The sequence below is a fragment of the Glycine max genome, chromosome 12 (genome assembly GCF_000004515.6).
Source record: "Glycine max cultivar Williams 82 chromosome 12, Glycine_max_v4.0, whole genome shotgun sequence".
In the NCBI taxonomy this organism is placed as follows: Eukaryota; Viridiplantae; Streptophyta; class Magnoliopsida; order Fabales; family Fabaceae; genus Glycine; species Glycine max.
The window spans coordinates 13,213,809-13,357,987 of NC_038248.2; the positions used below are offsets into that span (position 1 = coordinate 13,213,809).

Below are 144,179 nucleotides of genomic sequence, written 5' to 3' on the forward strand. Positions count from 1 at the left end.
GCAGGGATTATTGAAATTGGATGGTACGAGACAAGGGAAAGTTAATTACTGGAATAATAAGGCCTCAAGAATTATTTTATGATGGTTTAAAGAAAATAAGTGAATAAATGTTGGCTAATGGATGTGGAATATTGGTATTTGGCATGAGATATGTTGGCACTTACTACTATAAGACTTGTAAAGAAATTAAGTGGCAAAGGTGTTTTTGTGACCCATAGAGTTATAAGAATGTGCTCATATTACTTCGATGATAAAAGAATTAGATGGTGAGGTTTCACTGAAGGGAGCCATAAGGTGATTTTTTTTTTAAGAATATGAATGAAATTGAATTAATAAATTTAGAAGTAGTAAAAATTAAATCTGGTATAAGTTTAATTAAATGACATAGTAGGATATAATTTAGGATACAATTGAATCATCACATTTAAAATTTAGACACAAGGATAACTATTTAAAATACCAGGAATAACTATGACAATTATTTTAGAGAATACAATTAGTGGACCAAACAAGAATTATTATAACAATTGATTACGAATTTAATTTGAGTATACAAGAGGGTTAAGGATAAAATCTTGACCTTATTGAGATTGTACAAAATACCAGTATGATTATTTCTGAACTTGGATCATTCTAGGGAATAAAAATTATGCTCTCTAATTGACCATTTTGACTCTAAATGAACTCTAAAATGTATAGTCCTCATCATAGGTATTAGTGATTATGAAATCACTAACGGCATGTACTTGTCACTAAGACACTAGCTACTCTCCATTCATAAGCATTAATCCAACAAGCTAATAGCAAGAATGATAACTACACTATGTTAAAAAGAATATCATAATTTTCCATAAACATATAACTAATACAAACAAACAACCAAACACATATAACCAATATGCTATAGCAACTTATAAGCTAACACCTCTAAACATGATGTTACACATCAAGGGACTTGTTCTTCTTCTTCTTTTTTCTAGGAGAAAATATATACCCTCCTCCACACATGTAAATAAGTCCTCTTGGAGTTGACTAACTAATTGCTAATGTTAAAATCAAATCATGAAAATTATATAATTAAAAAAGAAGGAATAATGTTTCAAATTATTGTGCTCAAACTATACCATAAGATTAACATGATTAGATAATAATTTAAACTTAATCATGACAAGAAAATGGGCATGAACATGATTGTGAGTTTTAGAGTATGGGGGTAATAATTAATATGACATTGATGGAGGATAATTGATTGAATAGATAAATTTTTTTAAATTAGCATTATGAATAGATCAATTGTATTACCTTGAGATTGGGATCGAGACTCTCTGGTTTGTTTGCCCTATGTGTTGAGCAAGGTTTCATTGGTTGGTGGATGGTCAAAAGTGGTTTAGAGCTTGGAAAATAAATAATATAAATTCCTCTCTTTATTTATTTGAAGTTTAATTGACATGCTATGTCAAATTCTAATAACTTCATTTTTCCTATTTGACTCTTTGCTAATTCCTACTTTTGTTACCATCAAAATAATTTTGAACTTGTGGATTTGGATCCCATTAGAAAGGCACTAGCTTGTCTCTACTAAATAATCTGTAATTGCCATGTAAGTCAAATTGGAACAAACCAAACCATGAAAAGAAATATTCAATTTCATTATAAATCATTTTCCACCATATGCCATTTTATACTTAACTAGCTAAGTAATTTGTTTGTATGACATAGATGTTATTGCAACTTGATAGTATGTTGAATTTTCAAATTGGTATGATATTTAATTATTTGTATAGGATCAATTGATACCAAGGTGTCAACTTATATTTTGACACAAAATCTTATCTATCCATTTTAATTTAATATAATGGTTATTAGTAATTCACTTAAAAATCTCATGTGCTATTCACTAAACAAAACTCACATGACCACTCTTTTTCTCTTTGATGAATGTTTTACACAAATTTACCTTGTAACTTTTGTTTTCACATCTCTTTAGAAACACATATTTTGATGTTAAATTTGGTGGCTTTGTCACTCTACACCACCATGGATCATTCCTATATGAAATCAATTTTGTGCATTGAAATTCTTGGTGAGCTATCCATTTATGCATTGCTACTCCGTCGTGGTTCCAAACTCGAAACACTTGGATTCGAACTCCCAATTCTTCTAATCATAAGAAAACACCAAGACAATCGAAGAGTTTCATAGTGAGGTTTGTCTAACTTTTTAATCTTCATTAGTTTATTTGTATTTCTTTAACTATAAATCTTAATGACTAAAACTTGATGGTTTACCTTTCTTTGAGAATTTTATAAGGCTACAAAAATTTTAAAGATCTTGTTATTATCTTTGCCCACCCAACAGTGTCACATAAAAGTTCCTACTGTAGCCTCCCTTCCATCCTTTTTTTTTTATCAAATTGCAACAAAAATAAATTGTGCCCCTCGATACTGCAACCACCCTCATCCCCTTTATCATTTTCCACATTCACTTAATTTGATTAATGATTTGATGTATATGTGCCGCTTCGTTATTTGTTCTTTATGATTATATTTGTGTTAATTCTCAAACATCTCTATGACTACAAATTGAAGTAAATTGTGGTTGATCTTGGTTTAATTACCAAATTATAGACAAGGAGTGTTTGATGGTTGTCTAGTGAATACGTAATTAGCTAATATCATAAAAATTATGTTCATTTGTTTTCAAGCATTCAATCATTAGTCTCATGTCAAATTCTTACCGGGTGTAAGATATCCTCACGAAGAAAGTTAATATGACCAAAGATCTAAAGAAGATTGAGATGGTGCAAGATTGTGATTCTTGGCCATGCATCTTGCCCGTTGCATATGAGAAAACATTATAAATGAATTCATATTCAATGGCTGAAATTATAATTGTTCATTCTATTTGAGATTTTAGTTTTAACTTTCAGATTACATGCTCAAACTATCTACATTCAATGACATAACAATGACAAATGGTGCAAGGCCACAATAGGTGTTAAGAATCAAGATGTGTTGGTGAGAAATAGACCAACCTCTCTATACCATGACTGTTGTTGGACGTACATAGTCATGCCATCCAAAGGAAGTGAGGAAATGGTTATGCAAGCTCCATTGGAGCTTGTAGGCCTAGGATCTTCTTCATCAATGGATTCCTTTGCTTCTTGGAAGATGAATGGCAGCGGAATGGAGAAGGAAGAGAGAGAGGAGACGCCACTTCAAGAAGAAGATGAGTCTAGAAGAAGCTCACCACCATAGGAGGCCATGGATAAGAGCTTAGAGGAAGAAGGAGATGAATGAAGGGAGAGGGAGAGAAGAGCACGAAATTTTGTGCTCCAAATGAGCTTTGAAATCTGAAGTTTAATATTCAAATGATCAAAGTTCAAAAAAATACACACACATGACCTCTATTTATAGCCTAAGTGTCACACAAAATTGGAGGGAAATTCAAATTTCACTTGAATTTGAAATTGAATTTGTGGAGCCAAACTTTGGAGCCAAAATTTCACTAATTATGATTAGTGAATTTTAGTAATGGTTCAGCCCACTAATCCAAGATCAATTCCAAGATTCTCCACTAAGTGTGCTTAGGTGTCATGAGGCATGAAAAGCATGAAGGACATGCACAAAGTGTGACTATATGATGTGGCAATGGGGTGTAGTAAGCAAATGCTCACCTCCTCCTCTAAAATTTAATTGGATTGGGCTTCTACCAATTCAATTAAATTTATTTCCAACCACACACATCAAATATCCACTTAGTGCATGTGAAATTACAAAACTACCCCTAATACAAAAACTAGTCTAGGTGCCCAAAAATACAAGGGCTGAAAAATCCTATATTTCTAGGGTACCCTACCTACAATATGGAGCCCTATATACAAGGACCAAATATAATGACATCCTAGTCTAATATGTACAAAGATAATTGGACCCAACCTTGGCTCATGGGCTCAGAAATCTACCCTAAGGTTCATGAGAACCCTAGGGCCTTCTTCAGCAGCTCTAGCCCAATCTTCTTGGAGCCTCTTGCTCATGGTTCTAGTGATTGGTCCCTTCCTAGGGAGGATTGCATCATCCCCTTCCCCTTGAAGAGGATTTGACCTCAAATCTGTTAGTTCCTCCTCCTCAATATCAACTCCACCTGTAAAAGGAGTTAAATCAGAAATGTTAAAAGTGGTGCTGACTCCATACTCTTCTGGGAGGTCCAACCTATAGGCATTGTTATTGATCCACTCCAAAACCTGAAAAGGTCCATCCCCTCTAGGGCTAAGCTTGGATTTCCTTTTAGTAGGGAATCTATCCTTCCTAAGATGGAGCCAAACCCAGTCACCCTCATTAAGAACTAGCTATTTTCTTCCTCTATTGCCTTTAGTTGAATACACCTTTGTTTGGTTCTCTATTTGGTTCTTAACCCTCTCATGCATCTTCTTTACAAATTCTGACCTAGATTCCCCTTCTTTATGTATAAAAGAAGTGTCCAGTGGGAGGGGAATGAGGTCTAACGGTGTTAGGGGATTGAACCCATAGACAACCTCAAAAGGGGACTGCTTGGTGGTTCTATGAACCCCCCTGTTGTAGGCAAATTCTACATGAGGAAGATACTCATCCCAAGACTTATGGTTGCCTTTCAGAAGAGCCCTTAAAAGGGTGGATAAAGACCTATTCACTACCTCTGTTTGCCCATCAGTTTGTGGATGACAAGTGGTAGAGAAAAGAAGTTTAGTTCCTAACTTAGCCCATAAGGTTTTCCAGAAGTGGCTAAGGAACTTAGCATCTCTATCTGACACAATGGTCCTAGGCAAACCATGGAGTCTCACAACTTCCTTGAAAAAGAGTTTTGAGATGTGGGAATCATCATCCACCTTGTGGCATGGTATAAAGTGTGCCATCTTGCTAAACCTATCCACTACCACAAAGATAGAGTCTACACCTCTTTGGGTTCTAGGAAGCCCAAGGACAAAGTCCATACTAATGTCTACCCAAGGTGCAGATGGGATGGGTAAGGGTGTGTATAGCCCATGAGGCATCACCCTAGACTTGGCTTGTAAACAAGCCACACACCTAGTGCAATGCTTATGGACATCTTTCTTCATATGGGGCCAATAAAACTTTTCTTTGAGTAAGACAAGGGTCTTGTCTATCCCAAAGTGGCCCATGAGCCCACCCTCATGGCTCTCTTTCACAAGTAATTTCCTAATGGATCCTTGGGGTATGCAAAGCTTTCCCTCTTTGAACAAATACCCCTCAGCCAAATAGAATCCATCTTGGGCTTGGTGTATTAGTGAGCCCAAAAGGCATCACTAGCCATTCATACAAACCAAACTGGGTCTTGAAAGCAGTTTTCCACTCATCACCCTTTTTCATCCTGATTTGGTGATAACCACTTTTAAGATCAATTTTTGAAAAGATATTGGCACCATGCAACTCATCAAGCAAATCATCAAGTCTAGGAATAGGGTGCCTATACTTTACAGTGATGTTGTTGATGGCCCTGCAATCTGTACACATTCTCCACGTACCATCCTTTTTGGGCACCAACAACACTGGCACAGCACATGGGCTTAGGCTGTCTTGGACCCAGCCCTTCTCCAACAATTCTTTAACCTGAGACTCTATCTCCTTAGTCTCCTGAGGGTTAGTCCTATAGGCTGGCCTATTAGGAAGGCTTGCTCCTGGGACTAAATCTATTTGGTGTTCTATTCCCCTTAAAGGAGGTAGCCCAGGGGGTATCTCTTTGGGAAATATATCACCAAATTCATGTAAGAGTTCTTGGACCTTTGGGGGTAAGGTCTCAAATGTAGGAATTGTGGCAGTGCTAAGGGATGTTTCCCTTGATAGGAGAAGGTAGAAAGATTGTTTAAGAAGGAGTGCTCTTTTAATATCACCTTTTGTTGCAAAATGATTTTCCTTCTTAACAATCTTCTTGGAGGAATCCTTTCCCTCTTTTTCCTTCCCCCTGGCCTTTGAAGACAAGGCCTTACTATCCTTCTTTTTCTTTTGTTTTTCTAATTTTTCTTCCTCATCCCTCTTATCTTTCATAGTTATTTGATCTTTGGCCACCTGTGAAGGTGTTTGAGGATGCAACACAAATTTAGTGCCAAGATGGGTGAGGGTAATCTCATTAGTTAGGCCATTATAAATGATCTTCCTATCAAATTGCCACGGCCTTCCTAAAAGAATATGTCCTGCCTCCATGGGAACTATATCACAATTAACTTCATCCTTATATGTCCCAATGGAGAAAGGTATCTTCACTTGTTAGTTAACTATCATTTCCCCTTGCTCATTGAGCCATTGAAGTTTATAAGGTTTTGGGTGGGGAATGATAGTGAGGTTCAACTTGGAAACTAATCTTGTGCTACAACAATTGCAACAAGATCCACTATCCACAATGAGAGAACAAGTTTTATCTAAAATTTTGCATCTTGTATGAAAGATGTTCTCTCTTTGGGATTGAGATAGATCACAAGATTGACCTCCAAGGAGCCTTTTAACCATTAAGAGGTCACCTACTTCATGGGAGTAGACTTCCTCACTAGACTCTTCACCCCTTACTTCATCTTCACTTCCACTAGAGGAAGGGCAAGAAGTAGTCTCCTCTTGACTACTATAAATGTCTTGACCCCTCATGATCATGGTTTTCTTTGTGGGGCATTGAGAGGCAATGTGACCTCTCCCAAGACATTTGAATCATTTAATGTTGCTAGTCCTTTCTTGGGAACTAGTCTTAGGGGTGTATTTCTCTATGGTCTTACCCTTATCTTCCTTGGGTTTTGAAGGTGCAGCCCCTAAAATTCCATGGGCTTGGTCCTTCCTTGGATAAGAGTGAGAGCCATAAGATTTTGAAGAAGGCTTTCTTTTAAGTTGTTGCTCCACTCTTATACAAAGTTGGACTAACTCATCTAGGTCCCTATATGGAAGGAGTTCAACCTTGTCCCTCACTTCCATATTGAGCCCACTAAGGAACCTAGCTATACTTGTTCTTTCCTCCTCCCTAAGTCCAGCTCTTAAAAGGAGTAGTTCCATTTGTTGTCTATATTCTTCAACACTCATACTCCCTTGTCTAAGCCTTTGCAGCTTGTCCATAAGCTCCCTTTCATAGTAGAAGGGAATGTGCCTCTTCCTAAGGGCACTCTTAAGATCATTCCAATACTCTACTGGAGGATCCCCATGAATCCTTCGTTCTTTAACAAGGGAAGTCCACCAATAGAGGGCATACCCTTGAAAGCTAAGGGTAGCCAATGGAGCTTTTCTCTCTTCGCTAATATGATGGCAAGCAAAGAGTTGTTCAACCTTCATTTCCCAATCTAAGTAGGCCTCAACATTATCTTTTCCGTGGAAATATGGGAGGCTAATGTTAACCTCTTGAGGCCTTCTATCCTTTTCTCTTCTTTGGGAGTGTTGTTTAGTATGTGAACTATGACGCCCTCTATAATAGTCGCTAAGTTCTTCACTTAAACTCTTGCAAGAGTCATGACTACTATAGGAGGCATGTTTTTCTCTTTTCATTTCTTTCATTATTTTTCTTCTTTCTTCCTCTCTTATTTTCTCTCTTTCATCTTGACTTATTTCTTCCACTCTTTTTTTACCTTTTTCTTTTCTCTCTTGTTTTTCTTTCCACAACTTAAGGGATCTCAACTCATCTAATATCTTATACAAGGGGTCCTTAGGAGTAGAACCCTCACCATTAACACTAGATGAAGAATGAAGACTCATGTTGGTTCCTAAGTTATGGTTCTTTCTTGTTGGGGGTTTGAAAACAAAAGGTAAAAGAAAATATGGTTGAAACTAGCCAAAATAAACACTAAAAGAGGTGTGAAAGATAAGGTAAAAACTAATTGGTAAAAGGCAAGCTATCTAGGTGGTTTGACAATGGAGGGTAAAAGAAATAAGCTATGAAAGTAAGCAAGAAATTAAAGTGCAAGAAATGCAAACTAGGCGGATCCTAAGAGTGTTTGGATGACCTCATTTAAGGTTCCCAACAAAACACTCACTATCCTAAGGGAAAATTGCCTAAAATTATTACACACAAATGGAAGTAGGGTGACCTAGCGGAGGCTCCCAACTTACTTCCAATGAAAGGCCTTTTTGTTACAAAATTTGAAAGCAAAGCAAATTGCCAATTACAAAATTACAAAGAAAAAAGTCCTCAATTGTGGTGGCTATTGTCTCTTTAGTGTTTAACTCAATTTGGAGTGCTTCTTAGTCCAATAGCTCTTAAGGTGGTTGGCCCCTTGCTTCTTGACTCAAATTCTTCAAGATATGGCACCAATCCTCCTTTCCAATTCCCTATATGGCAACTCACAAGCAAGGAAACAAAGAGACAAGCAATAACCAAAGACCAAAAAAAAATGAAATGAAAGCTAAACCAATAGAGTTTTAACAAGACAAATTTCCAAGGATTATTCAACAATTAAAGCAATGAAAAGCACAAAAAGCAAGCTAGGACTCAAAGAGAAACCTAGAATGGCTCTAGAGTAGAGTAGAAAAACTCTAAAAAAAAAGACTCAAGAAACCTCTAGTTTTGGCACTTGTTTTCACAATAATTTTCAATTGAAATTTCAGAACTAGGATTGGTATAAAATAGGCACCAATTATAGAACAAATTTTGAGCCAAAACAACAAGCACACTTTCCTTTCACTTTTCTTTTTTTTTCTGGACACTGATTTTTCTACCAACTTGTGATATTTTTCTTATTTTTTCCTTTAATCCAAATCGCTTGGTTCTTTTTTTATTATTTTGGTCCAGATGTCTAGAAAATTTAGTAAAAGTTTCAGCTCAAAAAACGTAGTGACCAATTCCCAGTAATTTATACAAGTTCGTATGTTCAAGCAGCCAGCACCAGCGATTTCAACCTAGAAATCAAGAGTAGTGTTTATGTTGCTTAAGGCTTGGATAGTTACAATTTGTGTTTGCTTATGCTCAATTATCTTGAATAACACAATTCAAGAGAGCTTAAGACTTATTTGATTCACAAATCCAGCCACAACTCAGCACCACAACTCAACTTCATCATAGGCATCATGTAGGAAACTTAGAAAGCAAAAAAAAAGTTCAAGAACAAGACTACTTTTAGGAATTGATTTAGAACATGTTATGAACTAAATAACATGCATGAATTAGACTCAAAATTCAAAAGATAGGCTAAGAATGACAAGAATACATGAACAAATGTATCTAGAATTCAATCAACAAAATAAAATTCAACACAAACTTAGAACATAATGTGACAATTACTATGACTAAACATGACTCTAAGACAACATGGATTAAGTGATTTACACTTAGATTTTTGTGTTTTTTTTTCTAATCAATATTTTGGAACAAAATTTAGATCTAAAGGTTCAGCACAAGAATATTATGAATGAAAATTGATAGAACCTAAAATCAACACAAAAATAAGATTCAAGAGTAGATCTACAAATTTTGAACCATAGAAATGCAAGAACAAGTGTAGATCTAAGATTTAATCGGTTTAATTTTTTTTTGAATCTACTCTAAACAGCACCAAACCACAAGACAATGGAGGATATACATGGAGAATAAGATGAAGAACAAGGAATTAAAGAGAATTCACCGAACAAAAAGATAGAGGAAGCAAAAAAACATCACCTAGATGAAGATGCTCTTGATACCACATGATGCAAGCTCCATTGGAGCTTGTAGGCCTAGGATCTTCTTCATCAATGGATTCCTTTGCTTCTTGGAAGATGAATGGCAGCGGAATGGAGAAGGAAGAGAGAGAGGAGACGCCACTTCAAGAAGAAGATGAGTCTAGAAGAAGCTCACCACCATAGGAGGCCATGGATAAGAGCTTAGAGGAAGAAGGAGATGAATGAAGGGAGAGGGAGAGAAGAGCACAAAATTTTGTGCTCCAAATGAGCTTTGAAATCTGAAGTTTAATATTCAAATGATCAAAGTTCAAAAAAATACACACACATGACCTCTATTTATAGCCTAAGTGTCACACAAAATTGGAGGGAAATTCAAATTTCACTTGAATTTGAAATTGAATTTGTGGAGCCAAACTTTGGAGCCAAAATTTCACTAATTATGATTAGTGAATTTTAGTTATGGTTCAGCCCACTAATCCAAGATCAATTCCAAGATTCTCCACTAAGTGTGCTTAGGTGTCATGAGGCATGAAAAGCATGAAGGGCATGTACAAAGTGTGACTATATGATGTGGCAATGGGGTGTAGTAAGCAAATGCTCACCTCCCCCTCTAAAATTTAATTGGATTGGGCTTCTACCAATTCAATTAAATTTATTTCCAACCACACACATCAAATATCCACTTAGTGCATGTGAAATTACAAAACTACCCCTAATACAAAAACTAGTCTAGGTGCCCAAAAATACAAGGGCTGAAAAATCCTATATTTCTAGGGTACCCTACCTACAATATGGAGCCCTATATACAAGGACCAAATATAATGACATCCTAGTCTAATATGTACAAAGATAATTGGACCCAACCTTGGCTCATGGGCTCAGAAATCTACCCTAAGGTTCATGAGAACCCTAGGGCCTTCTTCAGCAACTCTAGCCCAATCTTCTTGGAGCCTCATGCTCATGGTTCTAGTGATTGGTCCCTTCCTAGGGAGGATTGCATCAAATGGTGCAAGCAGTTTAAGTGGTTCTGAAACACAAATATATCATTTTACTCACAACTAAGCTCTAAACCAGCCAACTTGAGTTGTACCTGTTGCCTTGTACTCTTTATATTTTTCAATAGAAAAGACATTCCAGTGAACAATAAAAATATTGTATTTGCAATAGAGTGACTAATATTGTAACATCATTTGGACTAGTTTGTAACAAACTCTGCATATATGGCAGAGATAGCATAACAAATTTGTACATTTGAATATATAGATTCATACCAAGATCTTGTACAAAGCCTGAATAGTAGCAATGACAATGTTCTTATGGAATTTCACAATTTATTTTTAGATGCATTGTTAGTTCATCTTATGCTTACAACTCCTCATATACCTTTGCATCATATGTCAATTATGCTAATACCTAAAGCATCAAGTGATATGTAAACATGCCTAACCATAAACTAAATGTAATGTCACAATCTAAGCCTAACACATAACATATATAAACCCTAACTGCATAATCTTATCACACATTTTATGCTCATATGGCCTAATTTATTCAAAGGATGAATACTTTAATTGTTCCAATCAATGAATTAGTCCCTAATGAAGATAATAGAAAAATAATCCATGTACATAAACCCAAATGTAACAAGTCAATGGTATCCTAAAATTAAAATTTAAGGAAAAGAATCCATTGTATCACAAATAACCAAACAAATATGTAGCTACTCCAAAGACCAAGCTATCAAATCTATAGCAACTCCACATTTCAACATGTAGATTCATTACAATAAACTTCATGAAAGCATTGAATACTTTAATATCCTATCCATGTAGAATGAAACTACACATGAAGAAAGAAAAAAAAAACCATGATTAGTATAATTCAAAATTGACCAACTAAAAATAATTTGAAACACATACCAAAACATGTAAAATCTCTTACTTTCAATTCAACTAGCTTAATTAGCTTCTTCATCAAGTACTTTTGGCTTGCAACTTCCTCGATTGTGACCATGTTCTTCACATTGTTGGCGTGCTCTTTTTTTTTAGCTGGTAATTGACTCATTGACAACTCTAGACTACTTTTAATTCTTTTAGGTTGAGACAATTTGATAGAACCATTTTGTCTTCCTTTAGTATGTGCTATTATTGGATCTCTAATATGTAATTCACGCTCTTTATTTGATTGCTCACATGTAGGGAAATCTTGAGTTGTCTTTGAAAGAAATGTGTATGTACTAGTATGCTCTTCAGAATTCATCATTTTAGTCTTTTCATGAACTTGTACTAACTCTAAAGATATAAACCTTTATACCTTTTTAGAATTTGCAGCAAGATCATATAATGAGCTTACTTGATTAGACACATGTATGCTTCACAAAGTTGATGAATTAATTTTCTCACATATAGTATTAGTTTTACTTCCAACAAATTCAATTCCCTTATTAGCATCTTTTGTCCAATGTTCTAAAATATAATCATTTGGAATTTAAACAATATTCTTAGCTTGAAAAGTCACCAACATGTGCTTACATAATGTCCCCATAAACTCATAAAGGTGACAATCACAATCAGCTGCTTTGGTGATAAGATCCACATAAACATTAAATGATTCTTTTGTATTGAAGCAATTAGATACCTTATATGTATGCTGATGAGATCCATTTTTTTTCCTTTGTGAATTGGCTAATCTTTACAAGCTCATACTGAAACTTCTTATAAATGTTTCTTACATAAACAGATGCAGCATGCTCTTCAATTTTTGACCTAACACTTAAAACGTGTGATCGATGCCTTGATTCATAGTCTTCTTTTTTCTTGCTTTCTCATAGCATCTATCCATTACTGTATCAAACTTCACTGCAAAATCTCACAATGTTGTTGAATAATCAACAAAATAATGAAAAAGACATTAATGCTTTCAGTTCTTTGTGTAGTATTTATCCCAACAAAGAAGGTATTCCTATTATAAATAAGAATCCAAGATTGTCCTGTACTGTATAGACTTTGAAGCTATTCGTTTGTCTCCAAACCATACCAACCATTATGTGATGCCAATCTTCTTCAAAATCTTTTATGCAAGATGAACTATGAATACACCTTTTCAGTTCACGCTTGAAATTTGAACTTTTATGGTATATGTGTGAAAGTTTCTTAGGAAAATTTTTTCTAATGTGCCATAAACATAAACAATATTATGTATAAGGAAATACCTTGGATATTGTAGATCCAATAGCTTTATCTTGATATGCAATTATCAACATAGGACTTTTTCCACCTATTGCTTGAAGCGAATTTTCAAAAAACCAAGTAATAGATTTTTCTATTTCATCCTTTAACAAAGCACAACCAAATAAAATTGTTTGGTAATAATTATTCAATCCATTAATAGGGGCGAATGACATACTATACTTTTTGGTTTTATATGTAGTGTCAAATTTAATAACATCTCCAAAAATCGTATAGGCTAATCTTGACCTTGCATCAACCTAGAAAATGTTATTCTTCCTAGCCTCATCATCACATTGTATGACATATACAAAATCTAGATTCTCAACTTGTTTTTGTTTACAAAAGTTAAAAATAGTCTGAGCATCTCCAACCTTTAAATTTTTAGACTGAAGATTTCTAAAATGATTCCAACAATCTCTATCAGAAAAGGATGAGCTTACATCATTAAAAAATCCAACAACCTTTCCAATAGGTAGACCCTTTTTAGCAAACTTTTCAAAAGGGTTCTTTGCTGCCATGCTCATTATTTTATGGCACCTAAGGCAGTTCACACTTTTAGGGCTAACCATAGCATATTGCAAACATTATTAAAATTAATGATAATCCATTTAAGTCTCTATCGTGCTTTTGAGATAGTGAGTGACATCTTACAACCAATTTGTGAAGTTGAGGACCTTTTTTGACCATTTCCCAATATCATATCACTTTCTTCATTACTGCTACTATTGGTTGTATACTAACCAGCATTGTAGCATACGAGTATACACAAACTTTCCTTAGTAGAATGAGTGTGAATTCCAAAACCTTTTTCCTTAGCAAATGCTAGAAATTTATAACATCCATATGAGGATAATGATTATTGTTTGCATGCATATTTAAAGCATGAGGTGAAACACTCTTTATAGAATTTGTTTTGTAGTATTCATCATTTTGTATTTACTAAAAATAAACTAGTACTTATGTAGAAAGGTTCCTAAGTCCCTTACTCAAAGACTCCAACAAGTACTTGATACTTGTCAATGAAATCAGATTCTTAGTAAAGGTTTTTAATAATAATCAATTGAATTAATAGTATGGAAACCTTTTTTAATAGTGCATCAATTGAATTATAAAATGTACACATTATCGCATATGTCACAAAATTTGGAATAAATACAACAATATATTTCAACACAATCAATTTAAATTATTGAATATTAATTTATGCAAAACGAAAAGTGATGAGAATTTCAAAGCTGCCCAAGTACAGAGACCTATGACTAGGAGTAGGACCAAATAGTCAGAGGATACCCTCCAACAAATGGTATCAGCCATATTTGACAAGACCCAAGTGGAGAAGGATGAAGATCCAGAGGCACTACCAAGAATCTTGATTGTTGTTGAAGGCCCAAACTAATTTGAAGGCCAATGTCAAGTATTTTTCTATTTTTTTTTAATTTTAGTAAAATAAAATTGGTGCCTTTTCAATTGCACCTCAACTACACTATATGTATTGAACTCATTTTAAAAAAAAAAGACTTTTGGGCATTTTGAGAAATACATGTGTATTTTTTGTGAGAGCTTCTCTCTAGGTTCCTTGTTGAACCAATTTCTGACTTATCAAGGTAACCCTTGTGACGCTATCCTAACTTATCTTCCATCTCTGGAAGTGATGTCATCCAAATTTTGTGACCTGTATCAAGTGATCCGCTCCTAATAAGGATCACATCAAAAAGCCTTTTGTTTCCTGATTTGATTCCAACTACTTTATCATCAAGAAATTTATAGGTAAATTTTACTTCAGTGAGGAAATTCACAATTGACAAAGGTTAAAAAAAACAATTTTAAAAAGTGGTTGCATCAGCATTTGGCGCAAGGACACAAGTGCATGTGTGTGACGCAACGTATTCACCTTTCACTATTGTGTACATATAATCCATATGAAACATATTGTTGCAATTGGGATTGTGATAGGAAAACAAAAAAACAAGTTTAAAAACAGAGGAGTCGCCACCATAGTTTATTAGGAAGAAAACTATGGAAAAACCTTTTTGAAAAGAAAATGGTCTTTGGAACTAAATTTGAGTTTGGGAGTCTATTACATGTAGGGAAGGTGCTAGCATCCTACAACGTCCATCATAAAGACGATTACCTCTAATTAATTAAACAAATCATTTTTGACTTTCAACATATTTATCTCACCCTAAAATAAAATAATTATGACAAGGATTTATTTTATTTCTAATTAACATCAAATTTTATTATTAGTTTTGAGGGGAAAAAAGTTAACATCTTACTATTATGATTGTTTTACCTTAAGATTTTTGAACGGTCACAATTCATAAGTCCTAAAATATAAAATTGACAGAGGTGTACACCTAAGTCAATTCTTTAATGCAATATTGTTATATTTAATTGTAAATACTTAGTTATGAAATATTATTATGTTACCTCATTATAATTGCTAACACTTATGATCATTATTACCCATATGCATTATCATTATAATTTCAATTTTTTTTAATAAATCTTCAATCTTTTTATCCCAAAAGTAACATTCCTGATGAACCAAAGTGGTAGTTCCATATAACCAAATCAAGACAAAAACTAATAAAAATGAATAAATGGATTTAAACAATATAAGCCAAAACTTAGAAAAACAAGAATAAGAAGATAAAAAAAATTAATCCAAAAAAGATAAAACCAACTCATGCAAAAACTTAATCATTCATATACAGAGGCTAAAAAGAAGGAAAACTAATCGAGACTTTAACTAGGAAAGAAAAGAATGAAGCATGAAAAATAATGAAAAGGAGATTGAAAACAAATAAATGATGGAGAGCAGTGCAACTGTGCATCTTTCAATGCTAACTTCTTCTATCTTTTCACAATGTAATTGCTATGAAACAACTAATCTTATGGAATATATAGAACATGTTGATGTCCTTTCATTAACTCATCCATTGGATACTAAAAGCACCCACTGAGAACTAAAAGAATTTTCATTAATCTCTGCATATATGTCTTTTGGTTTGAAGTAAGAGCACCAAGAGCCAAAATCACACCAAGAACAAGTAGTGAATAAAACACAGAGGCTAAAAACAAAAAGCCACTCATCATAATCCCCTCATGAATGTATGCATTTTATTGAACCAGTAAACAAACTCCAACTCAAACATAAAGAGTACATACACACTCAACATGATATTGTTGAACCCCAAATGTTGAGAAAGCTTTGAATAAATGACATAAATCAAGGGACAACAGTGAAGGGCAAAGATCTAGCTAAGTCAATTAGTCTAGGAATTTTATCAAACAAGTAGTTGGCAAGAACTAAGAAATCGAATAACAACAAACAAGTGATATTATCAAAGTCAGTAACAACTCAAAGTTCAAAACAAGAAGGGCAATTCAAAGAATATCAGAGGAATATCTAACAGATAACATATTTATAAAGAAATTGCACAATGAAACGAATTACCAAATGGAAGGTTTCTCTTTTATTAATAACTCAATGAAATACCACCTAGATCCTTTGTGAGTATGGAAAATTACAACAGATGATCCTATCTCACAATTTTTTTTCTTTTTTAATAAAACTCTCCCAAAAGCCTTTACCCCTTTAACAGAAAACTTTCTAGAATATCTCCTTTTTTCTAGAAGTCCAAAAAAAAACCATTTCCCTTTAAAGAAGACAATTGCCTTCTTTTATTGTTGGTGCCTCATCTCTTCTCCTAGGACCAATCATGAGAGTGGACCTCAAAATTCCAGCTTTGCGTGTTGTAGCGTTCATCCGACACTAAGTTTTTCAAGTTTCTATTTTTGGGCTTTGTTTGGTTCATCTTAGTCTCTATTGCTTTCATTTCTAGTATGTCATCACATACGTCTTTGAGGGAACCCTTGCCTGATGTGCTTGGTAGAGCTTGCGTGAAGAAGGGGGTAGTGATCGAGCAAGGAGGAGCATGGAGTTGGTGATGATTTGTTGGGTAAAATGGATATGGACACATGAATGAGATGAGTACCATTTCTGAGGAGACAAAGAGGAAATTAGGGTTTAGTGATAGGTTAGGATGAGTTAGTTCTTGGATGGGTGTTGGGTTGGGTTCAAGTAATGGGTCTTTCTTTTTCCATTTTTTTTTACTTTGATGAATTAATGGGCTAACAACACTTCATTCTCTTTTCCCTTTTTTTCTCTTCTCTTATTTATTTATTTTTCTTATTTTAATATAAAATAGTAAGTAGTCTGGAAAAAATTGGGTCTTAACACATACCTATTTGGAGCGATCTTGGGTAGAATCAGGCACAACAATTCTCGAGGCAACAAGGAGGTACAAAGCCACACGAGAATTAGAAATTGTAAAAGATAATATAACGCCATGATTAAAATGACTTTACATTTTTAGGAAGTGTATGTGATGATGAGTGAGGCATAACAAATTTGTGAATTTTCCGCCACAATCGAACAAGTTGATCACATTGGAGGAGGTAATTGAGAGGGTAACTAGGAGAGAAAGAGAGTAATAATTTGTCATGTGAGTTTTGTTTAGTGAATAACATATGAGTTTTTTTAAGTGAATTACTTATAACCATTAGATTAGATTGAGATGGATGGATAAGATTTGGTGTCAAAATATAATTTGATACCTTGGTATCAATTGATCCTACCCTTTATTTATTTATTTACTTAGATTAAAGTTATTATCTGTAACATTTTTAAAGGCATTTTTATATGTACAAAATTGTATTATTTCATAATTGTTGGATCAAGTGGTCTCGGAATAATTAAGAATGAGGGGTTGAATTAATTATTAATGTGTCTTGACTAATTAAAATTTATCCTTCTTAATATTACTAGATTCAATTAGGCTTTACTACTAAGTTATGAGAAAGTAAAGAACAAAAACAATAACTTAGACAAAAGTAAAGCGAAAATAAAAAGTACACAGCGGAAAAGTAAAGAGTGTAGGAAGAAGAAAACAAACACAAGTTTTTATACTGGTTCGGCAACAACCCGTGCCTACATCTAGTCCCCAAGCAACTACCGGTTCTTGAGATTTCCAATAACCTTGTAAAATCATTTACAAGCAAAGATCCACAAGGGATGTACCGTCCCTTGTTCTCTTTGAACAACCAAGTGGATGTACGCTCCACTTGAACTGATCCACAAGAGATGTACCCTCTCTTGTTCTCAGTATTACAATCCAAGTAGATGTACGCTCTACTTGTACCACAAAGGATGTATACTCCAATGTGTTAAGACAAAGAATTCTTAGGCGGTTAGTCCCTTGAATCTTTGTAAGGGGAAACAAAAGATATCTCAGGCGGTTAGTCCTTTGAAATCTTTTGTTCAGAGGGAGGAGGAAGAATCAAAAGAATTCTCAGGCGGTTAGTCCTTTGAATTCTTTTGGCAAGAGGGAGAAGGAAGAAAAGATAGCACACTTTTGTTTTCTGCAGAATTTCCACTTGCAGAAAAACAAAGTTTTGAAACCAAAGTTTAGAAAGCTTTTTGGCAAGATTTTTTGCAAAGAAAAACAATGGGCAATGGTCAAAAAATATTTGAAAGAGATATGTGTTTTGGATGCTTGTAAAATGCGTGCCAAGGTCTTGCTTTTATAGACTCTTCATGTCTGGTCAAGAAACCATTGGAAGAGTTATGACTTTTGAGAAAATTATGTTAAGAGTTATAACTCTTAACTTTTTCTTCAAAACTATTCACTGGTAATCGATTACCATTATACAATGTATTTTATGAAAAGTTGTGACTCTTCACAATTGGATTTGAATTCCAACGTTCAGATTCACTTGTAATCGATTACTAATATAGTGTAATCGATTACACTATTTGAAAATCATTTTGGAACGTTACAAATCATTTGAAAACATTTTGAAAACCAATATGGTCACTGGTAATCGATTACTGCTAACTGGTAATCGATTACCAGAGAGTAATCACTCTGGTAACTTTAGAAAATTTGAGAAATTCTTTTGTAAAACAAAATTGTGCTATTTGGTTTTTAAAAAAATCTTTTAATACTTATCCTATATGAAGTCTTGACTTGTTGCTTCTTGATTTCTTCTCTTGAATCTTGAATCTTGGATTGGATTCTTGATGCTTGATCTTGAAGTCTTGAATCAATCACTTGGGCTTTTGGCATCATCAAAATTGCTTGGTTCATCATCATGAAGCTTGCTTCTACAATAATTGGTATTGAAATTTTGTGCCTACACTAACAAAAACTAGCATTTTTTTCTAGAAAAAATACTTTTTACATTGGTTATGTGTAAAACTGGTGTAGAAAGTATCTATACAACATCAGTTTTGTAGATAATCGATGTTGTATAGGTACTTTATACATCAATTTTGTACTTAACCGTGAATAATAAACACATATTAATAGTTCAAAAGATAAAAATGAGTGTGGGTTGAATTAGTTACATGAAACCCCAAACTATGGGAGCTCATACACTCATGATTGAGAAGAGCATAAAAAATAGTGAAGAGAAGATGAAGGTATAATTTTTGAAAAAGTAAATACTAAGTATTTGAACTAATAATTGCTTCAAAAATTTCTTGATAAATTGGTTAAGTTATATGTTAATCCCTAGTGTAAAATGTGGATATTTAAATTTTAGGCATTGACATGTGAGTAGTCATTGTAAATATGTTAGCATGTGAAGTGTGCAAGAGATGTAGAGCTTGAATTTTTTTTTTATTGTGTTACTACTTTAGGTGTTTTGGAAACCAAGTAAACTACATTCTTGATATGCAAGTAATTGAAAGGAATTTATAAGTAAATGAATGACTTAAAGCACTTAATACTATATGCTGGAATTGTGAGACAACATCACCCTTGAGTTATGGTTTGGATTGTATTTGTTAGAATTAATGTCTCATGTGAAAGACATGTGACTTATGTAGGGACTAATAATTAAATAATTAACGATTAAGGGCTAAATTGTAATTGGGCTTAATAGGAGAAGTTTCTAGAACTAACTGCTACTTGATGGGAGTAGTGGTTATAAAAGGGACTTAATATTCACTAACGTGAAATAAGGTCCCCTTCATGATAGAAAAGTGTTTTCTCTCACTCATAGCCATCACGAATGGAGAGAGGCAGAAAGAAAGGTCAAAGGAAGTGAAATCTTATTTCTCTCCTCTTTCAAGGAAATCAAAGTGCACGGGAGAGAAGTTTCTATGGAGAAAGGTACAAGTCTTCCTATAGAGAAAGGTACACATCATTATCTATTGCTTATTGATTGTTTGTGAGAATCATAGATTTCAAGATCCTGTTGTTTCCTATAATTGATAGTCTAGTTAACCCCTTAAGATTTTACATGTGGTATCAAAGCATGTGTTATGAAATTTATGATTCTCCTAGATTATTTAATTTCTCCCAATTATGTATGAGCCCTAATAATGAAATTTAGGGACGATTTAATTTCTCTCAATTATGTATAAACCCTATGAAATTTAGGGATTTTAATTTCTTTACATGTATTTTCAATTACATGTTTCGATAATATGCTTTTGGCATTAATTATGTTTTTCCACTACAAAGTATGAAATTTTGTATGAAAGGAATATTATACAAAAACTTCAAGAGAAAGCTTCTGCTACCATTTTTTTTAATGGAGAAAGCTTTTATTTTTAATGGAGGAAGCTGCCTAGATTTAATTCCATTAACGTTATCTATATATTCATGGAGAAAGTGTTCACGGCCTGCTCCCTTTTAATTCCCAATGTTTTGAAAAAGCCACGCGTAAGGAGAATGGATATTTTGGAATTTGGCCTGCTAGTAAGTTTAATTCCAATGTTTTGAAAAAGCTACGTGTAAGATCGGAGAATGAATATTTTGGAAATTGCTATTTGCAAACCCTTTTTTGCTATTTCCAATCCCACTTGCTTATTTTTTTTTTTCAAAAATGATTATTAAACGTGATTAAAGGATTGCAAATTTATGTTCTTTAATTAAATTAACTAAATGTTTTGTAATTATTGGTAGCAGTAAATATATATATGTGCTACATATTTCTTTAAATGTGTTTGAATGCAAAACACAAATAAATGCAAATATTATTTTATGGCCTGGAATGAAATTAATAGAATGGCTATGAATTGTTAATAGCAATAAGTATGTGCAGGTCATATAGATTTTGGTTGGAATTAAATGTATGTTGAATTTGTTAGTCACCAAAGTGACCAAATTTGTAAGGTTATTTAATTCCAAATTAATGATTATTTCAATTATACTTGGTTGGAATTAAATGTATGTTGAATTTGTTAGTCACCAAAGTGACCAAATTTGTAAGGTTATTTAATTCCAAATTAATGATTATTTCAATTATACTTGGTTGGAATTAAATGTATGTTGAATTTGTTAGTCACCAAAGTGACCAAATTTGTAAGGTTATTTAATTCCAAATTAATGATTATTTCAATTATATTTGGTTGGAATTAAATGTATGTTGAATTTGTTAGTCACCAAAGTGGCCAAATTTGTAAGGTTATTTAATTCAAAATTAATGATTATTTTGATTACTCATAGAATAACGGATGCTAAATTATATGGTTATTGGTTTATAGGTAATTGAAATTCATTGTTATAAGGCATTTATGGATCGCCCAAAGGTTGATTAGTTGTTCTTATAATTAATGAATATAATTGTAGACGATTTGTGTGTATTATTAGTTTTATTTATAAGCCCAAAGGAAATAGATACTACTAATTGGTGCATGTTTAATTGCCAAATAATGTTAAAATTTTATTAGCATAATTATATTTGTATGTTGTGTGTTGGTATATCACCCAAAGGAGAACATCAATATACATTGACCGTTATTTGAATGAATCATATGTATGACATGTATTTTATGTCTCAAAACACTTATGTGAATTTTATTATGTAATACATGTTTTGAATTCATTGGATTCTTATGTATCATCTGTGCCAATTTTAATGGGTTTAACTTCTCTGACAGAAATAAGCAAGTCCAATTTCACCTCAGTGTTTTGGATCATGATCTTGCTATGTTGGAAGAGAAGTTTGTTACTGTTATTGATGCTAGTAGCAATGAAGAGAAACCCACTATAAAGATTGGGAAAGATCGGATAGACTCAACCTAGTGTAAATGAGAATGACTATTGCAAACAGTATTAAGACAACTCTCCCTAAAATCGAAAGCGCTAAAAAATTTATGTGATTAGTGGGAGAGCGCTCTCAAACAGCTGAAAAGTCTGTTGCTGGGACATTAATGAGTACATTGGCCACCATGAAGTTTGATGGTTCACGTACTATGTATGAACATGTCATTGAGATGACAAACATTGCAGCAAGACTTAAGACCTTGGGAATATAATGGCTTTGAATGAGAACTTTCCTGATCAATTTATTTTAAACTCATTACCGTCTGAGTTTGGCCCATTCTAAATGAACTATAATACCATGAAAGGAATGTGCATGAATTGCACAGTATGTTAGTTCAAAAAGAAACGAGGCTTAAGAATCAAGGAAGTCACTCAGTCCATTATGTAAGCCACCAAGGGAATCAAGGAGCTGGAAAGAAATTTATGAAGAAGCATGATAAAGGCAGAGGGTAATTAAAAATCAATACTCTTTGCAAATCCAGAGGAAGGTATCAAAGGGAAATAATTGTCAATTTTGTAGGAAATCAGGACATTTCCAAAAGTATGACCTAAAGTGCAAGTCTTGGTTCGAAAAGAAAAGTGAGCTTAATGCTCATGTATGTTTTGAATCAAACTTAATTAAAGTTTCCCATGATACATGATGGATTAATTCTGGATGTATGACTCATGTTTCTAACGCTATGCAGAGATTCCTTACAATCCAAACTATAAGCCCAAATGAGAAGTTCGTCTTCATGGGGAATAAAGTGAAAGATCCAATGTAAGTAGTGGAGACTTATTATTTAAAACTCGACACTGGACATCATTTAGATTTACTGGAAACTCTTTACGTACCTAGTTTATCTAGGAATATAGTTTCATTATTTGAACTTGATGTTACTGGATACTCTTTTAATTTTGGTAATGGATGTTTCAATTTATTTAAGCATAATCATCTCATTGGTACTAGTATTCTTTGTGATGATTTATATAAATTGAAAATAGACACTTTGTATGCTAAAATTGTTTTAACTCTGCATCATAATGTTGGCACTAAACGTAGTTTAGTGAATGAACGATTTGCTTTCTTGTGGCATAAACGTTTAGGTCACATTTCTAGAGAAAAGATGGAAAGATTAATAAAGAATGAAATTCTTCCTTATCTAGATTTTATGGATCTAAATATTTGTGTGGGTTGTATTAAGGGAAAACAAGCAAAACATACAAAGAAATGAGCTACAAGAAGCACTCAGCTTCTTGAAATTGTGCATACTGATATTTGTGGACCTTTTGATGTTAGTTCTTTCGGAAAGGAATGATACTTTATCACCATTATTGGTGATTATTCATGTTACGGTTATGTCTACTTACTACATGAGAAATCTCAGGCAGTGAGTGCCTTAGAAATTTACTACAATGAAGTAAAAAGGCAATTAGACATAAATGTGAAAATTATTAGATATGATAGAGGTGGTGAGTATTACGGAAGATATGATGAAACTGGGCAACACCCAGGTCCATTTGCTAAGCTTCTTCAGAAACGTGGCATTTGTGTACAATACACAATGTCTGGTACACCACAACCAAATGGTGTATCAGAAAGGCATAATAGAACTTTAATGGATATGATTAGGAGTATGTTAATCAATTTGACTTTACCCGTATCTTTGTGGATGTATGCCTTGAAAATTGTCATGTATTTGTTGAATAGGGTTCCTAGTAAGGCAATTCCTAAGACACATTTGAACTGTGGACAAATAGGACACCTAGTATAAGGCACCTGCATGTTTGGGGTTGTCAGGCAGAAATAAGGATTTATAATCCGCAAGAAAGAAAATTGGATGCAAGAATAATCAGTGGATATTTCATTGGTTATCCAGAAAAGTCAAAGGAGTATATGTTTTATTGTTCTAATCATAGTATGAGAATTGTCGAAATTGGAAATGTAAGGTTCATTGAAAATGGTGAAGTCAGTGGGAGTACAGTTCCACGAGAAGTGGAAATTAAAGAAATTAGAGTGCAAGTCCTTTTAGCTTGTGCCTCTAATAGTAAGGTGATTACTTCTTTTAGTTGTTGTTACAAAATTAATGAAGAGGAGCAACACAATAATGAACCCATAATGCATAATGAACCTATTATGGAAGAACCGCATGAAGTAGCATTAAGGAGGTCTCAAAGAGAAAAGGAGACCAGCTATTTCAAATGACTATGTGGTATACCTACATCAAACAGAAACATACTTAAGCATTAATGATAATGATCCAGTTTCGTTTTCACAAGCTATAAGTTATGATAATTTTGAGAAGTGGTTAAATGTCATAAAAGAATAGATAAATTCCATGGAACATAATGGTGTTTGGGACCTTGTATAATTACCAAAGGGTTGTAAAAGAGTTGGTTGTAAGTGGGTCTTCAAGACTAAACGTGACTCTCATGGCAACCTTGAATATTACAAGGCTAGACTTGTTGCTAAGGGATTTACTCAGAAAGATGACATTGATTATAAAGATACGCTTTCACCGATCTCATGAAAGGATTCTTTCAGGATTACCATGGCATTAGTAGCCCATTATGACTTGGAGCTACATCAAATAGATGTGAAAACCGCCTTTCTTAATGGAGATTTAGAGGAGAATGTTTATATGGACCAACCAATAGGGTTCTCAGTTGAAGGAAAGGAACACATGGTGTGCAAACTAAAGAAATCAATATACAGTCTTAAAGCAAGCTTCCCGCCAATGGTATTTGAGGTTTAATGATACCATTGTTTCCTTTAGATTTAAGGCAAATACTATTTATCGGTATATTTGAAGGTCAGTGGGAGTAAGGTTATTTTCTAATTCTGTATATTGATGATATCTTGCTTGCAACTAACGATCTTGGTCTTCTTCATAAGATTAAGAAATTTCTCTCTAGTAACTTTGAAGTGAAAGATATGGTTGAGGTAAGCTATGTGATAGGGATAGAAATATTCCATAATAGATCACAAGGATTGTTAGGCTTATCTCAGAAAACATATATCAATAAAATACTAGAGAAATTCAAGATGGAAAGGTGTTGAACATCACCTGTTCTAATTTAAAAGGGACACAAATTTAGTCTCGCACAATGTCCTAGAAATGATATGGAACGAAAACAAATGAAAGTTATTTTGTATGCATCAGTTGTTGTTGCATCTGAAAGCTGAATTTGTAGCATGTTTTGAGGCTACAATTCAGGCTTATTGGCCGCGAAACTTTATTTCAGGGCTTGGAATTGTTGACAGTATTGCTAGGCTACTGAAAATGTATTGTGATAATTTTGCAGCAATATTTTTGTAAGAACGACAAGTACTCTAAGGGTGCTAAGCATATGAAATTGAAGTACTTTGTCGTGAAGGAAGAAGTTCAGAAACAAAGAGTGTCAATAGAACATATTAGCACAAACCTTATGATAGTTGACCCTTTGAATAAGGGATTACTGCCCAAGATATTATAGAACATATTGAAAGTATAAACATTATTGTTATTGATGATCATTAAGTGTAATTCACCTTAAGTAATTTTGCTGACACTTCGAGCTCATTTATGATATGTTTCTGATTATCTGTTCTCTATATTTGCATGCATGTTTGTGTTAGAGTAATGTTAACAGGTTTTGTCTTGAATGAAGACATTACATTGGACCAATTATGTACTCCTAACTAATGGTCATATTAAGAAGACGACTAATTTGTAGTACATGGAAGGGACTATGTCGATTAGATGATGTACAACCGCCATGACTCGAATTGTTTCTTATTCTTAATCATAAAATTATGATGTACCCAATGTATAGAACAATTTAGTCAATTTTTAATGCGCATTATGTTAGTTAATCTATTTATTTATTTAGTCCATAATGTTTATTAATGTCACATGAGCCAAGTGGGAGAATGTTAGAATTAATGTCTCATGTGAAAGACATGTGACTTATGTAGGGACTAATAAGTAAATAATTAATGATTAAGGGTTAAATTGTAATTGGGCTTAATAGGAGAAGTTTCTAGAGCTAACTACAACTTGATGGGAGTAGTGGTTATAAAATGGGCTTAATACCCACTAACGTGAAATAAGGTCTCCTTCATGACAGAAAAGTGTTTTCTCTCACTCATAGCCATCACGAATGGAGAGAGGCAGAAAGAAAGGTCAAAGGAAGTGAAATCTTATTTCTCTCCTCTTTCAAGGAAATCAAAGTGCACGGGAGAGAAGTTCCTATGGAGAAAGGTACAAGTCTTCCTATGGAGAAAGGTACGCATCATTATCTATTGCTTATTGATTGTTTGTGAGAATCATAGGTTTCAAGATCCTATTGTTTCCTATAATTGATAATCTAGGAAACCCCTTAAGATTTTACAGTATTTGCTATAGATATTTGTTTTTAATTCCCTTTGGTAGTGTTGTAGATCTTTTTGTCCTCTTAGCAATGCTTTTGGTCCCATGTCACTTTGAATTTTATACAATTCTTAGTGATTTTTATGTAACTCTGAGATAAAGATAATAAATTGCATTATTTAGAATAAGTAGATTTGCATTCTTAGAGAATTAATTATGAATTTCATAAGATGAGTATGAGATGAAATATAATTTTGCAATTTTTTTTCTTTGGTTGTTGAATGAGACTTATTTTGAGGTAGTTGTGATAGTTGCAAAATTATGAGAAAAATTTCAATGCTTTATTGAACTTTTGAGATGTTGTTTGTATAATTCTAGCCCCAAACATTGAGTTTTCTATTTTTGGGATTTTCTCACCCAAACTACCTTTTTTAGTCATATTTGTTTTCCAGCTAATGTATGTTTTTTTATGTACATGTTTTAGTTTTAGTAAACTTATATTACTTTCCTTCATTACTATCTAATTACATTGTATCTAGATTTATGTAACCTTACTATCATATTACTTAATATGATTTCACTCCTAATTTCTTTACTTTAAAAATCATACTTGATGTTTTGACTAGTTTTAAACAACTTTTTTCTATTGAAGGCTTATGATTTGATTTTATGGGTGACAAAATGCTTGTAGAATGAGCAACAACAGGTTTACAAATGAGGGGTAAGTATTTTTCATGAAAATTTATTGCATTCATCTAATCTCTAAAATCAAGAGGAAGATATTGAAATAAACCATGCATCATGACATCTCATGCTTAGTGTCACTCTAGGCTTAGTGCCACCCAAAGTTAATGTTATCCCAGGCTAAGTGTCATTCTAAGTTTTGGGTTATTCCATGGCTTAGTGTCAAAGGCACCATATGAATACTATTTGGGTACCTCATGCATGACATCATAAATGGAAGAGAGTAATGAATAACATAAGGACATGCATCACATTCATATAGGATGACTAACTTTATGGGTTAGGTGATTGTTTGATATATGTGGATTGTAATGATTTCAAATTGTATGATTTCAGATTGTATGATGACTAGTGTAAGTATAAATACTTGTGATTGAGATATATTTATTCTGGCAAATATTGACATTTAGAATACTTACCTATTAAGTATTAAATTTATTTTGTTAATCATAAAGTATGGGTGTACAACTCAATAGGCATTTGTGTTAAAGACCTTAGGTATTATGTGTATGTTTACTCTCCTACCTTTATTGTACTTTACTATAAAGCCCCACTCCTCCTTGTTAATGTTTTTTTTTTGTCTTGCTTGGTTCTAAGAAGGGAAAGAGCAAGAAGGATCATAGGAGGGCCATACTGGTAGTGCAAATGGGTGCTAGACACATCTACTAAGGGTTGTGTATTGTGTATATGTTTTGCTTTGTATTTTGTTATGCTATATATAGTCTATCAGTGGGAGCCTGGATGTCATAGACTTATTCCCTACCTTGATGCAAATATTTGTGACTTGTTATAGTGAGTATTCACATCCTTTCTTTTTGAAAAACTTATATCTCCCAAACTTGTATAATGAAATGATGTGTACTTGGAATTTCTTCTACCATATTTTCTCTTATATAGATATATCCTACTCTATATGATCTTCAATCAAGTATCCGAGATTATGAGTGGTGTAAAGGTTATGGCCTTTCGTTGGTTCCATTATGTCCTATTTAAAATAGCATAAATTGTGTACCAAGTACTAGAGATGTTTGAGCTACTTATATTCAATTGTTTTTATTAATCGTTCACATGAGAAAAACATAAAAAAAAATAAACCCACTAGCTATTCTTCTAACACAGGAAGTTTCTCTTTCTCAAAGTTTTAAATAATACCATGTTCAAATCACAAAAAAATTTCCTATCTTTTTCTAACCTTAAGGGCTCTCCACACTATATAGGTAGTTCAATTAGGTTAATGATTTTAGTTTATTATATTATGAATTCAAATAATGAATAATATATACTAGATAAATCTAAAATAAAGGCCATAATATTTTATCACAATACTATTACAAATATCAAAATAAAACTTATATTAAAATTATTAAACTCACAGTTGCTACCATACTTAATCATTTGCATGTTATCCACAATTCAATAATAAAAAAAAGAACAAAAGTAATAAACTTCCTAAAATATAATACAAAAGTGTGGTTATATACTTGCATACCCCTAAATGACATGTTTTGTCTATGTTATAGAACTCGATTTTAACATTTTATTGTTTGAGTTAAAGGTAAGTTGACTCATACATTTAAACTTTTCCATATTGTGTCATCCTTCAACTTGTCCCATTAGACCAATTTATTTGAGTTTGCAATGCATTAGTTTCTTTTCTTACCTTCTTAGCTATCTCTTAGTGCTAGCACAAGTGAACAAATTTAGTAATCATATTAATTGTGAGGATAATGGTGATGGATAAGTGTTGGTCTCGCAAGCAATTGAAACATGTGTGTCATTATTTGTTGAATACTCATGCATGTTTTGTGTAAACTGCAAAATTTTTAGTTAACTAATATGAGATATTTTTTAGATTAGGTGATGATGACACATGTGATATAAGATAAATTTGACATTTCATAGATGATTCTTTTACCTAATCAACCATTTGTAAAGTTCATATGCAAAGTAGACACATGTAGATAAGATAAAAAAAATAGTTCAAAAGATTATTGTGGTTATTGTTATTCAAGAAAATAGTTATTGAAAATGTGTTTAAAGTCTTTATTGTTTAAAAAGACTATTCAACTAATGGTGAGTATTGGTTGTTGCTACAAAAGTAGAAATGCAGTAATGAGATCATTGTAAAATAGAATAATTAACCTACACCTAATTTTGGGGTAATAAGGGGTATAAGGAAGAGAGAATTATAAAAGAGGACAAGATGTAGAGATAAAATGATAAATGTGATAATGAAATGATAGAAAAAAGAGGGAGATAAGAAGAAAATGAGAAAAAAATGAGTGTATATTTATAACCCAATTATAAATGTTTTTATTTAGTAATAAAATATTGAACTATATAGAAAGATATAGTAGAATTAGTAGTGGAAAATCTTGTACCCAATGGTTATAGTTTAGTTGGTTGTGGGGAGGACCTAAGTTTGATTCATACATAGTACATCATAAGGAAGAATGGAGAACTTTGAGTGTAATAAATTATAAATTGAAAATTAGTCCCATAAATGATTCAAATGTCCAAAACTTGTAAGAATATCTGAGTGTCATTGAAGAAAACAAAGCCCTAATTACATTGGATTCAAATAAAAAGTAGCAAAAAATATTACACCTATTTATAATTATTCTTTATTTTTTACGATGTTGTAGGTTTTGTACTTCTTGAAATTAGATAACAAAACAAGTGAATTATAATTGGAACAAAAATGCATGAGACATAATATTCATTTAAGGACCAATAAACTGCCAATAATTCCTTTTCTTTAATAATGAGAGGTGTTCATGATCTATTTCAACTCACTAATTCAACTTGATCTAGACTTTATTTTGGTAGATTTAGTTTTTTAAAAAGTAAATAATGTAATATGAAATTTAGCTTGAGTTATAATCTGGGATGTCCTAATCCAACTCAATCTCCCTTATCAAATGCCCCCTAAGAGTAATGTTGTATTTTTAGTTAATGTTTAAATTATTATCACATTAAATAAACTAATAAGAATAATGTGATATTTTTATCATAATAAAAAAATTAACTTGAAAAAAATTAGATTCTCACCTCTTTAAGGAAATAATTTTTTTGGAAAACTTAGATAATTTTTTCCCCCAAGAAACATCCTTTTTGAAAATGTTGTTTTCTTTTTAAAATTATATACCAAACATGAAAAAAAAAATCTCAATTTAAGATGTTCAAAAAACTAAATTTATTTACCTATCAAACGTCTCTTAACCTCAAAGACATATTTCTTCATACAGTTTTAAGATTGATTTTAAATAATTAAAAGTAGAAAATATTTGTTAATAATGAAAGATTAATATATAAATGTAATACATATTTTATTTCTTAATAAAGATTATTCCACCTCTAATTACTCATATTCACTTTTAGCATTCATTTGGAACAATAAAAAAAATCAAAAAATAGAAGGAGGCGAAAGGAAAGAAATCTAAAAATTAATCCTTGCATTGATAATTTGTTAAGAAGGAATAAACTAAAAAAAAAAAGAAGAAGCAAGTGAAGCATATCAATATTCCCATTTTAAACCAAAATAAGAGAAAGTTGCTTTTGGGAATTTAAAGCACTTATGAGCGTTTGCTAACAGGAAAGTTTTAGAATATTTAAGTTGAAAATATTAAATTTTCATGTTTGATTTGGTTTTTTTTAAATAACATTTTTAGGAAATAATGTTCCTTAGAATTTTTTTGGCAAAGTTTTCCATAAAAATATTCTCACAAAACAAAGGTGAGAATTTAAATTTTCTGAGTTAAAAAATAAGTTTAATTATAATGTTACTCTTAATGTTCTTTATTTTTACACATTTTTTTAATTAAGGATATTTATGTTATATTATACATATTTTTTCTTTATATTATCTACACAATTAACTAGGAATTTTTGTAATTCTTTTAACCGGACAATCTAAAAATTATTTTATTTTATATTGACAAATTTTTTGGTCAACTATTTATATTTTTATATTGTGAAAAGTAAAAACTAGATTTTCATTGTCACGGGCTTTCATTAGTGAGAATCTTCCAGGCTTTTGACCCATAACATCACAAAGCCCACATAAGGCCTTCCCAGTACCCACCCAACCCAAACACAACAAAATTAAAAAATTAACACTCTCCACCCGCTACGAGGGCGAGTGTGTGAACCTTCCGAGCACCAGCTAGACCGAAAGCCCCTAAACCGGAGAGTACGAAGCACGCGCCACTCCCCCGCCTAAGATAACTTTAGAAATTCTCGCAAACGAAACTCCCCGCCACCAAAGCCTCTCACCCTCCCAACCTAGCGTGTGGCACACGCGCCATGCCACGTCCCTCGCCATTGGTGCGTCATAAACACGATGTATAGAAGCGAGTGAGTCCACGTCCCGAATTTATTTCGGTGATATAATGCTTCCCGGGCACGGCTCTTTGTTGTTTAACCCCCAAACGCTTTAGCCTGGTCCCCGCTTCCCCACGAATGCACCGTTGCCGTACACCTGTGACGATTCGATAAAACGACCAGCGAAAGAGAGAGAAACACCGAAGTGTTCTAGAGAGAGAAACAGAAAAAACCCACAGAGCGAGAGCGTGTGGTGTGCGTGTGTGTGTGAGATCTGATCGGAAACACAAAGGTAATCGAGCTTTCGAAACCCTAAATTTTTTCTTTGCGATTCGTTTTTTACGGTTGGTCTGGTTCTTCGTTTCGGAGAAGGTTCTGAGTGAGGCGGAGGGATTTTGGAGGTGGAAGAAGCCCTAGGAATTTCTAGGGTTTTGATTTTTCTCATCATTTATTTGGTTTTTGTTGTTTTTTGGGCTTTTATGTGTGATTCTTTGATTTATTGGTGTGTAAAACCCTAGGATTTGGGGGATTTGGGATTGGTGTTAGGATTAGGGTTTTGGATGTATGGCTTCGGAGCCTATGGTTGGAGGAGATGACGAAGCCAGAGAGAAACAGAGATTCGGGGAGAGAAAGGTTTACACGAGGAGGAAAGTAAAGAAAGACCCTAACGCCGTTGCTTCCACCACTGAAAATAACGGCACCGCCACTTCCACCGTTACCAATGACAACAGTGTCAGTAATAGCACCGTTCAGAAGAGCAACACTGGTGAGGCCGCTGAGGCCAAGAGCAAAGGTGATAATGTTTCGACACAGGCTCTGGCACAGCCTGTTGTACTGCCGGAGGATGGAAATTTGGCTCAGCCTCAAGTGGTTTCGGGATTAGAGGATGGGAATTTGGGGCAGCCACAACTGGAGGATCAGAATATGGTTCAGACTGAAGTGGGTTCAGGATTAGAGGATGGGAATAAGGCTCAGCCGCGAGGGGAGGATCAGAATATGGCACAGACGCAAGAGGGATCAAGATTGGAGAATGAGAATAGGGCTCAGCCGCAAGGGGAGGATCAGAATTTGGCACAGACGCAAGTGAATTCAAGATTGGAGGATGGGGATACGGCTCAACTACAATTGGAGGATCAGAATATGGTTCAATCTCAGTCAGAGGATCAGAATATGGTTCAACCTCAATCAGAGGATCAGAATATGGTTCATCCTCAATCTGAGGATCAGAATATGGCTCAACCTCAATCTGAGGATCAGAATACGGCTCAGCCACGATTGGGGGATCAGAATACGGCTCAGCTGCAAGGAAATTCAAAATTGGAAGATGAGAATATGGCTCAGCCGCAAGTGAGTTCAAGATCAGAGGACGCGAATACAGCTCAGCCGCAAGTGAGTTCAAAATTGGGGGGTAGAAAGTCCCCTCAGCCAGAAGTGAATTCGAGATTGGAGGATGGCAATTTGCCTCGGCCACGGGTGAATTCAAGTTTGGATGGGAATACAGTTCAGCCACTGGTAGTGCTGGTTTCTGATGACTCGTGCAGCCGGCAGCCAGATGAACCTTCTAACCTCAATGTTCAGCTGCAGGATGATGGGCCTTCTAGCCCCATCCATCAGCAGGAGGCAGTTCCTAGCTCCCGAGACCTTACTTTGGGAAATGGGGTTGTGGAGCCGCAGTGGAGGGACCGAATCAAGATAAACTTGGCCTCAAAATCAAAGCAGCAGATGCGGGAGCTTCGGTGGAAGCTTGAAAGGGAACTTGGTATTGTGAGATGTTTGGTTAATAGGATTGAAGTGAAGCAGAGGCCAGTTGGTGGATATGGCAACTCAAATGTGCTAATCGACAGTGGGATTAATAATGTTGGTGGAGCCAAGCGTGCTCACTCAGAGGTGGCATCTGCTGGTGTTCCACGGGAACCTGCCAGTACCAGGCCTTTGCATCAGTTAAGTTTGTCAATGTTGGAGAATAGTCAAGGGATCTGTGAAACTGTTGAGAAGGAGAAGAGAACACCTAAAGCAAACCAATTTTATCGTAACTCAGAGTTCTTGCTTGCGAAAGACAAATTTCCACCCGCAGAGAGTAACAAGAAGTCGAAATTGAATTGGAAGAAGCAAGGTGGGGGAGAAATGGGACATGGTTTTGGGATGGGATCTAAGTTTTTCAAAAGCTGTAGTTCACTGCTTGAAAAATTGATGAAACACAAGCATGGTTGGGTGTTTAATGCTCCTGTTGATGTTGAGGCTCTTGGTTTGCATGATTATTTTACTATTATCACTCATCCAATGGACTTGGGAACTGTGAAGTCTAGGCTGAACAAGAATTGGTACAAATCACCAAAGGAATTTGCAGAGGATGTGAGACTCACTTTTCGTAATGCCATGACATATAATCCTCCGGGACAAGATGTTCATATAATGGCCGAGCAGTTATCAAAGATATTTGAGGACAGATGGGCTATAATTGAGTCGGATTACAATCGGGAGATGAGATATGGCTTTGATTATGGGGCTGTTGCCCCTGCACTATCACCTTTGTCTAGAAGGGTTTCTGCATTTACACCACCACCTCTTGATATGAGAAGGATTTTGAATAGATCAGAATCAATGACACAGACTCCAAGACTCATGAGCATTACTCCATCAAGTAGAACCCCAGCTCCAAAAAAGCCAAAGGCAAAAGATCCTCATAAAAGAGACATGACATTTGAGGAAAAGCAAAAACTAAGCACTAACCTTCAGAGCTTGCCTTCAGAGAAGCTTGATGCTATTGTACAAATCATTAAGAAGAGAAATTCAGCACTTAATCAACATGACGATGAAATTGAAGTGGACATTGATAGTGTGGATGCTGAGACTCTCTGGGAGCTTGATAGATTTGTTACCAACTATAAGAAAAGTTTGAGCAAAAACAAAAGGAAGGCTGAACTTGCTCAAGCTAGAGCAGAAGCTTTGCAGCAGAATGCCATCCAGAAGGTAAAGAATAGAATTTTTACTTCTGATTGCCATGCTTACGTTGGGGCTGCAATTATTGCTAAATACTTTTTTATCTTTATCTTTTGCAGAGTCAGGCACCAGCTATGGCAGAGATTCCAAAAGAAACACTAACAGGTGAACTTCTAAGAATCAGGGTTGGTGTTTTTGGATTGTTTATCTCAATTATTTCTTTATATGAAATATTGTATCTGCCTGTATGTGTACAGATGAAAGGAATCTTCCCCAACCCTTGCCTGCGCAAAGGGGAAATCAAGCAGATAATGGGAGTAGGTCAAGCAGTTCAAGCAGCTCCAGCAGTGATTCTGGATCTTCTTCAAGTGGTACTTTGATTAATGATTTAGAATCTATTTCTTGTGTTATTTGTTCATATACATGCTTTTGCTGAAGTCAAATATTCTGTCTTTCTCATTGGTATGTGGTGTTGCAGATTCTGATAGTGACAGTTCCTCAGCATCTGGATCTGAGGCAGGGTCGCAAGGGACCTGAATGTGCTCCGTCAGGTAGAGTTACAGCTCTGATTTTTTATTTATATATTTTTTTCTGAAAAGTCTGATGTTTTATTTTGCATTGTGCTGACGGCTTGTTGTTTAGTATGCCTTTGCTCCTGTGTGATATTTATCAGCACTTCTCCCTTTCCATTCTGAAGAGGAATGTTTGTAGCTTTCAAGCTGATTTTTTCTTTTTTTCTTTTTTTTTTAAAAAAACTTAAAAAAAACCCGAGTAATGAATTTGTTGCTTATGAATGATTAATGATCATTACTTGTTTGTTATAAAGTGTGTGGTGGAGTGCAGTGTGTGGTGGAGTGCAGTGTGTATGCGTTGCATATGATCCAGTTATTTATGAAATTGAATATCTGTCTAAATTGTATTAAAAGTGGTTGGTGTTTCTTTTGGTGTTCATAATCAGTTAGATTTTGTCAGTATAAGATATGAGGCTACTTTTTTCTCAATGACTCTTGCTCTTTCATCCTATCTTGCTGCTTCATTGTTGTCAATTAGTGGGGTGTTATTGCCCCTTTGGAAACATAGTCCTTCTAAGGTCTCATAAAAGAAATGTACACAGTTGCACAAAGTCATAAACTTCAAAGCATCGAGAAAAAAAAAGTCATAAACTTCAGTGACCATGGTTTATATTAGCCTGGCAGTAAGATAGCTGTTTATTTCTGTGTGTAGTTTGTACTGATTTAATGATTTTATTATATGCCAATAGACTTTTCTTTCATATCAGTATCTCATGTCATCTTCTTTTGGTTGTCGATGGTATTTTCCTTCTATGGAGTTTTTAAATTTGTTAGGTCAATGATATTGTATATTAATTACTACTGTAATTTTGATCTAGTAATCTATTTTCATGGTTTTTCTAAAATATCCTAGTGGGTTGAGGGGAAAATATTTAGGTTGACTGTGCCTTGCCTTTTAGGAATGCTTAGGGACTTTTTTTTCCCCTTCTAACAGTTTGATTATATACCTAGCTTTGTAAGTAATTTTGTTCAATTTTTCAACCAATTTGTTCCCACTTTATTAGCATTTTTCATGATCTGGTTCCTTCACTATATTTTGTTTCTGCTAGTTTCAATTTTTTCCTCATGCCTTTACTTTTGTAGCTTTTGTGCTGTTTATTTGTTTCTTTTGGATGTGATGACTGACATTTTCTTCCATAGTCTCTTTTCTTTTGGGAACTTTTTTGTTTAAACAAAATTGATGTGAAATTTGCTGGTTATGTTGTTGGCCTTGTGACATGGGATCTTCTCTAATAGGAAAATATATTTGTTTTTGTATATATATTTTTGAATTAAAATTAACAAATACTAAAGCAAAATGAGTTATTCATCTTGCTTTCTATATACTACCTCTAATTCATTAAGACCAATAGAAGTGGTTAGATTGGTAATTTGTCAAATTTTAATTTTATTTTAAGACTATCCATGACTTTAAATGTTTAAGAGGTGGTTATTTTTCGAATTCAATCAATGAGTATACATTGTTTTGTTGATAGCCCAATAAATGCACCTACTTTCATGGGGTAATGAGTGCATATCATTAATAGACTTCTCAATTAATTAGGGGCATAAAGGAAATTTAGCAATAAAGTAGTTCTACTGTACGACATATTGGAATCTTACTATTGGGCTATAAAGTAATCCTACAATTCAATATAATTTGATTTATCACCTTTTGATTCATATCATAAGATTATTAACAAGTAACTTTGAATCTTCTGGTACAATGAATGAATTGGTGCAATTTCATATCATCAATAAGAGTCACACTATTCAACAAATCATGAGAGAATAATTACAAATCATGAGAGACTAATTAAATATGATGCGAGTCCTACAATTTTTCTTATTTTCTATAAATTTAAACCAATTTCAATGCGTGTGTTACTAGAATTTTTCTTTTTTCTTTCACCAATTACTTGTGAAAGAAATTAAAAAGACATACAAGCTTAGACTGTAAAATGAAAAAAAATAAAAAATTGAACGATCACTTGTGAACGTGAACTTATCCTATTTGATTATTCCGCTACTTTATTTCATTCACTCATTTAAACCATAAACACTTTGGTATTTCATTTCATTGTTCTAAAATAGAAGGCTCCACGAACTTGGATATAGCTAATAATTTCATTTTGAGGCTTATGGATAAGTTGTTTTTATCTATTTCTAGTTTAAAATAATTACACTGAACATTTTATGTCATTTATATAATATATTTAATGTTATTTTTCATTGTGTCCGAATCTTACAATTTGAAACACATTATAATTCACAGTTCAAAAATTAGCATGGCAATTCACGATATGAATCTTGATTTGACAACCTTGCTGTACTTGTTTATATAGTTGATTTTTGAAAAATGTTATTTTTTGTTTTCTATTTGTTACCAATTTGGTGTACGGTCTATATGCTTGATTATGATATGCTTTATTTGAAGACCTAATTTACATTTCTCGACCTGATCCAATTTAAATTAGACTCTTAGGTTTTCTGATACTTGTTTTTGGAGGGGAGTTAAAATGCATTACCATGGAGCATAATGCTCTTGGACATTAAGTTACTTGTAATATCACCTGGTCTTCTGAGCCCCAAAAGAAATAGCAGATCTTTAGGAACATTTCTGTTTTCTCTTGTGCATTTCTCAGCATTATCTTTTATGATGCATTCTACAGGTTTAATAGTATGCTATTTAATTCTCACGTGCTCCTGTACATTGCATTTCTTGTCTGAAGCTTATATTTTCTTATGATTGTTTAAGTCGTTTATCATAGAAGCTTTGGAATTGACTACTATTAACTAATTTTTCCATTGTTTTTATTTCATGTTGCAGATCTCAGATTTTTAGAGTAGATGGTGTCTTGATGCCAGCCTATTTTGGTTTTTTGAAGCTTCCAAGATTATGGATTTTAGTTTAACAGTCAGATTATAGAGGAAGCATTCTGAAGGCCCGCAGGTGATCCTACTGATGCAGCATGGGATTTTTCCTTCCCATTTGTTTGAACTGCAATGCTAATGGTGGCCTTGTTGCATTTCTTGACACGAATTCTTGTATAATATTTGTTAGAATTTGATGATAGTTAGGTAGCTAGATTTCCGTAGCATGTGTACATTGCTAACTGCTGCTGCGCATTGAGTTCCATTGACAACATGTTTTTTTGATTTTGTGCTAGCAGATTCAAAATCTTAGTACCATACGAAGATAATATGTAATTCCTTCGTGAAGTCTCATTCCGTGTAGTTTATAACTGAAAATGCAAGTCGTAGTTAGTTTAACTGTGTCAAATGACAACTTCAATTGATTTTTCTACCTTTTACAGTCCCTGCATTCCACCTAACATGTCCACTTTCAAAATAGTTCTAATCAGCTTAGAAATCTCGTGAACACTTTCGAATAATATTGGATGGTGATAGTGACAAAGGGGATCTGGTGGTGGCATTTAGGTAGCAACTAGGAAGAGTAATAAGGGAATAATGGATGGGAAAATGAAAAGAAAAATACTTAAATAGACAATCTCTAGTGATTTTGAGAGAATTTTCTACTTTAGAAAAAGAAATATGTTCCAGCAAATATTATAGTATATTTATTGGGAGTGGACTGGGTCATCTAGTTGTCTAGTATGGCTTTGTTTATGCCAGAGAAGATGCCCCTTCGTCATCTAAAATGACAAGGGAAGTTGAAATAATATAGTCAGCTGCGTACAGTCTTAGTGTGCCATTCTTTTCTTAATCTTGTTTCTGAGACGAGGAAAAACAAAAACAGTATCAGAGGAAGTGAAGGAATGTGCAACTCAGACGGAGATTGCAGGTCATTGGGTTTTCTGCTGGGTCTTCCCTTTGCCTTTCTCTCCCTCCTCCTCTCAATCGTTGGTCTAATTGTATGGATTGTTGGGTAAAAAAAAAAAAGCTATTCTCTCTCTCTCTTCCTAGTTGTCTAGTTATCATATCTTATGTTCTGGGTCACTCCGGTTTCTGCACCTGTGATCTGGGTTTGGATCTGATTGGAATAAAATAAAACTTTGGTTATATTTGCAGATTGTTGCTGACATGCATATGCCCCTGCTGCTTGTGCCTGACCGTAATAGTGGAGCTTGCGTTAGCATTGGTGAAGGCTCCACTGCATGTCATGGAGTGGTTCACTTCTCAGATCCCTTGCTGAGTTCCTCTTAATTTTTATCTTCCTTCTAGGGAGAAATTTTAGACTTGGATTTGTTGGTACTTCCCCCTGTTTTGCCAATTTTTGTGGTTATAGTGGGGATTTGGCAGGTATTTGGTTTTACGGTGGAGAATTAATTATCAGAACTTATTTCAGATATATTTTCACATGATGGTTTTATGTTGAAGATCGAGAATTAATTTTGAGTTTGAATGAAAGAATTCTGAGTAACTTTTACATTGGATAATTTTTTTTTATACTGAATTTTATTTTTAACTTAATTTTATAATAAAAACATTTAACACAAATCATATTATTTCAAAATCAATTTTAATCCAAACTAATTTATTCATGTCTGTCTTTGATTGATGGTGCCCTTTGTCTTACCATTAAATGTGGTTTTAGAAGTGGGGATTTCATGTTTGTCATTGACATGTGTTTGTGGTCTTTTGGCTTCTCTGGCTAATTCATGGTTTTATGAAATTTGGTTGAAAAAAAAGAAAATTGAACAGTTAACACTACATTTTGTTTCTTAGTGGCATTGATATTAGACAAATAACTAATTATTAATTAGAATTGCGGAAAAAACTATGATTTTAACTACAAACTTCGATGAAGCAGAAGATATTAGAAGGATAATGTAACTGGCGCAGTGATAACTCCGCCCTTACATATTTTTTAACATTAAATAAGTAAAACGATTTAGTAAAGAACTTCTACCTAATTGTACCGTAGGGTAATGTAAAGAGCTGTAAATTTAGTAAAACGGTTTCTCAATTATTTTAAAATATTTAATAAGGTTTATCTATTTTTTAAAACTTCAATTAAGTTCTTATGTGATACTTTTCGTCCATTTGACGTTGTTATGTTCTAAATTTTAATGATTTTCGTTTATAAAAATAGTGGTAATTTTTTACTTTCATATATTTATTATTATATTTAATATCATAAATGTAAAACAAAATTATATTATTAATTAATTTAAAATCATTTTTGATATAATTTTTAAGCTAATCATCATGAAAAGTAAATAAATTTATTAAATATAAGAGTTTGTAATTGGAGTGCATATATATTACAGTTGTGGCATGCGTATGAAATCATTTTGTGGAAAAGAGTAAGAGTATGATGATTGTTGCTTTGAATAGAAGGGTATTGTTATTGTCACCTCCGTTTTTGTTAAGTTCACTCCTAACTTTAGAAAACATTTAACCTTGTTACACTTTAATTCACAGTTTAACATGTTTTCATCTAAAGAATTTCTTAGAATGTATATTTTTTAGGCAATTTAAGTAAATAATTTCTTAGAATGTATACAACTGAAGAGAAGCTTAAATCCATTTATAGTGTTATGCTAATTCTGAAAAATAAAGGATAAGAGAGAGGCAGAGAGTCACTTTAACAATTTCATGAGGGTCACTTTATGGGCTATTTTACTATTGTTTATGAGATTTTTTTGGTTCAAACAGTTAAGCAGTCCCATAATTTTCGTGAACATGAATACAATGGTACAAATTTCACATACTGCATGGGCCTATAAAAGCTTTAAAATTGTGCCCGAAAATGCAAAACGTTACTTTGTAGTTTGTAGACTTGGTGAATTCCTTTAAAATTTTAATCCTTTAAAATTTTAATCGTGGTAACTCTTTGCGCGAGTTTGTGCATGTTTATAATGTTTTAATACGTAGAACTTTCACATTTTGAATCCAATGCTTTATGTCAAATATCAGGATTTTTTTGCTTTTAATGGTTTACGTCGGTGAGTAAATATTTTGACTAAGATTTTAGTAAAAATTAAATAAATATACTCTCAATTTTTTTTTTAAAAAAAACGTTGAAAAATCGGTTAACCTTTCTCACTATTTTTTTTTTCTTTTCAATATAGGTTAAAAGTCAGTTTAAAAAAGTACCAGTGAGAAATTGGTTTCTTGTAACAGTGAAATGACTTATTTGGTTAAATAATTTTGGAATGATATATTTAAATATTTGATTTGGGTAAAAAAAAGTCCAAAAAAATAACTCTTAGCAAATATGCATTATTAGTTAAGTGATAAGATAAGTCCATAAAAATAACTTATTAGTTAACTGATAGGATTAAATTAATAACTTCCATAACTAATATTATTTAATAATTCAAAATTATAATAAAATACTTAATTAAAAAATTATTACTAATTGATATTCCACAAGCAGATAGATATTGCCACCAGAACCTGAAGGCAACATAGGGACTGATACATTTATTGTTGTCGTCATGTATCAATAAAACACAGTACAAGACCTACACATTATTGGTATTACAACATATAATCACAGAAGGACATTCTTATTTATTTACAACTCCACAAAGCCTGGAACATGTACTGCATGATAGATTTCCATATATAAAAATCATGCAGCTACACATTATTAATTACTATATATAGAATTACAACAAGACATTCTTATTCTAATTTATTTACAACTCCATAAAACGTGGAACTTTTGCAGCTATGTACTTCGTGATAAATTTCCTTCCATAAACTATGAACATCCATGTAATGCACAACTCACTGTAGACATAGCCCTTAACTCACTAATCAAGTTTCAAGTCTCCATAATCATATTCATGTGTTTTTCTTATCATCTCCTTTTCTCCCTCTCCAGCAACAATCACCTTAGTTGTCTCCGCTATTTCTGCTATGGTTTCACCAATGGCATTCAGCACCCCTCCCCCTTCACCTTGATGCTGCACTTTCTGTGCTAGTTTCTGATGGAATTTTCAAATGGCTCACGTTCTCTTTCAATTGTTTTTTTCTGTTCCAGTTTTTTTGGAAATTTTTTTTTTGAATTTGGTTCATTTTTCTCCCAAGTTCAACCCTTATCCTTGGAATGTTTAGTAACAAACTCACATCCCTATCATCAAGCTCACGTTCTGATAACGAATTGGTTGAGCTCTGTGATGGACAGACTCTATAAATAAGATGTGGTGCTCTTAGTTTTATATCATCAAGCCTACTTTTCTATTCAGAAAAATGCAGCATTTATTTCAGAGTGGGTAAGAGTCTGGAAAAACAAAGTTGCCTTCGGATTCGTGCTTGCGTCACTTCGTGTTTTATCTGCAATGACTGGAGGTACGCTTGTGCTCTTTTTGCTTCCTCTGTTTGATCTAAATATGACATTTAAATTGATTTGCATGTTTAGATTAGTATGCACACCTTTTTGCCTCTGTGTTGGAATTATATTGTTCAATATGGAAAGAAAAGTAGAAAAGAAAGATGAACAGTGTAATGGTGCTTTAGAATAAGGTACAATACGGCAAAAAGCTTAAAATAAAAGTTTGAAAGCGTAAACTTTTACATATTAAAAAAAAGGGAAAGAAGATTCTGGATCCTCTCATTCTTGAAAGCTGAGTTTAATATTCTAAATATTAAAAGTCTAAACTTTTTGAAAGCGTAGACTTCTCATTCTTGAAAGCTGAGTTTAATATTATAAATATTAAAAGCATAAACCTTTTGAAAGCGTTAACTTTTTGAAAGCGTAAACTTACAATGTGTTTGAATTATTTATTAAGATTAATTGTATGTTTATTTTGGTTTAAGCTAAATAATTTATGCACATTAAATTTAATGGTTAAGAGCTTATATGTTTTAAATATTGGATAATCATATGCATATATTATTTATTTACTTTTGAAGTTTTGTATGTATGATTTTATAATTTTATACATGCGAAATTATCTTGAATATTTTTATGCAATGTTATTCAATTTGTTTACATTATTTAGAATATTATGTAAATATTTAGTTCTTATTAATAATTAATGTTAACTGATTAATATGATTTAATTAATTAAAGAACAACCACAACATCTTTAATTGATTAGGTTTATTGTTGGATTTCCCCTGCAGTTACTTTTTGTCCAATTTTTCTTTATACAAATATGTTCAAGGGAAATCTGATTCATCGGATAGCGCACCGGATCATCAAGTATTTAAAATTAAAATGGATTAATCTGAATATCAAACTCAAGGAACCAGTATTAGACAGAGTTATATTCAGAAATAAGGCATTGTTGAAACAAACATTGATGGTTGATGATGAAAAACAAAATTTAAACTAAAGTCTATGTTAAAATAGTAAAATTGCAAGTAATTAAAGTTGATAGCAGAAGGTAAAAGTGTTGGGTCTTTCTAACAAACAAGCTGATGCATATGAAGATATTTCTCTAATCAATCATGCTTTTGTGTTCTATGTTGTAGCCTAAAATACTAAACCTCGATCCCTCACAAGTTTAGACTAATTTAGCCTAAGCTTTGTCCGCAAATCCCTCTTGTAAGACTATGCTTAACTTAAATAGCATTATCGTAATAGCATATTCAAAAAACCAAAACCCCATAATCCATCCCTTGCAATGTAGTTATTCAGTCTTGCTTCCATCAAGTTCTAAGGCAACAGTACATTTCCCAATGCTAAAGTCACCTAACTATACACACAAATGGGTGATCAGACCAAGAGCATGCAAAAATTAAGTATTGAAAGAAGCATTGAACACATAAAACACAATTAATTGGATATTAAAGTAATTACATCAGTTGTTTCTTAGAAATCCCCAACAAGGGTGTTTAGTCAGCCATTACAGAAAAACCCTAACACACATGAGATAGAGTACAAAATAATTATTCCTTACACAAGAAGAGGGATCCCTCCTCCTCTTCTCAGCACCTCACAATCACTCTACATCTCACTAATCTCTCTCTAATTGAAAAACCCTAGGCTTCTCTGCACAACTGCTTCTCTTTTCTTCCTCTAGAGCTTCTATCTCAAAATTAGCACTGTGGTGTTCTTGCTTTGGAATTCTGTACTGCTTGCTAAAAATTATGTACCCTAATTCTGCACAAGGCAGGCTTTAAATAGGCTCTGAATCCACGACTTTGCGCTTAGTGCCACCCTCGTGCTTAGCGCGAGTAACTGGATTTGAGTTTAGCGTCAGTCATGCGTTGAGCCTGGCTAAAGACAATCGTCACGCTTAGCGAGTGGGTCTCGCACTTAGCACGCGACCTTGATATTTATACTCTGCCAAATTCTTCTGTCGCACTAAGCACGCTGAAGCTGCGCTTGGCGCGCGCTGAGCCCAAATGGTGAGTTGAGCGCAACTACCATTTTTAGCACTTTAAGACTTAGCCTCATTTAACCTGAAATTGAATAGATTTCATCATTAAATCCCATGGAAAATATTCTAGAGACAGCTATAACAATAAAACAAGATTTATTTACAAATCCATACAAAATAACTATAAATTGGGGAAACTATACAAGTTTTGGAAAATGTTTTCTATATAAAAGTTAGTCGTATAAGATGACTAACAAACTCCCCCAAATTTATAGTTTTTCTTGTCCTCAAGCAAAGAAAGAACAATTCACTTGTCTTCAAGTGACAAAATACAGTGGTAAATCCAAATGGTGTTTGCTTCACAGAAAAAAAATTCAATCATATGAAATGAATATCATAGAATGCTTCAATCAATTGCTTTTCACAAACATGCAGCTTTTCAAAGATAGGAACATATGCATTAGAGTCATAACTGAAATAAGCTAGCGAGAATGACAGATATCAAGGAAGGATCATCAACCAAAACCTCACATTCATTGTTTCACTCAAGCTCAAGTGTTTAGGTTCAATCCATTATAAACAACTAACACAAGTCCTAACTTTTGCATTTCATCTCATACCATATAGAAATAAACACACAAAATGAATTCGAAGGACTTTCTAGGCTTGTAATGAGGTTAGGCTGCCAACAAATCATGGGTTTTCTAGGATTCAAAAGCTTAGATTCTAGGAGAGCATTCATCCATAGATAAACCTTTACTTTTCCTTCATTCCTACCCCAATGCTTGCCTTTTATTTAAGCACTTAGCTTCATTTCATTACTTTGCAGCATACACACTTAAACACTTTTATTTGTACTTATAGTTATATATAGAAAACAGTGTGTATATGCTGCTCTTCTTTGACCATTTTATTTCTTATCCAATGTCTCCCACAAATTTGGGACAAATTTACCTTGATAATTACTCCCCCAAATTTGGGACAAATTTGCTTTGAACCAAGCTTTCTGTGGATTATGCTCTCCTACAACCTAAGACCAAGTAGCAGGAGATAACACTGTATAGGCTCAAGGTTCAATCAATCAATAATTCATTCATCTCAAACTGGGTGCAAGGGATAAATCACTCAAGCACATGGTTAGCTTTTTGGCTAAGTAGCTATCACAATCAAAACATGGCCTTCATCATCCTCAATTCATGCATTTAGTCCATACTTCAAAGATTCATGCAAAAATCAGTACTAAACGATAGTTGTTTCTTTCAAAATTTAAGGATCACACTTTCACCAGGATGTGGTTAATGCATTCCTTCATAATCAATATGACCAACTGACTAACATTTTTATTCATACTTCTAATCACATTTTTTCTCTTCTATTGGATGCAAGCTTGATCAAAACAAACATCTAATCATTCCAGTCCACTCAATTATACATTTTCTCATTCAAGTCATTCACAAACACTCATTTCATATCAAACAAACCACTGAAACATGATTCAATCATTTCACTGTTCAAACAAGCTTTTTGTACAAGCAATCAACACTAAAATAACTGGAATTTAAATGAATGAAATTTAAATAACTGAAACATAAAGCAAACTAAATAACTAATAACTAAATTGTTCTTGATTTGCAGAAATTAAAACAAAATAGAATTTAAACATCTTGCTCATCTTGTGGCTGATCTTCATTTAAATCCAGCACTGGAGCAGCTAGTACATCCTGAAGAATGGACTGCTCTGGCTCCATGGCTAGTGCTGATGGCATGGTGTCCTCAGATATAGGTGCAGGGGATGGCTCTGGCATGTGATCTGGAGAAATCTCCTCCTCTTGAGCCATAGATGTATCTGCAGCAAAAGAAAATGGCTCAAGAGGAGTGAGCTCATACTCTGCTAAAATTGGCTCCTCTGCTGCCTGCTCAGGCTCTTGGGCTGTGGAGGTCCCACCCCCTCCAGAAGGAGAAGGCTGGACTCCTGGCCAAGCCACCTGAGAGTGAAATTCCTCCATGCCCATGATAGATGGCAGGCCCAAGCTCTGGAAGCTCTGCATGATAATTGCATGCCCTCGGTGTAGGCTCTGTATCATCGCATATAGCATCTTTGGTGTAAAGGAAAAATCTGATGGTCCAGAGGAAGAAAGAGCTAGAACTGGTATCTGAGCAGGAGATGGAGTAGGAGTAGCTGGAGTAGAAGAAGAAGGTGCTAAATGATCTGGTAAAATGGATGAAGAAGGAGCAGAAGCATCTGGTGTTGTTGAAGTAAGGGGAGCCTCAGATCTCTTGCCCCTGGCCTTCCTTGGCCCTCTGAATGTCACTGTTGGATCATCTAGATTCCAACAGTTCTTCTTTATATATGCCAAGTTAATGGCAGGGCTAAGGCTCTCCAATGATCTGGAATCTGATATGACTCCTCTAGCTTTACACAAAGCTGTTATTAAGACTAGGAATCCAAGCTTAGAGGAGTCATGCTAGGCAATGATAGAAATCTGGTAGGAGATGAGGTAACCCAGATTCATGTCCATCTTCATGATAATGCCACAAATCAACTTGGCCCGATCCAATGTGATATCAGAAGTGTGGGAGGTAGGGACCAAGTTGGAGTAAGAAAGAACACTCCAAGTCTGAGCGAGTGTGGTCATGTTCTTCCTGAGGATCTTCAGAGGCTGACCATCAACATTTAGCTCAAACCCCCTCCCTGGGATGCAGAGCTTAGCAGCTAACTCTTGAGGATCAGGCCTCCAGAGTGCAAATCTAGAATAAGCTGATAATGTCTCTCCCTCCTGAATGATGACAGGGGTCTTCAAGAATGTATTAAGCGTGTCCTCATCAAATTTGACCAGATGACCTCTGACCCTCACCTGCCTAGGTGACTTATCTTCCATGTTGTAGAGGTTAGCATAAAATTCTTTCACAATGGCAACATCAATGATGCCTTCTTCAAAATTGGTCAATTATTCATCCCATTTCCTTTTCTCGAGTTCCTCCTTGAACTCATCAAACTCAATGTGGTAAATTACCACATTTCTCTCTGGCAGCAGCTTCCTAGGTACCACAATATAATTATATCTTTCCCAAGTTTCCTATGAATGGAATCTTGATCTGTCAAATCTAATATGGGAAGATGAAGAAACAAATGATTTTATTTTCTTTGAAGCCATCTGAAAATATAAGATCAAACAACAAGATTAATTAGGGTTATTTTCAACAAAACAGAAAAATAAAAACTAAAAATTTGACTGGGCGCTTAGCTCAGAAGGCCGGGCTTAGCGCGCCTTATAAAATTTTACTCGTGGGCTAAGCGCAGCAGACTCACATTTAGCCTAAAGACACACAAAATATTTTTTTGTAGATTAGGCTTAGCGCAGCTGATATGTCATTATTTTCTCCTATTTCTTAACCCTTTTTGTCACCATTTTAATTACTGATTAGCCTTAATTGTCAAATTAATTATGCAGTTTTATCATTTGGCCCTACTTCACTAATCTTGTTTTTAATTTAATTTCAGGAGAATTATAAGCAATTGAGCTTGAATCCGGAATTGGGCTTGGACTTGAAGAGAGCAGACAATTTTATTTTATCAAATCTTATCTTATCCAGATTTTATTTCATCTAGATTTTATTTCGTCTAGATTTTATTTCATCCAATCTTATCTTATCTTGCCCAGATTTTATTTTATTTCCTTTATGGGCTTGGACTTAAAATAGATTTGTAAGCTTTGGGGTTGAGGACCTATATAACAGCACCAGGGTTTTAGTTTAGGGAGTTTTTTGGAGAGGAGAATAATTTTAGGGTTTTGCAATTCCAGTTTTATTACTGTTCATGCGCACTGTTCACGTAGACTAAAATTCATTTTCTGCAATTTCGTTTCTGCTTCAATCTACAATTTCGTTTTCTATTGATTAATGGAAGGCTAAGTCTCCAGCATTGTTTTCTCTTGAGGATCAAGCACAACTCTCTTTGAGGTTTTGTTATTACTATTGAATTCTGATCAGTTTCTCCTCTTCACCAATTACTCTGTATTTGCTGCTATTAATCCATGCATGTTTAGTGCTTGATTAATTGCCTCTGTGCTTAATTTACGTTCATGCTTAATGATCAGTTTCATTAATGATTAATTGGTGTATGTGTTGCTTAATCACATAATGACAACCTTATGTTAATTTTCACTTAGTAATTTAATTTAGGGTTGGATTTAGTGGTTGAACTGATTAAGGATAAATTCTCGTAACCTAGGATAAGAGACTTGCTTATGAATCAAGGGGAAACAACATGTTTTAATTTTGTTATTTTCTAATTAAAATTTGCTTGCTGTTTAAATTACAAAAACAAACAACCCCCCAATTCGTTACTGTTTTATTATTATCTATTATGAATGTTTGGTTGACCATTGCTCGTTGGGAGACGACCTAGGGTCATTTCCTAGATACTGCATTTTTAATGTTTATTTGATTCGGGTACGACCTCAATCAAATTTGGCGCCGTTGCCAAGGAGCAGTGGTCTAAAGGTTCATAATAGTGTTTAGTTGTTTTGAGTCTAGCCATCTTGTTTAGTGTGTGAGTGTGTGTTGTTTTGTTTTGTGTAGTGTTCTGTTTCGCATTTCAGTCGCGTCCCCTATTTAGCGCTTCCCTGTTTCAGTTGCTCACAAAATTGCGACTGATTTTGTGTAATGCTGATTTTTTTGTGTAATGCTATGAACAGTGTTTATCGACTGATTTTGCAATTTAATTGGCGATTTTGGTTTTGATAGTTAGAGTTGTTATTTTTGGCTGATTATTTGTGTGGTAGTTTCTTTTGGTCCATATTTTGTGTGAAAAATACCAAAAAGCACTTGGTGTGGCTGAATTTGAGAGAGGCAAAAATTTTGGGGACTTGTTTTTAGCAAAACTTAAAACGGCCATAACTTTTGCTCCGGTTATCAGAATGACTATTATTATATATGCATTTGGGGTAGAAGAAAATTTACATGACGTGGCAATGGACCTCAAGTATTATTGTCCTATTTTTCTAAACTTTTCTTAGGTAGTTTTCATAGCTAGACTTTGAATTTTTGTTTGAAATTTTTTGTGCTATCTTTTCATGATTTTAGGGTGTTGCTCACAAAATTTCAGCTCATTTGGATATTGTTTGAGTATAGCTGTAGTTTTACCCCCTTGTTAGGTGCTTGTTGAGAGATACATGATTTGCTGCATATAGTGCATGACTAGGGGCAATCCAGGTGATTTACAACCCTTTGATCTTGAAATAGATAGAACCTTTCATAGATTACTTAGGCATAGTGTGCATCCTGTTCATTTTGTGCATTTTGAGCATTTTGAGCATTATGAGTATTTTGTTGCTGGTGATTCTGAATATTCTGATTTTGAGCATTCAACTACTAATTTTCATACTGAGAACATGGCTCAACCTCCATCTCGTGAGAGGACTCTTAGGGAGATGGCTACACCTGATTTCACTTATGAAAGCTTGTGCATTCAATATCCTGATAAGGGTGTTCCATATGTTCTCAAGACTGGACTAATACATTTGCATTATTGGGAATAGTAAATTTGAGAATGCCATGCTAGATCTAGGAGATCAGTTAGTGTCATGCCTCTGTCCATTTTCAATTCTTTATCCCTTGGACCTTTGCAATCTACAGATGTGGTGATTCATTTGGCAGATAGAAGTGTTGCTTACCCCGCAGGTTTCATAGAGGATGTGCTGGTTCGGGTTGGTGAACTTATTTTTCCTGTTGATTTTTATGTTCTTAATATGGAAAAGGGATTTTTCCCATGGTTCAATTCCAATTATTTTAGGTAGGCCATTTATGAAAACAGCCCGAACCAAGATAGATGTTTATGCTAGCACATTGTCTATAGAATTTGGTGATATTGTTGTTCATTTTAACATTCTTGATGCCATGAAACATCCATCTGAGGATCATTCTATTTTTCGTGCTGAGATAATTGATCAGATTGTTGATGATTATATGTTTGATTTTGATTCTGTTCTTCATGGTAGGAAACATCCATTTTTATCTGATTTGCATACTTGCCATTCCTTATGCATTGAATCTGAATCTGAGTTTGAATTTGATCCTGTATTTGATTTTTATGCTGAGAATGAATCTGAATTTGAGTCTGGTTCTGATTTTCTGGGTGTTGTACCTCTTGATGTTGATTTTTTAGAGTTAGAATGCACTAACCATGTTGCAGGAAGTACATATACTTCTGACTTGCTTTATGAGGTACAGGCTAAGGAACCTTCTTCTTCTCCTACCCTGGTTCCTCCCACTGTTCAGCCACCACCCACACCAGAGTTGAAGCCCTTACCAGCAACCCTCAAATATGCTTACTTGGAGGACAAGGTAAAATTTCCAGTGATCATCTCTGCCTCCCTTGCTGTTGAGCAAGAGGAGAAGTTGTTGCTAGTTCTCAAGAAGCACAAGAAAGCCATTGGATGGGCTTTAGCAAACATTCCTGGTATTAGCCCATCTACATGCATGCATAGGATACTTTTAGAGGATGGAGCTAAGCCAGTGAGGCAGCCACATCGGTGACTCAACCCCGTCATTCTAGATGTGGTGAAAAAGGAAGTGACCAAGCTCTTACAAGCTGGAATCATCTACCTCATTTCTAACAGCTAGTGGGTGAGTCTAGTACAAGTGGTTCCTAAGAAGACAGGCCTCACAGTGATTAAGAATGAAAGGGATGAGCTTATCCCCACAAGAGTGCAGAACAGCTGGCGAGTCTGCATTGATTATAGGAGGCTGAACCAGGTAACCAGAAAAGATCATTTTCCTCTGCCATTCATTGATCAAATGTTTGAGCGCTTGGCAGGTAAGTCTCATTACTTTCTTGATGGTTTTTCTGGTTATTTACAAATTCATATTGCTCCTGAGGATCAAGAAAAGACCATATTCACCTGTCCCTTTGGCACTTTTGCCTATAGGAGGATGCCCTTTGGCCTATGCAACGCCCCTAGTACCTTCCAGCGGTGTATGCTTAGCATTTTCAGTGACTTTTTAGAGAGTTTCATAGAGGTTTTTATGGATGATTTTACTGTTTATGGATCCTCTTTTGATACATGTTTGGATAGTCTGGATAGAGTTCTTAATAGATGCATTGAAACTGACCTTGTGCTGAATTTTGAAAAATGTCACTTCATGGTAGAACAAGGTATAGTTTTAGGGCATATCATTTCCAGTAGGGGCATAGAGGTAGACTCTGCAAAAATAGATGTTATTTCACAATTGCCTTACCCCTCTTGCGTGAGAGAGGTTTGTTCTTTTCTTGGTCATGCAGGGTTTTATAGGCGCTTTATCAAGGATTTTAGCAAAGTGGCCCTTCCACTATCCTATCTGCTGCAAAAGGAGGTGCAGTTTGATTTTGATGACCAGTGCAATGAGGCTTTTGATTGCATCAAGAGTGCGGTGACTACCACTCCTATCATTCAGGCACCTGATTGGATAGCCCCATTTGAGCTAATGTGTGATGCATCCAATTACGCATTGGGGGCTGTCCTTGCTCAAAAGATTGATAAGCTGTCTCGGGTGATCTACTACGCTTCTAGAACTTTGGATGCTGCTCAAGCAAATTACACTACCACAGAGAAGGAGCTATTAGCAATAGTTTTTGCTCTTGAGAAATTTCGTTCATATTTACTTGGTACTCGTGTTATTGTTTATACTGACCATGCAACTCTGAAGTACCTGTTGAAGAAGGCTGAATCAAAGCCTAGATTGATCAGGTGGATGCTTTGGCTCCAAGAGTTTGATTTGGAAATCCATGATCAGAGTGGCGCACAGAACTCGTGGCTAACCATCTGAGTAGGATTGAGCATGCGTCTGAGGACTCACCCATTCGGGATGATTTTCCAGATGACCATTTGTACATTCTGTATAGTATTTCTGATTCCTTCCCCACTCCCTGGTTTGCTAATATTGTGAATTATTTGGTTGCTTCTATTTTCCTCCCTTAGCATCTAAAGCTCAAAATGATAAAATTAAGAGCGATGCTAAGCATTATATTTGGGATGACCCCTATTTGTGGAAGTTGTGCAGTGACCAGGTTATTAGGAGATGCATTCCAGACCATGAGATTGACTCGGTCTTGCAATTTTGTCATTCTTCTGCGACAGGTGGCCCATCTTGGCATACAGAGAATAGCTCGCAAGGTGCTTGACTACGATTTCTATTAGCCCACCATCTTCAAGGATGCGTGGAGAATCTGTAGCACTTGTGAGCCTTGTCAGAGAGCAGGCGACTCACTTTTATGGAGACAACAAATGCCTCAACAACCCATGTTATTCTGTGAGGTGTTTGATGTCTGGGGTATAGATTTTATGGGGCCTTTCTCTGTCTCTTTTGGTTTTGTTTATATTCTCCTTGCTGTTGATTATGTTTCAAAATAGGTGGAAGCCAAGCCCACCAGAACTAACGATGCTAAGGTAGTTGTAGATTTTGTTAGAACTAATCTGTTTTGCAGGTTTGGAGTCCCTAGAGTCATCGTTAGTGATCAAGGCACCCATTTTTGTAACAGATCCATGTATGCCTTGCTCAAAAAGTATGAGGTCGTGCACAGAATTTCCACACCTTACCACCCCCAAACTAATGGGCAGGCTGAGATTTCAAACAGGGAGATAAAAAGGATCTTAGAGAAGATTGTGCAGCCAAACATAAAGGATTGGAGCACCAGGCTGGATGATGCTCTTTGGGCGCATAGGACTGCCTACAAAGTACCCATAGGAATGTCGCCTTATCGGGTTGTCTTTGGCAAGGCATGCCATCTTCCTGTAGAGATAGAGCACAAAGCCTACTAGGCTGTAAAAACCTGCAACTTCTCTATTGATCAGGCTGGAGAGGAAAGGAAGTTGCAACTAAGTGAGCTAGATGAGATCCATTTAGAAGCCTATGAGAATTCCAAATTCTACAAGGAGAAGACCAAGAAGTTCCATGACAGCTTGATAGCTAAGAAGGACTTCGTGGTTGGACAGAAAGTTTTATTGTATAACTCTAAGTCCGGACTCATGAGTGGTAAGTTGAGGTCAAAGTGGATTGGTCCTTTTGTGGTGACTAATGTTTTTCCTTATGGTACAGTTGAGATAAAAAGTGAATCCACAGATAAGAGCTTCAAGGTCAATGGACACTGGCTAAAACCATTCCTCACAAATCTCTCCTTAGTGGATGTAGTGGTGGAGGAGACCTCCTTACTTCACCCTACTGCTCTTCCGCCATGACTTAGGGAGTTTTTTTTTTGTCTCCTTCTTTACTTTTATTGCACTTGTCCAATTTTATTGATTGTTTTGATTGCTCTTGATCTTGTGATTATGCTACATTGAGGACAATGTGTCGTTTAAGTGTGGGGGGGGGGGGGGGAGGGAGATTGTTCTTTAATTTTGTTGGGTATTATAGATTAATTTTGTTGGGTTTTCTAGTTTAATTTTTTTAGGTTTTCTAGGTTAATTTTGTTATTTTGGTTTTATGTTTTATGTACAACATTGCATGTTTCTCTTTGAATTATAGGTTATGTACAGGTAATGGGTAATTGTTTTTGAAATAGGAGTTTATTGGCATTTTCAAATCCTTGTTTTTCTCTGCATGTCAAGTTAGTTTTGAAAGTTCGAATCGGAAGTGATAGATTTACCCTTGGTGAGAATTTGAGTCATCATCATCTATTTTATTCGGTGTGTTTTGTCCCATTGATTGCTTGCACAATAGCCTTGGCTTGACTCTTGTTGATACTTCTTGCTTCACATGCATGTTGGGAGATGATTTAGGCATTTTGTCCTTATAAGCCTCTAGCCAAATGAGCCTACCTTGAATTAATTCCTTTGATAGCCCCTTTGAGCCTATGTTCCCCTTTCTTTTTTTTGAAGCCCTTTCCAACCCATAAGGGAAAACCCAGGTTTTCCCCCTCCCCTTAAGGAATTTGGGAGCTTTGGAATTGTTTTGGGAATAAAGTGTGTGTGTGGGGGGGGGGGGGGGGGGGTATGTTTCATTGGATGATATGTTTTTGTTAGCCATGCTTGATAATGTATTTTGGCCATGCTTGATGTATATACATATATTGCCTAATTGTTGCTTTATTTTTCAAATGCTTTCAATTGCTATTGTTCATGTTCAAAAAAAAAATAGAAAAAGAATGAAGTTGAATACATGAAGTCTTGGTTTGAAGACTTGGATTGGTTTGAGGACTTGGTTGACTTTGTTTTGGGTTTACTTTTTATGCTTAATTTTTAATTTTGGTTTTGGGGTTTACTACTTTTTCTTAGTTCTCACTTATTCCCCATTGCTCCTCTATTCCTTTGGGTTTTAGCTACTTATCCCATACTTTCCTCTACCTTGTCCTTGGCCCCATTACAACCTTAAAAGACCTTTTGATCCTCATATGCATGTGTTTGTGGTGTGGTTGTCAATTTTAGAGTCTTGCCAAGTCTATGTGGTGTTTGTTTTTATGGGTGCTCTGAGAGTAAACAGTAGCCTAGACACTTGAGAGATAGAGTGTATATCTTATGAGGCTTTATCACTTTTCATTCTTGAGCTGATTGACTATCTTGCCATGTTTGAGATGCTTGGATGATTTTCATGACTGTCTTGATTCTTTAACTCTCTACGTGTTGGATGTTGCCCATTCCTTTCATTCCTTGAGATTCATTGAGAAATATGTAATTGTTTTTGTGTTTGTTTGTTTGTTTCTCTTTAATGTCTCTAGATTTGTTTTTTGCTTTGCTTTTTGATTTTGCCCAGGAGTGCAAAAGGCTAAGTGTGGGGGGATTTGATGTGTCATTATTTTCTCCTATTTCTTAACCCTTTTTGTCACCATTTTAATTATTGATTAGCCTTAATTATCAAATTAATTATGCAGTTTTATCATTTGGGCCTACTTGACTAATTTTGTGTTTTTAATTTAATTTCAGGAGAATTATAAGCAATTGGGCTTGAATCCAGAATTGGGCTTGGACTTGAAGAGAGCAGACAATTTTATTTTATCAAATCTTATCTTATCCAGATTTTATTTCGTCCAGATTTTATTTCATCCAATCTTATCTTATCTTACCCAGATTTTATTTTATTTTGTTTATGGGCTTAGACTTAAAATAGATTTGTAAGCTTTAGGGCTGAGGACCTATATAACAGCACCAGGGTTTTAGTTTAGGGAGTTTTTGGAGAGGAGAATAATTTTAGGGTTTTGCAATTCTAGTTTTTATTACTGTTCATGCGCACTGTTCACATAGACTAAAATTTGTTTTCTACAATTTCGTTTATGCTTCAATCTACAATTTCGTTTTCTACTGATTAATGGAAGGCTAAGTCTCCAGCATTGTTTTCTCTTGAGGATCAAGCACAGCTCTCTTTGAGGTTTTGTTATTACTATTGAATTCTGATCAGTTTCTCCTCTTCACCAATTACTTTGTATTTGTTGCTATTAATCCATGCATGCTTAGTGCTTGATTAATTGTCTCTGTACTTAATTTACGTTCATGCTTAATGATAAGTTTCGTTCATGATTAATTGGTGTATGTGTTTCTTAATCAGATAATGACAACCTTATGTTAATTTTCGCTTAGAAATTTAATTTAGGGTTGGATTAAGTGGTTGAACTGATTAAGGATAAATTCTCGTAACCTAGGATAAGAGACTTGCTTGTGAAACAAGGGGAAACAACATGTTTTAATTATGTTATTTTCTAATTAAAATTTGCTTACTGTTTAAATTACAAAAACAAACAACCCCTCCCAATTCGTTACTGTTTTATTATTATCTATTATGAACGTTTGGTTGACCATTGCTCGTTGGGAGACGACCTAGGATCACTTCCTAGATGCTCCATTTTTAATGTTTATTTGATTCGGGTACGACCTCGATCAGCAGCATGTTGGGCTTAGCCTAAATCTATAGTTTTCAAAACAGAAGAGGGTCTGAGCTTAGCGCATCATGGCGCTTAGCTCAGCCTCACCAGAATGACCCTTAGGCTTAGTGCACAGGGCGCGCTTAGCCTAACTACAAAAGCTCAAAAATAGTGAGAGAGTTAAGCTTAGCGCAGCAGAGCGCGCTTAGCTCAACCTCATTGACACACAACAGGGGCTTAGCGCAGTAGCTGGGCTTAGCCTTATTCAAAGGACTGAGAAACAGAAACATATTGGCGCTTAGCCAGACAGGTCAGGCTTAGCACTGAGACAAAATTTTAAAAATCAGAAGTGTCTAAACATTGATGACGTTTAGCGTCTTCCTCATTCATGTTTCATCAGAAGTGACGAACGCACTTAGCGCGACATGGTCGGCTTAGTGCGTTCTTCTGGAAATAGAAATTTTTTTCAGATGCGATGAACAGGCTAAGCACCACCCAAGTGCCTCAGCCTTTGGTTTTTAAAAATTGAAATTTGTATGGCGCGCTAAGCGCGCCAATGAGACTTTTGGGTTCTGAGTAACCCTGTGCTTAGCCTAACCTAGCCCTAAACCCAACTTGAGGTTTCAAATTACAATGAGCATCTGGGGCTTAGCGCAGCAGGTGGCGCTTAGCGCTTTCTGCAACACAAAATTTTCTTCTGCAATATGCGCTTAGCCTAAGATGTGAGGCTTAGCGTGCAATCAAGCTTCAAATTCTAGTGAGTAGTTCAGGCTTAACGCAACAAGGCGTGCTAAGCGCACTTCCAAGCATTTCAAAAACAGTAAGAGATTGGCGCTTAGCGCATCCTGCGGCTAAGCCCAACTATGAAAGCTCAATTCCAGAATGGATCTGAGGCTTAGCTCAGGACAGCGCACTTAACGCTCCTAAAATAAAATTTTCCAGAGGAGAAGTGGCGCTTAGTGCATCATCCCCACTAAGCCCATTGCTTGAAGTTCAATTCCAGTGAAGATGTTGGGCTTAGTGTGGTGATGTGCACTCAGTTGAACTATTCAGCCAACTGATGAAGGGTCAAAGCGCTTAGCGCGAGCAAGCTCAGGCTTAGCACGTGAAGATAGGGCGCTTAGCGTAAGGGTTGCGCTTAAAAGATGGACAACTGAAATTTTTTTTCTTAAATCTTTTCTATCCATCTCTTCACCAAAGCTTGAAACCCTTTTCTCAATAGTAAACAAGCTAAAAAATCATTCACAATCACAAGCAATTATCCTAAACTAAATGCAAGAAAGACAAAATTAAAAATGACTAGGTTGCCTCCCAGCAAACGCTCGTTTAATGTCATTAGCTTGACGCTTCTTCCTGTTATCCTGGTTTGAAGTGTAGAATAGTGTTCAATCTTTCAATAGCTACACCATGATATTGCTTCAACCATGTTCGTTCACTACCCATGTCCTGTCAGGATCTTTAGATTGAGGATCACACAGCTCCACTGCTCCATATGGTCGTACTTTCTTGATGGTAAATGGTCCAGACCATTTTGATTTAAGCTTTCCAGGAAACAATTTAAGTCTTGAGTTGAAAAGCAACACCTGTTGTCTTGGATGAAAGTCCTTCTTGAGCAGCTTTTTATCATGATACTTTTTGGCCCTTTCTTTATACAGCTTTGAAGATTCATAAGCAATTAATCTCATCTCTTCCAACTCCAAAAGTTGCAGGCTCCTTTGTTCTCTGGATGCGGTTTCATGAAAGTTCAAAAATTTCAAGGCCCAATATGCTTTATATTCCATTTCCACTGGTAAATGACAAGACTTTCCATACACCATCTAAAATGGAGACAAACCTATCGGAGTCTTGAATGTCGTTCTGTATGCCCATAAAGTATCCTCTAATTTGATAAACCAGTCCTTTCTAGTAGAAGCTACAGTTTTCTCCAAAATCTTTTTCAATTCTCTGTTCGATACTTCTGCTTACCCATTGGTCTGGTGGTGATAAGGCGATGCTACTTTGTGTGTCACATTATATTTCTTCAACACCTTCTATAATTGATTATTGCAGAAGTGTGTGCCTCCATCGCTAATCAGAATTCTGGGCACCCCAAATCTTGAGAAAATATTCTTCTTCAAAAAATTTACCACAGTCTTAGCATCATTATGCGGGGTAGCCACTGCTTCAACCCATTTAGAGACATAGTCAACAACCACTAGTATATATTCATTGCCAAAAGACAAAGAGAAGAGACCTACAAAATCAATCCCCCAACAATCGAATACCTCAACCTCCATAATATTTTGTAGAGGCATTTCATATCTTCTTGATATACCCCCCATCCTCTGACAATGATCACAATGTAGCACATGTGGTGAGCATCTTTAAAAAGTGTGGGCCAAAAGAATCCAGATTGCAAAACCTTGGCTGCCACATGGAGAGTTGTGACAATGTCATAATATGCTCTTGGCCTCTTCTTGTGTCACACATCTTTGTAGGAGGTTGTCAGCTCCTATCTTGAACAAGTATGGATCATCCCAGATATAAAATCGAGCATCATGTAGGAATTTCTTCCTCTGCTGCCAAGTTAAGTCCTTTGGGATGATTCCTGCAGCTTTGAAGTTGGCCATATCGGCAAACCAAGGTCTCTCACTCACCAAGAATAATGATTCATCAGGGAATTCATCTCTAACTTCAGCTTCTTTCGATGTGACTTCTTTATTCACCAATCTAGAAAAATGGTCAGCTACAACGTTTTCCGATCCCTTTTTATCCCGAACTACCAAATCAAATTCTTGCAGCAGCAAGATCCATCTTATCAATCTGGGTTTGGAATCAGCCTTGTTGATCAAATATTTAATAGCTGCATGATCGGTGTAAATGATAACTTTTGAGCCTACCAAATAAGATCTGAACTTTTCAAATGCATAGAGAATTGCCAGTATTTCTTTTTCCGTGGTAGCATAGTTCACCTGCGTGGAAGCAAAACTTCCAAGCTTATTTTGATGATGCCAAAGACTCAAGTCAATAATCAAGATTCAAGCAAGTTTCAAGAATCAAAGAGTCATTCAATCAAGAATCAAGATTCAAGTGAAGATTCAAGAGAAGACTCAAGATATGCAAGGACTTCAAGAAAAGCATCAAGATAAGTATAAAAATATTTTTTCAAAAGAAAAGATTGAATAGCACAATTTGTCCAAAAGAATTTTTCAAAGAAAAATCTTTTACCAGAGTTTTTACTTTCTGGTAATTGATTACCATAAGGCAGTAATCGATTACCAGAAGCCCAAACAATTTTATAAATATTTTACAAAGTAGTAATCGATTACCATAGGCATGTAATCGATTACTAATATTTTTTAACGTTGGATTTCAAATTTCAAGAGTCACAACTTGTGATAAAACATTTTTAACTTGTGTAATCGATTACACAACATTTGTAATTGATTACCAGTGTTTCTAAATGTTGGTTTTTCAAATCTAAACATGAAGAGTCACAACTATTGATGTGTAATCGATTACACTATAATTGTTATCGATTACCAGTGACTGATTTTTAAAAATAAATTGCCAAAAGTCATAATTTTTAAAATGACTAGTTTCTGAAGATTTTGACAAGAGCACAACTTTTAAAGTGACTAGTTTTGAAGAAATTGCCAAGAGTCACAACTTTTAACTTGGTTTTTCAAGAGCCATCAAATGGCTATAAATACGTGACCATGCCACAAATTTTACATAACGATTTTGCTAATTCATTCTCAACATCTTTCTAATAGTTTTTGTTCAATACTTTCTTTGCCAATAAAAGTTCATTGGGCAAAAACTTGTGCTATTCTATTTTCCTCTCCTCCTCCATTCTTAAAAAAAGCTTTTCAAGAAACCTACTCTTGGTAACTGTTTTTCAAGAAAAGGTCTTCTTGGCTAAACACTGGACTTAAAAGACTAACCGCTTTTGGGTTCATTGCAAGAAGCGGATTTGCTTCTTGGTTGATCACTGGATCCAAAAGACTAACCGCTTTTGGTTTAGTGGGTACAACTTCTTGGTTGTAATTACTGAACACAAAGGAGGGGATTCCTTTGTGGTTCATGTAGAAGCAAATGTCTTTGATGTTTTGATGATGATCGTGATGATTTGATGCAAATGCGCTTCTCAAGTTTAATTCAAGACAATGATTCAAGAATACAAGATACAACATCAAGAAGATCACTAGTATTTTAGGAAGGGAATTCCTAATTGAAATAACAAAAGGTTTGGCCAAGAAATTTAAGTTAAAAAGTCTTTTTCAAGAGATTTACTCTCTGGTATTCGATTACCAAAGGATGTAATCGATTACCAGTGGCAAAAAATGGTTTACAACAGCTATTAAAATTTGAATTCAAATTTTAGACTGTGTAATCAATTACACAATATTGGTAATCGATTACCAGCAGTTAATAAACGTTTTAATTCAAATTTTAAAACCTGTAATCGATTACACAAATTCTGTAATCGATTACCAGAGGAGATTTTCAGAAAATTATTTCTAAGAGTCACATATTTTCAAATGGTTTTTACATGGCCACCAAAGGTCTATTTATATGTGACCTGGAACACGAATTTGCTCAGAGTTTTTCATAACAAAAAGTCTTATTCTCTCAAAGAGCAAAAACATTTTATCCTCTTAAGAATTCCTTGGCCAATTACTTGCAATTCAATAAGGAATTAATTGAGTGCTCAGATTGTACAATCTATCTCTTTCAAGAGAGATTTATTCTTCTCTTCTTTCTAAATTCTCAAAGGGGATTGAGAGACCGAGGGTCTCTTGTTGTAAAGAAATCTGAACACAAAGGAAGGATTGTCCTTGTGTGTTCAGAACTTGTAAAAGGATTTTACAAGATAGTGAAACTCTCAAGTGGGTTGCTTGGGGACTGGACGTAGGCACAAGGGTGTGGCCGAACCAGTATAAATCTGAGTTTGCACTTTCTCTTCCCTTAAACTCATTTATTTATTATTGCTTTACGTTTATATTTAGATTGTTCTATTTGAATCATTATTTAAGAGTTCATTTTTAAGGGAACTTGTAACTTGCATTGAAATTGAAATAGAATTTTAATTGGGGAAATAGTTTGCAATATCTTAATTCAACCCCCCTTCTTAAGATATCTGAGGCCACTTGTCCAACAGTTCATTGCTTGTAAAGAATTTTACAAGGATAGTAGAAATCTCAAGCGGGTTGCTTGGGGACTAGATGTAGGCACGGGTTGTGGCCGAACCAGGATAAATCTGGTTTTGCATTCTCTTTTCCCTTATCTCTTTTACTTTTTATTGTCTTTACATTTCCGCAAGTTATTTTCCTTCATTCATTATTTCCGTAACTTGTTAACAAAGAAATAATTAAATCTAGGGAATAATTAAGAAAGGGAAATAACGAAATATTAATTCAGCCCCCCCCCCGTTTTTAAAATTTCTGAGGCCACTTGTCCAACAACCTGTGCATCATTTAGAACCTTGTTGGCATAGTATATAGCATGGAAAAATTTTCCTTTCCTTTGTCCAAGCACTGCACCTACGGCATAGTCACTCGCATCACACATCAACTCAAATTATTGTCCCCAATCTGGTGTTGTAATTACAGAAGCAGACACTAATCTGGTTTTCAGATCATTAAATGCTTTCATGCACTCTTCATCAAACACAAAGCAACATCTTTATTCAACAAATTGCTAAGTGGTTTGGCGACTTTTGAGAAATCTTTTATGAATCTCCTGTAGAACCCTGCATGTCCTAAAAAGATTCTCACTCCCTTGACATTCATTGGAGGAGGAAGTTTCTCAATTACATAAATCTTTGCCTTGTCTACCTCTATTCCCTTTACTAAAATTTTATGCCCCAGCACTATTCCTTCTTGAACCATGAAATGGAATTTCTCCCAATTGAGAACTAGATTGGACTCTTCACATCTCTGTAATACTCTTTCAAGATTTGATAAGCACCCATTAAAAGATGGCCCAAAAACAGAGAAATCGTCTGAAAAAATTATGATCATACACCTCTGAAATGTAGCTGGGGCATTGCACAAACCAAAAGGCATGTGCCGATATGCGAATACACCAAAAGGGTAGGTGAAAGCAGTCTTCTCTTTATCTTTGGGATCTACAACAATCTGATTATAGCCAAAATACCCATCCAGAAAACAATAATAGGATTGTCATGCAAGTCTTTCAAGCATCTGGTCCATGAAAGGAAGTGGATAATGGTCCTTCCGAGTGGCATCATTCAGCTTCCGATAGTCAATGCACATTCTCCACCTAGTGACAGTCCTTGTGGATATTAACTCATCTTTATCATTTTTAATGACTGTCATACCTCCTTTCTTGGGGACAATCTGCACAGGGCTAACCCATGCACTATCTAAAACGAGGTAAATAAGGCCTGCTTCCAACAACTTAAGCACCTCCTTACGCACCTCCTCTTTCATGATTGGGTTTAGTCTTCTTTGAGGTTGTCTCACTGGTTTATAATCAACTTCCATATTGATTTTATGAATGCAATAAGATGGACTAATTCCTTCCAAGTAAAATATGTGCCATCCAATTGCAGCTTTGTGTCTCTTCAAAATTTGCACCAGCTGATCTTCTTCTGTTTTCTTCAACGAGCTGCTAATAATCACTGGTTTAGAGTCATTGTCTTCCAAGAATACGTACTTCAAATGTGCAGGCAAGGTCTTCAATTCTAATTTTGGTTTTTCTATTGGCCCACCATTCTTTAATTCTTCAAATGCAGTATGTCCCTTAGAATTTTCTTCTGCACCATCCAACTCTTTAATACAAGTCTGCACTTCATGTTCCTCCTCTTTAGTCAGGCATTCTACATGATTAAGCAATGCTTTTTCCAAAGGAGAGTGCATTACCATGCTGGTAGTAGCTAATTCTATTTCCTATTCTACCTTGTCCAGATCAAAGCAAGCTTTCTTATCATTTGGATGCTTCATTGCTTCAAATAAGTCGAATGAGACTTTCTGATCCTCCACACCCAATTCTATCTTGCCTTTCCCCATATCTACCATACAGTTGGCCGTGGACATGAAATGACATCCCAAAATTATGGGAATGTCAGGATCCTCCTCTATATCCATAACCACAAAATCTGCATGGAATACAAGCTGCTTCACCTGAATCAACACATCCTCAATCACTCCATATGGCCTTGTGATGGAGCAATCAACTAACTGGAGGGTCATGTGTGTGGGCATTATCTCTATCTCTCCAAGTCTCTGACACATAGAAAGAGGCATTAAATTGATACTAGCTCCCAAATCTATTAGAGCTTTGCCCACAACAACCTCGCCGATAGAACATGGTATCGTGACACTTTAAGGATCCTTATGCTTGAGTGGAAGGATGCGTTGAATGACCGCGCTACAGTTTCCCTCCATAACAATTGTGTCACTATGAATGTACCGGTTCTTCTTGGTTAGCATATCTTTCAAGAACTTGGCATAGAGGGGAATTTGCTAGAGAGTTTCTCCAAAAGGAAAAGTAATTTCCAATTTCCTAAAAATGTCAAGAAATCTGGCCAAATGTCTCTCTTTGTCTTTTCGGGAGGGTACCAAGGGATAAGGTACCTCCTTGCCTTCAGTAGGAGTAGCCTTTTTCTTCTTTTATCTAGTGGCCTCACTCTTGCCCTTCTTCTTCTCCTCAACAACCTTTTATTTATCTTTTTCATTTTTCAATTTTTTTCCTTTTCTTCTTCTTTTTCTTTTATTTCTGTTTTTTTTTTGTTCTTCCTTTTTCTTTATTCTTTTTTGGCAATCTATTATTGGTGTCTATTCTTCTTTATCATCTTCCGCTTCCTCAACAATTTCTTCAAGTTCAACAAAAGTATCAACTGGTTCTAGTGCTAGCTGAGCAGCCAGTTGTTGTTTAAATCCCTCTACCTTTTGATCAGCTCTTCCTTCCTCAACTTGTATTGTCATTCTGCTTCTAGTCATCATAGCCTTACACTCTTCCTTGGGATTTTTCTCCGTATTTGCTGTAAAACTGCTTGATGGTCTATCTGCTAATTACTTCGCAAGCTGGCCCATCTGGACCTCCAAATTCTTAATGGCGGACTCCGTGCTCTTCTGATTAGACATTGAAACTTGCATGAATTGAGCTAGAGTCTCTTCCAGCTTTGTGGTTCGGTCATAAAGACTAGGTGTCTGTTGTTGTGGCCTTGTAGATGAACTACCCTGGTCTCTGTTGAATTGGTTACCAGGATGATTTTGCCATTGTCTCTGCTGTTGATACTGCTGGCGATTATGGAATCCGAAAAATCCATCTGCATTAAAATTGCCTCTAGGATGATTCCCCATATAATTGACTTCTTGAGCAAATTGTTCTTCATTAGGGATACAACATCTAGATTCATGAGCTCCACCATAAATTGTACATCCTGCAACCTGCAAAATAGAAGAATGTGAAGTTTGTGCAGAATGAAGCTGAGTTGGCAACTTACTGAGTGTTTCTATTAATGCCTCCAGTTGCTTATATAGCAACTTGTTATATGCCAACAAAGCATCTTGTGATGTGAGCTCCAATAAACTCTTCTTAGTTGGTATATGGGCTCTATCTCTAAAAATGACAATGTCACTAGCAGCCATGTTTTCAATTAAGTCCATTTCTTCCTCAGGGGTCTTCATCTTGATCTTACCCCAATTGAAGCATCCCAGAGCTGCTTAGATTGTGGTCTTAACCCATCTATAAAGATATTGAGTTGTATTGGTTCTGAAAAATCATGAGTGGGAGTCTTCCGCAATAAACCTTTGAATCTTTCAAGTGCCTCACTCAACGATTCATCTGGAAACTGGTGGAAGGAACAGATGGCAGCTTTACCTTCTGCAGTCTTTGATTCAAGGAAATATTTCTTTAAGAACTTTTCTACAACTTCATCCCATGACTTCAGTTTGTTTCCCTTAAAGGAATGAAGCCATCTCTTGGCTTCTCCAGATAATGAAAATGAAAACAAACTCAATCTGATCGCATCTGCAGGTGCACCTGCCAGCCTAATGGTATTGCATATCTCTATGTAAGTGGCCAGATGAGCATATGGGTCCTCATTTGGGAGACCATGAAAAAGATTGTTTTGAATCAGCTATATCAAAGAGGAAGGATAAGTAATTGATTGAGCTTGAACCTTTGGTTGTGCGATACTGGTAAAGAATTGTGGCACAATCGAACTTGAATAATTATCTAGGGTTACTCTTCTTGGCTCTTCAGCCATGATCGGTTCTTCAACAATTTCACTATGAGAATGCCCTGCAATAGGAAAACTAGAAGATGCCTCGGAAGATCAAGGTTCTTATTGATGCAATCCTCCCTAGGAAGGGACCAATCACTAGAACCATGAGCAAGAGGCTCCAAGAAGATTGGGCTAGAGCTGCTGAAGAAGGCCCTAGGGTTCTCATGAACCTTAGGGTAGATTTCTGAGCCCATGGGCCAAGGTTGGGTCCAATTATCTTTGTACATATTAGACTAGGATGTCATTATATTTGGTCCTTGTATATAGGGCTCCATATTGTAGGTAGGGTACCCTAGAAATATAGGATTTTTCAGCCCTTGTATTTTTGGGCACCTAGACTAGTTTTTGTATTAGGGGTAGTTTTGTAATTTCACATGCACTAAGTGGATATTTGATGTGTGTGGTTGGAAATAAATTTAATTGAATTGGTAGAAGCCCAATCCAATTAAATTTTAGAGGGGGAGGTGAGCATTTGCTTACTACACCCCATTGCCACATCATATAGTCACACTTTGTGCATGTCCTTCATGCTTTTCATGCCTCATGACACCTAAGCACACTTAGTGGAGAATCTTGTAATTGATCTTGGATTAGTGGGCTGAACCATAACTAAAATTCACTAATCATAATTACTGAAATTTTGGCTCCAAAGTTTGGCTCCACAAATTCAATTTCAAATTCAAGTGAAATTTGAATTTCCCTCCAATTTTGTGTGACACTTAGGTTATAAATAGAGGTCATGTGTGTGTATTTTTTTTCAACTTTGATCATTTGAATATTAACTTCAGATTTCAGAGCTCCTTTTGAGCACAAAATTTCGTGCTCTTCTCTCCCTCTCCCTTCATTCATCTCCTTCTTCCTCCAAGCTCTTATCCATGGCCTCCTATGGTGGTGAGCTTTTTCTAGACTCATCTTCTCCTTGAAGTGGCGTCTCCTCTCTCTCTTCCTTCTCCATTCCGCTGCCATTTATCTTCCAAGAAGCAAAGGAATCCATTGATGAAGAAGATCCTAGGCCTACAAGCTCCAATGGAGCTTGCATCACTTATTCTGGAGTTGTAGCTGCTTCCAAGTTCTGCAAAAATTTTCTGATTCACTCTGCGTTACACCTCCTACAAGTGGCGTTAATCTCCAAATCAATGGGGATCAAATCACCTACAGTAGATCTTCTTTGCATACAAGAAAGTAGAGCAGCAATTATCCAGTTCAAAAGAACAATGAATGCACAGTAACAAAAATATAAACAAAAAGAATCAATGAATCAAATAGAAAATTATAAAACAATGCCGGAAAACTGAACTAAACTCTTCTAATGAATCTAGATTCCTCGACAACGGCGCCACAAATACTTTGTTGGATTTCCCCTGCAGTTACTTTTTGTCCAATTTTTCTTTATACAAATATGTTCAAGGGAAATCTGATTCATCGGATAGTGCACCGGATCATCAAGTATTTAAAATTAAAATGGATGAATCTGAGTATCAAACTCAAGGAACCAGTATTAGACAGAGTTATATTCAGAAATAAGGCATTGTTGAAACAAACATTGATGGTTGATGATTAAAAACAAAATTTAAACTAAAGTTTATGTTAAACAGTAAAATAACAAGTAATTAAAGTTGACAACAGAAGGTAACAGTGTTGGGTCTTTCTAACAAACAAGCTGATGCATATGAAGATATTTCTCTAATCAATCATGCTTTTGTGTTCTTTTTTGTAGCCTAAAATACTAAACCTCGATCCCTCACAAGTTTAGACTAATTTAACTTAAGCTTTGTCCGCAGATCCCTCTTGTAAGACTAGGCTTAACTTAAACAACATTATCGTAACAACATATTCAGAAAACCAAAACCCCACAATCCATCCTTGGCAATGTAGTTATTCAGTCTTGCTTCCATCAAGTTCTAAGGCAATAATACATTTTCCAATGCTAAAGTCGCCTAACTATACACACAAATGGGTGATCAGACCAAGAGCATGCAGAAATTAAGTATTAAAAGAAGCATTGAACACATAAAACACAATTAATTAGATATTAAAGTAATTACATCAACTGTTCCTTAGAAATCCCCAACAAGGATGTTTAGCCAGCCATTACAGAAAAACCCTAACACACATGAGATAGAGAGTACATAATAATTATTCCTTACACAAGAAAAGGGATCCCTCCTCCTCTTCTCAGCACCTTAAAATCACTCTACACCTCACTAATCTCTCTCTAATTGAAAAACCCTAGGCTTCTCTGCACAGCTGCTCCTCTTTTCTACCTCCAGAGCTTCTATCTCGAAATTAGCACTGTGGTGTACTTGCTTTGGAATTCTGTACTACTTGCTAAAAATTTTGTACCCAAATTTTGCACAAGACAGGCTTTAAATAGGCTCTGAATCCGCGACGTTGCGCTTAGCGCCAGTCATGCACTGAGCCTGGCTAAAGAAAACCGTTGTGCTTAGTGAGCGGGTCTCACGCTTAGCACGCGGCCTTGATATTTATATTATGCCAGATTCTTCAAGTTGCACTTGGCGATGGATGCGCGCTGAGCCTAAATGGTGAACTGAGCACAACTACCACTTTTAGCATTTTAAGACTTAGCCTAATTTAACCTGAAATTGAACAGATTTCATCATTAAATCCCATGGAAAATATTCTAGAGACAACTATAACAATAAAACAAGATTTATTTACAAATCCCTACAAAATAACTATAAATTAGAGAAACTATACAAGTTTTGAAAAATGTTTTCTATACAAAAGTTAGTCGTATTAGACAACTAACATTTATATATTAAGTATAAAAAAAATCACATTTAAAAACATTGGTTGTGATTAATCATATTTAATGTGATAAAATATACCCACAAGAATTTTGTTATGTTTGTATGATTAATTAGGATAAAATATCAGGTTATATTTCTTAATTTACCGACATGAATTGAGAAAAAAAAGCATAATTTGATAGTTTTATCATAAGTATGAATCTAATTGAGTAGGACTTTGGCCCACAGGAAAGTTGTATGTCATTAGGTTCATGAACTAATACATATTTTACATTGGTAAAACATGACAATTTATTGAGTCTCAAATTATGAATAATGAGGATGTATTCTTGAACTTTACAGTTAATCAATCTGCAAACATTTTTTATATTAAGTGTGATATTCCCGAACTGAAAGGGGACAATTATAAGTTTTGTAGGTAGAGAATTCTCCTTCATTTAGGTTGGATGGATATTGATTATGCTATTAGGAAAGACAAGCCACGAGCATTACTGAAACTAGCACTCCAGACGTTGTTGATCTTTATGAAAAAGTGAGAGAGATCTAATCGTTTGTCCGTAATGTTCATAAAGACTAATATATCTGCTAGTTTTTGTAGTTCCATCGATCAGCATGAAAAGGTCAAGGATCTTTTAAAGGCCATTGATGATCAATTTATTACATCTAATAAGGCTCTTGCCAGCACCCTTATAATGCAGTTCTCATCCTTAAAGCTCTAAGGGAAAAGGGGTGTACATGATCACATCATGCACATGAGGGATATAGTGGCTCAACTAAAAGCCTTGGAGGTTACCATGCCTGATTCTTTCCTAGTACAGTATATTTTGTGTACTCTGCCCTTGCAATGTGCTCCCTTCAAAATCTCTTATAACACACATAAAGATAAATGGTCAATTATTGAGTTAATGACCATGTGTGTTCAAGAAGAGGAAAGGTTAATTATGGAAGAGGGCGAAAGGGTGAACTTAACTGTTCATGGAAAGAAGAAAGGGGATCAACCCAAAAACAAGGGCAAGATTCCTGCTCAACCAGTCATAAAGAAAAAGTCCAAGTGTTTCTTTTGCAAGAAGAAAGGGCACATGAAGAAACACTACTTAAAGATTAAGAGCTGGATGGACAAGAAAGGTAATCCATTTGCTTTTGTTTGTTATGGATCTAATATGGTTAGTATTAATCATAACACATGGTGGATTGATTCTGGTTCCACAATTCATGTTTCAAATACCTTGCAGGGTATGGAAAACCTAAGGAGGTCAGTGGGAAATGAGCAGCACATCTATTCAGGAGGCAAGATGAGCTCACATGTGGAGTCCATTGGGACGTGCAATTTAGTTTTAAGCAACGGTTTCATTTTACGTATAGAAAAGACGTTTTATGTACCAAGTTTTTCTAAGAATTTGATTTCTCTATCGAGACTTGCGCCATTGGGTTTTTCTTTTAATTTTTTGGATTTTGGTTTTACTTTAATTAATAAATCTAGAACTATTGGTTCTGGTGCATTACTCGATGGTCTTTACTATATTGAATTGCAAAATGATGTTGCTTATAATTTTATGCATGTTACCGCCAGGGTTAAACGATGTGTTGTGAATGAGGAATCCCTTATGTTGTGACACCGTAGATTAGGACACATCTCTATCGAGATAATTAAGAGATTGATAAATGAAGGAGTACTTAGTACTTTGGATTTTGCTGATTTCGAGACTTGTGTGGATTGCATTAAGGGTAAGCAAACTAACAAGTCTAAAAAGGATGCAAAGAAGAGCTTAAACCTATTAGAAATCATACATACAGATATTTGTTGTCCATATATGGATGCAAGTAGTCCAAAGTACTTTATCACCTTTATAGACGATTATTCACGATACATGTATCTCTACTTACTTCATACTAAGGATGAAGCTTTGGATGCCTTTAAAAATTTTAAGGCTGAAGTCAAGAAATAATGTGGAAAGCAAATTAAGATCGTGAGATTTGATCGATGTGGAGAGTACTATGGTAGATACATGGAGAATGGACAAGCACCGGGTCTGTTTGCAAAGTTTCTTCACGAACATGGGATAGTTGCCCAGTACACTATGCCTGGTTCTCCGGATCAGAATGGTGTGACAGAAAGAAGAAACCAAACTCTAATGGACATGGTAAGAAGTATGAGAAGTAATAGAAAACTTCCTCAATTCTTGTGGATTGAAGCATTAAAGATGACTATGTATATATTAAACTGAGTTCCAACCAAGGCTGTCTTAAAGATACCTTTTGAGTTATTCAAAGGTTGAAAATCGAGTTTGCAACATATACACATTTGGGGATGTCCATCTGAAGTGAGAATTTATAACCCACAAGAGAAGAAACTAGACCCAAGGACTATTAGCGGATATTTCATTGGATATGCTGAAAAGTCCAAAGGGTATAGATTCTAGTGTCCATCACATAGCACTAGGATTGTGGAATCAAGAAACGCAAGATTTCTTGAGAATGACTTGATTAGTGGGAGTGATCAATTTCAAGATATTTCTTTTGAAAAGGATTACTATGAAGCTCAACCCTTTAGCTCAAGTGAGAGATTGATTGTCATTCACACCCCTCAAGTACAAACAGGTGTTAGACAACCAATGATTGAAAATTCACAAATTATTGAAAACAATCATACAGATCAAGTTATTGATGAGGAATATTAAGATAATGTTGAACAACCGATTGAACAACAAGTTCCTCAAGAGAGTGATGAGGTAACATTAAAAAAATCTACTAGAGTCAAAAGGTCTGCAATTCCCAGTGATTATGTGTGTCTGCAAGAATCAAACTACAACATTGGAGTTGCAAATGATCCTGAAACGTTTTCATAGGCCATGAGTTCTAAAGAATCAAACTTGTGGCACAATGCCATGAAAAATGAGATGGATTCTATGGCGTTTAACCAAGTTTGAGACCTCATACAGTTGCCTAGTGGTGTAAAAGCCATTGGATGTAGATGAGTTTTTAAAACCAAGAAAGACTCACAAGACAACATTGAGAGACATAAGGCAAGACTTATTGCCAAAAGGTTCACTCAAAGAGAAAGAATTGATTACACAGAGACCTTTTCTCCTTTATCTAAGAAAGATTCCTTCCGAGTAATTATGTCTTAGTAGCTCAACATATTATATAGTCTTATAATTAAATGAGGCATATATACTTAATTGAGAGTTGATAAATTTAAGGATTTTGGTATAATTTTTTTAATTCAATAATTAATTGAGAGGGTTTTGGACATGCTAAAGAAGAGAAGGAAAGAGTTTCTCAATAAAAGTACCAAAACACTTAATTGGCAAGTCTTAAATTTTCAATAATACCATACATTTCTCTACCTACACATACTAGAAGAGCCATTGATAAAAATAACCACCTCATTTTGAGCTTCCCTTTTGGCCTCCAAATCCTTCTTAGCATCCACCTTCTTTTTTGCAGAGTACTCCTTGGCATTCTCCCAGCTATAGCAGCTAAACCTTTAGCAGTATCCACTGACATACCTGCAAGTTTAGAAGCCTTTTGGCCTGCATACTCAGCTACTCCCATAACAGCATTGGTTGCAACCTTGGTTCCCTCCATAGTTATCTCAGTAGAATACTGTGCACCACTCCACCCTGTGGACAAAGCCTTGTCCCTCAAATATGTAGCCACTTTTGCAGCACTCTTTCCAGTTTCCATAGTAGCATCTTTGGCTTGTGCTACTTTCTTTCCAAGATACTGAGCAGTGGTGCTACCAGCAGCTTTGGCCTTTTCAGAAAGTAGTGTAGTGATGTGATCCACAGAACCAATGGTGTCCTTTGCTCCACCATAACCCTTCTGGCCATTGTCTTGTGTCACATCTTCTTATTTAAGATTGGCCTTTACAGCAAGTGGTGTAGTGATGTGGTCCACAGAACCAATGGTGTCCTTTGCTCCACCATAACCCTTCGGGCCATTGTCTTGTGTCACATCTTCTGATTTAAGATTGGCCTTTACAGCAAGTGGTGTAGTGATGTGGTCCACATAACCAATGGTGTCCTTTGCTCCACCATAACCCTTGTGGCCATTGTCTTGTGTCACATCTTCTGATTTAAGATTGGCCTTTACAACAAGTGGTGTAGTGATGTGGTCCACAGAACCAATGGTGTCTTTTGCTCCACCATAACCCTTCTGGTCATTGTCTTGTGTCACATCTTCTGATTTAAGATTGGCCTTTACAGCAAGTGGTGTAGTGATGTGGTCCACAGAACCAATGGTGCCCTTTGCTCCACCATAACCCTTCTGGCCATTGTCTTGTGTCATATCTTCTGATTTAAGATTGGTCTTTACATCAAGTGGTGTAGTAATGTGGTCCACAGTGGTTATGGTGTCCTTGGCTCCACCATAATCTTTCTTTCCATTGTCTTGTGTCTCATTTTCTATTTTAAGATTGCATTGTTGACCCTTTTGTCTTGTGGCATATTTTTCCTTATTTGCCTGCTTGTTTCTCTCTTTGGCAGCTTCACTTGCTGCTTCTTTTGCTCTCTCGTAGCTTTCCTTAGCAGCTTCAATAGCATTGAATGAATTTTGTTGAGCTTCATCTCTGTACTAGGAAATATCTTCCAGATTAGATTGTTCATTTTCTTCTCTTCCTCTTCCTTGTTCCTCACATCCACCCTTGCATAAAACAACAATCACAAAATGGTTGAAATTATAGGTGAAGACACTTTGCATTACAACTTTATTTATCTTATTGACAAGCTCCCTTTTAGCAGGGAAGGGTATATAATACAAAATCTTTCACAAAAGAAAGTAAGAAAGATCCAACTTTAGACTATGAGTTGGCTCAGTTATCATATAAACAATTTTTACCTCTTTGGTTTCAGCTTTTTCTCTTCCTTTAGCTTTCGCTTTCCCTCTTCGACTGCTTGTTTGTTTCTCCTCTTTGTTCCACTCTCTTCGCACTAAATTGTTCTCTTCACCTTTGGTTTCAAACTTAGCCACATGAAAACCCCTACACCTTTCTCTTTCTCTTCTACCTTCTTCAGCCCCTTCATTTGCCTGCATGTTTCTCTCTTTGGCAGCTTCATCATTTGCTATTTGTTTTGCTCTCTCGTTTCTCTCCTTAACTTTCTATTGAGCTTCAGCTCTGTACTTAAATATCTCTTCCAGGCTGGATTGTTTATTTTCTTCGCCTGTTTCTTCCCTTTTTCTTCCTTGTTCCTCACCACCACCTTAGCATACACCAACAATCACAAAAGGTTATAGTTATTGTTGAAGACACCTTCTATTACAACTTTATACTATTTTTAGCATATTACCTTTAAAAATGAAGAAACATTGCATTACAACTTTAAACTATTTTTGACATATTACCTTTAAAAATGAAGGATCAAGAATACTTAGTCATAGATTTTCAGTTAGCATCTAAACAATTTTTACCTTTCTGGTTTCAACTTTTTCTCTTCATTTAGCTTCCATTGGTCTTGCTTTCTCTACCTCCACTTTCCCTCTTGGACAACTTCTTTGTTTTTTCTCTTTGTTCCACTCTCTTCCCACTACCTTTCTTATTCTTCCCTCGAGTTATGCTTTCCCCACTGAAGTTTTCTTCTCTTCAAACTTAGCCACATGATGAACACCCCCACCACTTTCTGCTTCTCTTCTTCCTCCTTCAGCCCCCTCATTTGCCTTCACGTTTCTCTCTTTGGAAGCTTTACTTGTTGTTTTTGTTTTTGCTCTCTCGTATCTCTCCTTAGCACCTTCAATTGCATTCATTGCTTTTTGTTGAGCTTCAGCTTTGTGCTTAGAAATCTCTTCTAGGTTGGATTGTTTGTTTTCTTCTCCTGTTTTTTCTCTTGTTCTTCCTTGTTCCTCATCACAACCCTATAGCATAAACCAACAATGACAAAAAGGTTAAAATTATAGGTGAAGTCACCTTCTATTACAACTTCATATTATTTTTAACATGCTCCATTTAAAAATGAAGGGTTAATATTACAAAAACTCATCTTTTATTTAAAAAAAATTAAGATCCCTTTAAAGAGATTATTGTATATTTAGGGTCACACGTGTCCATGATCATGGGCAATCTCCAAAGAGACATATATAACTGAATTTTTTAATATACCAGAATGAATTAATATAATTCAACTATATCATATGTTAAGATTCAACAACACCTTCTATATGTCATATGCCTTTCACTTTAGAATACTAAGTCATAGAGGCTCACCTTGCATACAAAGAGTATTAGAGGCTAATTTTTATTTAATTTTACCTTCTTGATTTGACCTTTGGTTCCAGCTTTTTCTCTTCCTTTAGCATCCTCTGTAGTTTTCTCCATTGATCCTACTGTAGCATTTTTGGCTTGTGCTGATTTCTCTTCAACATACTGAGCAGTGGTGCTAGCAGTAACTTTGGTCTTTCCAGCAAGTGGTGTAGTAATGTGGTCCACACTACGAATGGTGTCCTTAATTTGCTCCACCATAACCCTTCTTCTGGCCATTGTCTTGTGTCCCATTTTCTGTTTTAAGTTTGCCTTGTTGACCCTTCTCTCTTGTGACATCTTTTCCCTTTGTTGTCTGCTTGTTTCTCTCTTTGGCAACTTCATTTGCTGCATTGTCTTGTGTCCCATTTTCTGTTTTAAGTTTGCCTTGTTGACCCTTCTCTCTTGTGACATCTTTTCCCTTTGTTGTCTGCTTGTTTCTCTCTTTGGCAACTTCATTTGCTGCTTTTTTTGCTCTCTCATTTCTCTCCTTAACCTTCTCTTGAGCTTCAGCTCTGCACTTAAAAATCTCTTCTAGGCTGGATTGTTTATTTTCTTCTCATGTTTCTTCTCTTCTTCTTCTTCCTTGTTCCTCACCACCACCCTAGCATAAACCAACAATCACAAAACCTTAAAATTATATTTCTAAAACTTTATATTATTTTTCAACATGCTCCCTTTTTATTAAAATTTAAAAAAGGAGTGAGAAAGATCCTTTTAAAGAGATTATTGTGTGTTTAGGGTCACACGTGCATGATCAGGGTCACACGTGCATGATCATGGTCAATTTCCAAATAAGACAACTGAATTTCTAAATATAGTAAAAAGAACAAATAAAATTTAACTATTTATTATGTTTAGATTAGTTGATGTCAAACCATGAATACTTAACACTATATATTTTCATTCACTTTAGAATACTAAGTCTACTAAGTATGCATACTAAGAATATTCAGGGATTTTTGTTTTCATTTTCTAAAAATTATTTTTATTTTTAAAAGATTAGAATTCTAAAAATATGTTTGGTTTGACTTTTTATTTTCTATTTTCAAGAAATAAAAATACTGAAAATGCGTTTTCAAAAAAATGTATTTTTAGATTTGATTAAAATTACATTCCTTGTCGCCGTGTTTTCATTTTATCCAAAATGACATTCTTGATTTCAACTGAAAATAAGAAAACGAGATTTTATTATTTTCAATTTTTGGTTCGTTTGAGAAAATATTTTCATTGAAAATATTTTCAAAAATTCAACCAAACGCATTTTTATCACCATTTTCTATTTCCAATGAAAATGAAAATAAAAAAAGTCAAATCAAACACCCAAGATAACAAAAAATATTAGAGATCATGAATTAAAATATGTTTATAATTTTTAATAAATATTTGAATCCCAACACTCAATAAAAAGAAAATAAAAACAAAAAAATTATCAAAAAAACAAATAAAAAATTTATCGGGAAATAAAAAATTTCTTTCTTTGTTGGCTTCACCTAGCGGGCCTCGAATCCAAATCCTTGACTGACCAAAAAATTGAAAGCTCTAACTAAAAAAGAAGTATCAGGGCTTATTCCTTTTTCAAGGTCTTGTAGCCAGACTGATCCAGTCATCTATATCTCGTTTCGCCCCTTAAATTTTTAAATCAAAAACAAAATTTTTATTTTATTAAAGATTTTTGTTTTATTAAAAACTCAATAAAAAAGAAATAAAAATTTTATCAGAAAACAAAAATAAAATAAAATTTTTTATCGGAAAACAAAAATAAAAAATTTCAGATATTTGTGGAACATCACAAACATGTTTTAGGCTTTTATTTTTTATTTTTTTACCTTCTTGATTTGACCTTTGGTTCCAGCTTGTTCTGTTCTAGCTTCCTCTTCAGTTTTTTCCATTGGTCTTGCTTTCTCTACTTCTACTTCCCATCTTGGTTTGCATCTTTGTTTCTCCTCTTTGTTCCAGTCTCTTCTCACCACCACTCTTGTTCTTCCCTCGAGTTCTGCTTTTCCCACCGAATCCTTCTTCTCTTCACCTTTTGTTTCAAACTTAGCCACACCATGAACATCACCACCACTTTCTCTTCTGCCTTCTTCAGCCCCCTCATTTGCCTGACCATTTCTCTCTTTGGATGCTTCACTTGCTTCTTGTTGTGCTCTCTCGTATCTCTCCTTAGCACCTTCAATTGCTTTCATTGTTTTCTGTTGAGCTTCACTGTACTTAGAGATCTCTTCTAGGTTGGATTGTTTATTTTCTTCTCTTCTTCTTCCTTGTTCCTCACCACCACCCTAGCATAAACCATGAATCACAAAAGGTTAAAATTATTGGTAAAGACACTTTGTATTACTACAACTTCATATTACATTTCAACATGCTCCATTTAAGCATGAAGGGTTAATAATACAAAAACTCACCTTTTAGAAAGATCCCTTTAGAGAGAGATTATTGTATGTTTAGGATCACACGTGTGCATGATCATGGACAATCTCCAAATGTGACATAACTGAATTTTTTAATTTAGTAAAAAGAATTAATAAAATTTAACTATATATTTAAGATTAGCCTGTGTCAAACCATGTATAAATATGTGATGACGTTAGACAATATAATAATTTTTCTTTCACTTTATAATACTAACTTATAGAGAGGCTCAGTTGGCATACAAAGAATATTAGAAGCTATTGTTTTTTTATTTTACCTTCATGATTTGGCCTTTGGTTTCAGTTTGTTCTCTTCCTTTAGCTTCCTCTCTAGTTCTCTCCATTGATCTTGCTTTCTGTGCCTCTACATTCCCTCTTGGCATGCTTCTTTGTTTCTCCTCTTTGTTGCACTCTCTTTCCACCACCACTCTTGTTATTCCCTCGAGTTCAGCCTCTTCCCCTAAACGCTTCTTCTCTTCACCTTTTGTTTCAAACTTCCTCACATGCTGAACACCACCACCACTTTCTCTCCCTCTTCTTCTTTCTTCAACCTCTTTGTCTTTAACTATATTCCCAGACCTGGCTCTATCAGAAGCCAACTCTCTCTTTCTCCTTCTTCTCACTCTCTATCTCTACCCTCCCCTTATCAGCAATGGATCAGCAATGGACTCCTTTCTGTGTGTCTCAACGTGAACCTCTCTCTCTATCACCCTATTGCTGTTCCCTCTGCGATGCATTTGCTCAGAAGCCATTGTGTTAATTGTTCTCTCTCTAGTAATCAAAGACACTGTTTTGTTTTGTGCGGTTTTGGTTTCTGTTGTTGTGTTGAGTGTGGTGCTTTAAAAGAAGGGTTGTGTCGGTTTGAAGAGTTGGTGTTGGATGAGGTTTGCATGGGGAAGGGACAAGTGGTGCATTGCCTTGTGGCCATTACAACGTGTGACAGTGTTGGCTTAGCATGCACATGAATCGTGTGTTATTGTTATCCAAGGTTTGTTGTGATGCTTTAGGTTTGAGACACGTTGCAGCTTAGGGGAATGCCTCATATTAGTACAGATATTTTTTTTTTCTATACAGGTACAGATTTTTTTTATACAAAATATATAAACAAGAATATTCTAAATCAGTATCTCTAACTTTATTCATGGTGTGATCAATATTTTAGATCAGTAGTACTCTGTAAAATATATATCACCTCCCTTGTTTCTTTTAGGACAAGCAGTTCATATTCAGGAAACACGTGTTGATTACAGTGTTGTTTCCTTCTAATTTTGTCAATTCTAATAATTGTTGAATATATATAATTTAATGTGCATCTCTTCATAATTCACATTGTCTTTTATTTTGACAATAGTTTCAATAAATATTATAATTGAGTTTGCATGAGAGATAATAAAAAGCGTTTTCTTGTTTGTTTCTCATTAAAAGAAAGTTAAATGATGAAATTCTTTTAACAGAATTCTATTAATAAGAGTTCAGGAAACCAAATTGATTAGAAAATTTTGAGGTGAAAGCTAAAGGCCGGTTGGATTAAAGGAGAAGTTATTACATGTTCTTAAGGTAACAAGCAGTGATATATAGACACCATGTTATATATCATAAAAACCTAATACTGGTTGACATCATATATAATATTGTCTTTGCTTTTGTTTTTTTTTTCTTTACAAAAACTAATATAGTCTTAGTTTTTTTTTGCATTTTTTACTTAATATAGTCTTAGTTAATCTCTGTATATGTATGACATCAAAATTGATTAGAATGATAGACTAATGATAATTCTGAACCATATAATAAATTTTGGAAAATGCATAATATTGTCTTCATAAAGATGTAATAAATTTTTCTCAATTAAAATATTTTGGCATGCAGAAATTGCATCTGGCTGTGCCATTGGACTTTTCCTAAGTTGATTATTTGGGCATCAATTGTTTAAAACCCAAATAATGTTGAAGATTTGATTCCTCAATCATCACCAATTACAAAGCCCAACAATGCACTCCTTTTGTTACCCACATGGAATAGCATGTCACTTTATTTGACATTGGAGGTCGACGACATGTCAGCAAATAAAATAGTAAAATAGGTCATATTGAGAGGTGAGACATAAAAATTAGGATAAATAATTAATTTTATCTCTGAATGTGTAATTCATTGATAGATGTATTCCTGAAAGATGAAAATACAAGATTTAGTCCTCAAAAGTATAAAAAGTGTAACTATATTCAACCGTTAACTTTCGTCCGCCATCGTTAATAAAATAGTCTACGTGTCACGGATGGATGAATTTGTTAATGAAATGATTGTCAATGTGACCATCTCTAATTGCCAACATAAGGACATATTTGTCATATAATATTTTCTTGACTTTTCATTTTCCCACTCTTTAGGAATATGAATAGGTAAATAGTCATTTTTGTCTCAGAATGTGTAATTTGTTAACAAACGCATCCCTGAAAGATGAAAATACAAAATTTAGTCCTCGAAAGTATAAAAAATGCGACAAATGTATCTGACTATTAACTTTTGCCCATTACTATTAATAAAATAGTTAAGATTTGAAGAAGTGAAATATGAGATATATTTATCTTTTATTTATAGTAGATTATGACTAATTATTATAATTTGATAAACTGGTACAATGTTTATTTTAGATAATTTCTATTATGACAGAAAAATTATGGTCGATAATCAATATTATCGTTATTATTATGTTTGTTTCAAATTATGTTTGCTAATATATTTTTTAAGTGATTATTGTAATGTTATGCTTGTAACGATAAAAAATGACAAAAATTTATTCTAAAATTATATTTTACCCTTATGTGAAACGAAATTCTGGGTCTAACAAATTAGTTCAATAAAAACATACTAACATTTAGGTCCAATAAAAAATTACTGATATTTTCGACCAATAAGAATAACTTATTAACATTTTGGTCCAATGAAACATACTGACATCTAGGTCCAAAAAAATTATTAACATTTTCCTCCAATAAAAAAATATTAATATTTTCGTTCAACAAAAAGTTACTGACATTTACGTTCAAAAATGATATCTTAATGACATTTTTGTCCAACCTAGTCAGCACAATCACGCTGAGAATCATTTTAGTGACAAATTTGTCCCTCTATGTCATGTAGACTATTTTATTAACAATGACGACGGATGAAAATTAACAACCAGATATATTTATCACACTTTTTACAATTTCGAAAACTAAATTTTATATTTTTATTTTTTAGAGACACATTTATTAACAAATTACACATTCAAAGACAACAATGACTATTTACCTAAAACTTATTATAGCTCAAATTTACAACTCCTCAATCAACATCACTACATCATATTCTGTTACTGCAATATTACTTCAATGCTTTAGAAAAGGGTCATTCATAAACTACTTTACAATGAGCCACCACATCTTTCCACAATGTTTTTCGAAATTCAAAATGGTATTTGGTACAATTGAAGGCAAATTTCTGCCAAATTAATATTCCACATTTACAATTAGGAGCATCAAGCCCTATTATTCTCCAACAATTACAAGAACCAAAATGTCAAATTAAATATTTCCTACTGTTGAAAACAATTGGTTTTCCTCTAACAAGTTGGACCTAATAAACAAAGTTGTCATCTCTGATTTGATTGTTTTCAACCAGAAAGAACTGCACTCAAAAGCTCATTCCAAGTGTCAGGAAGCCCTGGAAGACACCAGTGGCTGCAATCTACTGCCATAACACCACTATACCCTTCAGGGTGTGCATCTTTTCTGTACTGTGAGAGTGTGGTCACATCCAAGAAATACACTGGCTTAGTTATCTTGTTCAACACCTTGCTCACCACCCTCCAAGCCATTGGTGTCCCTGCAGGGTACTTCAGTCCAAAGAATGGTTGTGTCTCGCCCATACATGACTTTGTTGGTCGATTCCAATCTTTCCCCCTAAATCACCACAAAACATAAACCACCAATGATAACTAATTAAAAACTTGCACATTTACATTATCATAGAATATACGTAGATATATTTTAAGGGCATGTTTCAATGAATAGCTTAATTAAACACTTATTTATTAACAAGAGCTCTCTTTTTATGCTGTATTTAACAAGAGCTTATCACATAAGAATTTATTCAAAAACTTGTGTAAATCTTTGAATAAAATACACTTTTGGTATCGTATTTTACTTTTAATATTATCATTTTAGTTTAGTCCTTTTAAGTTCAAAAAGTTTTACTTTAATCCCATAAAGTGTGAGACCCGACAATCTTTGAGATGAGAAGCTACATCATATTGGCATTTGTCACATAAGCCAATATTAACACTGTATTAGTGCAAAAAAAAAAAAAAAAAAACTGACCAAATAACCAAATTGATCTAACAAAGACACGTTAAGGAACCAAAATAATTTTGTTAAAACCTAAAGAAACCAAACTGAAATAATAAAAAAGAAGAAGAGAGAAACCAAAGCCAAAGGCTATATTAGTATAAGTCTTATTAAACTAACTTAAAAAGAGTTTATATTAATAAGTTTCTTTGTAATCTTATTGAAATAAACTATAAAAAAAAACTTATATACAAGTCAAGTTTATAAATTCAAATAAATTTTATAAAAAAAAACTCTTCTAAATATCCCTTTATATTTAAATGGATGAATTAGAATTTAGAAAATTAACAACTTACTGGTAATGCACAGGAGAAATTCCTAAGAAGAAGACCTTGGTTTTTGCTGGATTGACGTTTCTCTGAACCCACTTAGCCCAAGTTGTTAGCCCTTTATAGTACGCAAGAAAACGGTTCATGTCTTTGAACAACTTATTATTCACCTGAACATAGTCCCACCTGTCATGAATTTTTCACAGGACCAAAAATTAAGTTAACCATTGGAATTGGAAACTACGTTGAAAATTTGAAACAATGATCCTACGGTTGAGAACTTCCGGTGTGGGTCCACCAGTGCCACGTGTTGAAGACCAACACGTCCATCCCCATCCAAGAGTCACCGTTCTTGATAGAGTCAAGCTTCAAAACTCTTCCAACTTTCTCACGATCAAGGTCCACTAAATATGCTGTGCGGTACAAATACAACTCAAGCCCATAGTCCTGAAAAAAATACACAGAATTTGTATTGTGATACTTTTTTTTTAGATAAATTTTTTATTTGGTAAACCCTCCTTATTAAGTAAGGTCAGTTCTCAAGCAATCCCTTCTACCAAAATTCTTTTCCACTCATGTCATGCCTCAGTCTTCTTAACAAAACTATGAGAAATGTTAATAACATTTTTTTCACACACTTTTTTTATTGGATAAAATTCATGTGAATTTTATTTAACATGTGGTATTTATTTCTCATTCTCAAACTAATAAGACTCAATTTGGATTTATAAAAGAAAATTTATTAAAAAACAGAATTAACTTACTCTAATTGTAATTCTTTCAAAGCAAAGTTATTTATGATGATCATCGTTTATTTTCTTAAAATTTTAATAAATAATTAATTTTAACCATTAGATTTCAAAAAAATTAATAGTTAAGAAGAAAAATAACTATTTTAATGTCACTCATAAAATAAGTTGATCTCTTCTCATTAAAAAATATCAAAATACATTATTAGCACTAATAATACAAGATAGGACAATAGGAGTGCCAGCATATGTTAGCACCCTTCAAAAATGATTAAAAGACAGGGCAATAATCATACAAGATTTCTATTTTTGTGAGATATGAAGAGAATATGAATAGCCTTAGAATTTATAATCAAATATTATTATCCCACTTTTTACCATTAGTGAGAATACTAATCCTCTTTTAAAAAAATGAAGATAATATAAAAGGCAAAGCATGACTATTTCTTATCACCAAGAAGTGGTCCAACTTTTAACACTCTATAATTCACTAGATTTGTGGAGTAAACGCAGACGCAGAGAACTGTCTGCAACCACAAGTGGTCCATTCTCTAAGTCATAGGAAGTTAAATTATTAATTATATAGCTATTTTAGAAGGCATACCCGGAAATCCAAAGAATACGGTCAGTCTAGTTTGAAAAAATATTTTATTATTTTATTAATGATTAAAGAAATATTTTTATTTTTTATTTTCTGATTTTAAAACATTTTATTATTTTCAAAGTGACAACAAAATATAAAGTGAAAATAACAAGATATGTTTATAATTAAAATTAATATAAAATATTTTGTTGGAATTCTGGTTTTTCGCAGTTGTACACGTAGATTTTAAAATTCCTGCTTCAACTATTATTTTTTAAAATTTTCTTTCTTACCAAATTAACCCACACGCAATTATGAATAGTTATATATCTGTTGTAATAGTACATAAATATAAATAGCATTATGGAAGCTTATACCATAAACAAGCATAATGAAGCATATAATAAGATTTTCTGGTGGAGGGAGAGGCTAAAAAAAGGGGCAAATATCAAATTATCATTCATTTCATTTGCAGGTAGCAACCATGGAAAGAAAAACGGTTTTGTTGAAGAATGGTGTTAGTCGTTGTCTTACTCATAATTCAGCTACAGCCAATGATAAAAACTAAGCCACTGTTTAAAATTTGGATTGATGTCAATTAAGTAAATTGACACACTGAATTGGAGAGAAAGTCAGATCTCCAAACAAAACTCATATCTAATTGAAACATTTGTTTGATAAAGTTTCTATGTAAAACAACTGGGTTTTCATAGTCTTTAAGGATGTAACAAAAAATTGAGGTTTTCTACGAAAAAGAAGGAAAGGAAAAAAAAAAGGAACTGTTGGTAGTTTTGAATATGAAGCATGAAAAAAAGGTTCCCCTTTTCTACCAAAATCAAATGAATATGTGGCAAATGAAACTCCACGCTTGTTCTAATAATTAATACAAAATTGCTGAAATAAATAAATATTATGGTTTTTCACTTTCTTGTTCTTTTATGTGCAGAAAGGTTTGAATTAGGTAGAGAAAGAGAACTGTGTTGAGTAAAGTATATTAATAACTAATGAGACACAAATATTTATTATCTCTTAAATTAAGATTCAGGTATGTCCCCAGCAAAAAGCAAAGTCTCCAACCAATCACATGCAACCTTTATTGCTCTTACTTCAGTGTGCACAATGCCACACAGTAACCACAAAATTATGCACATGCACCACGCCAAGTTCTGAGCTCAAATACTCAAATTTAGATCAGATTAGAGGGTAGCTGATTTGAGTTCAAACATGGAAATGACTGAAACAAGTTTTCAAATTTCAGTCAAAAACTTGAAAGCAAGAAAAGGAAAGTGACACAACTTGAATGGACAAACAATAACACCAAAAAATGAAGTGTTTCAAAAATCAAAACACTGAGCAATAAATATGTAAATTAAAGCACAAGAATGAAAAGAACCAACCTCAAATGCCACTTTGGAGAGAGCATCCCTCTGGCTGAAAGTGCTCCTAGATTTTGGCACCCAAGCATGAAGCATACATGCCAATGAATTGAACTGGTTCAAGCTCAAGGAGTCGCCGACAAACATAATCTTCTTCCCACTATATCTCTGCAAAAAGTTCAATCCATTGAACCTGCACAAAAATCTCACAACCCCACTTAGTCTATGACCATAACATGACAAAACAAAAATGCATATAAGAGACTATAATAATTGAGGAAAAAAACTTGGATACAGTTTTTTATATGCTGTGTGTTGTACTTCAATCAGCGTCGTAGTTTTATGTCAGTAATTTATATAATATTTTAATCGTGTGAATTAGTGACATGAAACTCTAATTCTGATTAAAAAATAACATAAACAATACTTAAAGAAATGTATTTTGATTTTTTTGTCCAATGGTTGATAAGAGAAGTAGAAGTACCTTGGCAAGGGACAAGAAAATGGCATCCACCTATATTTTTGGTACAGTTTATCTGAGCGACCATGCTTTTGGCAATTGAACTGTGGATCTATGAAGGGGCAAGTAGAAGGGTCATAGAGAGGATTTGAAGCATCATAGACCCATTTTCCACTGAACAAATTGCATGTTCCTGCGAGCTTCCTGGTTGCACCAAAATCCTCTGCTTTTGTTTGGAGGCAGAGCAGAAACAGAGTCAAGAACAGAGCATGTACTAATGGCAAACCCATTTTCTCGGGCTTCGATCCCTCCCCGTGATTTTTTCAAAGGAGAAAAAAGAGGACGAGGAGTGAGGAGAAACTTGTCCCCAAATCAAGGTCTTATATAATGGGGAATGTGAGCAGGTCTGCAAGAGAGAGAAAAGTGTTCCAAAATGAATCCACATGTAATGTGAGAACAGAACAACTTGCTATGTTTCCTCGTTTATTGTTGTTTTTTAGTGTTTATTTTTTTACTTTAATAATGTAGTGAAACTTTGAATGGGTTGATTCTTTTAATTTTAACCGTGGCAGCTCGTGGGGTTGGATGCAAATCCTTGCTTTTAAAATTCTTGAAATCATGATCACTGTGATTAAAAAAATAATGGCAAGTCTTTGCCCACCAAGAAAGACAGAATTGAAAATGTCTTGTTATAGTTTTTTTTTTTCCTTTTCCTTTTGCTCTTTTTGCCGCCAATGTCAAACAAATATTATACGGAAAATATATGTGCACAAGAAAAAACAGCTTAGAAACGTCATACACACAAACAAGATCGGGAAATTTTATAACTTTGTTATGAAAATAATGATGCAAATCTTTAACTACACACATTGGGTCTGTGTGATGTAAGAGAGATAATAAGAAATTATTGCATACATTTAGTCTTGACCAACGATACATAATTGAATATTATTAACTCTTATAAATTTAAAATCTTGTTATCTACTGCGTGAATATAAGTTAAGACATGATGAATATGAAGTGGTTCAAGATTATGTAATAATTTTTTAAAGAAAAGAGGTGAGTATATCAATATTTTTTTATAATTTAAACATCAAATATTTCATCATTGTATTTAAGGTTATATTTTATTATTTTATGTTTGTTTTCTTATTTTTCATAATTTTTATAAGCACATCTTAAAAATATTCTCAAAATTAAAGAACACACAAAAAATGTTCTATAGAAATGATAGGAATAAACATTTCTTGTATCAATCATTTTAAATGTCCTTTTTACCCTTAATTGGTTTTTGACCTTTTGTGTGTAAGTGTATGGTGAATCATATAAAAAAATATGAATCATTTAGGTCTGCCCTTCCTCAGTTGTGATTCTAGTTAACTCTGGCTACTGCCATGCAGGCTGATATTTCAATGCTGTGAAGATATCACAAACATCATTTTGGATTTGGATAATATAAACTGAGCATACGTTTGTTGACTCCACAGGTGAGTGATTCCTGCTCACTATCATGTGCTTGCTGTGCTTTTAGTGTACAAAAACAATGGTACTTTCTATTCTCATGTGCAGCGTATAGGATATATAGTATACGTGGCCTTCCTTTTGGACAATATTCTTTTCATTTCCTGTAAACTTTAAACAAGAATGAATGAGTTCGCATAATTTTCTTCATTGAAAACTAGAGAAAAATATACTTATAAAAATTCAATTCATAAGTTGCATCCCTTGCAAATGCATGGATCTCCTAACAAAGTTAAAATGCTAGATATTAACAAAGACTCTTGGCACAGTAACATAAATAAAGCATGCCTTGAACAAAAACATATCTTTCCCATTTTTTACACATCTATACCTTTCAATCTTTTTTATCTACCAAACTATCCTCCCCCCAAAATTATATACATAGGTATCCTCCAACACTCTAACAAGTGTAAATTCGGGAATGGGTATCCAAATTCACACCTAATTTTTTAAACTTTTTTTTTGTACCCCTTGAAAATTTGGTACTGCTAAAATCGATTTCTGAACGGATTTTCTTAATTTATTTTGCTTTCATTTATTAATTATTTCTTTGTATATTTTGTTTAAATTTTTTAATAATACAAAAAAATAATAATAATTAGTAATATATTTAAATATCATATTTTAATGATATAAATAATTATTATAATTGTTAAATATTAAGATATAATGCAACTAATTAGAAGAATAATATTTTTTTTAAAATTAGTTTATCACAACAACCTATTATGAGTAAAGACAAATGCTTATAGAATTAACAATTAGCATTTATGATAATATGTAGTCACAAACAACAACAATATAAATTATCAGACATTTTAACAATTTAATGGGTACGTTGGCGATTTTGATTTGCACTTCCCTGATTATTCAAATTTCATTCCATAAGAGCAACTTTTGATACTTATATGACTATGTGTATTAGACCTTTTGGTTCAAATAATGTTTCATGCTCGTAGTTTTCAGGCCAGTGAAGTCGATAATGTAATTTTCGAGACTTCAATCAGCCTAAAAACACATACAAAAACTGCTCAAAAATAATAAAAAATCATTTTTACTTCAAAATTTCATGTTAGGTATTTTGATTCAAAAAAATATTTGATTCCCCTATAATATTATTTGGTTGTTGTAACAAACTAATTTTTAAAAAATATTAATAATTGTAAAAAAGTTATTCTTCCAATTTTTTAGTTACATTATATGTTAATATTTAACAATTTTAATAATTTTTTATATTATTAAAATATAATATTTAAATATATTACTAATTATTATTTTATTTGTATTATAAAAAAATTTAAACAAAATATACAAAGAAAGAATTAATAAACGAAAAAAGAACTAAATTAAGAAAATCCATTCAGAAATCGATTCTAGCATTATATTACCGAATTTCCAACGGGGGTGCATAAAGAAATTTAAAAAATTTGGTGTCAAAGGAGTCCTTCATTCCCGAATTAACACTTGCTACAGTGTTGAATAAAAACTTATATAGAGAGTGAATTGAGTAAAACTAACATATATAATATTCTTTTGCTAACATATAATGTCTTAATTAAAGTCACGTTCCCGGCCTTCAAATTTAATTGGTTAATCAGGTTATAGAACATATGCCGTGACTGAAATGGTGAGTTTGATGGAATGTGATCTGTATCTTCTTTGTTTGATTATGACATCCCTTTTCTCTATACAAGATTTGATATGAACTTTTATATACAAAATACGTGCTTGAAATGATAAATTCAAAATGAATAATAGAATAATAATATTAAAAAATAATTTAGTGAAGTACAATAGCGTAAGCAGTGAGGAGTCAGAAATGCTCATTAATGGCAAGTGGCCACTGATCCTATTGTCTTGTTATACCCTAAGCTCAAAGCAGTTCATGGTCAAGCTGGACTCAACAAATAGTACCCATCAAACTTAGAAAGAAAAATTAATCTGCAAGTCAAACCGTGAGTTGTCACTCTTCGTGTGCTTTTTGCAAGAGGATATGAATTAAAAAAAATTTAGATGACTGTTTAGTGCTTATATGTTATAATCACATGTGCCAAAGAAAGGTTCGGAGAAAGGTGAACTACACTTTCAGAAGATGGATCCAAGTTCAATATATTTGGGACGAATTTTTAGTTAAGATGATAACAAACCTAATTAGAATTTAAAAGTCATTTTAAAGTTAAGACTTTGAAGTTATTCAACGATTTTTAAGTTCAAAAGTTATTTTTTAAGGTAAGATTTCTTAAATAATTTATTATTAGGTCTTGATATTTAAAACAATACAAGAAAAAAGTAGAAATTAAAAACAATTAAGAACTAGTTTTTTAGTTTTTATTTGCCCAACTTCTTAGAGAGAGAGAGAACTAAAATAAATGATGAAACACTATTTTAATCATAACTATATTTATGAAGCTATTAATAATATTAAAAATCTTTAACTGAATAAAATTACATGTAAATGTTTACAATAATAATAATAATAATAATAATTATTATTATTATTAATTGTTATTATTATTATACTCTTAAGCACACTTCATTAATTATATGATAATAACAACTACTACTCTTACTATTAATTTTCACAAAAAAAAAACTCTTACCATTAGTAGCTATTATTATAAAATATTTTCATTCATATAACTTATATATATATATATATATATATATATATATATATATATATATATATATATATATATATAATTATAATTGGAATAGTATGAATTTTAAATAAAATACTTTCTTCAATTAATAACTTATTTAAGTACAATTCCAGCATCGATTTTATTTCCAAAATCTTGTAAATTTGAATAATATTCCATAGTAAAAATATTATAGTTTCACAAACCCCTTCTTAAATATAACCTTAATATCAAACGCTAGCTACCTAGTAATATTTGTTATGCTAACGCGACATTTTTTTTTTGTCCGCCAAATGTTTTTAACTGACTCAAGTAGAATGTGTTAAAATGAAACAATAGTATTATTTTTTATGCAAAAATATATAGCAGACCTATAATTGTTTTTGTTTTTGTTTCAAATAATAGTTTTACATTATTAATTAGAGGTTCAAATATCGTTAAGCTCTTTGCATGATTGCAAATATTTATGTCAAAATATCTCTCTCTCTCTCTCTCTCTCTCTCTCTCTCTATATATATATATATATATATATATATATATATATATATATATATATATATATATATATATATATATATATATATATATATATATATATATATATATATATTATGTTTATACACTTGTATTAATTGACCTTTCAATAAAAGGGATATGTAGATCGTTTTCCGTGTGAGCCCTTCATTTTCCTCTGTCCCACATAACTATAAACAATACAGAAACGAAAATAGAAGTAGAAGTCAGAAGGATACCATTCCAAACTTGTGTGGAGCATATTGGAAGTAGAGAGAAAGTGACAAAGATTTAACCTAATACATATTGTAGCTTTTGAAAATATAATTTTTAATCTTGATTTATACTTCTCATTATAGTATTAAATTTATCGTTAATTAGAAATAGTAAACTAAAATTGCATAAATTATCATTGAGTGAACAAATTAATATTCAAAATGAAGGAACCACTATGCTTAGCATTTGGTGTGAAGTATGAAACTAATTCCTTTAAAGTAGAGATTATTAAAATAAATTTCATTTCTCGAAATAAATTCTTTTGCATATGCACGATTAAATTTATTTAATTCTGATTAATATTTTTTTTTATTTTCTTCTAGTTATTATTATTATTTTCTCTCTTGCACTCTAAAAAATATAGAAAGAAAAAATCTCTTTGTAAATTAAAAACTGACAAGTTAAAACTAGAAGTGGGTTATTTTTATTTTTGTGTGAATAAACAAGGGTAGGTTTAAGGATTAAGAAATACAATCTTTGTCTTAATTATAATTGGACTTGAACCGCTTAGGGGTATTTATTCCATTAAATGCTCTAAGCTCTATATATGTGAGCACCTATCTACTCAAATCTCAACATTTTAATAGGATAAATTTTGCAATTAAAAACTGTCTATATCTAAAAAATGAGCATTAAATAATGCATAAACTAACCACTGTTAAGTCATAGCAAGTTATATAACAAGAAGTTGAAAAAAAAAAAGAGAGCAAAGAATCGAAGTGTCGTCTACGAAGATGAGCCTTCATATATGTTACACTAATTAAAGAGCTAATATATTAATGCAATTAACGTGGTCTGGGTGAGGTGACTCTTTGCTGCACGAGAATATCGTTTGAGTAACTTCTATTTACCTGTCTTCTTACATCAAGGAATAACGATTCATTCTCATCAACACTAGAACCATGACTCAGATAAGCATGCTTAAAGGGCATCTTAATTTGATTCTTGTGAAACTTTCTATCATTGTTCTCTCCCTCACATTCATATATAGCCTATTATCCACGTAAAACTAAAAGAACATAACAATTAATTTTTAATATATAATATCTCGTGACTAACTTTACATATTTTTATATTTTTTTAACTACAAATTCACATATTTCTACATACCTTATTTAAATCATCGAAACATGCACACACAACACATCACAACCGCAACCACTACTACTATATAATCACTAATATATTTATGGTTATGAAATTATTAATATAGCTTAACCTTCAATTCTTATACCTTGGTGTTATATATATATATATATGTATATCGTTTTTTGTTGTTTTAAAAAAAACTATATAATCACCCCTCACTACCAAACCAACAACAGAAAAACAATAACAACCCATTAAAATTGATTCGGTGATGGAAATTTCAAGTTTAATATTAAAAAGTGTAAATAATTTTATATTATTAACTAATTAAAAATCATGATAACTATGAATTTTAAGGTTGTTATTGTATGAAAACAATTTTATTATACACGTTTATATAATTGTGATTAGATGCAATGCAATTTAGTGGATATACAATTTTCTCTTATTTTAGAATTTAATTTTTATACACTATATACTATAAAAAAGTTATATTGTTGACCAACCATACGACATGATTTGAGCTTGACAATCGACATTTTATTCCTTGGTGATGTCAAATTAATTAATGCTACCGATATGATTTAGATGGATCTATCATATGTCAATTTAATTATTACACACATCACAAATGAATCGAATATTTTTCAACTTAGCAATAATTAAATCAAAAGCATAACAATTGCCCGTATCGCTATCGAAAAATGAGGCAAATGGTCAGTTCTATTTATTTTCTTGTGGCTAAATAGTTACTTTGGTTCTTCAATGTATAATTTATTGACAAATGCATTTTTGAGGAACGAAAATATAAAATTTAGTGTTTAAAAGTGTAAAAAGTGCGATAAACATATCCTACTATTAGCTTTCATCTTAATAAAATAGCTTATGTAACACGAAGGAACAAATTTATTATTGAAATGATTGACAACGAGGATTGTCAGCATAAAACATATTTGTTATAATATTTTTTGACTTTTCGTCTTTTCACTGCGTTCATGAAAGATGAAAATGCAAAATTTAGTTTCCAAAAATATAAAAATACGACAAATATATCCAAACATTAATAATAGATTGTGACTAATTATTATTATTATTATTATTTGTTTGTAATTTACTGAGTACTTATGTAATATATTTTTTAAATTACCTTTTAATATATATATATATATATATATATATATATATATATATATATATATATATATATATTATTTTGATTTCCTTGTCAAACATTAATCTTTGCTGTTAAAAAAACTTTATCTTATAATTTTATCAAATTTCTACTAAATTTCTCACTTTTAATCTTTAAAATCATTTCATATCCCAATTTCAACTTAAGTACCCTTATATTTAGATTGAAAATAATATGTAGAGAGTTTTAAGTAGAAAAAACACACCGTTGCAGGACCAAATTCATTTATTTATTTATTTTAAAAAATAATTTAATCAACTATTTTTTTTTAAAAAAAATGACTCACAAAATTTAAATTAGATAAAGCTAAAGTGAAATTATAAATCTTTTTCCTTAATCACTAATATATATATATATATACCTCAAATATGAAATAATCTGTTGGATAAACCATATGTACTTCCACTCGAAACAATACTTATTATACATAATATGAATGAAATGAAAACAATTACTAACAAATAAAGAAGCCAAATAAATTTAAATAAAAAATACAATAATGCTTAAACTAATACATAGGTTAACTTAAAAAAAAAACTAATACATAAATTTATTCTTTGCCTTTGGGACGTAGAGTTGTATCTTTTGCTGATTTAGAAACTGCAACGACTTTGCATTCCATTTGGCATACTATAACAGAGTATATAATAAAGATTAATAATTAATTGAAGAAACAAAAAATTTCAAGTAATAAAAAACTTTTATTTTTTTTAAATGGTAACTCAATTTTTTTATATCATAAAACTAAAGAAATTTATTTTATTTTGGAAAATAAGTAGTTATATTGATTAACTAAAAAACTAATTAACAATTTGATAGATGGATAAATAGATAAATAATCAAAGTATAAGAGTTCAAATTTTAAGTTGTATTTTACTGTTTTTTTAATCCCTTTTTCCTTAGCTTCTCTTCAATTCATTATTAACGTCCGAAAATATTGGTCCCACTTTTTATACTTTTGCGAAGTAAATTTTGCATTCTTATATTTGAGGGACACATTTATCAGGGGAGCGAAAAGACGAAAAGTCAAAAAAATATTATAACAAATCTGCCCCTATGCTAGTAACGTTGGCAATCATTTCAGTGACAAATTTATCCCTTCGTGCCACGTAAGCTATTAATGGTGACAGATGAAATTTAACGGCCAGATATATTTGTTGCACTTTTTACACTTTCAGGAACTAAATTTTGTATTTTTATCTTTCAGGGACACATTTATCAGCTAACTACACATTGAGAAACAAAAACGATTATTTATTATTTTTTATCGCGATTATTTATCATTTTTTACCGAAGTTGTGAACATTTTAACAGAAACAAGATGCTCATCATAAGAAATTATTTTATACCAGCAGAAATCATAAGAAATTTTTAATTAAGCTCTCTAGATATTCATTATAAGAAGATCTACATAAACATATACCAACAAAACAAAATATCCACTTAAATTATAGTAAATAAAGTTGATTAGGATTGTTAAGACAATTAATTAATCCATGCAGTCTACAATAAGATATATAACGCTGTTACCTTGAAGTCTCTTCTTCCATTAGTTTTATAGCTGCGCAACTTTAAATTGTAATTACTTAGACAACTACCAATTAAGGAATAAACTCAATTAACAAAAGTGGTCCATATTTAATAGTAACGGAAAAAGGTATAATTAACTCCAAAAATCATAACAACAAATTAAGATGGAAATATTAAAACTTTGTATATCCTGAAACATGTATATCCCCAACAGCATTAATTTGATTTTTCTATCCACTTGTCATTATTCAAATTTAAAGATATAACTTAAGATTCTTATCTTAACATAAATTCTGAGCATCGTTGTGAGCTTTGCTGGCATTAGGCCTCCATTAGGACCTCCTCCTTCTAGTATAACTTCTGGGCATCCTTCTTTATTGGGTTGTCATATTCCACTATTAAAAACTTTCTTCATATAATCTCTCCGTTTTTAATTTTAAGATTTTTTTTAATTAATTTATTCTTTTAAGTAGTTAATTTATGGCTAATTATTTAAGAAAAATAGTAAAATAATTGACAAATTACATTAAATTTATTAATTATTTGTACTATCATTTTAAAATTATCATTTTCATATCTCCCTATCCACTTATTATTTTTTATTAATGTTTGGAGAAAAAATTATTATGTAAGGTTATGTAAAAAAATTAATTAATGTATTTACTTTTTTTAAAAAAATCTTATATAAATAAACAAATATTTTTTAAAACATTTCTTATAATTAAAAAGGGAAGGAGTTAATATATCAATCTCTATGCTAAATAAGTTTTTGTTAGTATAAATGAATTTTATATAATAAAAATAATATTAATATAAACATTTCAAAATGTATAGCAAATGACTAACATTACGATACATGTGTATATTATATTAGTAGAAATTTAATAAATAAAAATTAATATACACTATCAATTATTAAATATTCATATAATGCATTTACTTCTTATAATCGACTTATAATATTTGTATTAATTTGTCCATGGCATTTTCTTTATAGTGTTCTTATGAACAAATATCAAAGCAACTTGAAAAGCATGGTTTGCTGTCAACGAAATATAGTGGTTTTAGGTGGACAAAAGAATATGAAGTAATTGTGTTTTTCTTTTTTTGGTCTATAAATAATTTTGTTGTGTTCAAGAAATGGTGTTTCAAGTTGTACTATGTGGGCCACGTACAGCCGAAATACCTGGCCCATTTCAAGTTTTCCAAATGAGTGAATTTACAAGTAGTTGCTTATCTTCAGCATGATTTTGTTTCTCTTTGTCTTTCCCCTTTCCATTTCATTGGTCAATAATTAATGACAGGCATTATCCATGGAGGCACCAAATGGATGCATTGATGAACCTAACTTGGTTATTAAGAAAAGCCATGTGCTTTATGGCCACAACCAAACCAAACATTAATGCTAGATTAGTTGGTCATGTAATTTGAACGATACAATTCAAATCGTACCTAGAGCAGCATTTTTTAGAAGCTTATAGAACTTATGCTTACATTATTTGATATGCCTCAGAAATAACTCTCTTATGTGATCAAATATTTGATTCTTCAATCAGTGTGTATAAAATGATATTTATTCAGAGAAGTTTTTCCTTTAAATAAATCTTCATACTCTGAGAAATCAGTCTCTAACTCTTAATTGAGGATATGTTGATCACAAAAAATATAAAATTATGAAAACTATATTCTTGATTGAGATAGCAGCTAACACACAGAGATCTTACGGTATCGATCTCAAAAGTCAAAGCAAGTGTTTTATTTTATAACACAGAATCATCAATGGCATCAAGACACAAAAGTGTCTCAAAAGGTTAGTCTATATTAATTTTATGGACTTGAGGAATGAGGGTACTCTTAAATTATAGTGAGCTTGTAGTATTATTTTTCCCCCAACGCTTGCTTTACCCAAGTGTCGGTGAATATCACTACACTAGAGATATCAAGTTATTAGGTACAGCTTCTAGTTCATGAATTAGGAGACAAGAGACAGTTAATGGAAAAAATAATTTACAAAGGAAAACAACTATATTTATTATAGTTGTATTCTTGTTATTAATTAACGTAGTCTAGATTAAATCAACTCTTGTATAGCTGGCATAAATTATTAGCATTATTAGTTTCTCCAATCTTTAATTTTTGATTGTCATGTCTCAATGCTCTTCTGTCTTTGTCAATAAATGAACTACTTCTACGTAATTGATCTAAGGATTTCTTAAGATCTTTCAAAATAAATAACTTGCCTCTTCTACAGAGTTTTAGATTTTCAGTACATGGTCTTCATTCAATTAGTTTAGAAGTTTAAGATATGGTCATGCTCTCTTCAAGTACACGGAATCCTCTCACTCAATTCTCAATAGTCTTACTCTATCTAATCTCGATATATATTAAAATATATTTATAATCCCTAATAAATATCTAATTTCTGTGTTTATTTTTTAATGAATTTTTGTTTTGTGTTTAGTTTTTAATCATAAAACAATAATTTTGTTTTTAGTCCTTGGTATCCTCTTATTCCTTGATAAAAATAACAAATTTTATATTTATTTTTTGATAATTTTTTTCCATTTATTATTAGCTGGAGCTAAAACAAAATTTATTAATTTATTAGAAAGAAATAAAATTCATTAATTGATTGGGGACTAAAACAAAATATTCAAGACCAAAAACAAAAATATTATTTTATTAGCGACTTCACACAAAACAAAAATTTATCAAATAACAAACATAAAAATAAGATATTTACTAAAAATAAAAATATATTTAATTCTATATTAAATCTATTCAACCTTTTATATATATATATATATATATATATATATATATATATATATATATATATATATATATATATATAAACCTGCACACTTCATAAAATGAAAATCAATGATCATATTTATCTCACATGACTTTCCCACAGATGTCCAATTATAATTAAATTCTTTGATAATAACTTCCTTTTGAAAGAAAACAATCAAAGTCTTCTCATAGGACTTGTTTGTTAGAAAAGATACGTAATCAATTGTATTTCTCAATAAAAACAAACGTCCTATAGTCCAACAAAAACTTAAGGTTATATTGATGTAGATTTTTTTATAACATTATGTTATTGATATGAAATATCGATTAATTTTGTTGATAATTAATCTATGCTAATTAAAGTCGATAACTAATTTTCATCCAAAAATTCAATTGGTCAATTTCAGTAAGATCTCTTCTTCCTACCTTTAATGATATCTCTTTTACCAATCATGTTTTTTTAATATCCACAAGACTCAAATATAAAACTTTACTTATAAAAGCAAATAGTGTTCTTAACTTATTATAAATGCATAATATATATATATATATATATATATATATATATATATATATATATATATATATATATATATATATATATATGAGATGAAGGTATCTTATATGAGAATGAGAGGATTAAATATGGACTGTATAATAAAACATGGACAATCAGAATTTAATGTCATGTGATTACTTTAAAAAGTCATGTGAGCTTTTTAAAGAAGTAATGTGACTTTTTGATATTAAATCTTAACCTTCTATGTATGATTGTACGATTCAAATTTAATAATCTCACTCTCATATAATGTTTCTTTGCACAAGATATGTCATATCTAGTTCAATAGGTTAATAACTAATAACAAGTAGTTTAAGGTGCATCTTGAACTTAATCAAATTGAGAACTCAAATATTTCATAATTTAGTAAACTTTTGGAATACATTTATGCACATGATTTTTCAAACCCAACAAAATTCACTTACCAATGTTGTGTCCACCAAAACTTGGGTAGTTGGGCCTATACATTGCCTCTATATGACTTTTACTTTTTGCACCCCTTTTTACTTCTTGCATCCCTTAAAAGACTTAAATGTAACAAGCAATTTAAGGTGCATCTTGAACTTAATCAAATTGAGAACTCAAAGATTTCATAATTTAGTAAACTTTTGGAATACATTTATGCACATGATTTTTCAAACCCAACAAAATTCACTTACCAATGTTGTGTCCACCAAAACTTGGGTAGTGGGGCCTATGCATTGCCTCTATATGGATTTTACTTTTTGCACCCCCTTTTTACTTCTTGCATCCCTTAAAAGACTTAAATGGACACAAATACCCTTCACCAACACCCCTGCACCACTACCACAATCGGAGAGGAAAAACTAGCAACACCCATTCACACCAAAAGTCCAAAAGGATGAAACTAACCTTTGCCACTTCCCATCCTATTTTAACCCTTCACCTTCAAGCCCCCCTCATCACAATGACATCTACCACCTCCAGCTACATTGATCCCCTCCCTTTGATATTTTTTTGCATCATCGAAAAACTCTACCACTATTGAACATGCTCGTGAAGTGAGGTTGAGGGAGCGATGTTGTTGTCGGTGATCATTCAATGAGGTTGAGAAAGCAAACATTGCAATCTGAACAAGCTTTGTGAGGTTGCATCGATGTGGTGTGACACAAGGTTGAGGCAGGTTAGGGTAAAGGGAAAAGTTACAAAGAACAAGTTTGCCACCCTATTTCATAATAGGTATTCTGGAAGTGTATAGGTATTCCAAAATAGCTATAGCGGATTTTTATATTTTGGAATTTAAAAATCCTATTCTGGAATAGTATTTTGGAATACCTGTACACTTTTGCAATGGTCATTCTGTAATAAAGGGAGTGTAATATGACTCCCTTGCATTTTGATGTGATTTTTGTTGCCGCAATGGGGTTAAAGGGGTTGCAGTGGTGGTGCTGAGGTGTTGGTGCAACGGGGAAAGGGGTTGTCGCCATAACAATGGGTGTGCATTAGAGTAACAAGAAGGGTATTATTGTCCTCTGAGAGGTGCAGGAAGCAATTGTCCCTCCATATTGACAATAATCAAATTTAAAACTAATCTAGTGAAACCTTAAATTCATCTATGAAAATTTTAGCAAAGAACACACATTACTCCTAATAATACAACAAGTTGCACACTAGTTGCTAAAAAACACAAATGTTAGCTACATTATTCCTTAAACAGAGGACACTTTAACTCTGAAAAGAACCTATATCATTCATATTTGTGATTTTTTAGAAAAAGGAATTTTCATGAGTAAATAGTTTATGTACTTACAGTATCATTCAATCATAAATTATCATATATGATAGTTTTATTAACTTTAAAAACAATTACCTAAAATTTAATCTACTATGATTTCTAATTATTTGACTATAATTTTTTTACATTAATCGTGCATAAAAATTAAGCTCTTTTATATTAATAAGGATTAAGGACTAATGTCCCCATGACACAATTTTTAAAAAATGAATTTGAGTGTTTACTCAACTAATTAATTGATACAAGAACAAGGCTCAAAGTTTTAGTGATTTTTTTTTGGATAAATATTCATTTTGGTCCTTGAAAGTGTAGGACAATGATAGATTTGTCCATAAAAAATGAAAAAAAAAATAGTCCTTGAAAGTGAAAAAAGAATGAAAAATCAATTCTACTGTTAACTTTTTCCCTGTTAACATTAAGTATGGGCCTATGTGACACTTACAGTAATGTCGTGGCTTTGGTTGCTTGGAAATGGGGGTTCATATGTGAGATGACTCATGGGGACTAAAATGTCATTAGAATGTTTAAGCCTTTAAGGGTTAAGATATTTTTCCTTTTTTTCTTTTTCTTTGCTTATTTTTCATTGCATTTCCCAATTTTTCCTTCCCCTTCCCTCACTCTCTAGAACCCACCCTTTTCTCGATCCAGATCGTACATCGGTTTTGTCATGATATCGAAGATGATGACTGCCTCTAGGATACCGACAACGATGATTGTTGTTGCCTCCTCTGCGACACTACCACAACCTTCGGTGTTCTACCCCTTTCTCCCTCGTTCTTTCTTAGCACATTCCAACCACCTAGAAACCTCTTTTCTCCCCCAGAATTCATCGAGCACGAAATCGTGACTCAACTCCTTGCCAACATAAAGCTCCTCCTTCAGGTCACACCACTGTGCTTGTCATCCTAAACATCGGCCTTCGCTCAAAGGCCATCGACCACTCCACCAAAATCCTTGGCAATCGTCATACCTTTTTTTATCAACTTTTGGAGTTTGCAAGCTCATCCTTTTGATCACTCACTTCAGAAGGGGAGTTCTTATTCTTAAGCTAAAAACCAGGAGATAGACTTGAGGATGTTTCTCTTGAGGAGTTTAGAGTGAAGACATTGACCAAGGAATTTGAAGATGATGCTTTCAATGTCTCGGGGATCTTGTTTTTTTCTCAAATTACAAGGATCAAAGGTTGCACATGCAATCCATTGGTTCTATGGGTTAGAAAGCATTGACTATCATTTCCAATACCCATATATTACTACACAATTTGTAATGATCATCTTGTATTAGTTCCCTCGTGTGATTTGGCTTATATTATTTCAATCTACTTTAGTTCACCTAAACATTGATAATACTTGAATGTATTGTTAGAGCATCTCTAATAGGTGTTCTTACAACCTGATCTTCCATCCAAGATCTGATCTTGCTAAGATTTGTTGCTAGAGCAAGAGGGTTGATTGATCTCTACCGTGGAGCTATGTTCTTCTACAAGAACAAGTAAGATCTGCACGTGTTTCCAAAAAAAGATATTTTAATGTCTTTCTCCACAACCAAAGTGGGAAGCAACGAAATTGAGGAAAAAAAAACAAAAAGGGAAAGAGAAAAAGAGCAATTACAACAACAAATTCAACATCAACAACATCAACAACTTGTCTAAAAAATCATGAACAATAAATTGAAAAAAAAATAAAAATAAAAAATTACACATTTGAGATTTTCTCCATGTTCATGCTTTCGATTGTGTTCTTGAAATGTTATGAAGGCAGATATGGGTTCCAATGTCGATGCAAGGAAAGTAATGTCGAAGGCCTCCACGAAGGCATAAGTGTCAGTGTCGGCGACGACGATGCCTTTAGATCCAACAGGTTTGAGAGAGGGAAGGGAGAGATCATGTCCCTGTGTGGGTTTTAGTAGAAAGGGGAATAACGGTGAAGGAAGGATAGGGTGGGGTTGAGGTGCGACAAAGAAGAAAAGAGGGAGGAGAGGGGGCCATGGAAGGAGGAGATGGGGGATTAGAGGGCGCGACAAAGAAGAAGGAAGGGTGGAGAAGGGGCATGACGAGGGGAGGTGAGGATGGGAGATGGCAGAAAAGAGTAAAGAAAGAAGGGAGGGGAAAGTTGGCAGAGGAAAAAGAAAGAAAATGGGGAGGCAGGAGAGGGGAGCCGAGGAAGTGAAGAATCAAACTGTTGCCCATCAAACCATTACCTATGAAATCAGTGTAATTTTTACCGTTTGCTAAAAATGTAGCCACAATTTGAATTGTTTCCTATAAATTTTGCATGTTGATGAAAGAAAAACATAATATAAAATTGGACTTCTCTTCTCCTATAAATTCAATCATTAGTCACCATTTTTTTCACACCAATTCTCATTTTTTTTCCATTCTCGTTCTCCTTCTTACTTGCGTAATGGATCCGAATTAATTTAATTGACAAACTTATATGAATTTGTTGCAAAATTACCAAATGTATCATTCAAATGAAAATTCGCAACATCCTCCTCCCTCGATTCCTTTCTTGCCATAACCACCACCACAATGAACAAAATTATCAATTTCCTCCTCATTTCATTCCTTACTTTCCATTACCACTGCCACCACCAATAACTTATAATCAATCTCCTTCTACCAAAAATTCTCAAAGTTCTCAAATCTTTCCTTCAATGCCACAAAACACCTCTAGCATATTCCATAAGCCTCCCAATAGTTCTAGTCGTGCACAAACTCCTTCAATTGAGGAAGTTGATACACAAATTTCACAATTTTCTACCCAAATTGGGCTAGAGGAGGAGGACAGAGTTCTACAAAAAATAAAAAGGGCACATGACTATTCTTTTCAATTGAAGAGGAAAAACTTCTCGTTAGTTCATGGCTTAATGTCTTTCTTGATTCAATCGTTGGTGATGGTAAAAAATTACAAGATTTTTTGGAAAAAAGTAATAGAAAATTACAACATTTTTCATGGCAATCTAAGTGAGAGATCCTACAATCAACTGAGATCTCGATGACCAAAAACTCACAATGCCATTCAAAAGTTCAATGGTTGTTACAAGCAAGTTGTTGCTTTGAAGAAAAGCGATTACACGAAAAATGGTGTGATGGTTAATGCATATACTATTTGGAAGGAAAACCAAAAAAATGGATTTCGCTTTGGAGCATGCATGATAGTTATTAAAAGATCAACCTAGATGGTTAGAGTAATGCAAAGAAGTTCCTTCCAAAAGAACAAAGCTGTCAGAAAATTGGAATTACTCATCGTCATCTAATCTAGAGACACCGATTAATGTTTCCGAAAGTGAAACCCCTACACCACTTGCTCACCCAATAGGATAAAAGGTAACCAAAAGGAAGATCAAAGGGAAATAAGCATCTTCTTACACCGGTTGTGGACTTGTCTGGCATTAAAAAAGAAATGAAGGAAAAAAATGTTATCCAAAAACAAATAGTAGATCCAGTGGCGTTCGATAGTGTCGCAAAGATGTACAATATTCTTATGAAGGACACGACCAACATGACTGAAGATTAACGCGGGAAACACGAAATCACTTGTAATTATATTTTAAAGAAGTTTAGCCGTTAGTTTTTTGTTTTAAGTTATCGCTAATTAGTTGTGTGCTTAAGTTTGTTTTTAATTAGTTTTTTATTAGTTTAGTAGTTTGTTTTTTATGTGTTAAGTTATCAATGATTATGTTGTAATGCATTTTCAATTAGTTGAATGTTGAAGTTTTCTTTTAATTCCATAAGTTATTTTCTTAATCCGTAACTTTTAAGTAGTTGTTAAAAAGTAGTCGTTACAGAAGCTAGCCGTTGTTGATTATGCTATTTAATTGTTTAGTTTCCTTTCATTCATGCACACCCCACCTTCTTCTTCAAACTTCTTGTGTCTCTCTTCTACCCCCACTTACTCGTAAAATGGCTTTAAACTCTGACTTCGATAGAGTTTGACAATAAATTGTTGATGAAACACTTGAAGACAACACCAATACAGAAATCATGAGATACTTATGCTAGCTGTAACAACAAGAAGAGAGTAACAGCCAATCCAAATGAACAAGAAGAAACATAAATCACATTCATGAAGACAAACACAGTTGTTTGATGAATGAATACTTCTTTGAAAATTGCATATACATAGAGAGTCAATTTTGACAAAGGTTTTGAATACGAAAGCCATTATTCCTTCGAATTATAGACACTCTTAGTAATCATTATACATATTTCCAAATGAGAATGCATCTAGTAGAAGGGGTCTTTCACCTTTGCAGAAGTGGACTACAACAATTCATATATTGACATACAGATAACCTACTGACAGTGTGGATGTTAGAATCGGCAAAAGCATTGTAGTTGGATGCTTATAAGCTATTGTAAAGGGTGTGAACAAGATATTTGGATATGAGTATCTAAGAAGGCCTAACAACAACGACATCAATCACCTACTACAAATTGTAGAGACATGCGAGTTTCCAGATATGTTGGGTTCTATTGATTGCACGCATTAGAAATAGAAAAATTGTTCAGTTGCATGGCAAAGCCAATATCGTAGAGGTGATGATCAAAAACCCATAATAATATATACTAAGGTCGTCACGTCACAAGACTTGTAAATTTAGCATACATATTTTGGAGTTGCAAGTTCAAACAATGACATTAATGTGTTAAATCAATCTCTTATGTTTAATGACATTTTGTAAAGTCGAGCTCCTCCAGTGAAATTTACAATTCAAGAAACCACATATAATATAGGGTATTATCTTGTAGATGGCATTTATCCTAATTGTGCCACATTAGTGAAGACCATCCCAATGTCACAGGGTGAGAAAAGAAAGTTATTTGCAAAATGTCAAGAAGTGACAAGAAATGATGTGGAGAGAGCATTTGGTGTGCTCAAATCTCATTTTGCAATTATATGTGGTCCATCACGTAATTGACAAACAGGTACCATGAAGAACATAATCTTGGCATGCATTATATTGAATAACATGATTGTTGAAGATGAATGAGATATGTACAATGGTAACTTTGATGTTGATTACGATCATATTGACAAAGACATTTCAAACATTGATGTATCTCATAGTGCTCATCCCAACTTTGTTGCATATCTGCAAACAAGACATTATATGCATATAAGAAGAGTTCATCAACAACTTCAAGCATACTTGGTGAAACATATTTGAGAACGTTTCGATGACAATAATGATGAAATATAATTTTTCTTGCTCAATGTCGATGTTTGTATTTTTTTTCGATCAATGTTATGTATCGTCGTAAGTTCATGAATAAATATTTTAGTCATTCATATATTTTCTATTTTTTGTTAAATTTTTTTCGTAATTAAAATATATAATTAATTAGTTATAATTATTTTAAAATAAATTGTAAATAAGTATTAAAAGGTGGATCCATTGTAGGACCTATAGAAAATAGTTTAAAATCACAAAACTTGATCTTCTATTGGAGCAAAAAATTGAAGAGATCTCGAGAGTGATGTGATATTGTGAAGTCCACCAAAAAGTTAATTAAGATCACAAAGCTTAATCTTCAATTAAATATGCTCTTAACTATCAATCTACAAATATTGTTTAAGGGTATTATTTTCAATAATGTGTTTACATTTTTTTTCTTATTTTATTGTGGTGGTGTTGTTGGAGAAAATGAAGTTAAATAGAGTATTGTTGTTGAACTAGAGATGCTTTGGTCGGCATTGTTGGAGCTCTATGAGAGTGTTGTTGGAAGTCAGAACACATCGGCAACGAGTTACACACCTAAGCAAGGGATGATAGTGAAAAAAGAAAAAATATGGTGTGGAAGGTGTATCGTAATAATGTGAAGACTAGATTAATCTCATTGCTATTGGCCTTTAAACAATAAAGAAGGGGGAGGTCGTTACTTTAAAAATAAAAAATAAAAACTAACACTTTAGTCCAAGCAAAAGATATGAACATTTTAGTCCAACACAGTCAGCAACAAACATGGCATTATACCAGCACATATGGATTGTCATGTAGAAAGATCATATGCCACATAGGCACACACCTTAATGTTAATGGGAAAGAATTATCAATAAAACTGATTTTTTTCACGACTAAATTTTAATTTTTTTATCTTTTAGAAATGAATCTGTCATTATCAAGGATTAAAATGGATATTTACTCGTTTTTTTTTTTTTTACTTCTCAAGGGCCACTAAAAGTCAAGCGTTGATGACTTGATGGGAACAACTTGCTGTAATCACTTCAAGAGGCATTTTAGGATTATGAAATTGTTACTAACACAATAACTCAACCAAAAAAATCCATTTAACATAAATCGATCAGAAAGGGCGTGTCATTGACAATGGCAAGGCAATAAGTGGAGAATATGTAAATAAAAACGTTCAGTATTTGTAAAATAGATAACAGTTTCATTTATTCTATTAGACATTCTCATTTCAATGGCCTAATTACAGCTACCCTTTTCTATTTTCTGTGAGCAGGAAAAAGAAAAAGGTTGTGTAGGAAAGTTCAGGAGCTAGGAAAGAACTAAAGATAGCATAAGTATTGTATGAATTTATATCATTTCAGCATCTTAAATTTCCAGTTGGGCATCTTAATCTCCACAAGGACTTATGAGTGAATCCAAACTTGTAGGATTGGCTTTTGTGTATCAACACAACTTGATCATCCTGGCATTTAGAATTAGAGAAGCTCCCATTCTGGTTCAGACATACTAGGAAGCAGTAATTTGTTTTGTTCTTGTGGTAAAGTTGGATCTAAATTCTTCATGCAATCTCCCTTTACTTTTTCACTGTTCATATGCCATGCTACAAGCTCCTTATACTCTTGCTTTCTTGCAGACTTCTTAGACAAAGAAAAGGTTTGCCGTGCCTTTTTCTTAAAGTGGAAAAATACTTTGGTTAGAGTTGAATATGAATATGTACCAAATAAAGTGAGGGGGGTGGGAGTGTGTACCTTTTTAGTATTTAAATTACCACCTTCTTTGGGAGGTAATTGAATTTCATCTCCATTCACCATAACACAGGCTTCCTCAAGCTTCAGATGATCTTCTTGCATGGTTTCATGGCCTTGTTCTAAAACAGTATCAAACTATCAATCATTGTAACTTAATTTGAATTTCTTAAATCATAGAAAGTATTCAGTTACATGCAAACTTACTTTGAACAGGTTTCAGAGTGATTTCTGGATATATCAATGCAAATGTCACAAAATATTAAGCATTCCAATTGGATTCAAATGCATCTTTTATCTGAAAGAACGTTCAGGTCATGTGCTACAAGTTCTCCACATGTTCTTTAGAGAACACAATTGTTTAGTGAAAGAGCAAAATCCATTTAAGATATGCTGTAGAGACTAGACTGAACATTTTTTCACCTATTAATGAGTACTCTATAACACATCAATGTCATGGAACCTTCACTACAATCCCATCCTCAAAGATAAAATATGTGAAAAGAAATGGGCAAATGGGCAAGATTCTAGAATGGCAGATGATTCTGTTATCAAATTCTACTTGATGAAAGAATACGCAACTAGTTGGTAAACTTAAACTAAACTAAACTAAACTAACGACTAGCATACCCTGGTGCCCGAAGGCTTCTCACTATGTGAAGGTATATGGATATTAAAAATATATATCAATAAAAAAAAACTAAGTCAAAAAGAATATTGGAAAAATAATATATATCAATAAAAAAATGAATTATTTCAATAGCCTGAATGGTTGAGACTTGAGAGTGATGAGCATTTTAGTACCAGTGTAGCGATTAGCTACCATAAACCATAAATTTATTCAATTGGTGTTGGTTGCCAATCTAGAGCCCACAAAAGGCGAAGAATCAAATCCATAAAAGATCTAACAAAAATTTGAGCATGGTTACTGAAACTTTTTTAAGTTGATCCTGGCTTTGATGTTAAAGAAAGGTGATAAATTTTAAAAAATAAAATAACCATATCTCATGTCACACGCATTCAATTCCCACAACCTGCGAAATTATAATCTGCATGGCTACTTCCTAATTTCATTGGGGAAAGCTGAATGAACTGCTACCCCTTCCATTCCAAAAGACACTGTTGACTTTCAATTTCCTATGGTTTCTAAGTAACACAACTATCAGTTCTAATCCCTTTCCAATAACTAGGGCTTCTCCTGTGAATGAAAAAATGAAATATAGCTCTTTAAAAAGAGTAACACAAAGCGCAAAGCATGCCAGCGTGCCAGTTGTACATTTTTCATCGGATACTATAGATCAGACTTAAACTTAAAGACAAAAATCTTCTCTTTCAACAGAATTGGACCCTTCAAATACAGCAGAATGTGGACGTCTCATGTTTATTTATTTTCATGCAACATTAGCTAAAAAACAAACAGCACCATGATACACTTTCTCGATATTCAAGTTCAACCAAAATAGGTCCATAGGCTGAAACCAGTTAGTACTTCGGAGTTCTGAATAATATATATTAATAGTTAATACCAACAGAGTAAGTGCTTCAGAGTGTTATGAGTCAATATCTAAATTCAGTAACTACTTATGATCGAATTAATACCTACTACCAAGCTGAGATAAAACACTATATTATAAGTATAACCATTGGACTCCACTGTTCTATCCATAGAGAAACCTACCAGGGAAACTATACACTTACTGAAAAAATCCATCAGAAATCAAAACTGATAAACCAAAACAATGAGGAAAATTTTGAAACTACAAGAAGAGATACTGAAACACTCACCAACTGGCTCTCCAAATGGGGCACAAGAGGAAGAAGAAATTGTATCAACCGGTTTCTCTTCAGCTGATTTAAGTAGTAGTGGAACATTGGGGAACTGTTTGGTACAAGAATTTTCAATTTCATTAGAACAGTGTGTGTCAGAGGCAAGCCTTGCCACTTCTTCTGAAGCTGGCTTTGCAATAGTAACTCCATGATTCTGATTTTGATTTTTGTTTGAGATCTCATAAGATTGTGATGTCCTGCATGCATCTGTTTCTGCCAAATTGGTTTTGTTGATTATCTTGGTCGCATCCATTTTCTTATTTACTGGATTTTCATCAATACGAACGTTTGATTTAACATCCATTCTTCGAACATACTGTCTTGAAGGTGAACTAAATTTTCCTTCTTTGACAGAATTTCTCAAAGATAACATGGATGAAGCATCAGCCTTGGAAGTTCCATCATATAAAGCAGCAAGTGTTGCAACATTATCAACACCATGAACAATCCTTGAATCCTCAGTTCTTTGCTTGGTATCAGCTTTTGCATGTCTTTCCTTATATACATGGAATGGCTTCCTACAGAGCCCAGCATCCGCACGCTTATCTATAGGCAATTCAATGCCTACCTTTTCTGGGGGAAGTAAATCTCCCACAATTTCTGAATATAACTTTTTAACACTTTCCCCAACAGCTTGCATCTGATTCTCTATGTATTTAACTGTATCCTATACCCAAAGAACAAACATATATAAGAAATATAGTGGCTGGTAAGAAGGACAATTAATATCAGGGTAGGGAACTGTCAGTCTCATGAACAGTTTAACCCATTACTGTTAAAAAATTATGATCATATACAGAAAGGCTTTCAGAAAGATTATCATAGATGACAAGAAAATATAAGAGAACAGTTGCATTCAAACACTTTAAGTGAAAATAAAGAAAGTCAAAGGAGAAAGGCACCCACAAAGTGAAAGGGTATTTTAATGCATTGAGGCAATAGGTGCCATAAAGTGCACATTATACCCAACAAACATAACATAATTTGCATTAATTTTGCATATATATTCGGCATGACATTCAATCACAGTAAAAACAAACCACATTTTCATTTTACAAACCAGAATTGGAAATGCACGCATCACCCCTCACAAAAGGGAAGTGCTTCAACAGCGAGAGGTACTGACCCCTTCCAGCACTTTCCATATGCGGATATGCCTTTGACTACACTACATTGCTTCATTGCTTGTAAGTTGCAACAATAATAACAGGCAGAATAGTAGGGACATAAAAGACAGAAAATAGAAATGAAGAAGATGCAACTCTACCTGTAGCAACGGAGAAAGCAAAACATAAAATTAGGTATTCAATCAGTGACATGTATAACAAGGAATGACATGTGTTCAGTGTACTACGGTAACTTGAGTCATCTTTCTTAATAAACCTAAATCAATGCTTATATGATATAGGATAAGGTTAAGTGACAACAAAGGCATACCTCGTACATCACGTCTTCCACCTCCAGGAACATATTCTCAAATTTCTGGTACATATTTCCAACCCATTTTATACCTTTCACATCCATAGTGATCATAATATCTCTTGAATAGTAATTTGTCCTGATATTGTCTAATTACTATAGGGCTGCCATTACTCTTGTCTCAACTTCAAGGTGGTTCTATTTGATTATCTGCAATGAAGCAGAAAGAATACATTCAACAGAGAGACTAAATTGATCACGATGTGTCATCACTCATCATAAAAACATAAAAACTTCGTACCCCATTGCCCAGAGGCTCTTTGCTATGCGAAAAAACATAAATATGTAAAATGGATGCAGATAAATTCCAGCCTATAACACAATTACATTTAATAAGCATCCATCCAAAAGCCCAAGCAATAATGAAAAATCATTCACACATGTGACATGTCCTTATCTGATAATTCCAAATCACAGTCCAACCTGGTAAGTAACCTACCAACAACGGGACCGGCACCAGCCTACAACTTTATCTTCTAAAACATACCAGAACCTTCAAGTAATTCACCACATGACCCTGAATGTTTAACTTCAATGTCCTAAATAGTATACAGCTTATAACCCTAGTGGCGTCTTTTACCCCATCACCACAAAGAGATAAACTAGAAAAATAAATAAATGTGAACTTTAACTTTCATTGATCAAAATTACCATGGGCAATCACCGAAGCAAGGCAAGAGGATAAATTTGCCTCATAAAAAGCTAAAATAAAATTAAAAACACAAAAACACGCACTCACCAAATTAAACTAAACGCAACAACAGAAAATAAAACAGAAAAAAAGGAAGTAAAAGGGTATAACACAATAATAACAACTAGCCAATATTTTAACAAAGAAAAGAGCTTTTGATCAGAAAACAAAAACCCCTTTGGAATATGGGGTCAGAACACAGTAGCGTGTTGGATAATGAAAAGGGTCATCAGAGAATACTTGTTCTAAGAAGAACAGAGAAGAGGAAACTTATGAACCACTTGCAGAAGGTTTCATGTAATACCCCAATTCAGCAATTCCTTAGCTTTTCAAAGGGACAAAAAAGGAAGAAGAAGATTCGAACACGAAAAGCTTGGGAACAGTTTGATAAACTTGGGAGGAATTGCGACTTGTGTGGAGAAGTGTACGAGGAGGAACAGAATAAGGAAACGTACACACTAAAGATTCAGCTTCGGATGACCCTACCTTGCACACGTGTACTCTTCATGCCTATGATGTTCTACGTGATTGTAGTACGCATTCTCATTTTATTCCAAGAGTTCTTTTAAATATTCTTATTTTATATTTAGATAATTGTGAGATAAAAATGTAAGGTTCTAATCGGTTATCGGTTGGTTGAGTTCTAGTTTATGATATGCATGGAGTTTGGTGGAATGGCCGAAAGGGTATGCCTTATGAGTATCTCCCTGAGTTGTCTAGAAGTTGCCACAATACGTAATTTTCAAAACAAAACCAATAGAAAATTACATTAACATTTCCTAAATTTTTAACAGATTACATTTAATTTTTGAGCAATAATTAGGATAATAAATACTTAGAAATGAACTATGATTTTTACTAAGGGTCTCATCCTATTTATACAAATCTTTCTGGGTCTTGGATCATGGGTCTTTGTGGTTGGATTATCATGTAGGTAATTAAACCTTTGATCTTCCTTAATCACTTGTCAGCTTATTCCTTTAGCAAGAATAAGAGATCTGGGTAGGTGACCTCTGCTAATCATAACCAAATACCTATTCGGTGGGACGTACGTGTTTATCTTGGTAGAATACCCATCTAGTAGGATTGGATATGGGCCACTTTACCTTGACCGAATACGTACTTATCAAATATAACTCTATATGTTAGAAAATATTACACTAATATATCATCAAACCTTGGAATGTGAAAGTAATGATTAAAAAGGTAAGAAATACATATATAATGACAAAATATCATGAAGTGCTTGTGTAATTTGCTAAAATAAAACAATTACACCTAGTAAAAAAAAAGTAAGAAATAGAAATTAGTTTCTCGTGATTAAATAGTTGAGCATCTAGGCTCCAGCTAGATTAAACTTTGACAATAGTAATAAAAATATTAAGAAAATCTAATTTCTCAAGAAAAATTGTCCTAGAAGCTTTTAAATTTTTTTAGCGATAATGGATTTAGTTTTCACCGGATCATTGGTTGTATAGCTATAGTTGGAGGTTCTAATTCTTATAATAATGATAATGATATATATATATATATATATATATATATACCTACCAAAATTCGGAACTGACACACGTCAGGGTGGACGTTGCTTAGGTGAGCTCTCGAACTTCAGACGTCGACTTTGAGAGGTTCTTTTGTTGAGAGAATAAGAGGGAGAACTTGCAAAACAAATGACTCTGATACTTAAGTAAGTATATGAGTTAGGAAAATAAGAGAGCATGAAAACACGAGTATGCAAGCAGGTGTGAATGTGTGTTCAGGATATGTTGAGGGTTCGATGGAATCTAGTATTTATAGGAGTGGAATGGAGCTGTGGTCCTTGTTTGTAAGGGCTGTTATTGTTTTTGCATATAATTATCGACTTATAGATAATGTTAGAGACAATACGTAGCTTAAAGATAAAAACTAGAAGATAATTGTACCTTATAGATAATGTGTGGCCTTGTAAATAATTGACTACCTCCAAGAGATAAGAGATAACAAGATATTCAAATAATAAGAGGTTAGAGATAACCTGTCAGTTAGGGAGCCCGACTGCTAAGGGTCGAGTGTACGCGCTCTTGTTCCAGGGCTAACGTGGAGGGTTGACACATATCTCTAAGTGTCATGTAGGGTGCCACATGTATTTTGTAGACCCTGTACAGTACATAAGCATCCCAAGCTCCGAGCTGGCTTGCTGGAGAAAAAGATTGTCCAATGTCGAAGGAGATTGTCCCGTGTCGAGGGAGATTATCTGATGTCCAGGGTAGTAGCCTTGACAAGTAGAGGGCGATGAGTTTGTCGAGCCCCCAAGTGTTGATGAATGTTGTCCAGTGTCAGGTGCGGTAGCCTCGACAAGTGTGAGAATTGAAGGTCTGTCAGGCTTGTCAAGCCCCCGAGTCTAGACGAGTGTTATCCAGGCTCCTTTTGTCAAGTTATCTAGGATGGATATGCCTTTGATCTTGCAAGCTAAGTCTGACATGTCAGGTGGGGGAAGTCTCTAGATTTGACAACTATGTAATTTTCTAATCGTTGGAAGGTGCATTAAAGATAGATGTTATGTCTTATCTGTTGCCGCAGGTGTGTGCGGCGCACTCATAATACTCTTGTATACGTGTCACTCATTAAGTGGATACGTATTAGAGACACAATTTGTGTGTGAGTGGGGCTGCATTATGGTGTGAAATTTTAGGATGCCACTTCAGCTCCCGTCAGTTATTGAAGAGTCTACCTCCTCTTTTAATGGAAGGGATGTTTGATTTTGGGGCATTGTCACTGTGATTTCTTGTCTCCTGAATCCTCTTTGCTTTCATGCTTGCTTCTTGTGATTTTCTTTCTTCCCCATTCATCTTCTTTAATCCTTCGAGGTATTTTATTTTTTATAATGTCTTCCTTTTTTCTAACTCCACCATCAGCATGAGAGGTCATTTCCATTGGCGGTTTCTCCTTGGAGGATACTCGCCATGGCGCCTCTGACAACGAATCCTCCTCTTGAAGAAGGTGAGGTCTTCGCACCGTACTGGTAGAGGCACTTCTCGCCTTCACGGGAGAACGCGAACTTCCGCTGCTTGAGCCTATCCAGTAATTGTGATCCTCCCCCCTTCTGCTTCTGGGGAGTGAGGAGAGGTAGTGACAGTGGAGATGTCAGGGTGTCTCCCTGTATGCGATGTAGCCATAGATAACACTGGGTTGTCATCGTCCCCACCTGTCGTTGTTGACTATAAGTGGGTAAGGGACGATGTTGTAAAGTATAAGCCATCTCTCACCTCTGTGGCAAGCGTCGCTGCTTTGCAATGCTAGGTAAAGTTGGCAAGCCCTGAGGACTCCTCCAAGATAGTCGTTCAGCCTTGCGGGAGTGATGAGTTCCCTTTCTTGAGGGCGGCGTTGGGTAGTTTGCCCTTCTTCTTTATATATAGGTGCTTATTTGAGGTCTTGGGATTTGTTCTCCCCTTGATTGCCTTCCAATGTGCTTTGCTTGAGCACTTGAATGTGGCTCCTTCTCAACTCCACCCAAATAGTTGGGCAATGATGAGAGCTTTTGAAATTTTGTGCCCATTCTTCAACATCCGGCCCAATGTATCGGTCTTCTTATTTTTCTTCCAACTGAAACTATGGGAAAGATTGGTTGGGTCTCCTTGAATAGTGTGCCCAACAAGCTGTTCAAGTTTAACTTGAACGTCTTTCTCCGTTTCAAGGACTATTTTTTCAAGGTCTTGGACTCGGGTGTCGTGGTTAATGGTTTGCCACTAATGCTCAACAAGGATGGGGAGTCTCGCTTCCTGTTCTACTGGCAGGCTGATCCCACCAAGTTTAAGTCTTTCAATGAAGACTTGTTGATCCTTGTGGAGAGGGTGGACTAGGCCATCTTGGAGCAGCTATCGGCCTTGCTGGACGCGCGGGCCATTCTGTCTCTTCCCTCAACGAGCGATCCCCTCATTGCCTTAGACGATAAATGTTTTGCCTTGTCTTACTTTCTTATGTTTGCACTTGCATTGAGGCTTGAACTAACACTTGTTTGTGTTGTTGTTGCTCGTTTTGTAGGTATTATGGGTGACTTCCCTTGGAGGCTACTCATGAAGCAGGTCAAACCTACAGGTGGGACTGTGTCATTGTCTGCTGCTGCTCCCGCTGAAGGGGGTCAATCTACTATTGAGGTTGGCCCTGTTGTTGTTGGTACTGCTGAGATTGCTCCCAATGCCCTTTCCTCTGTATTGGTTAAGAGGAAGCAGGATGATAGTGTTGGACCTTCGAGCCGTAAGAAGTCGAGGGCCCCTTTGAGCCTTCGTGCCCTGAGGCAAGTTATAAGGTTGACACCCGATGTGGGTTGCCATTCAAGTGTGCAAGATGTGCCTTCGGCTTCACCGATCGTCGAGGCTTCTATTGTTGTTGATGTTGTTATTGTTACTCCTGTTCCTCCACCTCTTTCTGTTGTGCTTGTTCGAGAGGCCACTCTGATTGTTGCTGAAGAGAGCGCGCCAGTTTCTTTGGCTAGTTTTGTTGTGGCGTCCTTGTCCACTGTTGCTGCACCTTTACTGAGTGTCAGTGTGGTAACTACCAATGCCCTTGTGGTTCCTTCTTCTTCCTCTTCAACTCATATGGTCCCTCCGCCCACTACATTAGCTTCAACTTACACCTCTTCTCACCCCCGTGTTTCCCTAAATCACATCTACACTTCTAATGATGATGATTCCTTGTGGGGCATGGGGTACAAACACAAATAGAAGACCCCCGCTGGCTTTGTATCGGTGTTTGATAAAAATTTTATTAGGTTACCCGAGTTCCAACATCTTATGGATTCTACGAAGGTCTTCCTTAAGCGGAGTCAGGTAATCCTTGAAGAAAATAGGCAGCGACACCAAGAGGTGATGAACAAAGTGGCGTCCATGGAGGCTGAAACTGCTAAATGGAGGGCGTCTGCTTGCACTGTCAGGAGATTGGAGCGCCTTAAGGTAGCTAGTGTCGTTGTTGCTCTTACCGAGGCTGTGAGGTCGAACCACCAACTATCTTCTAAAGTTGGTAGTGTGTTGGCCAAGTTGTTGCGCACCAGGTTGGACGGTGATGAACTATTCAAATGCTACAAGGACTTGAAGGAAAAGAAAATGAACTTGGCGGGCAGGGTGGAGGATGTTGTAATGAAGAAATATGAGCTTGCCAAGAAGGTGGCAGATCTCGAGGCCCGGCTGAAGGAGTCAGAGTCCATGCTGGAGGAGTCCGAGCTACGGGCAGCTAGGGAGAGGGAGGCCAGTAAGGAGCTTAAGGAGGAGCTGCTCATTTTCAAGAAGGAGGTCGTGGAGCAGCATGAAAAGGGCTTCAACAAGGCCGTTAAGCAGGTCGGGTTCTTCACCAAGGAACTTGACTTGGGTCTTTTTGACCCATTCAAGGACGTGAAGGATGGTGTTCTGCTTAATAAGAAATAAATTACTGTGGAGAAGAAAGCTATTGATGAGGAGTAGGGTGTTAAGGAGCAAGGGGACAATGTCACTCTTTAGGCTGCCTTTTGTTTATTTTCTTTTTTTCTTCATGGTTGGATTTTGGCTGTACAAGCCTTTTAATTATGACAATTGATTTTCTTCAATGTGCATGTTTTTCCTTTGTTGACGAATTTTGTAGTGCTTATGTATGTCTTGTCGCCTTTGTCTATGCAACGCTCCGTACTTGTGGTAGTATGAATAGGTTGTTGTGATGATAAGTGTGGAATCTTTGACGATGCAGAAAGCGAGACCTTGTCGATGTAGAGGTAGGATCGTGGTGGTCTTGTAAAAAGTAGATGACATGAAATCATCTTAGATTTGATTTCAACCTAGTTACAAGTCTTATCACCCATTTGGGGGGACTTCCTTCTACTTTGCATAGCTTCTCCCCTGATGCTTGTGATGAGTATGTTTGACTTGTCCCTGGTTGAAGGTCTTGCTAACCAGTCTGGGGTAGGTCGCTTGACCTACGGAGTTTCTCCTCTGATGGTTATGAGGAGTAAGTATGACTTCCACCTGATTGAAGGTCTTGCCAAATAATCTAGTGGTAGTTCATTTTGTTGAACTTGGACCTTTGATGGTGGTCGTCATAGTTGCTGCAAGTGAGTGAACCAAGGAGATGCCTTGGGTTTTGTAGGAGTGCGTACCAAGGGTGGACCTTGGGTTTTGCAAGAGTGTGTACCAAGGGCAGACCTTGGGTTTTTGTTGTTCCTGCAGACTTGTATTCCTGCATAGATAAAAATTAGGAATAGGAAAGATCGTCAAGGGCAGACCTTATGTACCTTGAGTTCCTATGGAGATGGAACTTAGCAATTGAAAAGGCTCACCAAAGGTGAGCCTTGGGTTTGTCGAGCCTTAGATCGGGGATGTGTTTGCCCTAGGTTTTGACAAGCCTATGGAATTGCGTTGAGGCTTATCAAGGACGGGCCTTGGATTTTGTGAACCTGCAAGGATCGCCAAATGTGGAGCTTGGGTTTGACAAGTCTTATGTGCAGCGCATGTGTTGTGCTTTTGCATACATGTCACTCGTGGTGGGTGGCATGCCCTAAAGACCTAATGGTGTGTTTGTGCATATGTGTCACTCGTGGAGTGACACATACTGGAGACCTAATGTCGTGCTCTAGTGTACATGTCACTCGTCATGGCTGGCATATACTGGAGACGTAGTGTTATGAATCAATAGGACTCACCAAGGGCGGACCTTGGGTATTGCAAACCCTTTGGAGGATCGACCAAGGAATTGTTCGACCAGGGTTTTGGGCATCGTGCTTTTGCATACATGTCACTCACCATGGGTAGCACGTACTGGAGATGTAATGGTGTGCTCTTGCATATGTGTCACTCGTGGAGTGGCACATACAGGAAACTTAGTGATGTGCTCTTGAATACATGTCACTCATAATGGGTTGCATGTACTTGAGTTATAGTAGCGTGCTCTTGCATACATGTCACTCACTATGGGTGGCACGTACTGCAGACTTAGTGGAGTACTATTGCATACATGTCACTCGACGTGGATGACACATACTAGAGACTTAGTGGAGTACTCTTGCATACATGTCACTCTCTGTGGGTGACACGTAGTGGAGACTTAGTACTAGAATAAGGGCTCACCAAGGGTGGTCCTTGGGTTTTAAGAGCCTTAGAGCTATGACCATGGATGTTATTGTCTTGATAAGAAAATTATGAAAAGGAAGGGGTGTACAATTTTTATTCGATGTATTTGTTTGATTGCAAATTCCCTTTGTTATCCTAGATGTGCCTCGTTAAAACCTCTCAAGCCAAAACCCTGATTTTTCTATTTTTGGGACAAAAGACTTGAGTGGGAAAAAGAGTACAACATTTAGGTTTGCATTAGGTCAAATGAAGTAAAACTTCAGATGAGTGGCCTTCCATGTTCTTGCAATTGCTTTGCCATCCAGTTCTTGTAGTTTGTGCTCTGTTGTTTAGGTTTGTTGTGACCCTAAATAGGCCTTCCCAGTTGGGTCCAAACTTTCCCGCTTAAGGATCTTTTATGGTTTCACCTCGGACTTGTCATACGAGGTCACCAGGTTGAAAGGCTTGTGGTTGGACCTTAGTATTGTATTTCCTCGCTGCTTGGAGTTTGGTGGCTTCTTCCTTGGTTCTAGCCATGTCTTGGACTTTGTCTATTGTTTTGAGTTCTACCATCATATTTTCTTCATTTTGTTGTTGCCGGAACAACATTCTCTTTGTCGATGGTTCCTCGAATTCGACGGGGATCATGGTGTATGTTCCATATGTGAGTCGATAAGGAGTCTTGTTGGTTGTTGTCTGGGGTAAACAATGGTAAGCCTAGAGTATACTTGGGAGCTCCCCTTTCCAAAGACCCTTAGACTTGTTCAGTCTACTACGCAAGACCCTGAAGATGACTATGTTAGTTGCCTGTGCCTGACCATTGGTCTGAGGATGTTCGACTAAAGTGATTAGGTGATTGATGCCTAGCCATGTCAGGAAGTCTTCATAAGTCTGAGCTTTAAATTGGGTGTCGTTGTCTGTGACAATGGCGTATGGGAGGTCGTACCTGCATATGAGGTGTTTCCAGGTGAACTTCTTCACCTCGCTGGCCGTAATTTCCCGCAGTGGTCTTGCTTCTATCCACTTGGTGAAGTAGTTGGTAGCGACTAGTAAGTATTTGACTACTCCTGGGGCCTTTGGCAGTGGTGCCACTATGTCCATTTCCCACATGGCAAAGGGCCAAGGGGAGCTCAGACTGTGGAGATTATCAAGAGGGGTGCGTGGAATGCCTGCAAACTCTTGGCATTGTCTACATCTCTTTGTGAAGTCAAGGGCGTTCACCTTGAGTGTTGGCCAGTAACAGCCAACACACACCACCTTTGTTGCAAAGGAGCATCCTCCTGTATGGAGATCGCAAATTCCTTCATAGAGTTCTCGCACGATGTAATATGTATATTTGTTCTTTAGGCATTTGAGTAGATGTCAACCCTCTTTTGAATAGTTTGCCATCAAAGATGACGTAGTAGCTAGCCTTTTGTTTTAGGCATTGAACTTCATTCTCGTCTGATGGCAACACCCCCTGGATTAGGAAATTCCTATAGGGGGTCATCCAGTCTTGTTCCTCCTCTTCTTCGGCCTTAACTTCTTCAATGTCTATGGTGGGAGTTTGGAGCATCTCCTGGATGATAGTCTTGAGGTGCCCGACCTTTTTGGTGCTGGCTAGCTTGGTGAGAAGTCTGCTCTAGTGTTGCTTTCTCTAAGTATGTAGTACATTTTGAAGCATTCAAAATTATCGATGAGAGTTTTGACAATGTGGTAGTACTTGAATAGCATTGTCTCCTTGGTTTGTTATCTATTGGCAACCTTTCCCTGGACAAGCTACGAGTCTGTGTAGCATCGTAGCTTCTTGGCCCTGACTTCTGTTGCTAGTTTCAATCATGCAATGAGCGCCTTGTACCCTGCCTGGTTGTTTGAGGCTTTGAAGTTGAGCTTGAGGGCTTGTTCTAGAGAGACATTGTCAAGGCCTTTGAGGATGATTCATGCCCCGCTTCCCTTTACATTGGACGCACCATCAACGTAGAGGCTCCACCAGTCTAAGGTGGTTTGGTTGTTCCTAGCAAATTCTGTCAGGAAGTTAGTCATGAACTATGCCTTCATGGGACTGCAGGGTTCGTATTGGATATCAAACTCTGAAAAGTTCTACAGACTAGGCCACCATCTTTCCTACGAGTTTAGGCTTTCACAAAACCTGCTTGATGGGGTAGTTCATTTTGGCTACCAGTTGATGACTCTGGAAGTAGGGCCTGAGTCATTGGGCCGAGGTAATGAGTGCTAAAACCATCTTTTTATGATTTGGTAGCACTTCTCGGCATCATGGAGTATGTGGCTAGTGAAATAGATTGAGAGTTGGTGTTTCCTTTCCTCTTGTATGAGGGCTGAGCTAATGGCTTTGTTAGCTACTAAGAGATACAAGAGTAGGGGTACTCCTAACCTGGGTTAGCTCAAAATTGGCAATATGGCTATGGTCTTCTTGAAAGCAAGGAAATTTTTTTCATAGGTCTCGTCCCATAGGAAGTGCTTAGCTTTCTTGAGTAGTTTGTAAAATGGCTTTGCTTTTTCAGAGAGCTTCGGGAGGAACCTAGACAGGGATGCCAGCTACCATTCAGTTTCTAGACTTCTAGGATGTTGGTCGGGCTATGCATCTCTAGTATAGTAGTGCATTTTTCGGGGTGATCATGAAGCCGAAAAACTTTCCTCCGCCTACCCTGAAAGCATATTTTTCAGGGTTGACGCTAATGCTATACTTGCGGAGTTCCCCAAAGACTTCTTCCAGGTCCACCACGTGCTGGGATATGCTTCGAGACTTGACGACCATGTCGTCCACATATACCTTGACGTTTCATCTGATCTGTTGTTTTAAGACTCAGTTCATCAGTCATTGGTATGTAACGCCTTCATTTTTAAGGCTGAAGGGCATGACCTTGTAGCAGAAATTGTCATCTTTAGTGATGAATGTTGTTTTTTCCTCGTCTGGAGTGTGCATCCTGATTTGGTTTTATCTGGAGTAATCATCCAAGAAGCTTAACACCTAGAGCCCAGACGCTCTATCGATTAGTCTGTCGATGCTGGGGAGAAGGTATGCATCTTTAGGGCATGCCCTGCTCAGATTAGTATAGTCGGTGCATATTCACCATTTGTTGTTGCCTTTTTTTAACCATGCCGACATTGGCGAGCTAGGTGGAATACTTGACTTCTCTGATGAACTTAGTCTTGAGGAGTATGTCCACTTCTTCTCTGACAGCTTTTTGCCGATCTTCTTCCATCTTCATTTTCTTCTATGATACTAGTTTGGCCTGGGGACAGATGGCAACTTTGTGGTAAATAATGTTGGGATGGATTCCTGGCATGTCAGATGGCTGCCAAGCAAACAAATCCACGTTTTTGTGTAGGACGTCGACTATACGCCGGTGCTCAAGGTTGGTGAGGTCCCTACACTGCTCGGGTTTAGGTTCGAGTTGCAGCTTGACGAGCTTTTCGATGGGTTTTGGGCCTCTGTCAGAGGTGTTGTCGCACAGATTTATATCTAATTCATCTTCCAAGCTTGTTTGGTAGACAGTCAGGGCTTCGATTGGAGACCCTTTGTCTATGCTCATGACTTGAGTACCTTCAACAGTTGTGGGGTGAGGCTTGGCAGGCTCCCTGGTGGAAGGATAGGGTGTTACCTTCAGGCTCTCTACATAGCACTGTCGTGCTTGCTTTTGATCTGCCCTGACGGTTACAATCTCCCTGATCTAAGTAAGGAATTTCATTTTCAAATGCAGCATGGAGACTATGGCTCCAAGCTCTTTAAGTGTCTTCCTGCCGATCAAAGAAAAATATGATGTACCTGCATCAATAAGTAGATATCTTATTACAAAACTCCTAGAGATTTTCCTTGACCGAAAGTGGTCATTAGGTCCACGTAGCCTCTGGTCCATACTCTCTCGCCTGCAAAGCCAAGGAATGGACCGGCATGAGGGTGGATAGTGTTTGGGGAGACCTCAAGCCTCTAGAAAGTTCTCTAATATAGGATATCAGTTGAGCTACCCTAGTCGATGAGGACCTTGGTCACCATAAAGTTTGCAATAATGATGGAGACAACCACGGGGTCGTCCTGGTTGATGGGGTTGATACCCTTGAAGTCCTTATCCGTGAAAGTGATAGGAGGGAGACTTCGTTGTAATGGAACGTCGACAAAATTGATGTCTATGTCCCGAATAAGGTGAAGATGGCATATTTAGGGATGGCTGGACTGTCCTCCATAGGAAAATCTTCTTGCAATAGTGTTGATTACACCTCTAATTTTCTAAGCAGGATCTTGTTTTGGTGGAGGTTATCACTCGCGTCTTTGCTATTGGTGTCTCTGTCTACCTCGATCTTCCGCTCTATCCCTTCTTCTGTTTGCATTGTGATTCCTCTACTGCTCCTCTTGGTGTCCTCCGGGTCTTGCTCCTGCTTGGTAGTTGTACGGCCTTTTAACAAACTAGGCTAAGTACCCATCTTGTATAAGCTCTTCTATCTTGTCCTTTAGGGCTTAGGAGTCTTCTGTGTTATGACCAATACCGTGATGGTACTTGTAGTATTTGGTCACGTCTAACCCTGACCTGGGAGGTTTCATCGGAGATAGCCTGATGGGTACCTCCAAGTTGAAAGCTTCCTCCAAGATTATAGTGCGATTGGTCGTCAGGGGTGTGTAACGCTTGTACCTGGACCCTTTTGGAAAAGGTTGGCACTTGTCTGGCTTATGCCTGTTGTTCGACTTGTGTAAGTCAGTCTAGGTGTTTCCTTCTCACTTGTCACAAATCTATCTGACTTATCTAACTTCATTCCTGAATCTGGACATTTCTTCCATCAGGATGTAGCCTTTAGCTCGTTCACACAACTCATCCATGCTACAAGGGTTTTTTTTTTGCACAGACTGTCCCCAAACTTGTTAGGCCGTAGGGCGAGGAGCACAGAATGCAACTCTACCTCTAGGATAAGATTTTGGACCCAGACGACGGTAGGCCTAAATCTGTCCATGAATTTTTTGAGAAACTCATCGTCTACTTATCACAGACTGGCCGAGGTCATGTGGTGAGATTGTTATTTGTCATTTACGACTAACTTTTGTATAGAAAAGTTTTATAAAATGTTTGTCTTTTGCCCAATTTATGGTTCTTTTTGTAAGGTTGTACATATTTTTAGGTTTAGTTAATTTTGTTCATTAGAAATGCCCAACATTGGGAATTTAATGTGTTTCAACTTCAATTTCAGGTAAAAAGGATGAAATTTGTGAAGGCTAGCAACTGGTGTCTCGCTAAGCGAGGCTTGTGCGCTTAGCGAGAATCATGCGCTAAGCAAGGCAGCGCACCCAGCTCGCTCAGTGAATATTCACTAACTCGCGCTAAGCATGAAAATGGCGTTGACCGAGCCTTCAAGGACAGAAAGCCCTTTTTAAGGCTGAAGTTGGAAAAATCAAAGAGAGAGTGTGCATTAGAACGTAGAGAGCAGAACAGAGGCGCAAAACAGAGCAAGGAAGCCAAAAACCTCAGCTTTCAAGAGGAGTTTAGGTTTAGGAGTAATTTCTAGGTTCCTAGAGGTGGAGGAGACATCCCCACCACTGTGCAATATGTTATTTTCTTCTTAAACCCTCATCTTGTAGCTGAAAGGTGTTGCCTTGTGACGGAAGGCTAAGTATCTGTGTTGAAAAATTCTATTGGAACTTGATGTAAATTCTTAACTATTTATTTAAAGTTGTTTTATGTGTTCATTGCTTCTATCTGCACTTAATTATTGCATGTTTTTGGTCTGATCACCCATTGGTGTGTAAAGTTAGGATTTTTAGCATTGGAAACTGTATTAATCCTTAGAACTAGATATAGCAGGACTAGATAACTGCATTGCTAGACATAGAGTGCAGGGTTTTAGTTTTTTATATGCTGTGATTGTAATGTTGTTCGATTAGGCTAAGTTCAACGAGACATCCGACAACGAGGTTTAATTAGAATTAGTCCATTCACGCGAGGAATTGGTGTTTGGTATTTTAGTCCTCAACATAGAACACAAAAATAACATTAAATAGAGAAAATTATTTTAATTACATCAAGCGTTCAGTAAAAGGAACCAACATTTAAATCATCTGTTTTCTCTCCCATTTTGATAAGCGTATTTGTAGTTCTTTTAGATTTACAGCATATACATCTTTTATTTAATTTTGTTTACATGGATTTATATCAATGTCTACTTGTTGAATGAAACTTCACCAAATGACACAAGTTCCCTGAGTTCGATACTCGATTTCTTACCGTTTTATTATTACTTTAACGACTCGATACACTTTCCGATAAAGTTTAGGACTGTCCTAAAGCCTGAACAAAGTTTTTTGGCGCCGTTGCCAGGGAACTTCTTTCCCTCAGTTTGTAGGCATCAATTCTTTATTCATTGATTATTTGTCTGTGTGAATATTTAGTTAGTTTAGAAATTTGTTTTTGTTTTCTCTTGAATTGATTAACCACTCTTCTTGCCAGTGCTTTGTATGTGCCGTAGATATTTTGCAGGTGATTTGGTTGATTTAGACTTGGGGATTGAAGCTACTTGGAGAAGAAATAATGCAGAAAGGTGGAGAAAAATTTTGCAAGAAAGGGCAGTACCAATTCTAAAGGAACCTCGATCTTCTGAGTCGTCTTCCAGTTTTCCAGAAACAAGGGAATCCGAAACTGCAGTGCCTGAAGCCGACATAATGGCTGAAGAGTAACCCTTGAAGACTATTCAAGTTCTACTGTGCCGTAGTTTTTCACTAGCATTGCGCGGCTAGAGGTTCAAGCATAGAATATTACCTATCCTCATTCACTAATCCAGCTGATACAGGGCAACCTATTCCATGGTTTTCCCAATGAAGACCCATATGCACATCTAGCCACTTACATTGAAATTTGTAATACAGTCAGAATTGTTGGTGTGCCGGAAGATGCTGTCAGGTTAAGTCTGTTTTCATTTTCAATCTGGAGAGGTCAAAAAATGGCTTCATTCATTTAAAGGCAACAGTCTAAAGACTTAGGATGAAGTGGTTGAAAAATTCTTGAAGAAATATTTCCCGGAGTCCAAGACTGCAGAAGGAAAGGCTGCCATCTTTTCCTTCCACCAGTTTCCAGATGAATCCTTAAGTGAGGCCTTGGAAAGATTCTGTAGCTTGCTGCAGAAAACCCCTACTCACGGATTTTTAGAACTGATACATCTCAACATATTCGTTGACGGATTGAAGCCACAATCAAAGCAGCTCTTAGATGCTTCTACAGGGGGCAAAATAAAATTGAAGACTCCTGAAGAAGCCATGGAATTAATTGAGAATATGGCTGCAAGTGATTGCGCAATACTGCGTGATAGGACTCATATCCCTACCAAAAGAAGTTTGCTAGAGCTTTCATCCTAGGATGCACTTTTGGCACAGAATAAGTTGCTGTCCAAGCAGCTTGAGACATTGACCGAAACCTTAAGTAAGTTGCCAAACCAGTTTAATGTCAATCAACCTTCACATTCCGTTGTTTTGCAGGTAGGAGGTTGCAGCATTTGTGGTGGAGCTCACGAGTCTGGCCGTTGCATTCCCATTGATAATTATGCACAAGAAGTGAATTACATGGGAGAGAATCAGCCATGGCAAGGTTATAATGCAAGCGGATATTCTGGTTTTCAACATGGTGGACCATCTAATAGGCCTCAGCAACAAGGGCAATAGAGAGCCCACCCTGGCAATCAATTCAAAAAAGAGCAGGGTGGACCATCTAATAGGCCTCAGCAAAAAGGGCTTAGTCTATATGAGAGAACCACAAAGCTAGAGGAGATCCTTGCTCAGTTTATGCAGGTTTCAATGTCCAACCACAAGAGCACGGAGTCAGCCATCAAAAATGTTGAAATCCAGGTGAGGCAGCTGGCCAAACATATTGCAGAAAAATCTTCTAGTACTTTTGGAGCGAACACTGAGCAAAATCCAAAAGAAGAGTGCAAGGCTATGATGACCAGAGGTAGGATGGCCACCATGATTGAGGATGAGGAGAGGACAGTTAAGGAGAACCAGGAACCAGTGTGTGAACTTGGAGAGGAAGAGGAAGAAGAAAAAGATGACTAGCTGAGAGAGACACCAATAATTGTGAATAAGAAAGAAATAAATGAAGAGGAGAATAAAGAAAAACAAAAACAAAAACAAAAAAATGAAAAAAATGAAAAAGAGAAAGAGAAAGAAGAGAGGAGAAAAAATAAAAGTGAGTTGGCTTGTGAAAAGAAGAGAGAGCCTAGTCCATCCACAGGGAAAAAGGTGTTATACCCTTTGGTACCCTCAAAGAAAGATAAGGAGCGGCACCTAGCTTGGTTCCTTGATATCTTCAAGAAACTGGAGATTACTATGCCCTTTGGAGAGGCCTTACAGCAGATGCCACTCTACTCAAAGTTCTTAAAAGATTTGCTAACCAAAAAGAGCAACTACATACATAGTGACACCATTGCTGTGGAGGGAAATTGTAGTGCAGTGATTCAACAAATCCTTCCACCAAAGCACAAAGATCTTGGAAGTGTCACTATACCATGCTCTATTGGTGTTGTGTTTGTTGGCAAAGCTCTCATTGACTTGGGAGCTAGTATAAATTTAATGCCACTCTCTATAGGCAGGAGGTTAGGAGAGTTGGAAATTATGCCAACCAAGATTACACTTCAATTAGCAGATCGTTTTGTTACTAGGACATATGGAGTTATTGAGGATGTTTTGGTTCGAGTAAAGCATTTCACTTTCCTAGTTGATTTCATTGTAATGGACATCAAAGAGGACTCTGAAATCCCTTTGATCTTGGGACGTCCTTCCATGTTAACTACCAGCTATGTGGTAGATATGGGAAAGAAGAAGCTGGAGATGGGTATTGATAATCAGAAGATCAGCTTCAACTTATTTGAGGAAGAAAAGCAGTTGTTAGACCAAAATGTCTGTTCTGAGATGGATGAAGTTGAGGAGGAAAAGGTTCTGAAGGTTGGAACCAAGTTTGACCCTGATCCATAAAGTAAGATGCACCAAGCTAATGACGTTAAACGAGCGCTTGCTGGGAGGCAACCTAATCCTTTTTAATTCTATGTTTACTACATTTAGTTTGAGAATACTTGTTTTTGATTGTTTGAATGATTAATCAACATGTTTTGCATTGTTGAATGGGGTTGATCAAGCTTATCTGGAAGCTATGGATGGAAACACTTAGAAAAAAAAAATTTCAGTCATCCACTCGCTTAGCGCGCCACGTGCACTAAGCGAATGATCCTTCACGCACTGAGCAAGTCACTGCTCGTTCTAAGCGCATCAACCCCTGTTCATTGGTTGAAGGGGTCTCGCTGAGTGAGCCGTGTGCGCTAAGCCCAAAAACTTCTCTGGAATTTCATCTTTTTGGAATTGGTCTAAGCGAATCATCTTGCTAAGTGCACAACTGCATCTCGCTAAGCGCCCCCTGTGCACTAAGCTCAATTCCTTCTTTGTTGGACCTTATTTTCGAATTGGGCTGAGCGGGTCATACCCGCTTAGCCCAAATCCCTCTCGGGTTTGGAATTGCGCTAAGTGAGAACCACTCGCTAAGCAAGCCCCATTACTGCATCAGGAAGCATTTTATTTGCTAAGCCGACCCATGGCCCGCTAAGCGAGAGTTGCAAACCAATTAGAGTTGCAGAACTCGCTAAGCGCGACCCTTCGTGCTAAGCCCAATTTCTTCTCTGGAATGTCATATTTTCGAATTGGGCTGAGCAAGTCTACCTGCTAAGCGCGTGAGTTTGAATTCTGAAAACTCAAAAGTCATTGAGTGCTCGTTTAGCGAGTGACCTACGCTAAGCGAGGCAGTCAAAACTGCAAAAAATAAGGCTTAACTGCCTTAGGCAGTTTTCTTTTGTGCAACTACATACACATTTCTCACTCACTCTTGCACTCATCTGCACTGTGCTTGCATTATGCTCTCTGCATCTTGTGCTTCCCTGTTGCTTCTTTTTCTCTGCAATCCAAGTAAGTGTTCTTAACTTTTCATTTTAATTTGGTTTATTATGAACCTTAGGGTAGATGCTTTACTGTAGCTTCTTCAAAGTTTTGATTTTGTGCTTTGCAATGTTGCTGTTAGGTTAGTCTTTAGATGTTATGTTGTTAGGGGTTTATTTTACACAATGTAAATGCTTTTGTGTTGTTTTGATTAGGTTTTAAGGCCTAATAGAGGCCTATGGTAGAGGGCTGAAAAGCCCCAAGTTTTCTGGAAATTTTGATGTGCTCGCTAAGCGCACCTGTGTGCTAAGCGAGTTCATCAATTTCTGTTGATTTTCTGGGTTTTTGGATGAACTCGCTTAGTTGGCCCTGTCCCGCTAAGCGCGTTCATCATTTTTGTACATATGTTTGAATGCTCATATGAACTCGCTAAGCCATTGCACCTTGGGCTTAGGGAGTATTTAAATTTCCAGTTTTTCTTTTCAGTTGGTATGAACTCGCTTAGCCGGCTTGCCGCGCTTAGCAAGTTAGATGCTTAGGTCAGACTCTTAGAGTCTTTTTGTCTTTTGGTTGTGGCTAAGTGAGTCCTCTCGCTAAGCCACTCAGCCCTGTTGGCTGAATAAGCCGGGGCTAAGCAAGTCAATCTCGCTAAGCCCAAGGTATTTGTGTTTTTCTGTGATTTTGTTTATGCGCTAAGTGAGCCCTGCTCGCTAAGCACAATTTCTTCTTTGTTTTATTTATTTTTGGAATTTTGCTTAGCGAGCATGCTCACTAAGCCAATTATGTTCTAGAGGTCTATGTGGGCTAAGCGCCTGCTGGTGCTAAGCCTGTTTAGTGTGTCATGCTAAGCGAGCCTGTCTCGCTAATCACAATTAGCTCTCTGTTAGAGAATAAGGCTTAGCACTGTGTTGTTTCAGCTAAGCGAGTGTGTCTCGCTTAGCCAGAGTCTTTGTTTTTGTGTTGTTGCGCTAGGCTTGCCCTGCGTGCTAAGCGAGTGCTGTTATTTTCATAAGAGGCGTTAAGCGAGTCAGTCTCGCTAAGCGCCCAGTCTGTTTTTCAATTTTATTTTTCTGTTTTCAGTTGAAATAAAAACCTGTCTAACTTGATTCTTGTGCTCCTTTTTGATGCAGATGGCTTCTAGGAAGAGGAAATCCACAGCCTCCCAATCTTGGGAACCCTATGATACCACCCGGTTCATTTCTGAGGTTGCTTGGGAGCGTTATTCTCAAAACGTTCACTCCCGGAACATCCTTTTGGAGAGGAACGTCATCCTTTATGTTAATGATTATGATGAGTTCCACAGAGAACTCGAGAGGCGTTGCTGGCACAAGGCCTTGACCAGGCAGTTGGATGGGCATATTGATGTGGCCCTGGTCAAGGAATTCTACTCTAATCTCTATGATCCGAAGGACAAATCTCTGAAGCAGGTTAGAGTGAGGGGCAAATTAATTAAGTTCGATGTTGAGTCCCTCAACACTTTCCTGAAGACCCCAGTAATTCTGGAGCCTGGGGAGCTGTACACCACCTACACCAGATTTTGTCATTCGCGCCCAGACCCTTAAGAGTTTGCTGCCAGACTTTGCATTCCAGGGCATGGATTTGTTCTTAATGATGAAGAAGTGCCCTGGAAGCTCCCGAGGAAGGACTTGATCACCTTAGCCCAGACATGGAGTGTACTCTCATACTCCAACCTCGCCCCTACCTCTCACAGGTCCAACCTTAATATGGACAGGGCGAGGTTAGTCTATGGGTTGGTTATGAAGATGGATATGGACGTGGGCTCACTCATATCACACCAGATCTCACAGATGGCCCAATCCAACTCCTCTAGGCATGGTTTTCCTGCATTGATTACAGCATTGTGCATAGCCAGAGGAGTCATCTCAGATTCTTTGAGTTTCGAGTCTCTCGGCCCAGCCATTAATTTGGCATATATAAAGAAGAACTGTTGGAACCTGGATGACCTTTTGGTCACATTTCTAGGGACCCGCAAGGCCCGGGCTAGAGGATCTGAGGGCCCATCTTCAGCTCCTTTTTCCTTTTCTACTCCAACTCCTTCTACTTCAGCACCACCACTTCCACCTTCTCCTTCTCTAGTTCAGACCGACACATCTGCTCCATCATCATCATCATTATAGTGCCGATGCTCTGAGGCCACAGTGCCTATGTTGCAGAGCATCCACCGTGGCTTATGCCTGGTGATGTAGAGTATTCACGCCTCAGATTAGCATAGGCCTATCATTAGTATGGAGGAGTTCATGGCACAGGTGGCCTGGCCAGGAGTCCAACCTTCTCCTTTGGGGGGAGGTGAGGCTTCCACAGCCTAGGAGCCTCAGCCAGAGCCAGAGGTTGCACATGAGGCCACTCCAGAGGCTACTCCACGGACCTCACCAATCACTTCACCTGTTGTAGAGGTCTCTGAGGGTGAAGAAGACGCCGAAGACACAGACTATGCAGCAGATTTACAGGAGGCACAGAGTACCTGGGAACCCTGGCCTACAGCAGCACAGGAGACACCTCAATCAGCCCAGGATACTTCTTCACCTCATGGCTAGCCTGCACTAGCTCAGGACGAGCCCACTGCTACTCAGGATGATTGTTGACAGGACTTTCATTTATTTTTCTGCTTTAGATACATTTTATTTTTAGTTTATGTTTTTAGTAAATTTTTTATGTTCAGTTTATTTAGTTAGTAAATTTTGAAAGCTTGTTGAACAGTTTGCAGTTTGATTAATATTGAAGTGGTTTGGTTTGACTGAAATCTTGTGTTTGTTGAATGAATTGGATTGATCAATGGCATGAATTGAGTGAATTGTAATGCGTAGATTGTATGCTTTGAATAAGTATTCGGTAATTAGAAGTGAAAGAACATGGATTAGATACATGGTTGAAAATGTTAGTTGGTTGACAGATTGATTGCGAAGGTAATCACTAGCCACAACTCGGTGAATATGTGATCTTTAAATGTGAGAGAACGACTAACATTGGGTACTGATTTTTGCATGAATCTTTGATTACTGAATGAATGCATGAGTTTGAAGATGATGAAAACCATGATTGACTGAAATAGCTACTTAGCCAAAAGCTTACCTTGTGCATGAATGAATTATCCTTTACACCCATGTTGAGCTGAAAGTTTGATTGATTGACTAGAACCCTAAGCCTATAAATTGTAATCTCCATCTACCTTGTCTTAGGTTGTAGGAGAGCATCATAGTTCAAGGCAAATTTGTCCCAAATTTGGGGGAGTTTATTGGGTGACAGCAATTATGGTAAGAAGATGATAGCACACATAGCAAAATCAATAAACAGCAAGTAAAAGAAGCTAAAAAAAATGGAGAAGAAGAAAGAAATCCCAAAAATAAAAGCTAAGTGTGTGCTATTGTCAAAGCTAAGTGCCTTAAATGAAAAAGGCAAGTAATTGAAGCTGGAATAAAAGAGAAAAGAGGTTGATCTAAGGATGAATGCTCTCCTAGAACTTAAGATTTTTGCATCCTAGAAAAACCACATTTTGTTTGCAGCCCAGCCTTATTACAAGCCAAGAAAAGCCCTTCGAATTCAATTTCTGTGTTTGTGACTGTATGGCATGAGATGAATTGCAAAGATTGAGACTTGTGTTGGTTGTTGATTGAGAAATAGCCTTAAACACTTGTGCTTGAGAGAAACAGTGATCGTGAGGCATTGGCTTGTTGAATCTTCCTTGATATCTGTCTTACCTGCTAGCTTACTTCACTTGTGTGCCTAATTATCATATTCATATCTTTGAAAAGTTTCATATCTTGTGAAAAGTTGTTGATTGAAGCATTGTATGCCACTTCTGTCATGTTATTGAATGCTTGGAAACAAACACAATTTTGAATAACCACTGTGATTTTGTCACTTAAGGACAAGTGAACTGTTCTTTCTTTTGCTTGACGACAAGAAAAACTGTAAATTTGGGGGAGTTTGTTAGTCATCATTTATGACTAACTTTTGTATAGAAAAGTTTTATAAAATGTTTGTCTTTTCCTCAATTTATGGTTCTTTTTGTAGGGTTGTACATATTTTTAGGTTTAGTTAATTTTGTTCAGTAGAAATGCCCAACATTGTGAATTTAATGTATTTCAACTTCAATTTCAAGTAAAAGAATGAAATTTGTGAAGGCTAGCAGCTGGTGTCTCGCTAAGCGAGGCTTGTGCGCTTAGCGAGAATCATGCACTAAGCGAGGCACTCAGCCCGCTTAGCGAGTTGGGAGAATCTGGAGTAGAATCTGAGAAGCATTTGCGCGCTCAGCGCGTCATCAGCTCGCTCAACGAGGTGTTTATCTCTTCCTGCGCTAAGCGCACCCAGCTCACTCAGCAGATATTCACTAACTCGCGCTAAGCATGAAAATGGCGCTAAGTGAGCCTTCGAGGACAGAAAGCCCTTTTTAAGGCTGAAGTTGGAAAAATCAAAGAGAGAGCGTGCATTAGAACGTAGAGAGCAGAACAGAGGCGCAAAACAGAGCAAGGAAGCCAAAAACCTCAGCTTTCAAGAGGATTTTAGGTTTAGGAGTAATTTCTAGGTTCCTAGAGGTGGAGGAGACATCCCCACCACTGTGTAATCTGTTATTTTCTTCTTAAACCCTCATCTTGTAGCTGAAAGGTGTTGCCTTTTGATGGAAGGCTAAGTATCTCTGTTGGGAAATTATGTTGGAACTTGATGTAAATTCTTAACTATTTATTTAAAGTTGTTTTATGTGTTCATTGCTTCTATCTGCACTTAATTATTGCATGTTTTTGGTCTGATCACCAATTGGTGTGTAAAGTTAGGATTTTTAGCATTGGAAACTGTATTAATCCTTAGAACTAGATAGAGCAGGATTAGATAACTGCATTGCTAGACATAGAGTGCAGGGTTTTAGTTTTTGATATGTTGTGATTGAAATGTTGTTCGATTAGGCTAAGTTTGACGAGACATCCGACAACGAGGTTTAATTAGAATTAGTCCATTCACGCGAGGAATCGGTGTTTGATATTTTAGTCCTCAACATAGAATACAAAAATAACATTAAATAGAGAAAAATATTTTAATTACATCAAGCATTTAGTAGAAGGACCCAACGTTTTAATCATCTGTTTTCTCTCCCGTTCCGATAAGCGTATTTGTAGTTCTTTTAGATTTACAACATATAAATCTTTGATTTAATTCTATTTACATGACTTTATATCAATGTCTTCTTGTTGAATGAAACTTCACCAAATGACACAAGTTCCCTGAGTTCGATACTCGATTTCTTACTGTTTTATTATTACTTTAACGACTCGGTACACTTTCCGATAAAGTTCGGGACTGTCCAAGAGCTCGAACAGAGATCTTCTAGTTGCATACTGCGCACTGAAGCATTCGACAAGGGTGTTGAAGCTGTCTATGGATCTTGGTAGGAGTTCACCGTGCTAGGTCAATGCTGCCCCTTTTAGGGACGTTAGGAAGACATGACATAGGTTGACATCGTCATTGGTATATAGATTCGCCTGAGTCATGACGGTGTTCGAATGCTCATTTGGATCTGTGGTCCCATCATACCACTCTAGGTTAAGTTATTTCCACCCCAAGAGTATGTCATCTTCCATAATGCGGTTGACGAAGAGATGCCAATGAGTAGTCCATCCTATTGGATGGTGCATGTGGGACTGTGCATTAGGGGTGTGATTCCACTTGGGTGTGCTCAAGAAATGTGTGAGTCGAGAGCTCGTTGTCCTGGGAATGTCTAACACGAGCCTCTAGTTGATCATGGTCAACCTTTAGCTTTCTCAACTCCTCCTCATGGCGTTGCTCCATCTCCATAATGTGGTTTTGGAGTTGCTGAAGAGTATATGTGTTTGTCATAACTGTTGGTGGAGGGTTGGAGCCTTCAAAAGGGGTCTTGCGTTTGAGGCCAAACCTAGTGCTAACCATGGATGAACAAGAAAGAGATGATGAGAGACCGCGGAGTATGTTTTACCGCAGCCCCACGATGGGCGCCAAATGTACTTACCAAAATTCAGAGCTGGCACACGTTAGGGTGGACACGACTAAGGTAGGCTCTCGGACTTCACACGTTGGCTTTGAGAGACACCTTTGTTAAGAGGACAAGAGGGAAACTTGCAAAACAAAGGACTCCGACGTTCAAGTAAGTATAAGCGTTAGGAGAATAAGAGAGAGTATGAAAACATAAGTATGCAAGCAGGTGTGCATGTGTGTTCGGGATGTGTTGAAGGTTCCACGAAACCTGGTATTTCTAGGAATGGAATAGAGCTGCGGGTCCTTGTTTGTAGGGGTTGTTATAGCCTTTGCAAATAATTATCGACTTATAGATAATAGCCAGTAGCTTTTAGATAATGTTAGAGATAAAAGCTAGTAGATAATTGTACCTTATAGATAATGTGTGACCTTATAGATAATTAACTACATACCAAGAGATAAGAGATAACAAGATATTCAAATAACAAGATATTAGAGATAACTTGTCAGTTAGGGAGCTCGGTTGCTAAGGGTCGAGTGTTCGTGCTCTTGTTCCAGGGCTGAAGTGGAGTGTTGACACGTATCTTTGAGTGCCATGTAGGGTGTCACGTGTATTTTGTGGACCCTGGATAGTACAATACATTTATATGTTATAATTTCTCTCTTACTATTTTTCCCATTTTCTGTTATAATGTCTTTTATCATATTTTTCAATTTTTTTCGCCTTTTACCTCAATTTTTAATATGTTCGAAGTAGAAAGTTTGCTTTTACTTGTTTTATTTGCTTCACACAAAGTTAAGTGCATAGCATTTGACCAATTATTTTGGTAAAAAATCACATTTGACCAATTATAGAAAAAGGGTATAAGAATTTTTGTAATTTCATGTGTTGTCTCTGTTAAAAGGAAAAACCCCTTTTAGACAAGGATGTCACAACCAAAAAGAAACTGAAAAATAAAGTGATAAAGAGATGAAATTACATGTGATACCTTTGAGATAACAGTATTTTTTATTTGGTAACCAATTTAATTAGGATCTTAAGCTCCCTAATGGTACCCCTAAGATATCCCCATGAGTAGAGATGTAAACAAGTCGAGCCAAATTAAGTCAAGCTCTTGAAGCTTGGGTTTGACTTGTGAAAAAAATCGATGGTTCAAACTTGATTCATTTATTTAAGGTTAAATTACAATTTTGATCCCTCAAGTTTTAGAAATATTAGGCTTGAGCTTAGCTTGTTTAGTTCATTTATAACATAATTCTTTTCCTTTTATGAATTTTTTCTTAAATAACTTTTTAACTTTATCAATATAATATTTAATAATTATTTAAATACTAGATAATTATCTACTTATAGTAAAATGAGCTTAACCTATGATAAGGGAAATTTAAAAAAAAAATTAACAAAAGATGTACTAGATAATTAATTTAACTTTTTTAAGAGATAAAATTAGATTAATAAAAAAATCATTTACGTAATATATATATGAGCTTACAAAGTTTGAATTCAGCTCATTTAAATAATCAAGCCTAATCTCAAGTTTGGATTTATTTATTTAATTAAACAAATAAGCTTAAAAAATAATTAACAAGTTAAACCCGAATAGTTCACGAAGAACTTAGCTCATTTACACTTAAAACTCAAAAGCTTCGATCCGTTGGACCAGATGAGACTAATTTTTTGTCAGAATTTAATCACACTTAAAATTCTTCGTCCTCCCCAAGAATATTATGTGGGATCAAATTCAGGTTCATCTCTTACAAATTGAGTATGTATTGTCAATTGAGTTACACCTATCAGATTTTGAGATAGGAATATCTAACAACTAATAGAATGCTTTTCACTAATTTCCCAATAACATTTTTCTAGAGAATAACTAGCTTACCGATGTAACTAGTCCTTCTTTATGATGCCCTTTATTTTTTAAGCAATTTCAAACGAAAATGCTAGTCCATCCTTTTTAAAAACACTCAATTATAGTATTACATTTTCAACCATAACACTGGGAAAATAAGCATCATTTTTCATTTCATTTTTACTTTGGTGTTGGTCGTCTATGTGTTTTCTAATGTAAAAAGAACTTTGAGGCCGGGAATAATGCCTTTATCATCAGTTTTCATATTCGAGACACAAGTATTGTCTTGTTATCTATGCTACCTTTTCCTTCAACGTTTACTATTAAAAAGGCACAAGCAAACAAAGCACAAGAGGTTAGCAAAACCCCTATAAGTAAGACACGATAGCAATTGATCGGTGCTTCAAGAAAAGGACAAAAGTACATCTTTGTCAATGGACAATCATGCTGATGTTCAAAGGAATTAATGTTGCACCAGATCTTGGTATATACTCTAGAAAACCAAAAACATAACATTAACAGCTCGTGGACCATGGACACATAATCTAATCAATTTTGGACCACCCTATTCAATTGGACATACATCAACCAAGGGCTAACTTGCTTGAAGCAAAAGCCAAACCAAAGACGATGTTTATGTATCAAGAAAAATAAAAATAAAAAAATCTCAAGATACTGTTTCATTGAGGCACTAATTGATGTTATGTTCACCAAACCAGCTTCCCTCAGTGTTTCATCCATGTCAGTCAAGTAAAACTCATCGATAAAGGGTTCTGTGCACTTATACAATGTAAACAGGACAGGAGATAATTCCTACAAGACAACAAAAAGAAGGTTGATTATGTTCCTATTTGGACAACAATGTACATGTACTATTAAGTTAATGATGTGCGATGGATGATGAAATTTCCAACAAAATTATCCTAGAATTAAATCCCAAGATCAAGCATTTCCCAAAGGGACTTTGTGCTGCTCCTGATCTCATTTACACATATTTTACTTGTTAATAATCACAGGTTTAGCACAATTGAAGAAAAGGCCATTCAAAATAGACTAAGATAGTCCCTTATCTTATTTTTTTGGTTTCAGTTTGATCTAAACTTTGGTCCCTTAAAGCGTCACTATTACACCAAGTTAGTTTAGTCAATTTATCACAGAAATATGGTCAACTTGGTGAAATGTGACAAACTGAGAGATGCCATGTCAGCCAAAATTAATACCGGTTAGTGAAAAAACTGGAATAAAAAAAGAACCAATTTAGTCCAATATACAAGGGGTTAAAGTAAAAAAATTTAAATTTAGGAGACCAAATTGATACCAAAAATTAAGATGAGATATCAAAATTCTATTTAAGCCTACAAAATATTTATGTATTGGTTATAAAGAATAAAGCAGGAAAGCAGGACAATGCAATACCTGAACGACCTTTGACTTCATCTGCAGAAGACAGCAATAATAATATGAGCATTTGTGATAGGAAAATGAAACCAGAAGAGAGAAAAAGGAAAAATATAATGATGATATTATATACCGAAGAATCTATCAAAGCTAGTGTGCCTCCGGGCCAAAGGAGACAGAATGCTTCCCTCACTATATTCACTATAACTCTTGTGACATTCATGAAACTGCATAAAGTCAGGATTCCAAACATTAAAATCCACTAATATCTTATGAAAAATTGTTAGAGCAATCTATCTGTGCTTCTATTAATTGTCATGGAGAACACATTCAAAAGATGTTGGTTAGGACTTGTGAATTGCAAGAGAAGTAGCACCTACAAACTATTGTTCGCTATTTCAGTTGTATGACACCTTTCCTGAAATGTAGCTATAAATCCAAAGACTCCCACTAGAGAAACAAAATTCATGTTTGCATAAAGCTATACTCATCATGAAAAGATTACTCAACTGTGGTAATATGAAATTGGGAAATCCACAATTGATATAATGCAAGAACATTGAAAAATATTAGTTTCTAGATAGAATTCAGTGTTTCAGTTATATGAATCTTCAAAAATCCATATGCCTTTTCGCCTTTTTCGCCTTTGATTACAGTAATCATATCACATATCAAGAAAAGTTTGTTCTCATCAGCACAGAGGAACCTCTTTATGAAACTTCTTTTGGAAAGGTTTCTGACAGGTATAAATCCTGCATGAGGTATGGTCAGACACTAAAGTACTTCTCCCACTGAGGATTTGAACTGTTGTTCACTATATTATGAGAAGAAACCAGCTCATTACTCTAGACCTAACCCTTGTTGGTGAAACAGTGAAACTTTAAAGGAGGATTAAACAGGAAAAGAAAAGGCATACCACAAATGCAATAGAAACAAGATTGAATGATTTAGAAGGCAGGCCTGTGTCTTCCCCATTTGCATGTATCCATCTGATGGGAAATTTTCTTGGCTGTGCTCTCTTTTCCTTATGCTTAGCCACAGCTAGAAAATAGGGTGATAGATCTAGCCCCTGGAACAAACATGTCAATCACAATTCGCAAAACACATCCATACCAAGTATAAGGCTTCTTGTATTCTTGGCAAAATCAAGTTGACCAAGAATAATTTTATGTTATGTTGACTCTCCAATCTCCATCAATATATAGTATTCAGAAAGAAAATTCATTCATCCATTAAAAAGTCACGGTAACTTTGGCTGTGAGGAACTTGTCCGCAAGATATCTTGTGCTTATACCAATAGAGCATCCAATATCTAGAATGTCATTGATCACAGATGATTCTGAATACTGTATATGGTGTTGTTCAATCGCAAGAAGCCAATTGCCACGCAGTATCTTAATTGCTTCCTGTGTTGAAGAAGCATCTGAAGCTGCTCGTCTAGCTATTGACATTGTAGCAGCCTCTGCTTCTTGCTGCCTATAATAATTGAATCCAGATTTTATAATAATTGCTTTTTTTCAGTTTGACAATAAAATAATTACTAATAGATTTCCATTCACATGATGCTTAACAAAAGAGCAAGTCCAGGAGACACCTAGGATTTAAACAATTTCTAAATAACAATAAATCACATAATACATGGGAAAATCTCATAATTTTGTCAATAGAGTGCAAGAACCAGATACTTGTGTTCACAAGCAAGCCACTAAAGTTTCACACATGATAACCTACAAAACAGACTCATTCTTTAACCAAAGCATGTTATTAAGGTGCAATGGTTCCAGCCAAAAGAAAATGTTTCAACAAACATTTGTCAGCTATGTCTGTTGCCATGAATATCATGGATGGGTACCACGTCAGAAGGCACAATCGTATATTTACAACAAGAAGATGGAACTTCTGACACAACTCGTCTAAAATAGAATCAAAACTTTTGTGATGTTTATGCTACGTCTATGTTTCAGTGGATGAAAAATAGCATCATGACTTCAATAAATTTGAACTTATGAAAACAGCACATACTGTATGTATTATGTAACACAAAAGGAAGTGCTGGAAGAAAGAAACACAACCACTTGACCTACCTAACAGGAACATGTTATAACTTATAAGTTATCTTTTTATCAAAAAAACGAGTGGCCAAACTAAACCATCCATTGACATATGGGAAATTTTAGAGTTACGAGTTACCACATACCAGCCATGTAAGATTGCCATCATCATATGCATGGAATGGATTCAAATAATTTGCGAAGTGAATTAAGCAGTCACCCCTTTGTTGATAATGAAATGCACATGTAAAGACAACAATGACTAGAAGGGTAACACAAAAAGTAAAAACAAAAAAGTCAGAAAAATACAATTGTTGGACATTTTAGTGTAATTGATCTCTTTATTATGTTAAAATAAGAGTGCACGCTTGTTTTAATGTAATAACAAGATGTTCGGTTTAGGCAAATTTTGTAAGTTACATGGAAGTTACTAAAACTTCCATCAACGGTTGGAAGTTACATGGAAGTTACTAAAACTTCCATCAACGGCAGTTTTTAAAAGAAAAAAAACTTCCATCAACCGTCAAAAACCACTTGTTCTTTGATCATAAATAATCATTCTGGTTCAGAAAGCATAACGGGTGAAAAAACATACAAGACCAAAACAAAACTCTTGAATTATAATCTTCTGATTTTATCCGATTGAACAATTTTGGTTGAACCCCGAAATTTGATTCAATCTGAAAGTATTATACACGACTTCAGATTTATCCAGTATTATCTCGATTTTCAAATTAATCAACAAAAGATTGAATCAAATCTTTCGAGATGACGAACGATAGTTCGAAGATGACAAGCAAGTTTGCGAAGTTGGACAAGTTTGAAGGGTAGGATTTCAGAAGATGGCAGAAGAAGATGCACTTTCTCTTGACAACATTAAAGGTGGTGTATGTGCTGAGTACACCAATGCTGATGTTTATGGAAGACGAAACTCTGGATCAAATAAGGAAGCGTTCGAAATGGGAGAACGACGATTACATTTGTCGTGGACACATTCTGAACGGTATGTCTGACTCTCTCTTTGATATTTATCAAAATGTTGAGTCTGCTAAGGAATTATGGGACTCTCTTGAATCCAAGTATATGGCAGAAGATGCCTCAAGTAACAAATTCTTAGTTAGTAATTTCTTTAATTACAAAATGATTGATTCAAGACCTGTTATGGAACAATATAATGAACTGCTACGGATTTTGGGTCAGTTTACTCAACATGATTTGAAAATGGATGAATCCATTGCAGTTTCATCTATAATTGATAAACTGCCTTCTTCTTGGAAAGATTTCAAGCATACCTTGAAACATAAGAAGGAAGAGTTGACTCTGGTTCAACTCGGTAGTCATTTCATGATTGAGGAGTCGCTGAGGGCTCAGGAAATTGACAAAGTCAATGATAAAAATGTAGCAGGTTCCTCTTCCGTTAATATGGTAGAGGAAAGTGGAACAGTTAAGCAAAATTACAATGCTAAAGGTAACAAACGAAAATTTCAAGGAAATAAGAACAAAGGTCCAAACAAACAGACAAAATTGTCATGTTGAAAGTGTGGGAAACCTGGTCATTTAAAGAGGGATTGTTGGGTGTTCAAAGGAAAGAACAAGGCTGGTCCAAGTGGGTCTAATGATCTTGAAAAGCAACAAGATCAGATTGTAGTGAATAATTTTAATTCGAATACGAATTCAAATTATGTATCACTAATATCTGATGCATTCTATGTGCAGGATGATGACGTTTGTTGGTGGTTTGATTCGGGAGCAACAAGTCATGTGTGCAAAGATCGTCGTTGGTTCAAGGAATTTAGACCAATCGATGATGGCTCTATTGTGAAGATGGGCAATGTTGCAACTGAACCAATCCTAGGATTAGGTTGTGTGAATTTAGTTTTTATTTCCGGAAAAAGTTTGTATTTGGATAATGTCTTATTTGTACCTGGTATCCGTAAGAACTTATTGTCTGGTATGGTTTTAAATAATTGTGGTTTCAAGCAAGTACTTGAAAGTGACAAGTACATCTTGTCAAGACATGGTTCGTTTGTTGGATTTGGTTATCGTTGTAATGGAATGTTTAAATTAAACATTGATGTTCCTTTTGTTCATGAATCTGTTTGTATGGTCTCGTGTAGTTCTATAACTAATATGACAAAATCAGAAATTTGGCATGCTAGATTAGGACATGTTCATTACAAAAGATTAAAAGATATGTCAAAAACAAGTATGATTCCTCCTTTTAATTTGAACATTGAAAAATGCAAAACTTGCATGTTGACCAAGATCACTAGGAAACCTTTTAAGGATGTTAAAAGTGAGACTAAAGTCTTAGACCTTATTCACAGTTATTTGTGTGATTTGCATGCTACTCCATCATTAGGTCATAAAAAATATCTTGTTATTTTTATTGATGATGCATCAAGGTATTGTTATGTATATTTATTAAATACAAAAGATGAAGCTCTTGATAAATTTAAAATTTATAAGAAAGAGGTAGAACTTCATCAAAATGGGCTAATCAAAACTCTTCGTACGGATAGGGGAGGTGAGTATTATGATCTGGTTTATTTTCAATCTACTGGAATAATACATCAAACTACAGCTCCCTATACACCACAACAGAATGGTGTAGCCGAAAGGAAGAATAGAACCTTGAAAGAAATGGTGAATTCCATGTTATCCTATTCGGGTTTAAGTGAAGGATTTTGGGGTGAGGCTATGTTGACAGCCTGTTACTTGTTGAACCGAATTCCTAACAAAAGGAATAAGGTTACCCCATATGAACTTTGGCACAAAAAGACACCAAATTTGAGTTATCTCAAAATTTGGGGATGTAGGGCTGTAGTTAGGCTTACAGAACCTAAAAGGAAAACCATAGGTGAAAGAGGTATAGATTGCATATTTATTGGATATGCTGAACATTCTAAAGCATATAGATTCTATGTGCTAGAATCTAATGATTTTGTTGTTGTGAACTCGGTTATAGAGTCACGGGATGCTATCTTTGATGAACAAAGGTTTACATCTATACCTAGGCCAAAGGACATGAATTCCATGTCGAAAGTCTCAGTTAATATTGAGGATATACCTTCAACTAGTACTGAAACTAGAAAGAGTACGAGAGTAAGAAAGGCTAAGTCATTTGGTGATGACTTTCAACTCTATTTGGTTGAAGGGTCAAGGAATGATATTGAATTTCAATATCAATATTGCCTTAATGTTGAGGAAGACCCAAAGACTTTTAGTGAAGCAATGACTTCAAGGGATGTTGTATTCTGGAAAGAAGCAATCCAAAGTGATATGGATTCCATCATGCAAAATAATACCTGGAAATTGGTTGACTTACCTCCTGGATGTAAGCCATTAGGATGTAAGATGATCTTTAGGAGAAAGATGAAAGTGGATGGTACTGTTGACAAGTACAAAGCCAGATTGGTTATCCAAGGCTTTAGGCAAAAGGAGGGTATTGATTTTTTCGATACATATGCTCCTGTTGCTAGGATATCCACTATTAGACTGTTGTTAGCACTTGCTGCTATCCACAATCTGGTGATTCACCAAATGGATGTGAAAACTACATTCTTAAATGGTGAATTGGATGAAGAGATATACATGAAACAACCTGAAGGGTTTGTTATGCCAGGAAATGAAAATAAGGTGTGTAAACTGATGAAATCTCTTTATGGCTTGAAACAAGCGCCTAAACAATGGCATCAAAAATTTGATGAGGTTGTGTTGTCTAGTGGTTTTGTTCTAAACCAAGCAGATAAATGTCTATACAGCAAGTTTGATACTCATGGCAAAGGAGTTATCATTTGTCTGTATGTAGACGACATGTTGATCTTTGGTACCGACCAAGATCAAGTTGATGAAACTAAGGCATTTTTGTCTTCTAAGTTTGATATGAAAGATATGGGGGAGGCGGATGTGATCTTAGGAATAAAGATCAAACGTGGAAACAATGGCATTTCCATCTCTCAATCACATTATATTGAGAAGATATTGGAGAAATTTAATTTTAAAGATTGTTCTTCGGTAAGTACTCCCATTGATCCTAACCTGAAGCTATTACCTAATAAAGGTGTAGCAGTGTCTCAACTTGAATACTCAAGGGCGATAGGATCACTCATGTATGCAATGATTAGTACTAGGCCTGATATAGCTTATGTTGTTGCTAAACTTAGTAGGTTTACAAGTAATCCCAGTTCTCATCATTGGCAAGCTATGAATAGAGTATTCAAGTACTTAAAGGGAACCATTGACTATGGTTTGACATATACTGGATTTCTTTCGGTTATTGAAGGTTACTCTGATGCAAGTTGGATAACCAATATGGAAGATTATTCATCCACAAGTGGTTGGGTATTCCTCCTTGGAGGAGGTGCTATCTCTTGGGCATCCAAGAAACAGACCTGCATTACAAATTCAACAATGGAATCTGAATTTGTAGCTTTAGCAGTAGCTGGTAAGGAAGCTGAGTGGCTAAGAAATCTGATCTATGAGATTCCATTATGGCCCAAACCTATACCTCCCATGTCTATCAGGTGCGATAGTCAGGCTACTTTGGCTAAGGCATATAGTCAAGTGTATAATGGGAAGTCTAGACACTTGGGTGTTAGACACAACATGGTTCGGGAGTTAATCATGCATGGTGTGATATCAGTGGAGTTTGTGAGAACTCAGCATAATTTGGCCGATCATTTAACCAAAGGGTTAAGTAGAGATCTCGTGAAAAGGTCGGCTGTGGGATTAGGATTAAAGTCCATCTGAAATCTCTTATGTTAAGATACCCAATTCCCATCTAATATGACATTAGGTGCTGAATTCAATGTGGAAAGCTTAACATGTAGAGATTGGAACACATCATTGAAAGTATCCCAAAAGGTATGTGTTCGGTTCTGTAAGTTAAGGAGGTTGAAGTATTACTTCTCAATGGTTCTTTTGAAAAATTGCATTTGCAGGTGAAAGAAAGAAAAGGACTACCTATATAAGCATGAAGTTTAGCCGCTTCAAGAAGCTGGGACTTGGCTTTGATATGCTTATGAAGGATAGGGACACGGGCTAGTAAACTAGTGTCGAGCAAGAGTAATGTTATAAACTATTGTGCAGATTATCTTCATGTATTCATTATGAATAGAAAGGGTTCAATCCTTAGTGACACCCTGATATTCGAATATTTGAAACGTGTAATTTGCTAAGATGAAATTCAATCGTCACGATATTTCATCTATGCAGTAGTTTGGTGTATGTTATGACTTTGGTGATTTGATCGGTAATTACACTAAAATGGGGGAGGTTTGTTGGACATTTTAGTGTAATTGATCTCTTTATTATGTTAAAATAAGAGTACACGCTTGTTTTAATGTAATAACGAGATGTTCGGTTTAGGTAAATTTTGGAAGTTACATGGAAGTTACTAAAACTTCCATCAATGGTTGGAAGTTACATGGAAGTTACTAAAACTTCTATCAACGGTTGGAAGTTACATGAAAGTTACTAAAACTTCCATCAACGGCGGTTTTTAAAAGAAAAAAAACTTCCATCAACCGCCAAAAACCACCTGTTCTTTGATCATAAATAATCATTCTGGTTCAGAAAGCATAACGGGTGAAAAAACATACAAGACCAAAACAAAACTCTTGAATTATAATCTTCTGATTTTATCCGATTGAACAATTTTGGTTGAACCCCGAAATTTGATTCAATCTGAAAGTGCTATACACGACTTCAAATTTATCCAGTATTATCTCGATTTTCAAATTAACCAACAACAATCAGGGTACACTAAAGACTGGTTTTGAATGTTGTCCAGCTCCCTATATAAACTTCTGACTCTAAAATCTCTTTCGCCATTTGCCTCCAAGGTATGTTGTTCTTCTTGGCTGTACTGTGCATTCACACGGAAAAACCACATTCACTTTCCGATAAAGACATGTTTGACACAACTTCATTTCATCACCATACCATCAAACATTAGTTCAACGTAACACAACAACAACAAAAATCTTTTCCTACTAGGAGTTGGCTACGTGCATCAAACTAGTGACCTAGCCAATTTGAAATGCCAAGAGCCAACAAAATAAATCAGCTATACAAATGGCAGCACAGTGTACACGGCTCACACCTTGTGGGGTTTGAATTGGTAGATGTACGCAGCCTTACTCTTTTAACTAAAGGCTATTTCCAAAATTTAAACCCTGACCTCAAGTCACTACTCACGCAGCCTTACTCTTTTAACTAAAGGCTATTTCCAAAATTTAAACCCTGACCTCAAGTCACTACTCACTAGGTAGTAACAAGTAAATGGGATGTCTATTGACGTTTGATTTATCTAACATTTCGTATGGATGATCACCATAATATCACATAATTCAACTACTAGATTTGTTATATTCGTATTCTATAAATAGTTATTAAGAAAGATGTGGGAACTTATGAGTGATTTATAACCGTCAAAAACCTAATTATGTGAGAGATGTGAGAGACTAAATAAAAAATGAGAAGAGAAAATTAAAATAGAACAATGGGTGACTTATAGAAAGGGTAAATAGGATTTTAAATAAAATTGGAAATCAGATGTAAGTAAGAATGTTTAAATTATCTAAAATTTGATATGCATAAATAAAAAATGAGAAGAGAAAATTAAGAATGTTTTAATTATCTAAAATTTGATATGCATAATGAATTGATGATTAACATTAAATCAATCATATGATTCAATAGTACTAACAAGTAATTGATTTAAGTAAAAATGAGTATGGATCTCTTAAATAAGGT

The 144,179-nt window shown here is 35.1% G+C and overlaps 8 protein-coding genes and 1 pseudogene across 21 annotated transcripts; 3 read left to right on the forward strand and 6 right to left on the reverse strand.

The window, feature by feature from the left end:
- The first annotated feature begins 31,459 nt into the window (after positions 1-31,459).
- On the forward strand, positions 31,460-39,028 carry LOC100817007 (transcription factor GTE4). Of its 2 annotated transcripts, XR_005887608.1 has the most exons (6): positions 31,460-34,340; positions 34,430-34,475; positions 34,568-34,681; positions 34,789-34,861; positions 37,692-37,814; positions 38,894-39,028. XR_005887608.1 is itself a non-coding variant. In XM_003540914.4 (5 exons), the coding sequence occupies exons 1-4, from the start codon at positions 31,935-31,937 to the stop codon at positions 34,845-34,847; spliced, it is 2,625 nt and encodes an 874-aa protein (XP_003540962.1). In that variant the 5' UTR covers positions 31,460-31,934; the 3' UTR covers positions 34,848-34,861; positions 37,692-38,134. The 2 variants fall into 2 exon arrangements, 1 of the variants encoding a protein (XP_003540962.1); XM_003540914.4 differs by lacking the exon at positions 38,894-39,028 and having other exon boundaries at positions 37,692-38,134.
- Positions 38,288-39,173, forward strand: LOC100786156 (signaling peptide TAXIMIN 1). The gene is made up of 2 exons (XM_003539912.4): positions 38,288-38,750; positions 38,894-39,173. The coding sequence occupies exons 1-2, from the start codon at positions 38,641-38,643 to the stop codon at positions 39,015-39,017; spliced, it is 234 nt and encodes a 77-aa protein (XP_003539960.1). The 5' UTR covers positions 38,288-38,640; the 3' UTR covers positions 39,018-39,173.
- An 18,178-nt stretch (positions 39,174-57,351) lies between these two features.
- On the reverse strand, positions 57,352-57,714 carry LOC102668696 (uncharacterized). The gene has a single exon (XM_006593035.1). It carries the CDS (start codon positions 57,712-57,714, stop codon positions 57,352-57,354), a length of 363 nt encoding a protein of 120 aa, XP_006593098.1.
- A 9,489-nt stretch (positions 57,715-67,203) lies between these two features.
- On the reverse strand, positions 67,204-77,403 carry LOC102663870 (vicilin-like seed storage protein At2g18540). Of its 4 annotated transcripts, XM_041007735.1 has the most exons (6): positions 76,867-77,397; positions 76,004-76,456; positions 73,352-73,792; positions 72,782-73,143; positions 71,328-72,586; positions 67,204-67,768 (listed from the first exon to the last, which is right to left on the reverse strand). In XM_041007735.1, exons 1-3 carry the CDS (start codon positions 76,969-76,971, stop codon positions 73,493-73,495), a joined length of 858 nt encoding a protein of 285 aa, XP_040863669.1. In that variant the 5' UTR covers positions 76,972-77,397; the 3' UTR covers positions 67,204-67,768; positions 71,328-72,586; positions 72,782-73,143; positions 73,352-73,492. The 4 variants fall into 4 exon arrangements, with proteins under 4 accessions (XP_040863669.1, XP_025980380.1, XP_025980381.2 ...); XM_026124595.2 differs by lacking the exon at positions 67,204-67,768 and having other exon boundaries at positions 71,218-72,586; positions 76,867-77,403; XM_026124596.2 differs by lacking the exons at positions 67,204-67,768; positions 76,004-76,456; positions 76,867-77,397 and adding an exon at positions 74,187-74,777 and having other exon boundaries at positions 71,218-72,586.
- On the reverse strand, positions 70,746-72,976 carry LOC102668834 (seed biotin-containing protein SBP65). The gene is made up of 4 exons (XM_006593036.1): positions 72,782-72,976; positions 71,816-72,517; positions 71,452-71,698; positions 70,746-70,771 (listed from the first exon to the last, which is right to left on the reverse strand). The coding sequence occupies exons 1-4, from the start codon at positions 72,974-72,976 to the stop codon at positions 70,746-70,748; spliced, it is 1,170 nt and encodes a 389-aa protein (XP_006593099.1).
- A 2,612-nt stretch (positions 77,404-80,015) lies between the features above and the next one.
- On the reverse strand, positions 80,016-84,748 carry LOC100786668 (uncharacterized). Its single transcript, NM_001254609.1, is given in 5 exon segments — positions 80,016-80,529; positions 81,270-81,428; positions 81,514-81,689; positions 83,972-84,143; positions 84,435-84,748. Coding segments are annotated over 5 exon segments (1,062 nt in total). The 5' UTR covers positions 84,701-84,748; the 3' UTR covers positions 80,016-80,240.
- A 19,912-nt stretch (positions 84,749-104,660) lies between these two features.
- Positions 104,661-109,832, reverse strand: LOC100787752 (uncharacterized). Of its 10 annotated transcripts, none has more exons than XM_041007127.1 (6): positions 109,709-109,832; positions 108,490-108,681; positions 107,011-107,719; positions 105,433-105,456; positions 105,229-105,347; positions 104,661-105,150 (listed from the first exon to the last, which is right to left on the reverse strand). In XM_041007127.1, exons 2-6 carry the CDS (start codon positions 108,583-108,585, stop codon positions 104,956-104,958), a joined length of 1,143 nt encoding a protein of 380 aa, XP_040863061.1. In that variant the 5' UTR covers positions 108,586-108,681; positions 109,709-109,832; the 3' UTR covers positions 104,661-104,955. The 10 variants fall into 10 exon arrangements, with proteins under 10 accessions (XP_040863061.1, XP_040863060.1, XP_040863062.1 ...); XM_041007126.1 differs by having other exon boundaries at positions 109,463-109,754; XM_041007128.1 differs by having other exon boundaries at positions 109,678-109,734.
- Positions 109,833-124,564: 14,732 nt separating this feature from the next.
- LOC102669097 (uncharacterized) lies at positions 124,565-125,209 on the forward strand. The gene has a single exon (XM_006593037.1). The coding sequence runs from the start codon at positions 124,565-124,567 to the stop codon at positions 125,207-125,209; it is 645 nt and encodes a 214-aa protein (XP_006593100.1).
- A 9,207-nt stretch (positions 125,210-134,416) lies between these two features.
- Positions 134,417-144,179, reverse strand: part of LOC100819137 (uncharacterized) — a 10,883-nt pseudogene continuing 1,120 nt past the window's right edge.

Bases quoted from the DNA above. Each gene is read 5' to 3' on its own strand.
- LOC102669097 (XM_006593037.1), top strand. From the start codon at position 124,565: ATGCCCTTTGGAGAGGCCTTACAGCAGATGCCACTCTACTCAAAGTTC.
- LOC100786156 (XM_003539912.4), top strand. From the start codon at position 38,641: ATGTGCAACTCAGACGGAGATTGCAGGTCATTGGGTTTTCTGCTGGGT. The intron at 38,751-38,893 runs GTAAAAAAAAAA...TTATATTTGCAG, and splicing joins CTAATTGTATGGATTGTTGG to ATTGTTGCTGACATGCATAT.
- LOC102668834 (XM_006593036.1), bottom strand. From the start codon at position 72,976: ATGCAGGCAAATGAAGGGGCTGAAGAAGGTAGAAGAGAAAGAGAAAGG. The intron at 72,518-72,781 runs GTAAAAATTGTT...GATATTTCCTAG, and splicing joins AAAAAGCTGAAACCAAAGAG to TACAGAGATGAAGCTCAACA. The intron at 71,699-71,815 runs GTAAAGGCCAAT...CTTTCTGAAAAG, and splicing joins ACATCACTACACCACTTGCT to GCCAAAGCTGCTGGTAGCAC.
- LOC102668696 (XM_006593035.1), bottom strand. From the start codon at position 57,714: ATGGAATATAAAGCATATTGGGCCTTGAAATTTTTGAACTTTCATGAA.
- LOC100787752 (XM_041007127.1), bottom strand. From the start codon at position 108,585: ATGATCACTATGGATGTGAAAGGTATAAAATGGGTTGGAAATATGTAC. The intron at 105,348-105,432 runs GTAAGTTTGCAT...ATACTGTTTTAG, and splicing joins CACTCTGAAACCTGTTCAAA to AACAAGGCCATGAAACCATG. The intron at 105,151-105,228 runs GTACACACTCCC...TTCCACTTTAAG, and splicing joins GTAATTTAAATACTAAAAAG to AAAAAGGCACGGCAAACCTT.
- LOC100817007 (XM_003540914.4), top strand. From the start codon at position 31,935: ATGGCTTCGGAGCCTATGGTTGGAGGAGATGACGAAGCCAGAGAGAAA. The intron at 34,341-34,429 runs GTAAAGAATAGA...TATCTTTTGCAG, and splicing joins AGCAGAATGCCATCCAGAAG to AGTCAGGCACCAGCTATGGC. The intron at 34,682-34,788 runs GTACTTTGATTA...GTGGTGTTGCAG, and splicing joins TTCTGGATCTTCTTCAAGTG to ATTCTGATAGTGACAGTTCC.
- LOC102663870 (XM_041007735.1), bottom strand. From the start codon at position 76,971: ATGCCAAGAGGGAATGTAGAGGCACAGAAAGCAAGATCAATGGAGAGA. The intron at 76,457-76,866 runs GTAAAATAAAAA...GGTTTATGCTAG, and splicing joins CCAAAGGCCAAATCATGAAG to GGTGGTGGTGAGGAACAAGG. The intron at 73,793-76,003 runs GTAAAAAAATAA...TTTATGCTATAG, and splicing joins CCAAAGGTCAAATCAAGAAG to GGTTGTGATGAGGAACAAGG.